Here is a 119,209-nt window from a genome sequence, read left to right on the forward strand (position 1 = left end):
ACTTAGATTCAGTTATAATTTTTAAATGGTGGGAAAATATGAAGAAGCCTGTGCCAGTTAAGCCCCCACCTTAGGCTGATGTGAGGCTTGGGTGTGTGGAAAGTGAGAAAAAGCAGATGGGCTGATTCTTGTCCTTAAACAATTTGTAAGAGAGCCTGACATTTGCAGTAACATGAATGAAGCTAGAGGACGTTATGCTAAGTAAAATAAGCCAGACAGAAGGAAAAAAAAACTGCCTCATTTCACTCATACGTGGAATATAAAATAAATAAACAAACAAATAGAAACAGAGTAGAATGATGAAGACCAGGGTTGGGGACTTGGTAGGAATGTGGAGACATAGAAGCCTAGAAAGGTGCAGTTAGGTGGGATGAATTACCCGAGAAATCTAATACACAACATGAGGACTGCTAAAAGTGTCCATTTTTGATACTCTTACTATTAAAAGACCTACGTAAGATGATGGATATGTTGATTTACATGACTGTGGTGATCACTGTGCTATGTATACATACATCAAAGCAACATGTTACAAACCTTAAATTCGTATAATGAAAGTATTTAAAAAGAGAAAACAGAGATCACAGTTTGGATGTATCTCTAGGCCAACTGCCCACATCCTGATTTCCTTGAAATACTAGCTTTAACCGTAAACAAAACTTAAGATTGTATTTTGTTGGCATGATTCTGAACCAATCAGCTACAAACAAAACAGCTTTTACAGCTCCACTTGCCCTAAAAGTAATGAGTGTTTATAATAGAGAGCTGCAATAAAGACTGGTGTTCTTCATTTGTGCTTCATGAACTGCACTCTAAATGCAAAAGACCTGAGCTACTTAGCACTTTTGGTTTGAAGTCTCCCAATTCTCGACTGTTTTATTATATGCAGAGTAAACTTTAAAAAAAAATTTTAGACCAGGCATGGTGGCTCACGCCTGTAATCCCAGCACTTTGGGAGGCCAAGGCAGGCAGATGAGCTGAGCTCAGAAGTTTGAGGCCAGCCTGGACAATACAATGAGAACCTATTTCAAAAGATTTAGATTGGTGTGATAGTATACACATGTCTGTGGTGCCAGTTACTCCAGAGGCTGAGGTGGGACGATTGCTTGAGTCCAGGGGGCAGAGGTTACAGGTTTGCAGTGAGCTGAGATCTCACCATTGCTCTCTAGCCTGAGCAACAGAGCTAGAACCTGTCTCAAAAAATTAAATATAATAATTCGTAATCTCTGTATGCAGAAATATATTCTTATCAGACAATGGATGAGCTTTTTTTTGTAAATAAAATACATCACAGCCCTGGAAATTTTCTTCAGTGAGCATTTGTGAAGAATCTGGGATGAAGGTTGGATTAAATTTCTGTGATGGGTCTATTGTCATCTTGACACAACACTAAGCTTCTCCTGAATCTCTGAAACCCAGCAGAGACTGATGATAGACCCTCAAATTGCTACAGGTACCCTGGAAAGAGGCTGAAAATCGGGACTCCAAGGAATGGTCAAAGAACTAACAAAACTGCTCCAAGATGTTGATAAAGAACCTTAGTAACTTGACTCTCAGCACTAGTACTGAATTCTCTTCCTCTCTACCAGAAGCTTTACTCCATCATCAGCCTACAGGAGCAACAATCCTCAGGGAAATCAGAAATGACTTGCTTTACAGGAGGAGAGGAGTAAGAACATTGCTGTCTGTGCAGAAAGAAAGGATGACAAGATTCAGATACATGTCTCTCGGCAGAGTCTTAGGCCTGAAAGAAAACTAATAAACACTGAGCTTAAGACAGTTCAGACTGAATCAAGAAGAGGACTATTCAAATGTCCCTGCAGTTTCTGCGTGTCTAATGGATGGGATCCTTCTGAGAATGCTAGAGTAGGGAATTATGACACTAAGCCACTTCAGCCATAAACCTTATGCTTGCACTTTTTTTTCTTGCTGGTAATTTTATATAGCAGATCGAGAAAGCTACTACTCTATGCTAGAATAGACTGTACGCCAATAATTTTGAAATGAGTTCTAGGATGCATTTTTCTTCTTGTATCTTTTTCTTCCGACTATGATACTAGCAATTTATAAGGGAGCTGTGTAGTTTCAATGTATTTGAAAAACTTTAGCTCTACTGTTTGATTTGATCCAAAGAAGCCAAGAGGATGTAAGTATTCCCATGTGTTTTAGAAGCCCAAAGTCAATGAGATGAAACTTAACATCAAGAAATTGAAGCAAAGTTACTTGTGGATAAAGAAACCATTAGGTAGTTTGGCTAGAGCATAATAATTAGATTTTCTGGCTTTCAAAAATTTGGGTGGCAGTAAGAGGGGACTTTATGATATTTTTACAGTTTTCAGTACAAAAAGGTGTATATATAGAAACAATAAAGTTGACATTTGAGTACCTTTTAAAAAAAAGAACACATCACAGAATATGCTGGACACTAAGTACAGGCAACGTGAAGAAAACCGTTCACACAGTGGGACATCAGCAAATAGTCCAGAAGACAAGCATCAAGAGGAAATCATGACTCAAGCCTCAGCAAAGGTGTAGGAGCCAGAAACCCCTCCGAGGCAGCAGCTGAACAGCCAGAAGAGATGGAAAACAGACCACCCCAGTCAGGGGTCCCAGACAGATTCACACCTGGTTTTCCAGAGTGGAGCCAGCTCAGGGTAAGAGGCCAATCTGCTGCTTCTGGAGCTTTCCATGTGTTTCTGGCTTTTCCTCTTCCAAGCATTTTGGCCACAGGCCTTGGGGGTGACATGGAGGTGACAGGGCGAGCCCTGTTCATGGCCCAGCCTTTCCAGCTCTGGGGAGTTGCCAGCGCCTTCGCAGCACATGGAAAGCCATCCACACTGGGCATGAGCATTACCGTCCTTCCTCAGCGAAGCCTTTCAGGTCTCTCTGCACCCACAGCACAGTTGCTCCAGAGCACTTCCGACAGGCCGCTGGTGATCATCCACCTGCTGCATCCTGCGAAACAGAGTGGCACATTTAATATTAATAGAGTTTTTATTTACATCATTGGCTGCTTAATGACCTACTGTAGATAGTCTTCCAGACTTGTAATAGATCAGATCAGCCATGCTTCATTGGTTTCTAGCCTGTTCTTTCTGGGAAGTGTTTTTATAGACCCATTAGTCTATCTGTGAGTCTTTGAGAAGGCTACGCATTTTCAGAACATTGCACTTTTGATAGGCAGGAGAGGTGAAAACCACCCCCAATATCCCTCTAGAATAGTAGTGGTTAGAGGGATGGTATCAGTTACCTAGAGCTGCTATAACAGACTACCACAAACCTGATGGCTGAAAATAGCAGACATGCATTCTCTCATGGTTCTGCAGAAGAGATCCAAAATTAAGATATCAGCAAGACCACGCTCTCTCCAAAGGATCTAAGGGAGAATCGGTTCCTTGTCTCTTCCAGCCGCTGGTGGCCACCTGCATTCCTGTAGCAGGCCAGCTCTCACTACCAGCTGAACAGGCAGGCCTCTATGACAATGGTTGCAGCACTCAGCACTGACTGAGTGGTTAAATTAAACATTAAAAGCTGAAAGAGACTGGGCTCAGTGGCTCATGCCTATAATCCCAGCATTTGAAGAGGACGAGGTGGGCAGATCACCTGTGGTCAGGAGTTCGAGACCAGCCTGACCAATATGATGAAACCCAGTCTCTACTAAAAATACAAAAATTAGCCCAGGATGGTGGCAGGCACCTATAGTCCCAACTTCTGGGGAGGCTTGGACAGCAGAATTGCTTGAACCTGGGAGGCAGAGGTTACAGTGAGCCAAGATTGTGCCTCTGCACTCCAGCCTAGGTGACAGAGCAAGACTCCATCTCAAAAAAAAATAAAATAAAAAGCTGAAAGAGCCAGTGTCCTTATACAAAGGCTGGAATGTAACAAAAGCCCACCAAGAGTTTTGCCCAGGCCTTTCCTGGGCCATGAAGCATGACAAGATACTGAAGAAATTCTCAACAGGACCTGTTTAGGGTTAAACAAGTTTTACTGGGGGTCTGAAGAATCTCCCCAGACCTTCACGAATAAGTTTTATTGGGAGATTAAAGGAACTCCCCAAACCTTCATGATTTAGCCAGAAGCAGGATAAGGGTAATCATCCCTGGCACCTGGACCCATCTACATTAAGTAAATTTACTGAGGTTCTAGAGGAAGGACTTCAGGACTCAGACCTTAATCATAGATTAGAAAAAGTTAATCACTTACGTCTTTAGATTAATGCACACTTATAGGTAGACATGGAGCTTAGAAGGTGTGTAAGCTCTGGAAAACTTTGTAATTTTGAGTTGGCCTGGCGACATTTTCCTGGCCTTCTCCCTGTCTCTGGGTTACAGAAATAAACCTTCTTCTTTCCTAGTTCATCTACCTCTCATTACTGGGCTGTGAGAATAAGCAGCCCAACTCTCGATTTGATCTGGGAACATTCCTTGGTTGGGACTGTCCCTCCTCACTCTCAGCCTCTGTGGTCACAGGGTGGCCTCCGCTTCTGTCTGTGTAACCTTCTTTTGTGGTGTTCTTCTAAGAACACTGGCCACTGGATTTAGGGCCTAGCCAGACAACCCAGGATAATCTCATCTCAAGATTCCTAACTTCATTACATATGCAGACACCCTTTTCCCAATTAAGGTCACATTGACAGGTTCTGGGAATTAGGATGTGGACATATCTTTTTGGGAACAAACTATCTCAGTTTTCCAGGGACTGAGGAGTTTCCCAGCACATGGGACTTTTACTGCCAAAATGGAGACTGATTGAATACCCTTACTCTGAGAAACAGATCCCAGAAGAGGAACACCCTTAGGCAGAGTTAGGCAGTGGTTCTCAAAGTGTGGCCCCTGGACCAGCAATATCAGCATCCACTGGGTATTTGTTAGAAATGCACATTCTTAGGCCCCACCCCAGACCTACTGAATCAATAACACAGAGGGTGAGCCTCCAACATACCTGGCTTAGCAAGTTCTCCAGACGATTCCAATATGCGCTGCAGTCTGAGAACCTCTGGAGTAAGATTTTATGTTTGGCCAAAAAAAGCACAAAAAAGCAGAGAACGATCCCAACTGGAACGTTAATTCTCAGCACTGGAAGCACATTTGAATCCCTTGAAAAGCTCTGTAAAAATCCTGATGCCCAAGCCCTGTGATTGGTCTGAGGAGGAGCCCAAACAACGGTGCTTTTGCAGAGCTCTGCAGGTGATTATTATGTGTGGCAGGACCCAGTACCTGAGCCACGAGACTCCATCCAGAAGCAGCTTAATGAGCACGTGAGCAAGTGTGGGGCTCCAAAGAGGCTGCTTGCTCCTTTGTGCTCTAAATCACAGAATAAACACTAGGCTTTTATTCTGAACTTAAAAGAATGGAAGGCCATATTTCTTTGGTCTACATCTACATATGGACAACAAAATGTAATTTCAGAGTAATTCGACAAGCAGGAGTATGTGAATAGCTTAGGAGTAAAACAAACAAACAAAAAAGTTCCCAAATTAAGATAGAACAAGGTGAAGGTATGATGTGGAAGAAGGGCAGAAATGCCAAATCTTTTTGCTTAGGTGAGAGGCTGTTTTCCACTCCTTGCAATGTGAGCCCACTAGGAAACCACAGCGGGCTGACGGGATGCCGTGCTCTGCCCTTATGGATGTAGCCATTGCAGCAATATTTTGACTTCTGTCTTTTTTTCTCCCACTGCTTCGGCTGTGGCCAGGATTTACTAGCAGTTCCCAAGAGAAGGGAGTTCACCATGCCACGCAGGGCCAGTTGGAAGGCTGGGGAAATCCTGGCCTAAAGCCCTCATGATGGTTTCCATGGTGAAGCAGAGTAAGTTCGAGGAAGTTTAGGATTGGATAGTTTGAATAATTGCAGCGGGCTCTGGGCTAGAGAGGTGGTCTCTAGTTGTCCAGTACCTGACCTTGGGAGTGATTTAGGGCAGAGAAAATATTGGCTTGGTATATGAGAGTTTGATAAAAAGAGGTGGCTGGTGATTTGGGCTTTGGTTTTATTGTTTTTCACATGGAAGGCGTGTTTGCAGGGAAAGTGTTTGCTGTATCAGGAATTCACTAGCCCTCGAAGGAGTCTTCTCTCCAGGTCCCAGAATAGCAAAGCATCATAAAATGCAAAAAAAAAAACACTTATTATTAATATACCCACATAATCTGAAATCACAGGGCCCTTTCCCTCAGGTATGCCTCATCGGGAACCCAAGCATGTCAAACCAGGAAGCTGGCGACAGAGATCTGGAAACCAACTGAGTGGAAGCCGTGGTTCTGCCTATGATTATCCTGCAGAGAAGGAATAAGGGGATTGTGGTGCCCAGAGTGACTCTTCCATTTATTAGTGAGCAGAAGGAAAGGAACACCCAATAACAAAGAGAGAAGAAACCAGCAGAGAGGAAACATAGTGACAAGAGGGTAGGGAACTCTGGGCTTGTCCCCCAGAGGGTCAGCCAGGATTTTCACCAGTGACATTTGGAGGGAAGGAAGGGAGGGTCAGCCCACAAATGCCAGGTGGGCAAGTGCTTTCCAGAAATGCAGACAACTTTTTTAAAGAAAACAGGCTGTGAGGAGCAGAACACGAGTCTTAGGAAATGCCAGAGTCATGGGATGATTTTTTTTTTAAAGCCACTGTAGACCTGACCACATATTTACAGGGAGAACAGGGACCACGAAGTAGAAGAAACTGAATGTTCAAGAAAAGAAGGAGAATTATGGAGCAGCTTTTCTGGACAGCTGGAAGGGGAGTGATCTGGCACACAGGGTAACGGGGCACCTTTATAAGGGAACAGACATTTCTTCATAAACAGGAGCAAGAAGAGAGATGAGGCTAAACTGCACTGTCCATAAGAGGAGTGAAGTTAGGATTTATGTTGGAATGGCTTCAGTCTGCTCAGTAACACTGGAGGTGAGATCATCTGCTAAGACTTCAGGGAGCAGCTGGCACTGGGATGAGTATTTAAAGATAATTTAAAGGGTATGTGGCAGCTGCAGCTGAAACAACCCCAAAAGAAAGAATGACCTGCAGAAAGGATGGAGAGAGGCTAGAACTCAGGGGGACACTGGGGAGCAGGTGTTCCCAAAAAGAGGAGCATTGATAGAAAGTCTGTGTAAGGGCTGTTACCTCTCAAGGTGTCTACCTTTACTGGCATGAGGCTGAAGTTCATCCTCTAGAGAAACTAAAATAGTGGCATCACTGAGGTGAAAAAAATTCAGTAGAAATTTACACACGAAATGGTATGACCCCTGAGCCCCTTCAGTTCAGAGCACATGCACTGCCAGACTTATACTCTTCCCACTACACACTCATGCTAGGACTTTGAGGATTTCTGCGAAGTCCTAGCAATGATCCAAACGTAGCAATGGAAAGACCCAGCCAAACCTTCCTACCTTGAAGCCACCAGTCAGCCAGCCTTGCCCAGAGGGACTTTGGAATGCACTGCACTTTAAGTGTGAACTATCAGTAGACATATTACAAAAGCATCTATAAGCAGAGGGTTTCTCAACCTCAGCACTACTGTGATTTGGGGCTGGAAAATCCTTTGCTGTGGCAAGGTATATTAGAGTTCTCTAGAGGGACAGGATGTAGATAAGAGAGGGAGTTTATTAAGGAGTATTAAGTCACACGATCACAAGGTGAAGTCCCACAAGGGGCCATCTGTAAGCTGAGGAGCAAGGAAGCCACTCCGAGTTCTAGTACCTCAAAAGTAGGGAAGCTGATGGTGCAGCCTTTAGTCTGTGGCTGAAGACCTGACAGCCCCTGGCAAACCACTGGCATAGGCCCAAGAATCCAAAATCTGAAGAACTTGGGATCCAGTGTTCGAGGGCAGGAAGCATCCAGCACAGGAGAAAGATGAAGCCCAGAAGGCTCAGCTAGTCTAGTCCTTCCATATTCTTCTGCCTGCTTTATTCCAGCTACACTGGCAACTAATTAGCTTGTGCCCACCCAGACTGAGGGTCAGTCTGCCTCTCCCAGTCCACTGACTCAAATGTTAATCTCCTTTGGCAGCACCCCTACAGACACACCCTGGAACAATACTTTGCATCCGTCAATCCAATCAGGTTAACACTCAGTATTAACCATCATAAGAGGCTATTCTGTGAATTTTAAAATGCTTAGCAACATCCCTGGCCTCCACCCACTAGATGCTAGCAGCACCCACATCAGTTGTGACAACTCAAACTATTCCCAGCTATTGACAAATATCTACTGAAAGTGAAATATCTGCCTACCCCCAACCCAGTTGAGAGTCACTTATCTTACATGAAAGGAAAGACAAACTCTAAAAAATAAAAAATAGGGCCAGGCGCGGTGGCTCAAGCCTGTAATCCCAGCACTTTGGGAGGCCGAGGCGGGTGGATCACGAGGTCGAGAGATCGAGACCATCCTGGTCAACATGGTGAAACCCCGTCTCTACTAAAAACACAAAAAAGTAGCTGGGCATGGTGGCGCTTGCCTGTAATCCCAGCTACTCAGGAGGCTGAGGCAGGAGAATTGCCTGAGCCCAGGAGGCGGAGGTTGCAGTGAGCCGAGATCGCGCCATTGCACTCCAGCCTGGGTAACAAGAGCGAAACTCCGTCTCAAAAAAAAAAAAATTAAAAAATAAAAAATAAAAATAAAAATAAAAAATAGGAAAAAAAAGAGATGATGCACAGAGAATAATATATCTTTTGGGGGAAAAACTACAATTAATATCCTAATGCTATGAGTAGATACTTTTTAATAAAATAAGAATAAAGTATGATTACAAATAAATTATATTCAAGCAACTAAAAATAGACATAGGAAACTAAAAATATCCGGTCAAAATGAAATATTTTGAAAGGCAAAATTGGGAAAAGAAATCTTCTAGTTAGTAAGACAAAGTGACAAATAGATGAAAAGTGGGAGAGAAAAATAAACAAAATAAAAGGATCATTCCAGGAAGCCAACATCCAAATAACAGATGTAACTTCAGAGAAAAACAGGGGACTAAATTGCCAAATAAACAATTTAAGAATATTTCCAGGAACTGAAGGATGCAAGAAAGACTCCAGTTGGAAAGTTACTTTTAAATATCCAGTACAAATGGATGAAAGACACTCACCTCAATGCAATCCATGTAAATTTTCAGAAAACTGGGTCTAAAGAGAAGAACCTGAAAGCTGTTAGGGCAAAAACTATGGCACAAAGGATTGGAAATTAGAATGGTGTTGGATTTCTCTTCAACAATAATGGAAGCTACACAATAAGTAAGAACACTTCAAAGTCTTAGGAAACAGTGCCAAGTATTGACAAGGATGGGCAACTACTAAAAATCTCATGTGTTGTTGGCACAAATACAAAATGGCACAGCCACTTTGGAAAACCATTTGGCCATTTCCTACAAACTTAAGTATGAACTTACCGTATGACCTAGCAATATCACTCATAGAAAAAGAAATGAAATCAAAACATATGTGCACACAAAGACTTGTATCCTAATATTTGTTGCATAATGATTAATAAAACCCCAAAATGAATGTAAATAAATTATCTATCAGTTGCTGAAGGGGTGTTGCAGTATATCCATACTAGGGCATACTACTTAGCCATAAAAAGAAATGAAGTATTAGCATATGCAACAACATGGATGAATTACAAAACATACTGAATAAGAATATAAACACAGAAGTCTATGTACTCTATGATTCCTTTTACATGAAATTCTGAAAAAGGCAAAACTGTAATGACACAAAACAGAGCACTGGCTACCTGAGGTTCAAATATGGAGGGTCATGAGGAATTGTTTTAGGGTGATAGGACTGTTCCATATCTTGATAGTATTAGTTGTTACATAGCTGTATACAGTTACTGAAATCATAAAACTGTATACCTTTTCATGAGTGATGATTATTGCCTGTAAATTACGTATCAGTAAAGCTAATGAAAAAGACTATTAAAAATAAAAAAATAAGGCCGGGCGCGGTGGCTCAAGCCTGTAATCCCAGCACTTTGGGAGGCTGAGGCGGGTGGATCACGAGGTCGAGAGATCAAGACCATCCTGGTCAACAAGGTGAAACCCCGTCTCTACTAAAAATACAAAAAATTAGCTGGGCCTGGTGATGTGTGCCTGTAATCCCAGCTACTCAGGAGGCTGAGGCAGGAGAATTGCTTGAACCCAGGAGGCAGAGGTTGCGGTGAGCCGAGATCGCGTCATTGCACTCCAGCCTGGGTAACAAGAGTGAAACTCCATCTCCAAAAAAAAAAAAAAAAAAAAAAAAAAAATCAAAAAATAATTGTTCATCGCCTAAAATTTTATACCTAGCCAAACTATCATTCAATTAAATAGTTAAGAAAAATACATCTTCAAAAATGCAGAAATTCAATACCTTCTAGGTCCCCTTTCTTAACAGGATCCTAAAGATATATTTCATCTACATGAGAAGTATAACCAAGGAAGAGAAACATATGATAACCTAGGACAGGAGAAATGTTAAACAACTCCCTGAGGGATAATGAATAGACACTCCAGGATGGAATCTGTGCCACAGCCCTATTGGAGCATGAAGATGGAGGAAGAGTCTCTAGATTAAAAAAAAAAAAAATTAAAAAAAACTACAGGTTACTCTTGAGACATTTGAATATATTAAGGAAAAATATATTTTTGGTGGAAAGCCCAGCATTAAAATAGTGGTAAGTAATTAAAAACTAAGCAAAAAAAAAAGAAAGAAAGAAAGAAAGAGGAAATTATTAACTCCAGGAAAGAAAATGCAATGACAGTATGTTAAATGACTCAGCTGTGGATTACATAAACAAATACATAATAGTGAAAATACCAAAATATCAATTATATTGAGAAAATAAGAGAAAGGAAATATCTGGAGGAGAGGCAAATCCTCATGTTTCATATAGGAAGTCATCACACAATGTCTGAAACTGAAAAATTAGGAAAGAGCTATATAAGCATGTTTTAGAAATATGGAAGTAAGTGTACAAAGAAGCAGCTAAAAAAACTGAAAGCTATTTTGGCGGGGAAGCAGGACATGGAAATGGAAAGTTTGGGCAGAGAATGCTGTGTTTTTCTTATAAGCTTTATAGAATCATGTAACATTTTCAAAAGTAAGAAACAAAAACCAGGCAATGGGCCAAGATGGGAAGGAAATGTGTATACTAATAAAATTAAGCTGAGTTAGAGGCAGAAGCTAAAAAGAAAGTGAAGTTTAAATGGGGGTGGTTGGAAGAAATTAATGGAGAGGGCAGAGACACAGTCATAGTGGAGATGTGGAGCAAGGTCAATAAATGGCTGTGGCTGCAGATATTCAGAGGGAATTAATGGAGGCAGTAGGAGGGTAGGGGTGGAATTCAACAATCAGATTAGAACAATGTGTTTTCAAAACCATCTTCATCAATTTTCTGTTCATCTGCAGGTCAGGTCTTTAAGTACTTCATTTTATTTCTCAAACAAAATGTCCCTTTTGTTCTATCACAAATAATCTTATCAATAAAGTAAGAGTCATAATAATGAACAGTTACCAAGACAGTACTGTCTCTGCCTAAGTTTTCAGTGGACACATGCACTAAACATTTACTTGCTATAACACTTTGCTGGAAATTCTGCCTTTGGCAGATGAATGTGCTTCTCTTCACATACCTGGTCTACCAGATGTACTAAATGTCTGTAGGACTCATAATGAACATGATTAAGAAAACAAAGCCTAAACCATTACATGAATATCATGCTTTTAAAAATAGACTCCAAAGAACTTTAAAAGCATAGACAGGCTAAAGCCCCTAAATGCAGAATACAACCAATGGCGTTAGATACATGTTCAAAATGGAGATAGTAGTTCCCACTCCATAGGGTCAGTGTCAGGGTTAAATGAAAAAAAAAAAAAATGTGAGAGCACTCAGAATGACACCTGGCACAGCATGTGGGCTGGATACCTGTTCATAGTAACAGCCATGGTGGTGGTGGTGTTGTGGCAGCTGGCATGGTAGCATGTGTGCTACCACCATGCAAGCTCACCTTCCCCTGCACATAGAGTCTGCTCCTCTTTGGGGGCAAGTTTATAACCTGCCTTGTAGTGCACTTTAGTTCAATCCTGAATTTTCTTCTTTGTTAGGCTGAAATGTCTCAAAAATTAAGAACTCTATCTCATATATCATTGATTTTTCAACATGCTGGAGGAGAGGGACTTGAAAATAATAGGCGCTCAACACCTACAGTGAAATAAGAAATTTTTTAAATAATGAGCATAACCCACCATTCAAGGATGTTTGTCCACTCTAACGGGTGACAGAGAATTTGTTGTCTGAGGCTCCACAGTAAGGAGCCTATGGACTTTTCCTTTATTTCATCCATGGGACTTGGGTGGCAACAGCTCTATCTCAGATGTGCTCCCTCATAGATGAAAGTTACAGACCCTCTGGCTCGTCACTGCCTGTTAATAAAATATAAGTGCCTCACTTTTCATTTATAACTCTATTAGTTAGAGTGGTGATAGCTGCTATAACAGGTAAATCTCCAAATCTCTAGGATGGACACAATAGTAGTTCATTTGTTGCTCAAGTTAAATCCAAAAGAAGTGTTTGTGAACATCAGGTGGCCTTTTACATGACCCTTCAGGGACCTAAATGCTTTCCATCCTGTGGGGCTCTGCTATTGTCTCTGTCTGTTAAGACTGCTAAAACACAACTGCCAACAAATGGGTGGCTTCTATACAGGAATTTATTTCTCACAGCTCTGGGGGCTGGGAAGTCCAAGGTCTAGGCACAGATTCTTCATACGGTGAGGGTCTGTCTCATAGAGGGCACCCTCTTGCCATGTTCTTAGGTGGTAGAAGAGGCATGGGAGCTCTCTCAGGCCTCATTTATAAGGGCATAAATTCCATTCATAATGGCTTCCTCCTCATGACCCCCACCACCACCATCCAAGACCCCCGCCTCTCACTGTCACACTGAGGATTAGCTTTCAACATAGGATTCCTGGGGGAACACAAGAATTCAAATACTAGCAGCCCTCTTAAACCAGTTTCAAAGCCACCCTAATGGGCATGAAAATATAAGTGCTATGTGTGATCCTCCATCACAGAAACAAGGAGAAAGAGAATGAAGGATGACACATAGCACTGGTATTTTCTATGCTACTGTCTTCAAAGTGGCTCATGGGGCTTCTGCCCTGTGGTTTCACTGGCCAGGACTCAGGCACATGGCCACATTTCACTGCCAGGAAGGCTGGCCAGTGTTGACAGGCTGTTCCCAAGATAAAGAGAAGACAGGCTGGTGAGCTGTTAGCCAGTTCGGCCACAGTGGCCATCTGTCACCAGCCTGGTCCTCACCTACCTCTCCAGACTTAGATTCCACTGCACCCCTCCAAGCTCCCTATGTACTTCTCAGCCTGGAAGAGTTGCTATTCCTCAAAAGAAGTGTTTTCTTGCCTCTGTGTGTGCCCTTCCTAAAGTGTCCTTTTCCCTATCTCCATCTGTTCAACTTCTATGCTTTCTTTGAGACCCATATTTCTCTGTCAAGTATTCCCCTAGGCAAGATTGATCTGCCCCCTTCTCATTCTTCATCTGTTTGTCTCTCAAAGGACTTGTCACTTTTACCTTATTGGTGAACATGTCTGTGACTTCCATGACAAAGCAAACTCCTTGAAGACAGATGGCCGTGTCTTTCTGTTGTGCATCACTGAAGAAAACCTACAAGAACTACCTGTGCCCGACTGCACCCTTCACTCTGTTTCCATGAAACTGGTACAATGCCTTGGACATGGTAGATGCAGAGTGAACCCTAGAGCCCAACTCATGCTCTCTGGTGTCACCCACCCCAATCACAAACTGACCCTGGCTATCCAACTCCTAGAATGAAATCTGTTGCATCTGCAGACACAGAAAGTGGACTTGCCAGAATTCGAGCAGATTTTTCCACTAACTATGTGCTTGTTAATGGCATGGTAGAAAATGTTTTCTCTTAACTCAAAACAGTACAGTTATTTTTTGCCCCCACCTAGTGACTTTGTTTCTCTCTTCCCTTCCAGTCTCTCTTTCTCCCTTTGATTCTTTTCTTCTTTCTTTTTGCCCTTCCTCCAGCTTCATTATTCTCTTGGTCTTTATTTCTTTCAAAACATTATTTACTTTTTTATCTGCTATGTGTACAAGGCAGATCTGGATCAATAATCAGTAATGAGGTACTAAATTACATAAGCTTGTTTTTCCCTCTTTGATCTTCTGCAAGCCAGCAGAAAATTTTCCAAAACAGAAGGGGTAGAGTAGAATGGGAAAGTGACCCTCATCCCTTGTCCCCACCTGCCAAGAACCTACAGCCTTCTTACTTGCAAATATGCTGTGTGGCTCTATTCAGACAAGGTAGCCTGGATCTGCTTCAAACAGGCTGCCAACTGATGCTTTGCAGCTTGATGTAGATTATCCTGGAGCTGCTGAAATGCAGTTCTGAGAGCAGCCAAAGTAGAAATAAATTTTTCGTATCCACTCTCTCAAACTTGATAGTTGTGTTTGAAGAATAAAACGTCAGGCTCCACCTAGCTAGGTGGCTTCTCTTCTTTGGCAGATGAACTTGTCAACATTTGCTTCCATCAGCTTGAGACATCTGCATTGTCACTCCTGTCAATTGGTGTCATCCAGTTTCTGAACTAGAAAGTGAGAACTTGGCTGTGTTTTCAGTCTTCGATGTGTCCTTGAACAAGTCACTTTAGGGACAAGAATGCTGAGACAGTTTCTCGAGTGAAAGAAAGAACTTTTCCAAGGAAAGGCAACCCCTGGTAAGCATTTAGCTCTAAGCACTTAGCTCCAGCCAGCTCAGCCCCCAGGGATAAATAAAGGGGCTAGGCATAGGGGCAGTGTCAACTGTCCCAAAAGGATAAAAGACCAGGAGTCAGTGCAGTTAGAAGCAGCATCCTATGAAGCAAAACGCAAAGGCTCTGAAAAATCTGCTCAGATGGAATCAGTGGTTCCACCATTTATGAATGACCTGGGACATTTGTCAAGGGACTCTGTGCCTCTGTTTACCTAACTGAAAATTGGATAATCAAGAGTGTCCACCTCAGAGGCTTCTTGTGAGGATTAAAAGGAGATAATCCTTGCAAATTCCTCAGCCTGGCATCGGGCACAGAAGAAGCGCTCCTTGAACACTGACCATGTGTCTGAGACTGGTTAGGTACTCACCACCTCCATCTCCTTATCTGGGAAAACAGGAGGATGATCTTCCCAGCCTCCCTTGCAACCAGGGCTGTGCTATGTGATTTGAGCTGACGGAATTCAAGTGGGCGCCACTTCTAGGCATTACAATAAAACAAATGTGTGTGGTGGGTTGAATAGCACTCCTCTACATAATCTATCCGGGAACTTGTGAAGGAGACCTTATCTGAAAAGCATGTTTTTGTAGAGATAAGTAAGTTAAAGATCAAAAGATGAGATCATTCTGGATTTAGGGTAACCCTAAATTCAATGACTGCTATCCTTATAAGAGGCAAAAAGAAAAAAAAAAGAAGAAGAAGAACATTCACACAGACACAAAGGGCCATGTGAGGATGAAGGCAGAGACTGGAGTTCTGTGTCTACACACCAAGGAATGCCAAGGACGGCTGGCAGCCACCAGAAGCTAAGAGAGTCATGGAACAGATTCTCCCTCTGTCTCCAGAAGGAACCACCCCTGCCAACACCTTGCTTTCAGACTTCCGGCCTCCAGAACTGTAAGACAATAAACTTTTGCTGTTTAAACTATCCAGTGTAGAAATTGGTTATGGCAGCCCTAGAAACTAACACATTTTGTGATCATCCAAGCTCTTTTTCTCAGAAGCAAATGACCCAAAGATATAGTCATCCAAGGGACTAAGCCTGGATCTCTGCGTCACCACCTGGATAGAGAGTGGCCTTAGATAGCCGCACAAAGCTCACCAGGCTTCACAGGAGTGAGAAAGATACATCCTGTGTATTCATTCACTGAATGATAAGGTTGTTTGTTACAGCATCTAGCACTGATTATCCCAAGCAATACAACTATTATTATTCTTAAGGGATCTCCAGTAGGGAATCTAGAGAGAGAGGAAAAGAAGCCTGGATGTGAGGAAAGGTGGTGAAGAACTAATTATAATGAGTGTAACTGTAGTTAGGCAGTTCCAGCTCCTCACCTTCAGCAGCATATCAAGTTCTGGACCTTTCTAGTGGATATGGGCTCAGGATAGAGTGATCCACACAGTCCTGATGAGACCCATGGTATCCCCACAACCTACTGAACTGTTATTTCAGACACTAAGTCAGACTTCTTATTACAAACAGAATGGTAGAATCTATGAACCTTATGGAAAGCCACTGGAGAGACCTCAGATCGGGAATGAGTACGATTCCAGACCAAAGGAAGTCAAGAGAAACACCCCAAAACTGATTCAATCCAGATTGGGCATTCAGTTCAAAGCAAGTTAAAGATGATGTACTCCATCTAGATCTAGAAGATAGCTCAGTTTGCTACATTGCCAGTAAAGGAAACTACAAAATCATAGGAGAAGCATGCCTCTCTGCAGCCAGGGTGGCTGAGAGCTTGTGTCCACCAGAAAACATTGGCACAAGGCATCAGGGAGCCTCCTGAGAAGCAGCTATCCCGAGAACAGAGAGCTTCAAGGTGACTAAGATGACCAAACACAGAGTTGTCCTTGGGGAGTGAGAACCATTCCAAGAATGGTCTGAGGGTAAGGGGCATCCCATTGGGATGAAGCTTCCAGGGAAAATAGAGACCGTGTCTCTGTCATCTTCGTACCTTCAGGACTTAGATGGATCCCCACATAGATCAGTTGGGTGATAGCCTCCTACTCCACCTTCCTTCCCTTGCAGGGAAGATTTTCCTTCAAGGAAAGGAAATAACTCTTGATAGACACAAACTAAGTTAGTGTCTGCCCATTTTTATCTTAAGACATCGATTTCTTAACTTAAAAAAAAAAAAAAAAAAAAAGACGTTGTGAAAAATAAGATGTAAACAAACCATGGTATGTATGGTCCAGAATTCTTGGAACGTGGAGTTTTTCAACAGAGAAGAAACAGGTAATCATCAGGAAGACAGGGGCCAGGCCGCGGATACCACAGCCTGGGGAATGGAGGAGAGGGATGGACATGTGCACAGAGCACATCCCTGTTTTAACCTGAGATACAGAAGCAGATTCAAAATGTCAGCATATCCCAGAGTATGGAGCACCAAGTCACACATGCAAAACAGTGAAGAAAGCAGCGTCCTGAAGCCACCAAAATGCGTGTTCCGCTAGCCTAGAAAAGCAGAGGGAGGGTTTGTATACAATTTCCAAGGAAACCAAAGGGAGGGATTCATGGCTGAAATACTTGCGATCAAGTAGGTGAGGCTGACACAGCAGAATGTGATCTTATGATGGACACAGAGTCCCTCACTCTTGGGCTCAGGGTCCTTTCTCCTCCTCCCACCTCTCTGGTCCTCTTCTAGAAGCTTCTGACTTCTGTGCTATCCATGGAGTCCTCTCCCTTTCTCAAGGACACATTTGCTTTTTCGTAAATGTGATCTTCACTGCGACACATGTTCATTTTTCTCGCATGCTCTTAGTTGACCTCTCATGTGTGTGTCTCTTAAATTTCCCATTTGAATGAACCTTCCAGGGAAAGTAGACGCTATGTCTCTCTCATCCTCATACTTCCAGGACTTAGATAGACCCCAACACAGAGCAGATGGGCCCTCCTACTCCACCTTCCTTCCCTTGTAGGGAAACTTTTCCTTCAAGGAAAGGAAACAACTCTTGACGGACAAAAACTAAGCTAATTTCTGCCCATTTATACCTTAAGACGCTGATTTCCTAATTTAAGAAAAAGAGGTTGTGAAAAATAAGATGTAAACAAAACACATGGTGCATATGGTCCAGAATTCTTGGCACCTGGAGCTTTAGCTAAAAATGCCTACACGTCTCCTTTGCCATATGTCTTGGGCTGAGCTCTCCTAGAAACAAACCTTGAGACAAGCATTGAAATACAAGTGGTCTGTTTGGGAGGTTATCTGGGGAGTGTCAGGAGGGAAGTGAGGTTGTGATACAGGGAGCGAAGCCCATACAAAGTGCTCCCTCCAGCAGCTTACTGCATGTGACCTGGGGCTCACCCCTACAACGGAATCCTGGGGGGCAGAACAGTACAGCCTCCAGTGATGTCAGCTAGAGAGCAAGTTAGCTGGGATATTTATCCTCCAAGTCCCACCAAGCGTCGGCCAGGAACTGTGCCGAGCAGCAGGAGTGCCGATCATTTCCAGCAGGCCTATGTGCTGGCCAGAAGATGCATCAGCATTAACTGGAAGGACAAGCGCTGGGAAGATACATGCATGGATGGAGACCATCTGCTGCCACACCAATCACACGTCTCTAGGCTGCACCGCTCAAGGAGAATTGGACAGGTGTCAACCGTCTGGGAAATTCAGGCCACGTGTGTGACCATCTACCTAGGTTTAGCCACCAAAGATGACTCGTGAAGCAGAGACTATACTCTTCTATGTCCATCCTCCAAGTCATCCACCACCTTGTCCCCTTCCTGTGGCTGGACATGAACATAGCAATGATCCATCTCAGACCACAAGAGAAAGGGCAGGACACTAAGGATGGCCAGACAAGGTAGAAGCTCTGGTCCTGACACCAGGAAGCTGCTGTTCATCCAGACTCTTACAGATGAGACGCATGAGCCCTCTCGTTGAAGCCACTGCTATTGGGGGTGTCAGATAAAGTGCAGAGCTTCCATCCTGATGGCAACCTCCCTTCCCTCTACTCTTCTGAAATTTGGACTGAAAAAGCAATGGAGTGGGCCACTGTTCATTTGCATTTGCTCTTTCTTCCATGTCTATTCCCAGGGAATTCAAGCAAGTGATTGGGCAACCTGGTCAGCACATGGTCTCTTGGGGCCTGGATGGGCCAAACACAGCCTCCCATCTCTGACAGAGAGTTGCAGATGGTTGGTGGCAGACATGCTGGGGGTTCAGCTGTATCAGGATATACACTGGCCCTGAAGGATGCCACATCTGGGCCTGGCCTGTGGTTGCAGGCAAACGCTCCATTTCTCAGAGCTTTGCTTTACTTGTTTATAAAATGCTGGGCTGGATGAGGTCCCTAAGGTAGTTAGCAGCACTCACACTCTCTGATTTATAAACACAAAGACACATAAGGGAGCCAGTAGATGAGGGTGAGAGGTGCTGAGTATGGAGAGCTGGATTGAAAGCCAGGCATTCAGAAGGGGGCTGCAGAATGCCTTTGTTCATTGAGACTCAGACAATCAAAATGGGGAGCCTAACAACTCCAACCACAGCCCCACGGAGTTCCATCACCTTCGTATACCCACAAGGAGGTTATCAAAGTCATAAAACACCCACTTCCTGCTTTACCACCCCACCGGTGTTTACACTGGGTGGATGGGCAGAGACACTCATCCTCCTCCCCGGGAGCTTGACAGCAGTGTGGCCAGGGAATTCAGGAGTGGCATGGTGTCTCAGGCAGGAATATAAACGGTGCAGAGTCTGCATGGCTCCCTCTCAGCCCGCAGTTCTGCAGTGGCAGAGCCATTTGCATGGTAGTCGTATTTACTGGCTTGGCTCTGTGCCTGGGGTTGCAGAGGCTGCTGGCTTGGTTGCAAACAAATCACACAAAAGAGCCTGAGTGACACCTGAATAAGGAGAAAATCTGTGGTGACAGCCAGTGCTGGCCACAGGCCAGCCTCCAAAGCTCACCCACGGTTGTCAGGCCACAGCAGCTGATGAGCCACGATGCTGCTGGCTTGCCCAAGCCCTCAGCACCTCCCTGTCCAAGGGGGTCCTACAGAGACTTTATGATCATGTTGCTGCAGATCCCGCCCATCCCCAGAGACCAGAGCTGGGGACAGTGTGATCTGCCAGTCATCTCAGTAGCCTCACCACCGTACCACAGTTTTAAAGCCCAGGAAACATTTCCTTGGCTCTTCTGTATCTGCAATGTCTTCACGGAGGGGGATGTACTGGGTGACCCTCTCGAGGGCCTCTCGAGGGTCACTGTGTAAGCCAGTGTGATAATAATTAGTGCAGGCATAACAGCTGAGCTATAAGACCACACCAAGAGTTAAGGTACAAGAGACACGGCAAAGAAAATACCATTGCATTATAATTTCCAAATTGCCACAAACCTAGTACCTTCAAACGACACAAATTTACCAAGCTATAGTTCGGAAGCTCAGAAGTCCAAAATGAGTCTACTATAATAAGGTAAAAATCATAGTTTTGGCAGGGCTGTGTTCCTTCTGGAGGCTCCAGGGAGAATCTGTTCCTTGCCTTTCTAGAGGCCACCTGCATTCCTTGGCTCATGGCCCCTTTTCTCCATCCTCAAACCACATTCCTCCCACCTTCTTTTTCCAATGCAGATCCTCTCTTTCCTCCTTCTTAGAAATACGCTTGTGATTACATTGAACCCACTCACGTAATCCAGTACAATCTCCCTATCTCAAAATTTTTAACTTAATCACATCCGTGAAGTCTTTTTGGGCATATTCTGGGGTTTTGGACGTGGACATCTTTGGAGGGCTTATTCTGTCTACAGTCATCACTAGTGGAATGCAGAGGCAGGAGGATCCCCAAAGGACTTGAATCATTGAGAGAGGGATCATGGGGGCACTGGAGATTATAGAACCCAAATGGTGCCCCATATGGATAGGAAGCATTGTAAGTTACAAAATATATTGGTGTTCAATGCCTCCTACTAGACGAGGTGGGTGTCAAAGACTTCAAGCTCTCAAGTTAAACCCAGATGCAGAATTCAACCTCATCCTCCAATAGCTGCATGACCCTCAGCCTCTCTGAGCCTTATAGTTTCCTCATCTATAAAATGGGGATAAAGTGCATCCTCTTTAAGACTATTAAGACTCAATGAAATAATATGTGCCACAACCCCAAACATAGGAAGAGCTCCACACGGGTTGTTTTTAATCCCTCCCTGTCATCCTGGGAGTTATGTCCATTTTATAGAGGGGTAGGTTGCAGCCAGAGAAAGTCGCGCTTCTTTCCAGGAAGCACAGCCCCAGTACTAGGCTGGCTGATCACAAGCCCAGGGCAGCCCACCACCCACAGTGAGGGTAGGCTAACAGCAGGCCTTTGTTCTACACAGAAAGAATGACATGGCCAGGCACGGTGGATCACGCTTATAACCCCAGCACTTTGGGAGGCTGAGGTGGGCAGATTGCCTGAGGTCAGGAGTTTGAGACCAGCCTGGCCAACATGGTGAAGACCCATCTATACTAAAAATAAAAAAATTAGCCAGGCGTCATGGTGGGCACCTGTGAGGTGGAGGTTTGCCACCTGCATGAGCCTGTACAAGAAAGAATGATGTGGAATAAAGTAGGATCCTGGGCTTGCAGTTTTCAGATGCCTGTTGACCTCAAGACCACATAGGCTTGGGGATTTGTTCAGCTTTGGGGGGAAACGAACAGAGGCCTAGAAATGTACCTGTGTCTTGGTGCCTGTCTGTTCTGAATTCCACTCTATGTCTAGCCATTGCAAACTAAGATGACAAGAAAATCTACAACACAGTGGCTTTCTAACACCCTTCTTAGAGAGGAAAATGCAAAGCTGAAGCATACCACTTGACTTTGGACTCTGACCAAATCAAGGTCTTCCTTGACTGTTCCCTGAATGAAAACATAAGGGTACCTCTGCCCTCAAAGACACTGAGAAAGATGATTTCTGTAGAGTGCATACCACAAAAGTGAGCCTGGATGTATTCATTCATTCTTGCTGCAAGTACTTACGGGGCACCTGACCTGCTGGTAAAACAGGTGGCCCTGACCTCATGGAGCAGCATGGAGGAGACGAGTATTGATCAAAGAATCACAGTGATGCCTGTGGATTACATTTGTAGTAAGTGCCATCAGGAACAGGACCTTAGGTGACAGGGGTGGGTAGATGTGCAGGAAGGTGTGGGGTTTGAGGGGAGGGGGCTGTGACAGAAACTGCAGTGATCCCCCAAACCTGCTTCCTCCACTTCCTGAACACACAGGTGCACTGCATTTCCCAGCTTCCCCTGCACATAGGCAAGAACAGGCGTTTTCCCCCAGCCGGTGGAATCAATGTCAGTCAGTTACTTCTGGGTCTGACCAATCAGAAACGTTTGACACAGCCTTTCATGTGGAGAATAGAGTTGATTCTGGGGCTCCAGTCTTGGATTCTGCTGTAAGCAAGAAACAAAGTTCTACTGGGTGCAGGCACTGGGATTTGGGGGTTTATCTTTCCAGCAGTTAATTCTCCCTCAACTCCTCCAGAAAGTAACATGTCAGCTCAGAACTAAGATGATGGGAAGTACCAGATGCAGAGAGAGAGGTGTAGGGTGAAACTGAGAAGCAGACTCAAGTATCCTCATGTTGGAATGAGGAGGAGAGCACATCCCGGGAATATCAGAGGCCGCCAGAATGCGAGGAGAGATGGCAGGGCAGGTCCTCGCAGGCCACATGGAGGAAATTGGCTTTATCCTAAGAGAACAGTTAAGCCACTGAAGGATGTTGAGGGTTGAAAGCAGGGAAGCATGGAAAAGATGATAGGACCAGATTTGTGCTTTTTAAAACTTACTCTGGCTGCTATACTAGAAAGAGGAAAGTATGTGGTGAAATTAAAACGGTGATCGCTGAAATTAACCAGGTATGGAACAGTGTTAGCTCTGTCCAGATTAGCACTGTCTGAGCCTTTGCACTTGTCAAGAGTTAGAGAGTCAGCCACAAGCTACTTTGTCTAGGGCCAGACATGCCACATGTGTGGCTCTTAAACCACAGTTCTTGGTTAGAAAGTCTGGGTAAGGTGGCCGGCTGCAGCAGAAGGAGGAAAGCAGCCAGCGTAATATTTCTGGCCCCAGTAAGGTTCACATAAGAATACAGCAGGAAGGCGTGGAATCCTCCCAGTTTCATCAAATATCACGTGATTTTGCCCGGGTCTAGTTATTTCTGTGCAGGATCCATCTCACTAAATCAAAGACAGCCTGGCTTTGAACAAGACAATCATCTAACAATGTAGTTCATGCTGTCCGTAGCCTAGAAAACTATTCCTTAGCTTGGGTCTGTAAGAAAGACCCCCTCTAGAAGCCCCAGAAGCACTAACAGAGAAGTACCTCTCTCTCCTTTGTGAGCTGTCGTGGTCCATGTGCTGGTAGCTTTTTAAACCCTCAGGTGCCAGAGAAAGCCTGAGCACAGGCATATAGAAATAATGAGTGGTTACCTTTTTTGGGGGGGAGGGTCAAAAATTTCATCTTCAAATCAGCTTTACAGGGCATAGAGCAAAAACAGTGGCTCTAACAATCCCCTGGTGGTTTTATTCATAAAACCTGATCAAGCCTGCCCTCCAGCATGTGCCTCAGTCCAAACCCATCATCATCCCTTCTCTGCAGACTCCTATCTCCCATGGAGGGCACATAAAGCATAGCAGCATTCTGCTTTCCCTTAATTCTTATTCAATTAAGCAACTGTTAACAAAAGAGCAAAAGACTTTCTAAAGTGCAATAGGGCTCTGAACCGAGTGTATTGTCACAACTGTAGGGAAAATGGAGCCAGCCTTAAAGCAGCAACTGGCAGGGAAAAGTGACAGGAGGTGAGTATAAATCCACATCGTGCAGTAAATCGATAGGCAGTAAATAAAGTCCAATCTACTGTTCAGTCTGATCAAATTACAGAAAATGAAGCCCAAGGGTGAGCTAGATGTTATGGACTGAATGTTTATGTCCCTTTAAATTCACATGATGAATTCCTAATCCCCAAGATGATAATATTGAAGTGGGACCTTTGGGAGTTAATTAGGCTTAGATGAAATCAAGAGGGTTGGGCCTCATGAAAGGATTAGTCCCTGATGAGAAAAGAAAGAGCCAAGAGCGGTGGCTCACATGTGTAATCCCAGCACTTTGAGAGGCTGAGGCAGGTGGATCACCTGTGGTCAGAAGTTTGAGACCAGCATGGCCAACATAGTGAAACCCCATCTCCACTAAAAGTACAAAAATTAGCCAGGCATGGTGGTGCACACCTATAATCACAGCTACTCGGGAGGTTGAGGCAGGAGAATCGTTTGAACCCAGGAGGCAGAGGTTGCAGTAAGCCGAGATTGCACCACTGCACTCCCACCTGTGTGACACAGCAAGACTCCATCTCAAAAAGAGGGAGAGAAAGAGAGAGAGAGAGAAAGAGAGAAAGAAACATCAGAGCAAGCTCACTCTCTACCATGTTACCATATGAGGACACAGCAAGAAGGTGGCCATCTAAAAGCCAGAAAGAGAGACCTCACCAGGAACCAAGTCTGACAGCAGCTTTATCCTAGCCTCCAGAACTGTGAAAAATAAAAGTCTATTATTCATGCCACCCTTGTATTTTGTTATAGCATCCCTAGCTAAAAGAGTGGCCATCCCTAGCTAAAATCCACCTTGATTGTCCACGATTTGAGCTGGAATCAAGTGAAATCTCCTAAACGTGACATTTATGTGAATCCTCACCTTATATGCAAATCCTAAATAAGCTCTAACCCTAAACTCTTTCTGTCCAATCTCCCCTCACAATTATACTAATTAGCTTAGGTTAATCTCCACAGTCTATAAAATGTGTGCATTCAAAGGTACAAGAAGAGACTCATGAAACTTGAGAAAGGAGGATCCTATGAAGCTAAAACCCATCAACCTAAAATAGGTGACCTCTGCAAATGACCACCCCATGAGATGGTCTGTCACTATAACTGTTGAAACTGAAATCATGCCCAAGCCTCCCTCAACACATAAGAATTAATTATAAGGAAGATGAGACAGGACGAAAGAAAGGAATTAAAAGTAGTGGGAAACAAGAGCCAAAATTATTGTTATTTGCAGGTGATAGGACCTGTAAATCCAAAAAATATTCACTGTAAAATGATCAGGAATGTAGTTCGGTAAGAGGAATAGTTATGGAGCTAAATATACAGAAATTGGTAGTTCTCTAAGATAACAACAGCAAAACCTACTAGAGAATGCTTTGGGGAAAGATCCTGCTTACAAGGACAACAAAAACTATGAAATACTTAGAAATAGAACAAAAAGAAATGTGCAAAATCTATATGAAGAAAACTATAAAACCAGCAAACATCATAAAATGCTATGAAAATAATAATATAAAGACGTCAATTCTTCCCCACTGTGCCCCAGTTTATTTATAAATCTAATATAATTCTGCCTGCCCATGGTGTTCTGTTCTTTCCTTGGGTGTCTTCGATGTTCTATTCTTGGATGTCTGTGAGACCTGAATAATTCTCTCTTTTTTTAGCTGGTATGAGTGGGTTTCTATTCATTGCTCCCAAATGACTAACTCAACCCAGGCTACCTCTTCATCTCTCATGGACTTATACACCTTGAGTCTCAAATCCTCTCCTTCTTCCTACATCTGTCTTCACATGGGCTTTTGCAGCTTCTTGAAAAAAAAAAAGTTTTTAAAGCCTTTTTTGCAGCTTTTACCTGTCGAAACACCAGCCTTGCCACAACTTAACCGCTCCCTCACCTCAGCTGGCTCAGATCTCATGATGATTAACTCAGGTTCACTAAAGAAATATTCAGACAGGCTGAGCCCACCCCTTGAGTCAGGTGCCCACCACTGGTCCAACCGGTGGTAGCCAAGGGAAACTGAGTCCCATGGCTGGAGTTGAGTGAGGTGTTGGGCATTGGGTGTTGATAAGGGAAGCCATAGTTTACTCTGTACCACACTGGTTTATCAACAATAATAGCTTCCATTTATTAGACACCTACACTGAGCCAGACACTCATGCATGTTGCCTCATTCTAAATTCCTAACATTTTGCCAACCACCTTGCCACAAAGATTTTATCAATGCTTTGCTGTTAAAGAAACTGGCTGCTTGAGGTACATAACTTCTCTGTAGTAACTTGACTGACATGTAAGTCAAAGATTTATCCAGTCCCAAGTCTGAAATACTTGGGGTCTTGCCTCCTGGCCTCCCCAAATTCAGAGAGCAGAGTCGCATCCCCCAGGCTGAAGTGCACTGATAAATTCAGCCTCTGGGATGCCAAAGCTGGGCACCTCTTTCTCAAGGACTTTGCCCAGACACTTCACCAACCACCGCCGTTATTTACCCAGGAACTCCCACCATCCTTCCGTGCACTGCCAAGCGTGGCTTTGCCTGGAGAAGACTTGAGTGATTGATTCTCCATGCTCTGCCATGCTGTGCCCCTCCTTCCATTCCAGCATCTGCTTATCTTCATCCCTTCCCCACCAGCCTGACAGCACCTTGATAAGGACTGTCCTGTTTTGCAGCCACTGTATCAAGTCCACATCCACAGCAGGAGTTGAGTACACATGGCTGATGGGACATTGAATCAGTGCTGCTCCAAACTGCTGGCACCCTATAGTGCCTCAGGAGTTTCCTTCAACTACTCTAAATAAACACTGCAGCCTATGGTAAGGAAAAGGTGCTCCCAAGCCTGCAGCCGCAATCCCTTGTCCTTCTTCTGGTTTTGTGAGGCCATAGACTCAACATACCCAGTTCCTATGCTAAGGGGGTGCGCATTTGGAATCTTCTCCATGCTGTTAGCTGGAGCTCTAGACCCTCATGAATCTATCTGGGAAGTGAACAGCTAAATTCATCCCTATGGCTCAAAGGAAAGCAGTTACACCCCTGTCCTGTGACTGGAACAAGAGACATACATCACAATCTTGGAGGGACCTCTCCAAATTTCACATCTCTCACCCTACTCCCATCCTTCTTACCCCAGTGGGAAAGAATATTCCCAGTCCCTTGGGGATATAGGGAAGAACCACTCCATTGGGATTTTCTGCTCTGCATGAAGAGTCCCCTCTAAAGAGAGCATCCTCTTATAAACCAGATTATCTTCCAGAGGGGTTCATGTGGGGAAAGCCCCGGCCAGAGTGCAGCCAATACAGGGATCACCTCTACTTCCTTTATGCGAAATATTCAGAGGATGGGAGTCCTTGAATTATGAGATGTGGCAGAATTGATCTGAAATACGTAAATGTTTGTTTTCTTCCTGGTTTACTTTACATTGGTAGCTCAAGGGAACGCCAAAGAAAACTACATCAAGACCTATCTGATTTCTTCGGCATCCATACTCCCTCTGTCTCAGGAAGCTTTTCCTGGAGTGTCCCCTCAACCTGCGGTCCTCTTTTCAGTAGGAACCACAGCATTGGGAGCCCCTCAGAGCCCTCTCTGGTTGTCAGGGCCAACGTGATCTTATTTAGCTCTCCGATGACTGGAAATTGATCAGAGTCTGTGAGTTTTCCCTGTCCCTAACAACTGCAGGGAATTGTCTGGCAGGAGAGATTTCCTTACACAAGAAAATATGCACATTTTCAGAGGGATTTTTGAGACAGTAAATCACCCAAGCATGCCAGTCTTCCTCGATCTGTGCCCTGGTGACGATAAAAGGAGCCCTGCGGAAGGAACAGTGACACCTCCACCTGCAGTCACTGCCCTGCCTGCGCCTCACTCCCACCGTCCCTACATCCACACACCCATGCACACACATGTGCACATGCACACACACGGCATCATTCCTCACCCCTTTTCCCATTATTCTTTGTGCTCCACCTTGACCCTTTGTTAAGGAGCTGGCAAAGGAAAGACATGGGATGCCCCACAGTGTACGTGAGCAGTCGTGGAGCATCCCAGGAGGCTGAAGATCAGACGTGACTTACACATCACAGTATCATGTGGAAAAGTTCAAACAAAAGCCACAGACATCACAGGTGCCTCCCAAAGTGGGTACCCACACAACCAACTGGCTCATGAATCGGTGGTGAGGTCCATTCCATGCAATGGACCTCTCCCCACTGCTTGTGAAACCACTTTGGGATTTGCAGAACAGTTTACCTGCAAGGTTTGCAGGGAAAAAGATGGAGTCGAATAGAAGCCTGATAGCTCCTCTTGCAAGTTGTAATAAAAAAACCCTAACAGGTGACATATGACCGCATAGAGGAAGCTGGGGAGTCTGGAGCCACACAAGTGCAGAGCACTGCAGGTAAGCCACAGAATGGCCTGGAACAGCCAGCGCGTCCCCTTTGGAGATCTGAAATGGGTCTGCTGAGTAAATCTGGGGACTCTCCAAGCACAGATGCATCACCTTCTCCCTTTTCGTTCTCGAATTCACACAGTGACAGGATATGGAGCCAGGGGGATCAAAGGCTTGAGCACTCTGTGCTGTGTACCTGGATCAGTCATAATTCCCCAAGGAAAATTCTGAGTCTTCGGCACCTCAGGATGCAGGGCTCTATTCCCATGAGAAGAAGAAAATATATTGCCATCGCCAGCCAGCAGTTAAATCTCTCCAAATTAGAGTCTCCAGGCATGGCTCAAAATGGATCTCTCACTCTCAGCAAAAAAAATGCTCCTAAAAGAAGACAGCGTGTTACATCTCTGACTCCTAAGAGAAGAAGGAAACAGACACCTGGCTCCCAGTCACCTCTAACGTCGGGTAAAATATAGAAAGAAAGGCAGACACTTGAATTCACTCATCTTAACTTCATTTTATTACAACATCAAGGAAAGTAGTTGCAGGAGGAATGAACATGGAGAGAAACATAGAGATTAGGCTACTCACAATTCCATTGTCTATACCTTCCTACAAGGGTATAAATATCACAGGTTTCTGTACATGCATCGGAGGTTTGCTGTGCATGTGTGGATTATGCGTGGATGACTTCTCTCTAGGGTGTTGTTCTTTTAATTTCTTGACAGATGATGGTTGAGTTTGGTGTTGTCAGGTGGACTAGGAAGAGGCTCTCCCACTAGGACTGAGACCCAGCCTTTTTCTTCTGGAATTTTCTGAACTGAGACTGAATGGCCACCGCTGCACGTTCTGTCTCTGGTGCATCCATGTCAATGTCAAATTCCTCTTGAACTTTCTTCTGTCCATCTGTGGCAAGAAAAACACAAACAGAAGGCAATCACTGAGCTGAAAATAGGAAAGCAGTGATTTAGTGAAAATAGTTAAGTGAAGCCAGGCAGTCCACCTTGGGGTACACACAGGGGCTTGACTTATGCGCCAGGACAAGAGCTCATTTGCAAAGTAAAATCCAGTGGAGTGTTTCAACAGAGCTCAGAGTCTACACCTGAGCAGGATGATGAAACTCAAGGGCACAGTCTCACCACTTCATGTATTTTCTGCACATGATTTTCGTTCTCAATGACCATCTTGACATACGGTTTTAATATTGGCTGTGCTGTGACTTTCTCCTGCTATCCCACACAGGTACCACTTGAATATTGCTAAGATATTGGTCCAGTGATAGCTAATATTCACAACAACTGAGTTAGCAAAGTCGTACATTGAGTTTCTGTGAGTAATTCTGTGCATCATTCTCAGGTAAGATTTGCTTATTGCAATCAGGGCTTCCTTTTTATCATCGTTAAGACAGGATGACACCATTTGACCTTCGCAGTTTGGCTGAACTTTCACAAAGCTCATGTCCTTGTTCCTATGAGGCAGGCCTGGCAATTGGCTTGTTAAGGTGTAAGGATCTCACCAATTCACACGCTGACGGGATATAAATCGCGGGAAGCAAAGGCATGGGCCCTCTACAGCCCACGGGCCAGTGCAGCCGAGAAGGGAAAACAGATAAATCAATAAAATTATTCAGTCGTGGAAGGCAAATGTCTTTCAAAAGCCTCTAGTCTGATGAGACCCGGCACGTTGAAGGTGTATGGCCGTAGAGTGTAGGGCTTATACTGCTTGGGTGACGGGTGCGTCAGTATCTTACAAATCACCGCTGAAGAATGTATTCATGTAACCAAACACCACCTGTCCTGCAAAAACCTATGGAAATATAAAACTAAAATAAAATAATGAAAGCCTCTGGTCTGATGAGACCCGGTGCATACAGGATGGTGTGGCCGTAGAGTCTATAGCAGGCGTCCCCAAACTTTTTACACAGGGGGCCAGTTCACTGTCCCTCAGACCATTGGAGGGCTGCCACATACTGTGCTCCTCTCACTGACCACCAGTGAAAGAGGTGCCCCTTCCTGAAACGTGGCTGGGGACCGGATAAATGGCCTCAGGGGGCTGCATGCGGCCCACGGGCCGTAGTTTGGGGATGCCTGGATAGGGTATACTGCTCAGGTAATGGGTGCATCAAAATCTTACAAATCACCACTGAAGAACTTATTCATGTAACCAAACACCACCTGCTCCACAGAAACTTATGAAAATAAAAAACTAACATAAAATAACAAAAGCCTCTAGTCTAATGAAGGCTAAACATCAGGTTCATCAAAGGCATCTTTTTTCTTTTTCTTTCTTTTTTTTAAATACAGACATGGGGGCCCCACTTCAGACTCAGGGCTTCGTCCTTGCACAGCCACAGTGGCAAGGGTGCTCCGGAGAGCAGGACTGGTGTTGAGAAATCTATGTCCCTGGGGGGAGGCCAGACATATACACTTTTAAAAAGGCTCTCAGGTGCAGCCAGAATTGAGAGCCAAGGACAAAGGAGGCCTTGGAGTTAGCTCAAGCCAGACCTGGGGACAGAACTCACCTCTCCTGGGACCTGGGCCAAGAGCCTCGCTGCCACCCTGGGCTTGAACCTAGAGCAGGGGAGGCTGACCCTGTGAGAGGCACAGCCAGCCTGGAGGTGGGAGAACTGGGGGCATTCGGAGGCAGAGGAAAAGCCCTAGGCAGGGAGCAGAGTGCAGGCAGCCTGAGTCCATCCACTACCTGCTCAGGGACTTTGCATAATAATCCTCAGGCACCAGCTCTATCAGAGAGGGTGGAGGAAGCTGGGGCTCCTTGAGGACTTAAGGTAAGGCCTGCCTGTTCTCTCCTGCTTGCAATAGATACATAGATAGATAGATAGATAGATAGATAGATAGATAGATAGATGATAGATAGACAGATAATAGATAGATGATAGCTAGACAGATAGATAATAGAAGATAGATGATAGATAGAAGATAGATAATAGATAGATAGATAGATGACAGCTAGACAGATAGATAATAGAAGATAGATAGATAGATAGATAGACAATAGATAGAGCTAGAAGATAGATGATTGATAAATAAAGATAGAGATGGATAGATCGACAGATGTACATAGATTAAATAGACAGATACATACATAATACATATCTACATACATATGTAGATGATAGATAGGTACAGACAGACAGGTAATAGATGAGAATCAGCACTTATTTTGGATATGTCTGGTTGGGTGACATTTCCTCTGTAGATCCATAAGCAGCCTCCTCTCAATTTCCCTAGAGCCTAAGCAGCTTCCCCCTGGAGCCCTTCAATCTCACCCTCACCTAGGAGGAGGGAATGTCAGCTCTGGCTTTGCAAACCTTGTAGGACTGAAGAAGCCATGACCCAAATCAGAGAACTGTTTTCTTCTGTTTCAAACTTGCTGCCCATGCTCATGAAAAAAGAGATTTTGAGTGTGCCAATGTTCAGGAATATTTCAGAGGCAGTGGAGGGGGCTGCTTCCTTTTTAATCCACGACAGCCCAAATGATACGGAGGACAAGTGGAATTGTTTCTCACACTCCAGGGAGCTATTCACATTTTCTTCGACATTGCCAGGGCCCTTTCTTTGGAGAATAATAAAGGGTAGGATCACTGGGAGAAGTAAAAGTTTCCTGTGGCTCAAGTGGATGATGTAAAAGTGGTTAATTAATGTTATCAGCCTGGAACTGGATGTTATGAGCCTGGAACTGGAGGGCAAGTGTCTAGCAAACCCAAAATGCAAATGGCTCCAGTGTCTGTGCTGATGGCAATAAACCCTTTAGTACCAGCAGCGTCCTTGGTTAGGTAGCATCTACAGCACTAGGAATTGTCATTTTTCATAAGGCGTTTATAGCCCAAATCCATTTACTCCCAGAGGAATCCTTGCATCGACTGTACAGTGAGTGCAAAGGGGGAAAATTCATTCCAAGTAGGAGGAGAAATTTCTCTTTTAAATTTAAGATGTTGCTGCAACCTGAAGTGTTCAAAGGGTCTGATTCACCTTTCTCCTTTTATAATAATGGAAGAAAGCGGCAACATTATTGTTTTAACAAATGACACATGAAGACGCAGAAAATTATGTATATTTAGGAAATGTGCAAGGAAAGGGTGAGGACAGGTTATAAAAATCAATTTCACGTCTATATCCTAAACTAACATCTCAGCCACAAGTGATCGACTGATTCCTCATTTGAACAATATTACATTGTTTAAAAAAGAAACCACTAACATTTAAGGAATCACTACTTTCTGGGTGCTGCAGAGGGTCCAGCATGCCCAGGGGAGTGTCAGATGCTATTAGAGGAGTGACAGGAGTTCCTTCCACTGAGCCAGCCAGGAGTGTGCAAGGTAGAGAATGGGGACCTGGCTGCAGTGGAGAAGGGACAATTAGACTCGGTGGCACAGGCTCAGTACAAATGATCTGTGGTCCTAGCAGTCAGGAAAGCGCAGTTCCAAATACCCCAGATTCCGCAGGCACGAGGGTGGGGGAGGAGAGCCGTGGAAGGGCCCACAGCCAGGCCTCCACTCCCAGAACCGCTCTTCAGGGCCTTGGAGCCTGCCACGGTTCCCAAGAATGACCCCAGTGATAGCGACAAGGGCACAGGGGCCAGGTGGTCGTATGAGGAGCCTCCCAGCCCCATCACTCCCGGGCAGAAGCAGGGACGCACTGGCAGCACAGGGGGCCCTTTCTACGGCTGACACCCTCAGGGAGGGCCTCGGCCATGCCTGCTGGGGAAGCTGAACAGCCCTAGGAGATGACATTCCCCGAATATGGCCCCTAGGGCCACGCCGCACCCCCAAGCCTGCCTTGCGGTTCACGGCGCAATCACCACCCGTTGCTTTACTTCTTTCTTTCCCTCCTGCTTTGTCCTCTGCCTCCCACACTGGAGTGTGAGCTCTGTGAGGGTAGGGACTTTGTCTGCCTTGTCCCTGCCGCTTAGGACCCAGCACACAGTAGGTGTTCAATTAAAACAGTTGATTGCAAGTGAGTCCATTTATTAATATGCTAGGCAGATATCAAACGCGCACTTCTATCTGGAGGACGAAACAAGCAAGGTACCCTCGTTGGTAACCATTTAATTTCAGTTTGTGAGGCGGGTCCTTGTCCCCACTCCCTGCAGCATTGTCATGGAGGAGGGTCGCAATGGGCCTCTAAGAAGGGCGTGTGTCTGGGAGCTGTCCTGGCAAAGCCACTGTCCCGCCAGCCAGAGGAGCACAGCCCACAGGTGGCACTGCAAGGAAGATGAAAAACCTGGCACCTGAGAACGAGGCTCCTCAAACGACCACCTGGCACCTGTGCCCTCGTCGCTATCATCAGGAAGCACTGCTGCTTCATGGGGAAAAGCCTCGGGAAATGCTCAAGGCCAGATGGAGAGAAGAGGGGCACAGGCACCCAGGGGCAGATGTCCAGACCTCAACAGGCACACAGGGAAGAGGAAGGCACACGTGTGCCCTCATGCCACTGGGACAGGACCTGTGGCCCCAGAAGAGCCTGTGGGGACCCAGAAGAGCCAGAGAAGCTCCAGGCAGGTTTTTGAGCCTCTCCTTGCCTAGAACAGAGCCTGCCACCAACACCTGGCCAGGGAATAAACAAAACATGTGGCCACGCATGGTGGCTCATGCTGGCAATGCCAGCACATGAGCTGAGAGTTCGAGACCAGCCGGGGCAGCATATGGAGACATCGTTTCTACAAAAAGTTAAAAATTAGCCAAGAGCGGTGGCAGCTGATTTTTACACAGGGCTGAGCATAGTCCCAGCTCCTCGGGAGGCTGACGTTGGGGGAAATCGCTGGAGCCTGGGAGGTCAAGGCTGCATTGAGCTATGATTACACCACTGCACTCCAGCCTGAGCAACAGAGTGAGACCCATCTCAGACAAAAACAAAAAACACAGGTCTCATGTCCCAGCAGCCAAAGCCCTCAGTCTCCCTGGGGATGGGAGGCTGTCTCTCTCATCACACTTAGATAATCCCTGCACTGAGTAAGGCACCATGCAGAAGGAGCTGCGGAGTCCTGGGAAAATCTGAATTCGGGGATTGCCTCTGACTTCTCTGCAACTCTGGAAAAGGTTCTTAGCCTCTCTGGTGCTCAGCTTTCTCATCTAGAAAACAAGAGCCTGTTCTACCTGGCTCCCAGCATTATGTTTATGTTCAGATCAACACTCTGTTGTACCTTAAAGCACAGGTCACCCTGTACTGGGCATGATGTGGCCAGAGCTGCAAAGGCCAGTGAAGGGGGACTCGGGCAGTAAGGTGACTTCAGCCTCAGGGTGTCTGTGTCTGCTCAGTGGTGAGGTTCATGGATCACTCGGGCCCTAATTCAGGGAGACAGGGGGTGTCTTCCATCATGGCCGCCTGCATGGCCAGCATGGTCAGCTGTGTTTGCTGGGCTTGCTGCAGGATGGCCCCAGCTGAGAAATACAAGGCATAAAGAATATACCTACAATGTGTTCAAAAGAGAGACCTCCCGCTACTGACCGATACAGTCCACGACTCACAAGTCATGCCACTGCAAAGCTTAGACAATGCAGGACATTCTCCTTAGCCAGGAGGGTACACACCAGGCCTTCCGAGTGGCCTAGAGGCCTTTGTAGAGCTTCTGTGTCCAGGAGGGAGCGGGGCGTCTAAACAAGTGTTACAGACGAAACGAACACCACTGTCACGTCCAGACTGCAGCACGATCCTTCCCCTTATTTCCACTTACCTCTTCAGAAAGATGTCTGAGGCTTAGGTCTGGACTGGGGGCGGCCTCCACCTGGCATTTGCATGTAGGATTCTGCTGCCTGTATCGGAAAATCACTTTGGCCACTCGGTCTCAACGGTGGCTTTTCGATCTGCGCGAGCAGCAGGTTACGCTGAACTACATTTGGCCTGAGGATGCCCCGTACTCCTGTCCTCACATTAAAACTACAATCTTATTTAGTGCAAAAACTAACTAGAAGCCTAACTCAGGAGTGCTGTCCAGGCGTGCTCCGGTTAGCAAACCGCAGGATCTCGGCAATAACAGCAGCCCATCTTCAGTCAATTACAGGGGGGCAACTTACTCAAACAGGGCAAAACGCTGCACAGTGGCCAGCTAAGCCGCCTCACTGCCTCACGCCTGCTATCTTCCTGTAAAGGCTGCCTACCCACACGGCAGGCCGCAGTTCCGAGAACCTGTGACGGTTCAGAGAGATGTCTAATTCTGGAATCACTCTGTTCAACTCCACTAAATTTGACTTATCTACATGTTTTCCTTTTTTTTTTTTTTTTTTTTTTGAGGCGGAGTCTCACACTGTCACCCCAGGCAGGAATACAGTGGCATGATCTCGGCTCACTGCAACCTCCACTTCCCAGGTTCATGTGATTCTCCTGCCTCGGCCTCCTCAGTAGCTGGAACTATAGGCACACACCAACACACCCAGCTAATTTTTTGTATTTTTGGTAGAGATGGGGTTTCACTATGTTGGCCAGATTGGTCTCGATCTCCTGAACTTGTGATCCACCTCTGCCTCCCAAAGTGCTGGGATTATAGGTGTGAGCCATCACACCTGGCCAGCTTTTCCTTTTAACAAGTATTTCACCAAATCACCTTGTAAACCATCCAGGACTTCACAGTTGTTATTCCTTGCATTTGCCCCGGGTCCTGGAATTCCACCTTTTCCTGCTCTGCATAGACATGCCGACATTCTCAAGCTGACCACAGAATACTCAAGAGGATATTCATGCCAATTAGCAGATTTGATGTAAGAGGATTTCAATTCCAACTCCATTGGAGGGCAAAGGGAAACCCGATTTATTGATCATTACAGCTCAAAAAAACGGCCCCATGACTTCAACATCCTGTGTGCCTGGGGTGGCCATTATCCCTCACCAGCCCTTCAGACTTCACCCAACTCTGCCAAGTCCATCATCTGTAAGATCTCACCTCAAAGGAAGTGACAATCAAAATCTATCAGGCTGGGCAGTTACATGAACTGCTACATTATCTAGCTACCTGTCCGTTACCTGTCTACCTGTCACATTGCCCTTTCTCAACAAAGAGTGTAGCTGCAAAATGGCTCCAAGCAATGAGGCTTTTCCCTCTGAACAGAAACCACATTAAACCACCAGGACCCGACACAGAGCTCTGCCAATGGCCCTAGAATAATGAAGAAACGATGCTCCCTGAGGCTTGGAATGTCCTCTGATTCAATTCTGCCACGAACTCCACTGGGAAGCAAAACAGTCCTATTCAAGTTTAAACTTTGCACTAGCAGAGACATTTCTTATGCTGCTTTCCTGAAATACTGCCTTTTCCCCACAGAAACTGAGAGAGAAAGTGGCCTCTGCAATTATGTGTTTTATTATGTCATCAGAGAAAGTTCAGGTAGCCCTTCTTAAAGATGGAATGGTAATAAAAACCACTCTTTATTGAGCATTAAATAGATCCTCCCTCATATACTCAAGTGGATTTTCTTTTACAGAACATTTGATGGGCAAATGTAAAATAGAGAATCGTAAATATAAAAGTAAGGAACTATTACACTACCACTTGAAGACAATCCCAAATGAGTATTACAAGTCTCTGGGCCAGGCACGGCAGCTCACCCCTGTAATGCCAGCACTTTGGGAGGCCAAGGCAGGTGGGTCATTTGAGCCTAGGAGTTTGAGACCAGCCTGGGCAACATAGTGAGTTCCCCTCTTTATTTTTTTTAAGTCTCTGGTATTGTCATAAAAATCCAAAGAACAGAAGAATGCTTTGGTAAACTAAAATTCCACTTGCATTTATTTATCTACGCTGATAACACAGAGTTTGGTGCTAGAGCAGAGCTTCTCACATCAGTCCCGTAGTCCATCAGCAGATTCTTGTTGAGTAGGGTGTTAATTTGCTCAGGCTGCCGTAACAAAATACCACAGACTAGGTGGCTTCACCAACAGGAATTTATTTTCTCATAGTTCTGGAGGCCAGAAGTTGGAGATCAAGGTGCTGGCAGGTGTGGTTTCTCCTGAGGCCTCTCTCCATGGCTTCCAGATGGCCACCTTCTTGCTGTGTCCTCACCACGTGATGACATTAATTTAACATGAATCAATTAACCACCTCTTTAACCGTCTCCAGATGCAGTGACACTCCGGGGTACTGGAGATTAGAGCTTCCACATATGAATTTGGGTGGGGAGGGAGCACAATTCAGCCTGTAACAGCACCTGAACTAATCTGGGGACTTCATAGGTTTTAAAGTAGCTTTGCATTATAGAGAATCTCTATTTCTGATTCTCTATTTTATCTAGAGAATGGGCTTCTGTCATCTGTAATTGGAACTTATGTAGTCGTTTATGAAAGCTGCAGGAAACATTCGTCATCCCCATTCTAGAAGGGCCTTGCCTAAGATCACCTCGTGAAGACTGGCCAAGCCTGACTTGGGATCCATATCTTGCTCCAAATCTTGTTCTCATTCTGTGTTGGTGTGTTACTTCATCTCCTTAGATGTAGACCAAATTGACAGATTTCTCTACGGACCAGTTCATACAGCTCCGGGGGAAAAGCATCTCTTGGATGACCCAAGTCTACGTATTGATTAACATAATACAGTCAACCAGCTTGCAAAATCTGCTGGTTTTCCAGGGAATCTGGAGGAACTACACCAAATTCATGCATTCGGCGAGTGGTCTGGGAGAGTCATCCCTGTCCTGGGGACTGGGAGAAAGCAGAGAACAAACCTAGTCCCATCCCTCCCCTGGAAAACAAATGGAAAGGTAAATACACAAATAAGCAACAGAATTTCAGAGATTTGATAGGAATGAATGACACCACACAAACGGGTAAATGCTTTAATATACATATTTATCACTTTCCATATTTTAAGACTGATTTGATAGAAATGAATGACCTCCTAATGCCTTATCCTGTAGATCAGAAATTTGTGCCCAAGCAGTAAATTGGGATATAATAGTCCCGAGTAGGAGTTTGCCTTCATTAGGAGTCACGGCACATAGCGTACTATAAAAGGACCTAAATTTTAGCACACTATAAAGAAATAACAGTCATTTAACTCAAGTATGCCTTGCAATTGGGGTATTTTAATGCCAAGGTTCTTAGAGGGCCCTACCTTCTTTCAAAGTACGATATTAACTTTGGAAGAATTAGTATCTGTCAGTTGTGTTGACCTTGATATAATTAAGTTAATTGATGTGGGTCCCTGTGCTGCTGGGGCCCTCTTAGCTGGGACCTCCTCCCTCACACTACTTGGCCAAGAAGAGGGAGTGGGGGTTCCTTTTTAATGACCCAAACTCTTGCCCTTGAGGCAGGGAAAGCCAAAGAGACAGGTAACAAAGCAAGTAAGGATTGGAATTTTATCTTTTACACCTCACATCAGATCAAGATATACTCAGAGAATAAAGCATCTAGTGTTGGCGAAAAGGTCAATTACACCAGAGGAAAAAAATTATAAAACTAAATTTATACCCATAGTACCTAATAATGCTGGCATACAGCAGTCACACTTTATGAAATGCCAATTTATAAAAAGACAATAAGCTCTTTAAAAAGCTGGGAACAAAGCATGCAGAGAGCCACTGTGTCCTTCTGCCTGAGTTCCTGAGTTGCTTGGGGAGTGTGGGATTCCAATAAGCCAGCCCCGCAGCCCAGAGCCACTTCTCGCTCCTGCCTGCTGGCTCCATATTTATCGAACAGGGGCTGCTGGTGCGGAGAATTGCAATTTTCCAGGTCTGTGCTAAGAGGTGGAGATTAATGAGCAAGTTCAGGCATTAGCAGTCCCAAGCAAGGGGACTTTCTACATCTATTGTAGTCCCCAGATCAAATAAAAACACAATTCCCATTTCTTCCAGCTTTCCATTTACCAAGTTAGTGCCTTCTTTGGTACTTAAAGCTTTTTCCAAGAGCAAGTAATTCTCTTCTGTCCTAAAATAGAAGTATTCTGAAACCCACCGTCTTCGATTGTTCAAATCAAGTTCTGATTAATGCAACACCTAATTTGGTAGCCAAAAGTAAGAGTTTATTCTGAGCTCCTCTCCGTCATCTATTTCCAATTATTTTGTTTCTCAGGCTTCCATCCAGAGTCACCCTGGCTTATATAAAATGCCCGACTGTGGCACTGGATAATCAAGTGAGCACAAATCCATGGGTATCAATTGCGAAGAATGAGCATTAATGAGATCAGATCTTCCTCCAAATTCATTAAGTGAGGAAGGGCACAAAAAAAGAAGGCATAGGCATCACTGAAGAAATACTCATTTTTCTGTTGGAAAGGCAAAATTCATTCCTATTTGTATCAATTGCTTAGGCTGTCATGACAAAGTATCACACAGGGGGTCACTTAAGCAACAGAAATTCATGTTCTCACATCCAGGAGGCTGGAGTCCAAGATTAAGGTGTTGGCACAGCAAGTTCCTCCTAAGACCTCTCTCCTGGCTCGCAGACAGCTTCTCTGTGTGTCCTCACGTGAATATCCCTTTGTGTGTGTCTGTGCCCTCATCTCTTCTGCTTATAAGGACAACAGCCAGACTGGATGAGGGCCCATCCTAATGACCTCATTTCAATTTAATTACCTCGATAAAGACCCTATCTCCAAATAAAGTCACATTCTGATGTCATGGAGATTAGGGCTTCAACACTTGAATTGGATAGTGAATACACAATTCAACCCAGAACCACCAGCGAAATGCCTACATTTTCAAGAAAAAAATTAAGACCATCAGTGAGGTATGATGAGGAACAGCTTGACTAGGGACAGCTTGAATTCAAGCCATGACTCTTGACTGTGGTCAGATTTGCCTTCCTGAGGTTCAAATCCTTGCCCAGGCTTGATTTTGTCTGGAGAGTACATGTAGGGACACCGTTTGTAAGGAGTAGAGGGCCATCCCAAGGCAGGGATGCCTTGCCCAAGATGGCAGCTGGCAGCCTGGCTTGCCCAATGGGCCTTCCTTCCAGCTTCTCTGTCTACCTACCACGAGGCTGAGAAGCTGAAGAAAATCATGTTCAGACGTCTCAGGGGTGGAAGTCTGCCACCGTGCAGGTTAGGGCTGGCCAGGCAGGTGCACTAGAAGGATCTGAGAAGCAGAAGTGAGCACCAGGGGGCAGCCAGCCACAGGAAGATTCCACCTTCTGGCAAGCCCTGAGGCGGAAGCACTGGGTTTCTCTGCGCAGTTGTGGGGACATCCCACTGTCCATTGCCAGGCAATCTTAGGAGCAGTCAGGCATCTGCCAGAAAGATCTACCGTGTCACTAAATATCTTCCATATGAATTGTTCCTGCCTGGATGTCACCTAGGCCGAGCTCTCTGCCTTTCAGAAATTTTTTTTTCTTCCACTTTTATTTTAAGTTCTGGGGTCCATGGGCAGGATGCGCAGGTTTGTTACATATGTAAACGTGTGCCAAGGTGATTTGCTTCACAGATCAACCCATCACCTAGGTATTAAGCCCAGCAACTGTTAGCTATTCTTCCTGATGCTCTCCCTCCCAACTAGCCCCAGTGTGTGTTGTTCTACCCATGCGTTCATGTGTTCTCATGATTCAGCTTCCACTTACAAGTGAGAACAGGCAGTGTTTCATTTTCTGTGCCTGAGTTAGTTTGCTGAGGATAACAGCTTCCAGTTCCATCCATATCCCTGCAAAGGATACCTCGTTCCTTGTTAGAGCTGCATAGTATTTCATGGCGTATATGTACCACATTTTCTTTATCCAGTCTATCACTGATGGGCATTTGGGTTGATTCCATGTCTTTTCTATTGTGAATAGTGTTCCCATGAACATACACACATATGTGTCTCTATAATAGAATGATTCATATCCCTTTGGGTATATACCCAATAATGGGATTGCTGGGTCAAATGGTACTTCTGCTTCTAGATCTTTGAGGAATCACCACACTGTCTTCCACAATGGTTGAACTAAGGCAAACATAGTTTCAAAGTAAAAGGATGGAGGAAAATTTACCAAGCCAGAAATTTCTAAAGGTGCTGACTTCCTGTAATAAAAGCCCATTCTTCCAAATCCAGCAAGAGTAGATTCTGCTGTCTGCACCACCACCTCCTATAGCCATAACCAGTTACACCGAGGCCAGAAGAGGAAAGAAATATTAGATAAAGAAAAGGGTTAATCTTGTGCTTTTAGAGATCAGATTGCAAGATTTTAGTTTATTTGCATAGAAAGTACTTTAATATTTATTGGAGAATAACTTGAAGGAAAGTGGTCAAATGAGAATGCTTTTGGGGGTGAGAATAGCATACTAAATGCTTCCTTCCTCTCTGAGCACATGGGGAGAATTGAAATTCCTTCCCAGGAATCAGCAGCTAGCTGCCCTAACAGTAAACCACAGAAAAGCCACAGTTTGCCCTTCTTCACACTCTGACAAGGAAAAATAGAAAAAAAAAAAAACTCTTCAGGTGAATTGAAGAGATAGAGGACAAATTAGTCATCCGACAATTTAGATGACCCCTCTGTGCTAGCTAACCAGCTTGCAAGTACCCAAGAAACTCCAGGAGCAGAAAAGTGTTGTGGCTGAGTCTGTTCGTTGCCTTGTTTATCCCCTTTTTCTTAGTTATAAAACCCCTGATCTGGGGCTGAGCCCATGGTTATCCAGAAAACAGTTTCTGGCCTTCTTACTGTTGAATGTGTCCCTGCAACCAGGATTTGGTCAATGTGATGTAAGCGGGAAAAAAGAAATCTTAAAATAAAGTTAACGGAGACCGCTTACCCATTTTTCCCCTCTGTTCATACCTGTTCTCTGTTGGCTGAAATAGCTGCATAGAGGTGCAACGGCTGGTGCTCACACAGCTATATTCAACCATCCATTGGAAGTCTTATGCCAAGCATGGCCAAATAGTAACATAGATGCTTGATGCTCCTTGAAACTACATGAACTGCCCTTGACCATCTACCTCCAGATTCCTTCTGTATGAGAGAGAAATAACCTTCTCTATGGTTTAAGCAGCTGTTATCTTGGGGTTTCAGCTTCTTTTAAATGAACCTCATCTTCTACACATACGTTATAATCAGTGTCTAATTCATCTAGAAACATTTCAAGTTGATAACGGAAATTCACCTGTATTTTGCTGTGCATTGGCTGGGTAAATTTCTTTCCCTGAACTGCACGCTTTGTCTTTTGTTTGCATGCATCCATTCCATTTCTGAAATGGATGGTCATTTCTTCATAGCATTTAATGCTTTAAAAACCTCAGAGATTTTTTTTTTACAGAAATACTTCCTTTATATTCAGTTACCTTTGGCAACATTCCCTCTGAGGGTTCCCTGCTTCATGTTATTTTTTTCTCCTAGTGGGACACTGGCTTCTCCCTCTAAACCCTTCCCTTTGCAATTGCTGAAAATGCAGGTTTTCAAGTGCCTGGAAACACAGGAAACTGATGGGAGCAGGTCCTGCTCCAGGGAAGGTGACCTCCCTAGTCAGGTTTCAGGCCACTCCCTTCATTCTGCACTAGGTCCGTTTGTTTCCTCCTTTCACAGCTTTGGAATAAATGGAGTTTTCTCCTTTCTTTTATATTCCCTGGTTTTACTAGGTATCAGCTGACTCTCCTGAGGGTGCTCACTGCCTTCTGTGTGCCCCAGCTTCTAAAATTTCAAATACCAGTTTTAAAGCATTCAACGCTAAAAATTTCACCACCATAGAGAATTTCATACAGTTCCTCAGTTTTTAAACAGAAAAGTCAAATGCAATCACAATTACAGGACATCACAATTACAGGACATTTTTAAGTAGTCCCAAAGGAACGTCAATTAGCCTAATTAATTTAAGAACCTCATTTGAACCCAAGTGAGGAAGGAGTTTCTTCTAATACTCCTTGCCCCATAATTCTACAAAGAATTTGACTTTTTTGTTGTTGTTGTTGAGACAGAGTCTCCTTCCATCGCCGAGGCTGGAGTGCAGTGGTGTGATCTAAGCTCACTGCAAACTCCGCCTCCCGGTTCAAGCGATTCTCCTGCCTCAGCCTCCCGAGTACCTGGGATTACAGGCACATGCCACTATGCCCCACTAGTGTGTGTGTGTGTGTGTGTGTGTGTGTGTGTGTGTGTGTATGTTTTAGTAGAGATGGGGGTTTCACCACATTGGCCAGGCTAATCTCGAACTCCTGACCTCAGGTCATCCACCTGCCTCGGCCTCCTAAAGTGCTAAAATTACAGGTGTGAGCCACCACACCCGGCCAAAGAATTTGACTTTAGGAAGGAAAGGCAGACACCAAGGCAAATGGAGTGTGTTCCAGGATTTGGTGCAGAAGGTAGAGAAAGGCTGGTAAGAGCCCTTGAGAACTTCATGAATGATGGGGAAAGCAAAAAGCGACATGGATTGAAAAATCATCCCATGTACATCAGAAAGGGACCAAAGCTGCTTTCAAAGGGGGTATTCCGGGCCTTTTCTCCAACGCTTTATTCTCTTTGGTGCTGTCTGATTTAAACACCTTTCTCCCACAGTGTGTGTGGGCATCTGGCGTTCTTTCTGATACACGTTTCTGCATCTTTCTTGGCCCTGGCTGTCAATTCAGCTGGGTCATGCTATCTCATGGGGCACTTCCCATCCTGGCTCTTCACCCTGAGCTTCTAATCCCTGCAGACAGGTATTTTCCTTTGCATATTTCCAGGGATTACAAGCTTTCTTAAATGCACAAGACTATTTGGCAGATGAGTCTGCTGTATATGGAATTTCACATGGGGTACAACTCTCTGATTGGTGCCTCAAAAGGAGGTCTGTGAAGCAAAGCCAGGGCCATGTCCGTCCGGGTCCAACCAGGCAGCTGAGCTGATGCGCGCCCATCACTGCTCAAATCTCAATGCTAAGGCTGCCACCAACCTGGAATCTCCATTCAGTCGTATGTCCTGTGTTTGGTTTCATGCTCTACATTTTTCATGCACAGCAAGAAAGCAGCAGAGCAGAAACAGACACCACTGTCTATGACTCTGACATCAGGTGTTTTAAAATACCATCAAACATGCTGAACATGCCTGTATTTGTAAATGCGTATTTATGTCTAAACAAAGATGTGTGCTGATTTTCACGAACTGCTGGCCCTGTGGCTGTTAAACTTCACAATCTCTGGTTTCATAATCCACAGCCACAGTCCTCCATGTCCCTTTTCTTGGTATGTTTGGAGCAAAGACACAGCACTTTTATTTGCTTTTTTTTAAACGGCACTGTCTTAAGAGCTCATGGCCAGGCACTTGCTGATTTCCTGGAAAAAACTTTTTAAAGATGGGTGATTTTAAGCTTTGGACCTTTTTCTACTTATCAGAAAGATGGGTTCTCATATTTATAAAAAGATAATAAAAGTAAATACCCCAGAAGGAGTAAAGTTATGTGGCATTCTAGACTAGGTAGCTGAACTACATATAGTAAACTGTGCTCAAAAAGATTAACTAAGAGTAGAGTTTGGGTGATAGTTTTAAGCAACAAGTAATAATGTCCTACTTTGGGAGGCCTAGGTGGGAGGATGACTTGAGGCCAGAAGTTTGAGACCAGCCTAAGCAATATAGTGAGACCTCATCTGTTGGCCTGTACCTGTAGTCCCAGCTATTCTGAAGGCTGAAATGGGAGGATTGCTTGAGCTGGGAGTTCAGGGTTAGAGTGAGCTAAGATTGCACTACTGCACTCCAGCCTGGGAGACAGAGCAAGACCTTGTCTCTAAAAAACATGAAAATATTAAATTAAAACAATAATGTTCTGACACCGAATCAGCCTGAAAAACGGCACGGGAAGTACTTCCCAGGGTTGTGAAAAGTTCTGAAGCTCCAGATTTTTTTTATACGGGTTCAGGTAGATGAACACCTAGGCAGAATTCAGATGTGGCCTGGATAAATGTGACCATTTTACCAAGGCCTGTTTTATGTGGCATCTTGGCAGGAAAGCAAGGCCCCTGCCCTTCATGGATGCCATGGGAGCACCCCCATTCAAAAAGCTTTTACAGACCAAAAATAAAGTGGATCACTTTTATTCCCTTCAAGAAATTTCAAAGACAGAAAGAAATTTTCCAGAATCAAGGCAATAGGATCAAAAATTAACAAGATTGGAAACAGTTTAAACAGAAAAACCTTTCAAAGGACCAACCATGAAATAGCGTTCCTTGACGCATTCTAATTATCAGCAGAGGTAGCAGAAGCATTTCTATCTAAACCAAAAATTTAAGCAATGATAAAATACCAATTTTTGCCTGCCGCAGCTCAAGGGAGCATTAACAGAGGCTGATGTCAAGAAAGTGATAGGGGTAACAAATTTAGATAGAATGTTATGGGAAAAAAATGTCTAGCATCAGCCTATTAGAGATTGAAAACATCTCCCAGGAGCAGTAGCATCTGACCTTTTGCTAAAGTCATTTTAAACTGAGCTGAGGAAATATACAACAGGGAGTTATATTTCACCAGCTGTGAATGGCCGGAGTGACCTAATCTGCTGTTTCTAGCCCAGATAGGTAATTGGTAAGATTTTATAGTTTTGTTCAACTTTGAGATGTGTGAATAGAATAAGAGTGAACATTTTATCTGCAGGTAGCTCATCTTGTCTTCTAAAACCTGATCTCCTTCTTCTGCAAAGAAGTCCAGATTGTAATTTCAAAATTACGGTTCAACTCTTCTACACAGCCATCAGTTAAGGTGACAATAGGCTGGATTTATAGAAAAGACGAGTGAGGACTTTTCAAGAAACAGCTATAACTCAGTGTTCCATTGCCATGGGGCTCAGGAGCATCTATCTTGGCAGCCTCTGGCATGAGGTTCCCCGTAGTGCTTGGTTGGCACCAGGAGACATTGACAAGGCCCACAGGTGAAAAGGTTACAAAAGTTCTAAAGAATATTGGCTACCTTCTGCCTGAAAGATCACAGTCACACTTTAATTTCATGTGTGCCAATTGCTGCCAGAGGGAGGCACCCACTTCTTTCATGTTTCTGTGTCACGTGGAACACTGTTGTCTACACCTGTGCTCACCTGGGGGCCAGTCACTGGGGTGCCAGCCTCCTTGCAAAACTGGACACACCCTACAGAAAGTTCCAGGAAAATAAACCCTGATTTCCCCTTTTACAGTCAGATAGTTGGAAATGCAGTTTTTCTAGGGAAAAGGTTAAATTTTCCCATTTTCACCCTTTTTACTGAAATAGTTATTTCAACAAAAATAACTGCTCCCTATCCTGTGTTCACCGCCGGTGAGAATCCTATTCAGATTCCATCCATTGCCCTTACTGTCCCCTCCACTGCCTCCACCAAGAAAAATCATTGTAGTTCTCCTGTGGACTCATAGGCAATATCCCCTTGATGCTTATAGAAAATAAAATCAGGCCGGGCGCGGTGGCTCAAGCCTGTAATCCCAGCACTTTGGGAGGCCGAGGCAGGTGGATCACAAGGTCAAGAGATCGAGACCATCCTGGTCAACATGGTGAAACCCCGTCTCTACTAAAAATACAAAAAAAATAGCTGGGCATGGTGGTGCGTGCCTGTAATCCCAGCTACTCAGGAGGCTGAGGCAGGAGAATTGCCTGAACCCAGGAGGCGGAGGTTGCGGTGAGCCGAGATCGCGCCATTGCACTCCAGCCTGGGTAACGAGAGCGAAACTCCGTCTCAAAAAAAAAAAAAAAAGAAAAGAAAAGAAAATCAAAAGAAGTCAAATGTCCTACGCTGTCCCAGGAAAAAGACAACCACAGAATCATAAAGAGTTGGAATTTGACAAGAGCCCAAAGACAATATCATCGTACAGTGCTGCAACCCAAAGAGATAAAATGACTCACTGCAGGTGAACCAGGAACAAATGGGTAAAGCACAGAATGGCAGGGACAGAACGAACTGGCAACTCACCCAAGCCCCACCCTTCATGAGCAAATCAAGAGTCAGGTGTGGCTTACTGGCCAGACCTTCGGGGCAAGCAGCTCAGGGCACTGCATCCAGGGAAATGGCTAAAGGGTAAGGAAGACCCTAAAAGCAGCCAGCAAAAATGCCCAGCTCCTGGCGAGGAGGCAGCCTGGTGCTAGCTAATCCATGGAGAACCCCAGAAAAAACTGGATGCTGAACATTATCTTCTGAGAGTTCTACGAAACAATTACTGAGCTCAGAGCTACCTGGGAAGAGCGTTCAAAGCACTTTTCCCAACCAGCAAATGCATTATAATCTATAACCAAGCATCTGCATGGACCATTTTTCATTGCCTGGCCCATTTTCAAAGCTCACTATAAAAACATTTTTTTTAATGGACTGATGGGAAATTGGATTGTGGTAAGTGCACATCCATCCAAACCGCCGAAAGGTTTATGTTTGCCTTGAAACATCGAAACTCGACATGTGAGAAAGGTTGGGGGTGAGGAAGACCGTGGCCCCACGGTGACTAGCACCGACTGTGATGCTGCTGTGGAAGCGAGGTCTGCCCTCCTACACAGAGACAGGTCTGTTGCACTTGGATTTGGTGAACTGGTTACAGCCAGAGTCTGAAGTGAGAATTGCTTCACTCACATCAGTGCCCGGCCACTGAAGCACCTCTCTGACACTTGAGGACACTTTCTAAATGAACGCCAGAGCACAATTCAATTTCCAATTGTTTTCAGGGTCTGGAATGGCAGAATAGTAGAGAGAATAACACCCCTTAGATACTGAAGAAGTCGCTTGCCAAGCACAGAAATAGCAGCAAGCATCCCTTGGTGTAACCAAACATTCCTGAAGGGAGAGTTTTCATAAACATTGTGATGGAGTCCACGTTGCTGACCTCCCAGATTCTCCTCCCCACACTCCTAGACATATCTGGGTCTATCCAGTCGATACATATTTCCCGTGATCACTGTTCTACACCAGTCCACATCCCAAGAGGAAAAAAGGAAGTAGCAGCTGGAACAGAAAGACCATGACCGGAACACATGGAGATCCCAGCAGGTGAATAAGAAACATCTTCTTCATGAATAGGAGCAGGGGGTAACTCTCAAAGGAAATGTAACCTTAAAATTAAACCTAGCGATATGCAAATAATTTGGCTTCTCGCTCATGATGAGAATGAGGGAAATAACATGACAGAAAAACAGAACAGCCACAACAGTCTGTAAGAAAACGGTATGCTCAGCCTGAGCAGATACAGGATCTGCCCTAGGAAAATACAACAGGGAAAGAACAGGTCAGTGCACCACAGTATCTGCAAGAAATCATCATTATAATAACTATAATAAGTACTTTTTCAAATTAACGCCGGAAGTAGTGAAGTCTCCAAACCGTTGCATTTTACATTCAATGATCCCACAGGACTTACTATTCTTCTTCCTTCTTGAACATTCGGAATGTGCTTGACATTCCAGGGGCCCTGACCCTCATTTCTTCACTGTGGTGCAGAAAAGAGCAATTCCCCTGGTTGTGTCGGGAAGGAGGGGGAGGAACTTAAAAGGAAATATGTTTAATTTAAATAAGGAGATGGTTATTTCTCATATTTTTAAGCAGCTGATCCAGCAGTCACGAATCTGAAGTTTAACTCAAGGTTGTGAAGCCAAGAAATCCAAGAGGCACCTAAATGAAAGCCGATTGGCTCCTTGATGCCTCTCCACGGGGGTGGAGGCAAAGTTTAGCTGCTCCTCTGAGACCTCAGTGCTGCTTCCCATCCCAGACTCACACCTACAGCCCCAGGCACGGCAGCAGCTACTCCAGCCTCCCACAGAGCACCTGGAGGAGTGGGCCCGCCCACTCTTCTCCCCACCTTTCCTGTGGGCCAAAGCAGCTGGGGAGTCATCCAGAGACTCCACTCAGTGAGAGCAGAGCCTGGGACACCCACTGAGCTTTTGAGAAAGCAGTTTTCTGGAAGCCCACAGTCTGTGGGTGTGTGGCTGGAAGCTACCCTCCTCCTCCCTCCTGCTCTGACAAACCTCAGCTTACTGGGGAGAACCGTGCCTGCTCAGTCCCCTCCCCATTTCCCAGTTGGCCTGGCATCTGGCGGGACCTCCCGTTAGGACTGGGTGGAGGAGTGCATGGCTCTGTATCCGCCCTCACCCCTCCCCTTCCTCTTGTGTCTCCTCTGTGGCCACCTCCTTGTCCCTTAATGACACCTGAGGAGGTCTGAGGGGCTGACACTCAATGTGGAGAACACACATTAACCTTCACAGGGAAAGCCTCATGACTCCAGGAATGTCAAACATGTCCCCCTTAAAAAAGAGACCTGACCGTTCTTCCTTCAGCAATACGAAGGCAGCCAATGACACTACACAGTTAGAATGAAAGCGTGGTTTCCACAAACCACTCGTCCTGCTTTTCTTTTCTTTCTGAAGTCGATCCAGAATTTGTACACAAAAATCATCCCCACTTTGTCTTTGGGAAGCTGCCATCACTCATCATATAATAAAGCTACATTTTTTTGATTAGTGGAGACCGAGAGGGAAACAGGGTGACCTGGCCCGAAGGCCAGGGAGGGAATTGCATTGGCAAGAACCGGAAAAAGGCACTTGATAGAATGGAACGCTGTTTCCTGCTCCTGGGATTCACTCTCCACTCGTTTCCTGCTCTACCTAACCGTGGCTCTGCAGCTTTGGTCGGGAAAGTTCAACGAGTAGTTTTTTTTTTTAAGACAGTCTCATTCTGTTCCCCAGGCTGGAGTGCAGCGGTGCGATCTCCGCTCACTTCAGCCTCCGCCTCCCAGGTTCAAGCGATTCTCCTGCCTCAGCTTCCCAAGTAGCTAGGATTACAGGCGCCCGCCACCACACCCAGATAACTTTTGAATTTTTTAGTAGAGATGGGGTTTCTCCATGTTGGCCAGGCTGGCCTCACACTCCTGAATTCAGGTGATCCGCCTACCTCAGCCTCCCAAAGTGCTGGGATTACAAGCATGAGGCATTGCCCCGGGCACTTAGTTTTTAATTCTAGCAATCCTACTAGCCTCTGGGAAGTTGCCACAGCTTAGCTGTGCCTTTCAACAGAAGGCTGAAGCCCCTGCATGGCTGCTCCTCCAGATAGCTCTCCCTGGAATTCTGGTTTCTCCTCTTCGGGGGTTGCGTCTCCTCCTAGCTATGTTCTAGTTTGGCTGCTAGAGAGCTTTCTTCTGTGACCCAGGGGACTTCTGCCCTGGGTTCGGAAGTATGTTCTGTGGTTGCTCTGAGGATATCCCGGAGACACATCCAGGGGTGTAAGGGCTGCTCTTCCGTGCCTAATGTGGAGGGAAGAACAGACGTATCCCGAAAGGGAGATAGACTCTCTGAGGACAATTCGGCCCACTCCGCCTACTGAGAGCATTCTTGTCCAAGGAGGAATATTAGCATTTCTCCATGCTTTTGTAATCCCAGATGTACCTAACTAATAGGAAACCTACAAATTTAAACTATCTTATCATTTTGGCCCAGCCTGAAATTTAGGTTGGGTTTTGCTTCTGAAAAACTGCCTGCTGTGCAAATTATTTCTATAAATAAGATTATGAGTGTTTCACCTACTTAAAAGAGCAACAGTGTTTTCAAGCATGTGAGAAATATTATTTCCATACAAGTAACTGACAAGCAGAACCTGAAACCTGGAATGTCTCCTGTTTGGGGCAGGATTCCAAAGGCTAGAAGGATCGACGTTTATTCCGGTTCGAGCTATGTCATGGGCAAGATCTTGAAGAAGATCTTTAAGGGCAATTCATTTAGAATAATTTCTACCTTCACTTTTTCACCAAGGTTTAAAGGCTTTCTCTGTATGATGTGGAATAAAATTCTACTTCAGCTGGTCTAAAGCTATCCAATGCACCATCTCAGAAATAAAAAAGAAGAACAGGATGAAAGGTAGGAAGAAAGGACAGAGGGAGGGAAGGAAGGGGGGGAAATGCGGAAAGAATGGGAGGAAGGAGGAGGGGAAGGAAAAGAGAGAAAGAGAAAGGGTGAGAAAGGGGAGGGGAAGTATGAACAGGCTATAAATGAGCACATTGCTTCGATGTTTTAATTTTGAAAATTATCATGGCTATCCCTGTTATTGAGATCACCCCGATTTGCCAGATGCTAGTTAAATAAATTAACGAGATCATGGTACTAGAGAGACAATAGTTTCTGGCTTGGCTGAGATGTAAGCCCATTAAACTTATTCTGTTCCAGGGGCTTAGAACACAGCCCACCCAAGTGGCCCATTTACAAACAAGACCCTGGTGCAGAGGGAAGCCAGGAGAAAGTGTGAATGCAGACAACCTGGTGCGTTAGGACTGTATGTCAGATGACAAATTTTCCTCCTCTTATTTATGTGACCTTGGGAAAAATCCCCAGTTCACCAGGAACTTTCCCTGAGATCTTCTCCCACCCCACCTGCAAGGTCGTGGTGAAAGCAAAGAGAAGACAGTATGGGGGAGCATTTTTTAACTATGCAAATCTATACAGACGTAAGGAATTGCAACTAGGGGTGGGAGGAATCTCCACTTCTGTCCACAATGCTTCGAGCACTTTCCCATCCAAGACTGATCAGAAGCACTGTATTCACCCAAAGTGTTCCTTGCTCAATGAGGTTATTATAATGCTCACTCTGAAGGGCAAAACAAACAAAAGTCACTCTTCTAACTGAGAAAGATGTTAATAAATTCCCTCTCAGCCCTAATCCCTAAAGTAGCCTTCAGGCAGAATCAGCTCACTGTTGAGCAATATCATCAATTGACTGGTTTGTCCGGAGACTCTGATGGCTTGAATGCCTGGCTTATTAAGCAGTTCCAATGCCTGTCTTTCCCCATCTGGATCAATATCAGAAGCAGCTTTGCGTGTCCATTTCTTCCTTATGGAATAGAGACTCTTTAGAGCATTTAGAGCCAAAAGTACAAAGGACCCCCTCTCTTGAGCATCAGCCACTTTTGTTTTGATTTTTCCCCCATATTTGAAGAAATATGGAAAAAGAAGGAGACAAAGGGCCGAGAAACCCCAGATGGAAACCAGAGCTGTTTGATTTTTCACCTTGAAGGTGCCACCACCCGTGTGCCTCTGGTATTCATAGCAGCACTCACTATCTCAGTGTGGTGGATTCAGAGCTCTAGGCAGCTCAGGGTATCCTTGGCCTAGCAGGAAGCAGATTGGGAACTTTCTGGCCTGGGACAAGTTGCACACCTTAGAGACCGATGACTTTAGGGAGGGGTTTTTTTCACAGCCAGTGCTGCCTGTGAAAGTTGTAAACAGCACATTTCTGACACACATTGCAGCTGGATGCTCAAAGTCGTCTCTCTTCCTTTTCAAAGAGACTCCTTTTGGCTTGCTAAGTTTCTGTGTAGACTATTGAGATTTGTGCAGAATTGGCCTATTACACCCTCAGTGTGGATTCAAGCTTTACCTCCCCCTGGATTCCAGACACTGTCATCCACTGGTCCACAGCAACAGCAAAACTCCAAATTGCAAGCTGCTCTGTCTTCCATATACTCAGATTCATCCTCAAACTCTGATCTGACCACAACTCGCATCTGAAGCAGAGCAGAGCTGCGTCATTGCCATAGGCAGAGGCAGGGTGTGTTCCCCCTTAGCCTTTCTAGAATGGATTTCTTCCTCTTGCCTTCCATCCCAGGAGCAGGTTCAGCCAGGCAGCATCCTCTGCCAAAACGACCTTCTCTCTTGGGCATGATAAGGATCGCTCAATCATCTTTGGTTCCTGTACTCAACATCAGTTTCTTCTTACTCCAAGCTGATACTCACCCTTGCACATGAAGCCTCACTCCACACGCTTCCACATACAAAGGAGAGGTGATAAATTAAATGTATTCTAAGCAAAATCTGCCCAAGTCAGCACATAGGTCTTGAAAGATAATCTTGCACCAAGAACACAGACACACATGGGAGGGGGATGAATGTCTACTGGGAGATATGGGGCCACAAAGGGCCAGGGGTAGGTGATGGTGAAATTACTTTGGAAATAAATATTTGAATTGTATTGTTTTATTTGAAAAATCACACTCCATTTAATGGTAGCATGTATATCTGTCTGCCTATAAATGCAAGTCCTTCTTGGGACCTCTCTCTCTACCTACTTAAGAGCAGAAAAATAAGAAAGTGACCCTGTGTGTACATGTGTGTGTATTTCCTCAAAATCCAAAGGTGAGATAAACTTGAACTTTTAGGGTTTGGGATTTATTTAAAACAGGGAGAGGAAAGTACTCAGTATATTAACATTTCATTTTATTTATTCTTGGCAATCATGTCATATCAAATCAAAGTAAGTCTTAAGTACTCCTAGAATATCCCCACACCTACTAGAAACTTCTCAGGCCACAATCTCTCTCCCAAAGAAGGGGCTCATGTATTCAGACATGGAGCCTGATCCTGTGCAAGGATACTCACACTCAAAGAAACACAACTGCAGTGAGTCCCACAGGTAGTTCAAAATAATACTTTCCTTTGTAGCATTTACCTACAGCCTGGATGTGAGGAGATTCTTTTCTTAAAATCAGGTGTGTTCATACACCTTTTGCCGCAGAAACAGAGCCTTTTAGAAACAAATGCATCACAGCTCACTAAGTCAAGAGAAATCCATTCCAGTTTTAGAAATTCAATTTAGCTTGGGTAAGCCTCCAAGCTCTAAAAGTAAGCCCCATCACGAGGTTGATTATTCATAAATCTCTTTTTCAGGTTGGAAAGCTCCCAGCAGCCACTCTCCTTCCAGTATTTTTCTGCTTTTGTGTGTCAATAAAAAAAAATTAACTCTTGGAGTCTCTCTGGACAACCAATATCAAGGTGTAGATCAAGAAATCCAGCAATGTTATAGCTGTCCCCAAAAACCTTTTGGTCATGTTCAAATTACTAATTTGTGGTGAATGATCTAGATTCAGATCATTGTGTGTGTATTTATAAACATGCTTGAATTTAATTTAGCCATTTAAATGAGACAAAAAGATTTATAACTGAAGCTATGAGCTGTGGTTTCTTTCAAGTAGAAAGTTATTTTGAGAAACAGATGAAATCTGTGGCTTACTAATCAAATGGTGAAGGCACTTTGCTCACACAGGAATGAAAAATCTCTGAACCTCCAAGCCTTGAAATATTTATTTTCTGCATTAAAAGAAATTATAATCCTAATATTTCTGAAAAACCTGTCTTCCTACTGTAGATAATATCACAAAATCTAGTTCTAGAAGAAACATTCAGTTTGCTGGAGTATGTGTAAGAGGTTAACATCCTGGGAAAATGAGAAGGATTTTGGAACATTCTGGAGAGTATGTAGTAGGTCATTTTTCACATCAATAAATACCATGATGACAACAACAAAAATAAATCTTGAAATTATGATAAATCTGATTCCCAGCAAACAGTGCTCTCAAGATAATATTCCATGTAATGAAATTGCAGGAAAGCCCAGGACTCTAAATATCTTCTGAAGTTTTAATGTACCTGACTTGGATCTTTTGTGATCCAAATAATTTCAAGGCACCCATAGTTCACTCCCACAGTCTTTATTGCTTTATATGTTAAATGGAGACCTCAACTACATTTACAATATTTGGATTAAGAACACCCTGACTCGTATGGACAACTAATATCATTTGAGAATGTTCCTTTTATTATTAAGTGTTACTATCCAAATATCATAACATTTTGATGGGTTTTTTTATACTTCATATTTTAATTCTCAAGGGTCCTTGCTCCTTCAAGACATGTAGACAGCTTCATTTGATATTAATAGAAAATATACATTAACATAATAGAGCTCCCTAGATACCTGTAATGGCAGAGGAAAATCATTTGAATTTCAGTGGAATGTAATATTAGGTTAAAACAGAAATTCCAAGATGATCTTCTCATATCAAGAATTTAAAATAAAAAAAACTAAGTAACTTCAATTCTTTAGAGAAATATTTTTTAGATTACTTCTAGAAGTTTTCACCCTCATCTTTCTTGGGCTGTTCCAGCTTTTGTCTTTCCTCCTTTTTAGAGGCAAAAGCAAAGACTTTATAGTATAATAAAGTATCATGTACAAATATCATATATAAGCCATTTTAGCTGAAATTAAAGTATAGCATGTTAATAATAATTTAGACTTATACATTGCCATTATTCCATAACTGTAAAATAATCTCAAATTCCCTTTTCTACCCAAAAGTGACTATCATTTAATATCTAGAATTGTCTAATGAAAAGCCTTATTCATTGCATCTGGAATTTTTCCATTCAATTAATTTTTATACCTCCATAAAAAACTCACTCAGTTTCCACTGGTATGGACCAGTTTTCAGCCAAAAGAAATTCCATGTCTTTGAAGGGCAGAAAGTGGCATCACTTGTAATAGCTGGTAACTCCCTTTGGTGCAAAGCACTAAGCATGTCAGCAGGCTTTGAAGGACCAATACGATACCAACATAAAGCCAAGGGGCACAGACATCGAGCACATAAGACCTCGTCCTGGCTTCGTCACCACAGACCTGGCTTCACCAAGCACGTAAGACCACGTCCTGGCTTCGTGCCTGGTCTTCAGGTTTCTCAAGGTATGACATGAGACTCACACTGAGCAGTAGTTCCTGAAGAGTGAACCAAGTACCCTAGTGGGTGCCGCATCCTTTAAGGGAGCCCAAAAGATCAAAAAGGTTTTTGGTCTTATAAAAGAGTTTGATCTTAAAAGATATTATTTGCTTTTTTAACTCTCATACTCTCACAAGTGAACAGTAGAATTTTCCACACGCTACACATCACGTGACATAACAGATTGAATGCAGAAAGCCAACATGGAAATCCAGCTGGCCTCTGTCAAGCCAGACTTTAAAGAGATTAGCAGAAATGTAAAACTGCCACTTCTTACTAAATGTCCTTTTCCATTTTGGAAAATATAATTGCTTTTCATTTTTTAAAATGTTACTTACATTAACATGTAGATTTATTACTTTATCTTTAATAAATTAATAAGAAATTTATTTAATTTAAAATTTTCTCCATTTTAATTTCTAATGTAGAAGACAGTGTACGGCAGGTACAGCTGACAACAATAGCCTAACTTAAGCATCCCCTGAGAATGACCCTATGGTCTAAGAAAAATGCGTGCTTAGAGTTCAAGTTCTGAGCTAGGGAATCTGGGAGTGGCCAACCCAGAGATGCATTCTTTATCCATGAGGGACATCTGAATTCCCAGCCCATCCCATGGAATGCAGGCCACACAGGGGATAGGAGACCTTTGTTTTGGAATGAATGTAGGTTGCCAAGTGAAAGTTGCTGGAGGGGGGTTGCTAAGTGAGAATGCTGTGTAAACTGCGTGCTTGTTACAGGCAGTTGTGGTTCTTTCATCCAGCCCACCAGCCTGCCCTGTAGGTAACTCCCCTCCCTAAATCGATCCTATGTCTCATTCACTAGCTCCAGGTCTTTTCTTCAGTGCCATCCCTAGGGAAGTCAGCAGGGTTCCAGCATGACAAACATCAGTAGATATCACCAACATAAACACAAGTTCTTTCGGATCCTCAAGAGTTCTTTAAAATGAAAAAGAGTTGTGAGAACAAAAATGCTGAGAATCACTACAATAGAGAATCTCTGAGAAGACTTTTGACTGTGAAACTGTACTTTTAAGGTTGTGAGGTTCACTGGAAAGGAACGTGCATGAATAGACAGCTATGAACGTATGAACCAGGAAAATTAGTGGAGGCTCAAGCACCCTATGCTCCTCTATGGCAGACAGTGGGTCCTTCCTCATATAGGCAGTTACAATGTTGCTCCTCCATTTTAAGCCCCATCCTGTGCTCCCTCCTCTGCTTTCTGCCTTCCTTGCCAGTACCCACCACATCACCCCAACTCACACACAGGAGACAGGAAAAGCCCTGGGCAGCAAAGGAAGAGCCATCAGCCTCATGGAAAACCTTGATTCCTTCTTCTCCCAGCCACGTAGCTCCAGCTAGGACATTGTGGAGCACCCACCTCTCTACTTACTGATATGACGACCCCATAAGCCAGGGGACGCTGCACTCACCCTGCCCTCTAGGACAGCCCTAAATGGGTGGGCACATTGGCAGCCTGCAGACACCGAGCAGCATTCTTACATTAGAGTCTTGCTCAGCTCAGACTCACCACAGAAGCTCCGAAGGGGTTGTCAGGCCCCAGAGAATTACCACAGGTGGTATTTGGGATTGGCATTATCCACAATTTGATTGTGGAAGTTAAGAGTCATCTTCCATAAAAGGAGAATTTGTTTTGAGTTACCAGAAAGAAGGAACACCCAGATTCTCACTTCGCCGGAACTATACTGTGGCCCTACATGCATACCACTGGGTATTTTTCATTATTATGCTCGTTCTTATGTTAACTAGTAAAGTTAGAGACCGAGGGGTCCAACTGGCTCAATTTCCTACAGGATCCACGGACTTCCCATTTCTAGCTACATCTCACTCACCCCAATGCCAAACCTCAGTTTCCTGATCTGTACAAATATGATGATCATTCCTACAATTTAGGGTCATGGTTGAGACGGGCCCATGGAGGGGCGGGATGCAATGTGTCTGTCACTGCTATCATTCTTATTTGCCAGTGAAGCCCCGCAGTGACACTGACTCAGCACCTTCCGTTGGACTGGCAGTGTGTTCTGTGTGCTCTGGAGGGCTGGCGCAAGTTTTAAAACAACATTTTAGAAGTTGAGCACTTCACAGTTTTCAAATCACTTATCTCATTTGGTCTCATTTTATCCTCACAACAACTCAGATGATTCTCACCCACCCTAATGAAGAAAGCAGAGAACTATATTTGCATTGTAATTATCATGTTGCCCAAAATGGGAGTCCTCCGATGGGAGGGAAACTTCTTACGATGGCATTTAGCTAGCTCAGTTTTCCTTGTAAGACCAGACCTCAGTGCTCACTGTGAATTGCTAAAATCCGCTGTACGCTGACGCACAGACACATATAGTAAGCTGATTGGGATGGAAGGCATGGTCCACACCTGCTGCGTACCCAGGGCTGCAGATGGCAAAAGAGAAAGAAGTTGGACTATCCGCGTCCTCTTACCGTTTTCACCAGATGTCTTTTCTTTTCCATTGGTTGCCCCAGCACCTTGTCGCTAAAGGCATAAAAAGAAAAGAAAAAAGAAATTGTTATCAGATATACTCAGGATTACTTTTGTCTCTTTTATCGTTGCAAACATTATATCAAATTCTACGTTACTTTAGCCCAGTTGGCTAAAGCATGGTGCTAGTGAGACCAGGAATGGACCCACCAAGCAAGGATGTACTGAAGATGTGCAGACCGACCCCCTCATCCACATCCACTGCTCTAGGAGTGCAGTTCACCAGTAACAAGAGAAACCAGGAGGGAGACCAAGGATAACTTTACTGAAATATGAAGGTAACAGCCAAGGGTCTGTATCCGCTACAAGATCAGCATTGTCACTTCTGTTAATGACGGTCATGAGGCTGCTGTTTTTTCATTCCAGTCACCATGTCCAATGTCTTCTTTTGAAATAAATTTTAATCAGCTAAGGAACTCTTACATTTCCTCCTACTTATAAACTATTTTTTTCTGTCATTGTTTATGCCTGTCCTGTACATTTTCATTTTACCAGGTTAACTAGAAGTATGAATCCTTTTAAGGTTAGTCTTCACTCTTTGGGCAAATTCTCTGGGTGTGAGGTCTGGGGACCTGTGTGAAATGCACCACATGTATAAACAGAAGGGGTGATCCTCAAAGCTTAACGTGATTCTAGCTGATGAAGAGAGGAACATTTTGTCAATCTCATTTTTTGGTTATTATCAAAAAATATGGTTTGAGTTGAAAGGGACTGAAAAGCTGATAAAGTCTCTAACTTTCAGGTGAAGAAAATGAGGGAGGTAGGGAGCATGACTTGGTCCAGATCATGCAGCGAATGAGTGGTAGAGTCAGGACTGGAGCCTGGACTTCCTTGCCCTCAGGAATTGCTACTGTGACACAGCTGTCTGAACAGCAGAGCACGGAACAAGGGGGAAAACTACCATAGGTGACTAAAGGGTAACGGTACCCTCAAAATCCACATTTGGGTCAGGTCTTCAGCCTAAAAACAATATCATTAAAATAACAATTAGTTACCCTTGGCATTCAACATTGTCATGAGAAACTCTCAGGTCATTCATTAACCCTTAATTAATAGTAAATGGATCATCTGGGAAACCTTTGCTTTCAGAGTCTGAGAAGTGTAAATTAATAGGGTAAATAATCAAGATTGATATCAACAAAGTGAGCCATCCTCACGTATGCTCGTTGCCTTATGCAGACGATAATCCACGAAAAAAGCAAAGCAAAGCTTCCCATTTATTACGAATATCATTCGCCCTCTATCTGAGTCAATGTGAAATGATTTAAGCCAGGTAAACTATTTCTTAAATATAGTAGATCTGCAAGTAAAAATGCCTGGTTCTTTTTGTCTGTCCTTATGTTGATGCCTCCTCTTTCTAAATACACGGCCGGTACGTTTGCTGCACTGGGTGGAAATCTGATTACTACTGAGTTGGACCAAATCCGAGATGCAACAGCCGCCTCAGGTGATTAAACTCTGGCAGTATTCAAATCCAGTATCTTTCCCTGCATAATTCATAGATGGCTCACATGAAAGAAATATGCACAGTAAAAAAGAACAGCATTTTAGAGTAGAATAAAGTCAAATTAAATGGAAGGCAAGTACACAAAATAGGGGCACACTCAATCCCACTGTCTTAAATGCCTTAAACATGGATGTCTTTCAAATGTCATGAATAACATGTTCCATAAAAGCCCACTTTTTAGAAACCAGAGGAGAACCAAAATGAAATGTGCACAGAGAAGAAAAGGAGTCATTTTTTCAGGATTTCTAAGACAGGATTTTGTGTGTGTGTCAGGTTGTATTTAATGGAGGCACAATGGAGCTGATTTATGTCACAGGAGAAGGTGTCTCGCATCAGAAAATGATCCCAACAAAAAAGAACTTGTCATTGAAAGTATCTCATTTCAAAATTCTTTGAGATCTTTTGATATTTTCAATGGAGGCCTGAAGGCAGAGGGAGAATTCTCCCAAGAGCTACTCTATTCCCAGGATCTGGTCTTTACAATGCCAGGCAGGTGCAGTTTCACTGACCTTACAGGGGAGAGAGTATGCCAGGCTGGGTGTCGGGTAATCGTGGCTCATGCTGCTGGGGCCAGGCTTCAAGGGCCCTCAAGTATCATCGACTCATTGAGTTCTGACAGCGTCCCTGATGGATTCGATGCCCTCAGTGTCCTCGTCAGCCTTACTTTACCAATCATATCCTGAGGCACAGAGAGGAACTGAATCTGAAGGCAGAACCTCTAGGGAGAAAGCTAACAAGCTATCCACAAGCCGCCGTCTCTCACCGATCCATGGTGCCCTACAGAGCACCATTTTCCAATGCATCTGGACCATGCAAGGCCTTGCAACTGGCGTCTGCCTGGGTTGATGAAGAAGCCCCAAGGCAAGAGGTGGAGGTGGAGGTGGAGGTGGAGGTAACTGATGTGGGCAGGAGACAACGTGCTGCTGCTGTGCACCTGCCTGAAGTCTGCAGAGCCCACGCTGAGCCAGCCACCCACGCGGGTCCTCCGAGAAAGCCTAAAGTGACACATGGCAGGTGTCTGACTCGGCACATAGACATGGCTGGGTGACTTTTTTTCCCACTAAGTTGCAAAACCACAAACAATCCCTTCATATTCAATACCCTGCTAGTTGGATGGACCACACCGAGTTCCAGGTAAAGAGCTGGACTTGGATCCATTTCTCTCTGTACTTTGAGCTTAGAATGGACAGAAAGATATGTCTGACCATGTCTATGCTACAGTTAGGAGCTGTGCAACATCATTAATACCTAGGTCTTCAGTTCAGGGCTTAAATAGAAAATGTGCTGGCATCCTGAACGTCGCTAACAGACCCACAAACCAGTTCCTTTGAAAACAAAAAACTCAATTACTTCTCTGTCTGCTATTCTTCCTCATGAAATCTATTACAAAATCACAGTGTTCTTGAAACAGCCACAACTAGATAAGGCAAGCAAGGGGTTTCTTGGGCACAAAATTTAAGAGGACTCCAAGAAACTCAGTAATCAAAATAAATCATATGTAATAATTCATAATGCAATATTTTCAAAAATAAAAAAGTACTGCAAAAAGTCATGATGAACAAAATATTACAATTTTGGCTGGGCACGGTGGCTCACACCTGTGGGTAGGTGGGTGAATCACCCAAGGTCAGGAGTTTGAGACGAGCAGGTAGGGGAGTGGATCACCTGAGGTCAGGAGTTTGAGACCAGCCTGGCCAAAATGATGAAACACCGTCTCTACTAAAAATACAAAAAATTAGCCAGGCACAGTGGCTGGGACCTGTAATCCCAGCTACTCTGGAGGCTGAGGCAGGAGAATCACTTGAACCTTGGAGGCAGAGGTTGCAGTGAGCCAAGGTTGTGCCATTGTACTCCAGCCTGGGCAACAAGGGAGAGGCTGTCTCAAAATAAAAAACAAATATTAAAATTTTAAATAGACAGGACTGGAATTACTGATATTTCCTTCTGCCTGGGGCTTCAGTGTGGCTCAACCCAGCACTAGTCACCGTGTTTCCCTGAAGTAAGGAAAAGAGTGGAGAAACTAGGTCATTCCCAGCTTTCGGAAAATTATTCTAATATAGTCATTGAAACCTTTTCACTCCATCATGTGCCATGCCTGGGTCTGAAGGACTCCTGTCCTTGTTTTGAGAGGATTTATGATATGACTTCCATATTTTGTTGTCCCTACCCGTAAAATCCAGGTGCCATTTATATGTCAGTAAGAAGCCAACTCACCAAAACCTGTGTGATCATTCATCATAACCCAGAACATGGGACAGATCCTGTCTATGTGGGAAATCATTCGTCCCCTTTCAGTGTGTTCCATCTTTAGGATAAAATACAAGTTCACATTAAAAGACACTTAATTTTCATTCCAGAAGGTGAAGAATATGAAATGTGAAATGAATTACAGCCGGTTAAATTTGGGGTCCAAATTGCAGTCTAATATTTTTTTCTGAATGTATGCCTCTACCATTTAAGTGGGTAAATTTATATTCACTCTAAGAACTTGTTTTGATATTTAATTTGGTGAGATATGGTTTGACTGGGGGTCATCACTTTTGAAGACCCCTAAGGGTTAGGGAACAAGGAGGCTTCTGAAGCCATCAGGGCCTGGGACATCCCCAAATTTCTCAGGGTGTCATACACCCCACCCTTTCTTTCCCATCTCCCCAGTTGACTTGCCTATGTAGCCACCAAATATTGGAAAGAGCTTTCTACATGAATCTGGCTTTGGCAATACTAGAAAGAAGAAGAGGGTCCTCATGCAGCGAGGTCCACAAGGGACAAGGGAAAACTGGGCCCACAGAGGCGTCCTTCTCAGCCCCGTTATCAAGCCACGCAGGGATGAAAGTGAAATGGGCTCCTCCTAGTCCTCCTGTCAGCCGCTTCTGGCTGCTGCGCAGGTAAACTTCTCTAGTTAAAGGGCTGTCGTGTATCCCCAGGCTAAGAAGTAAAGATTATTCTTTAAAGTGAATCATGCAAAAGTCGGTACATTTATCAATGTGCAAAGCCGTCAGCAGTAAAAGTCACAGGTACAGGGTCAGACAGGTTCCCAGACTCAGCCAGGGGAGGGGACCAATTCCCAGACGACTTCTTTTGCCTTTACTGATCCAGGCCCTAGACTAGGTCTGAGGGTCCCGGGCAGAAGGGACCCACTGTTCCCACTTTGGTGGCTCACAGCCTGGAGGGCCAAGCAGAGAATAAAGCAACCATCTCACTGTGCAGGGGAGGAGCTGAGACCCAAGAATGTTTGACATCAGGGACAGTGGGGGACTCCCCTAACTCTCAACGCTGTCTGGTCTTGAGGGAGGTGTGCCAGCCACGGACTGTCCCCGCCAGCTGCATATCACTGGAGAAATTCCTCACTGAAGTCTCAGGCCCTTCCCTGCCTAACAAAAATGATCATCCACGCCTCCTACTGGCATATCTAAAGGATCTGGACCCAGCAGCCATGCCCTCCCCTCCTGTCCATCAAGGACAGAGTTTTCCACAAGAGCCATTGCTGAATGATATGAAACGGGTAGTTTCTCTCCATGAAGAGAGAAGAAGTATTTGTTCCAAAGTCCTATTTAGAATTTTGCCCCCTGTTTCCAACATCTGACCTCTGTTGTCCCCTGTTGAAAAGGAGCTGCTGAGATTCTGCAAAGGAAGCAAAGTAAATCTATCTCGTTCCCATGGTGGCTTGAATGCTCTTGTTAGCAGGTGCTACTTAACACTGTCTATCCCCCGGTGATGTGTCTACTCTTAAGTTATTTTTCTCCACAGTGCTGGCTTCTCTTTATGCTGTAGCATCCTGATATCAACACTTCTCATGGTTTCAGGGTTTTTAATCTCCCCTGGAATGGCAGCATCTCAATAAGCAGGCCTTCAGATGGGTCATAAATAAGGGGGAAAACACAAATCTGCGTATCTGTGGCATATATTGTAGCTGGGGACCATGGAGTTTCAGATATTGCATATTCCTCACACAATCAACACCCCACACAGGAGAGACGCAAAAGGCAGGACTGCCCCCAGGGACCCCAGTAAGCCTTTCTAAGGGTTTCCTGTCTGCTTTCTCTGAATCGTCATGTTTATAAAGAAACAAAAAGGTCTGTTACTATGGTATTATATTTAATTTTATCTTGACAAAGTCTAATCAGGCTCTTAGATGATCAGTCTTTAAATGAACAGAGGTGCAAAGCCACAGAGATCGCACAGTGAAATGGCATCAACAGCCCAACCGGTCAGCAGTTAGCTGACGACTGCTTGGGGCCACCTCGATCTTTAAGCAAATGGATTCTCCGGAACATCAAAGGTGTATCATTAAAGGCACCTTCGAAATCAAAGTTGCTGTATTAGTCTGAAGAGCAGAAGAGAATTTTATGCCTGCCTTTTGTGATAGAGACAGAAAAGATTTCATTTCTTGCCAGTGATATTTTTAAGTCATCTATAATTCTCCTAATAACATTCCAAAAATTGAGCATTAATTTAATCCCTAAAGGTGTAGAAATTAATGTCAAAAGAAAACTTCAGCTAGAAGGTTTAAAAAAAAAAAAAAGAAAGCCTGGTTTAAAAAAGTGATGACAAATGCATTAACCATTCTAATTCTTCCAGGGTTCTTTCACTCTCACCTCTGGAAGACCCAAAGGCTGAAATTCTGCCTCAAATACTATGTGCTACTCCTAGCACTTTTTATCCTGACCTTTATGGTAAGAGAATTAATTAGCATCACTGCAGTTTAGGCAAACCATTTATAAAGGTATCATCATTTTCAGGGATCCATGATTTATTTTATTGGAATGAATATAACCATTTTTTTTCACAGTCACATTTTTTAAATTAGCATTTTCTACTCTAAAAAATCTTTTTTGTGCCAATTTTCATGTAGAAGAACACTGTTTTCTATTTGCAAAAATAGGATCTGGCCATTATGAAATTTTTGGAACCTAGATACACAAGGAAAAATGCCACCTACAATTCAATTCATCAGAGTTAATCCATGTTACTACTTCAGAATATTCTCTTTCAATCTTCTTAAAAATGGGCATATATAAATATAGTCTCTGTTTTATAAAATCAACCACGTGCCATATATATCATTTCATAAAGGTATATGTTACAACTTAAAGAACGTTTGCTATGTAATGACTTCTCTGTGGACTCTTCTAATTTCCCAGATCTCACGGTGAAATGTTCAGCCCACGCTATTGAGTTCACTTGGAATTCCCCCTGACTTTTCAAATCTTGCATGTTTCATACCTGCCAATAAAGCCACTTGTTTATTCAGTATGACTCAACAAAGATTCATGGTGACAACCTGTGTGTTGCTGTCAGCTTCCTGAAAATTAATATCCTAGAAGGTTCTGAATGGTCCTTGAAGATGGGCAGAGCTACTACCACTTTTGCAGTGTGGTGGGCTGAATCGAGACCTCCAACCACCATTCACATGAGAAAGTCCTAAACCCCAGTACCTCACAGCGCCAGCCTATTGGAAGGTAACATCTTTGCGATCAAGTTAAGAAGGGCTCATTGGAATGGGCTCTAATCAAATATGACTGTGTCCTTATTAAAAGGGACAATCTAAACACAGACACGCAGAGGGAAGACAGTGTAGACATACAGGGAGAAGATGGCATCTACAAGGGCAGGAGAGGGGGCCTCGAGCAGACCCTCCTTCACCGGCCTCAGAAGGAACCAACTCAGCACACAACCTGATTGTCAGCTTCTGGCCTCCAGAACTGTGAGAATACATTTCTGTTGTTTATTGTCCAGACTAACTAGTACACGCAGACAGCAACATACGAAAGGGCAGACTCATGCACAGGGGCTGATAGAACGACGCTCAGAAAAGAAAGCTGGGCACAGGCCCAGCTCTGCAGACCCTGACGCCTGCCCTGGCATCCTGTCCCGGGGAGGGAGAGGGCGCCCAGCTTTGGGGGAAGCCGAGGGCCTGGGGAGGACGTCTCCTTCAGTGCAGCTTGGGTGTGTGCCCTCTGCAGGGAGTGGGTGGGCTGCATTCTCTCCTGAACCCAAAACCACATGGAGGTTGGGCACTGCCCCTAGGTTAGAAAGACATAGGTCTTCCCTAAACCACAGTCCCAGATCTGTTTCTCCAGCCCCAAGACAGAAGTTTCCCCAGCTGCCAGTGTGATGTCCTTCTCAGCTGCCTTGTGAGGGCAGCACCTAGCAGGCGGACGAGCTGTGGTCGGAGCAGAGGGAGGGAGCTGGAAGCTCCACTGGGTCTCAGGCTCGAGGCTTCTTAGCAAAGAATGCCTCCCACGGTCCTGGCTCCCCTGGGATTACGTGGTTGAATAGCCCCCTGGAGCAGGAGCAGGTGGTGCTTGCTGAGTGTCGCTTTGAGAAGGAGCAGGACGGAAACCCATTTAAAGGCTCTGACTGAGGCTGCCATTCAGAATCAAAAGTGCTCCCACTCAATGAATGCCCTCCCTGAGGTCACAGACCCTGCCATGATTTACAAGGACCAGGAACATGGGTCACTCTGGGGTCATTTTGTTACTTTTCTATACTTCAGGTATTCATTATAAAGTAACATTTAGAAACTGCTGCACTATGTGATTTAATTTACTTAAAAGCCGATATGACCATGCTATTCTCAAAATGGTGCAAATACCTTGCATGGTAATCAGGCTTATTTTTATTTAAGGTGTGCTGGTGAAGAATGTGGGCTCTGGGGCCAAGGGTAGAAAGAAGGGACTGACTATAGGCACACAAAGGAAACTTCCAGGTGATAGAATATTGTCTCTCTCTCTCTCTCTCTCTCTCTCTCTCTCTCTCTCTCTCTCTCTTTTTCTTTTTTTCCTTTAGACGGAGCCTCGCTCTGTCACCCAGCCTAGAGTGCAGTGGCACGATCTCGGCTCACTGCAGTCTCTGCCTTCTGAGTTCAAGCGGTTGTCCTGCCTCAGCCTCCTGAGTAGCTGGGATTACAGGCATATACCACCATGCCTGTTCACTGTATTGGCCAGGCTGATATCGAACTCCTGATCTCAGGTGATCCGCCTGCCTCAGCCTTCCAAAGTGATGGGATTACAGGTATAAGCCACCACACCCAGTCAGAATAGTCTATATCTCAATTATAAGACTGCGTATGTGTCAAAACCCATCAAGCATGCAGCTAAAAGGAGTACATTTTACTACATGCAAATTACACATGAATAAACTTAATCTCCAAAATAAGTGTGCTGGAATCCGAGTTATCCCAGCCCTGAGCCCCAGCAGCTGTGTGGCCCAGTTCAGGTCACTTAACTTCTCTGAGCCTCGGTGTCTGTTTTTAATAAATAAGAATAACAATATACCCACCTCATTAACATGTGAGAAGTAAATGAGATAAAAATGCTCATATTGCATGGATCTGGTCGCTAAGAAAAATCAGACAACAAAATAATGGTAAAAAGCAGGCTTAAAAAAGAGGTTTCTCCTTTTTTCTGTTGTATTCAACTTGCAATATAATACCTTTAGGTAATTAATTGCAATACCTTTAGGTAATGAAAAACGTGTACTGAGCTCACAGTTGGAAGACCAGGAGTAAATATGGCTGAATTACCACAAATAAATGATTCTATTACTCAAAGCTTTGGCTTCTTTATCTGACCAGTTTCTTTCCATGGTGAATTAACGTAACATATGTACCTCACATGAATGTTAAGAGACTTCAAACAAAGAATATTTCGTCATCATTTTTTCTCACGAAGGATGCAGGCTTTACCTATGTAATTAAGTTGTTAATTTTAGCTGAAGTTTCCTGGACCTCCGATTCTGACAGATACATTTTGTGTGTTTCATACAAATCATACCTCCCATTTTTTCTAGAAAGGGAAGATACAGGAACAGGGTACAGACAAAGAAATGCGGATGGAAGACCATATTTCTTAATGTGGTCTTCACGTAACGAGAACGCAGTGGCCTTGTTACAAGGTTTGTACATCTGGCCCCCAATCAGCAGCCTCTTCTGAAGCCAGAATTTGGATCAAAGGGCACAGGAATCAACAAACAAGCACCTCCATTTATCCCAGCTACAGCCACATTCACCTGCCCGCCCCCCGCCCCCTCAAGCCACCCTTGGAAGCCCCATGAATCTGTAACGTGCTAGGATAATGCATAAACGTGGGTGTTTACCACCTTCTGCCCCTGAACTGTGCCCAAAGAAATGCTTCTCCATCCACCACACTTCTCTATTGCCTTCCTGAATTTGTGGTGAATCCTTAGATTAGTCTCAGAATAAAGACTGCTGGTGGATAAGCCGGATGCTAGCCAGGGCAACTGCTATGATTAGAAAAAAAATAACAGTGAGCTCTCAGACAAAGGCAAAGAGACCCAAGTGTTTATTACAAGGTTATATTCTTACAGTGTATGCAGAAGATGCCAGATTGAAGCAGGACAGAGAAGAATAGATGAGATTCAATTTCTTTCCCCATCCCTAGAAGTTACGGCTGACCAGCCAGATGCAAGAGCAACAGAGGGTGGAAAACTGTCAACAAAAGATTAGTGTAATGACAGAAACTGAGCTGTGCCTGTAACTCACCCATTTAAGGGCAAGTCTTTCTTATACAGATGATTAGAGAAAAAATCAACGGGCAGGGCCAGTCTTCTAGAACTAAATGAAACTGACGATGTAATCATTTCAAGAACAACAAGGATGCCTGCCTGTCCCTCTGAGAATGATGTGGTTCTTCTAGCAATGTTATACTTCAAAGGCTAGGGACGCTGATGTGAGTTCCAAAAACCCACATGTAGTCTTCCTGGATTACAGAAAATGGCCACAGAGAAAGAAGCATCTTTTCTTTGCTTTCAGCCGTAACGCCAGCTTACCATTCCCCAAGTCCTCTGCAATACAGCTGGTAAAACACCATGCCAGGTGTGCGCAGATAAAACCCAAAGAACGACCAAAGACCACAGCATGAAATGTCACAATAGCTGGGAGACTCTTGCGCTACCAGTCCCTCAGCAGCCATCCATCCTGAATGATCTCTCACCACGGCCACACCGGCTCTGCCACGGTTGAACCACGCATAATCTACTGCTGCATTCGGTGTCCTCATTAAGTGAACAAAAAGGTGTGAGAAAGAAAGGACACAGGCCAAACCCACCGCTACAAAGAGAAGCCCATATTTAGAGCTGAGTGAATCGATGACACCTCCAAGTTCGGCAAAGATGTTTCTCTTCCTTTGCACAAAGGCACAAGGCTCTGACTGGAAATGCAAGTAGCTATGCTTTTTCAGTCACAGTAACAACAGCTGAACACTTTCATGGAAACAAGCCTACTACGAGATGGATACTACCTTTACCCTGACTTGATGAAGATAAAACTTGAGACACAGAAAGGTTTAGAAATATGCCCAAGCATGTTACAGCGACATGAAGGGGACAAATCGAATTTGAGTCTGGTCAGGTCGACTTGGCAGTCTGAACACTTGCCATTTAATCTTCCCTGTCTGGTGGGGGAAACGTTGGCTTGGAAGATGGAAAACCTGACTTGGATGACCCCTTTCTGACATCAACAATGCACACACGTCATGCCTCAGTCCTTCTGGTTGCAGAGGTGGGATCATGTTTCCTGCCCTTTCTTACTTTAAAGCAACATTGTGGAAATGATGACATCACACAAGACTCTGCATTTGAATATATGTGGGCCATTTTAGGAAAAAGGACAAATGCATTTCACAAGATTGTCAGAGAACTCAATAACGCATCACTCACGGACCTGAGTGAATAGAGGACATCTCCACCTGCAGACGTGTTTCATGCATCTTTGAGGACCAGACCCTGGGACCATGAAAACAGCTCTTGTTTCGTAATTCACTCTGTCCAGGTCTCAGTGTGTTTAACTGGCTCCCTAGACCCCCATGCAAAATCTCTTCCTAAGGAGGCTAATGCAACTGTTCTGCAATGACTTCTTGTGATGAAATCCAGATGTGTAGTTTATTTGGCAATGTGTGCTGCTAAATATGCCTCTCCAGCAGGGAGTGTCCCAAGCTTCAGAAGCTGGAGCCTTTCTTTTTTGGTATAATAACAAACAAACAGCCAGGTTTTTTTCCCTCAACATTCAACTAAAACAAAAATAGCTTCAGAAAACAGTAGAAGCCTGAGGTTGTATACTTTTGGAAGAATGGGAATGTTTTGCCCTAAATCAGCTGTCACAGTCCAAGAAGTGAATTGAAACTCAGATTAGAAGGCGGGTAGAAGTTATATGGGCCATTTGATCAGTTGCTCCCTGCAGAAGTAAAAATTCTACCCTCCCCATATAAAAATGCACACACAATCACCACTACCAACAACCAACTCATTCCAACAGCTGTGCCTCGTTCATAATAGATATTTGTCCGAAAATTCATTTCAAATTCCTCTGAAATCCAGAAAGATTTAATTGACTGGAAAATAACCCCAATTCCAATTTAGTTACACATTGTCTTCCAGGGAGAAGGCATTTACAAATGGCCAGAGCTCCTGCCACCAAATGACTTCCTATCTGCACATATCGATCCTGGCATTACTAAGGAAGACCTCTTATTTCCAAAGCCCAGTGTGTAAAAATGTTTCTTTAATTGAAAAAGCCTAGTACATCTGCATTCTGTGTCCCTCTGTACATAGTCAAGAAGAGGAAGTGAGGATCGAAGACTTGATGGAAAAGACTTGGGACAAAACTGGCCAGCAGTTGCTTTCATAAACATTCCAACGCTCAGTAAAGATAGTTGGAATCAGAATTCGAGGACAATTTGCACATGGAGTTTGGCATTTGTATGGCCTTTAAAAATACACACACACACACACACACACACACACACATGCATGTGCACATTCTAAGTGATTTTGAATCCATTTTATTACTTCATCATCAAAAGAGTCCTCAGCATCAGCCAAGCTGATCCTTGAACACAATAGTTTCTTATTCAAGCACACTGCTAGGTAGGCTTCCTCCAAGCCAACTTGAAAGCTCCCTTGGATTTGAGGGAAAGACTCTCCACCCACTGACCTCCATGGTCAGGCTTGGGCCATTTTGAGAGCTTCCACTTGGACAGGGAAATTATATATACGTATAAGGCTCCAGACATTGCCAGGATAATGGAATGATGTTTCATTGGCTCTGCCTTTTTTTTTTTTTTTTTTTTTTTTTTTTTTTTTTTTTTTCATTAAAAGGCAATTGGAGTGCTTCCCATTTTGACCCAGGGCTGGCTTCAAGGGAGAGTAACCCATGTAGTCCTTGAGGGTCCACTCTCAGAAGGGCCCTGGCTTGTTCTGATATGTTGCTGTCCCCATCTTAAAATTCTAATCAATGCGTAACAAGGGGCATCATATTGATTTTTCACTGGGCCCACAAATTATGTCACTGGTCCTGCTCTACTCCCTGTCACAGTCTGTTACGGATGTCCCAACTCTGAGCTATGTTACCTCAAAAGAGGTTGAAGGCAGAGGGGTCCGGGAGGGAGGATTGCAGAACTCCAGTGTGCTTTTAAATGGTCTCACTTCTGCCTGGATCTGCTGGACTCTTCAGCCTGTGTCTCTTTTTCTTGTTGTGATACCAATGGGACATTAGAGAGCCAGAGTACGGGCCTCCAAAGATGCTTCTCGTACCTCCGGCGTTACATTTGGCAGCATTTATATTTTGTCATGTGAAAATTCGAACTACTAATCCAATATGCAACTGTGGGGGAACTCTCATAGGAATTTCAGCCAAATCTGGCTCCCAGCAAGAACTCAGCAAAAAAGTGATGACACAGAAATTCATAGAATAGTGGCTGAAAAATGAAACAAATCATCTTTAAAGACATCAAAGATAGAAGCTGGATGAAAAATAGCTATGAACTTGAAGAAGGTATTTGGTGGAGGTGCTTGACAAATTGCTACATCTATTTTAAGAAATTTTCTTGGCCGGGCAAGGTGGCTCATGCCTGTAATCCCAGATCTTTGGGAAGCCAAGGCAGGCAGATCACTTGAGGTCAGGAGTTTGAGACAAGCCTGGACATCATGGCCCATCTCTACTAGCTCACATGGTGGCAGGTGCCTATAATCTCAGTTACTCGGGAGGCTGAGGCAGGAGAATCCCTTGAACCCAGGAGGTGGAGGTTGCAGTGAGCCGAGATTGCACCATTGCACTCTGGCCTGGGCAAAAAGACCAAAACTCCATCTCACAAAAATAAAAAAGAAAGAAAATAAATTTTCTTCAAGAAGTGGTAAAATATCCCACATTTCTGAGGTATAGAACATTTCCAGAAATAAGGATTATAAATCATTCTGTTATAAAGACACATGCATGTGTATGTTCATTGCAGCACTGTTCACAATAGCAAAGACCTGGAACCAATCCAAATGCCCATCAATGATAGACCAGATTTTTTTAAATGTGGCACATATACACCATGGAATACTATGCAGCCATAAAAAAGGAAGAGTTCATGTCCATGAATGAATCTGAAAAACATCATTCTCAGCAAACTGACACAAAAACAGAAAAACCAAACACTGCATATTCTCACTCATAGGTGGGTATTGAACAGTGAGAACACACGGATGGACACAGGGAAGGGAACATCACACACTGGGGTCTGTTGGGGGGTGGGGGGGTTGGGGAGGGATAGTGGGGGTGGGGAGATCAAGGAAGGATAACATTGGGAGAAATACCTAATATAGGTGATGGGGGACGGAGGCAGCAAACCACCATGGCATGTGTATATCTATGTAACAATCTTGCAAGATCTGCACATGTACCCACATGTACCACAAAAGAACCCACTAGAAGCCCTGAGGTACAGAGTGCAATGATACTCTACCACAAGCAAACATGGATAGATACCCTCACAAAGGGAAATTACAGACATACCTAAATTTGTGTACACAGTTCTCACAATTGGAACATGTAAATTTTAAAACCAAATAATATGTGCACTTTTAAAAATGTAATTCACTGTCCTCCTGTAATCTCTTTCCAATACACAGAAGACTTTGCGCTTTTAAAGAAAGATATAACAAGTCCATGGAGCCCCAATATTCACCGATGTGGATGAGAAAATGTCCAATGTGTTTAAAGCAACTTTTATTACCAGGCAAGGGTTCAGAATTAACTATGGTACCATAATGGTTATGTTTCTACACAATGAACTTGAAGATTGCCCAATTCTGAAATGGCTCTAAAATGTATGACTTTTAAAATTAATAGAGCACTATCATAGTGCTATTCCTCAATCAGTATGTGCTGAGCCCCGACTTTTATAAGCTCCAGCTACTTTGGGAAGATTCCCCATGGCATCTCCTTTCCTCTCCTTCCCAGCCCTGGGCAATGGCAAATTATCCCATGCATGCTGGCACCTGCTTTATACAGAGAATAGACCTGAAGTTCTACATGGACACCATAGTAGAGTTAATTTTATGTGATTCTGTCTCCCCCTATATGTTTAAGGGATAAGGACCACGTCTTATTGATTCTCCATCAATGTGAGTTCAATAGTATAGTTCTGGGAAGATGAAAATGTATAGAAGAAGATGTAGTCTGTCTCTCTCTCTCTCTCTCTCTCTCTCTCTCTCTCTCTCTCTCGATCTGATCTAGAAGAAAAAAAGAAATGTGACTAACAAAATGTATGATGACTGATTATATATGCAATGGTCTTGGCCATAAAAAGGGCCACCATTTTCTGGAAAAATGTTTTATAAAAATTGTATGTGTTGAGGTTCAGAATGCTCTTTCTTATGCAAACAGAGTCCTAGAGAGTAAGCAAGGCATAAAGGTGATCGGTGTAACTTCAAAGTCAAGAACATTACCAGGCAAAACAAAAGAAAACTTTGCCAACAAGAATCTTGTTTTGTGTTTATTTTTGTTTTTGTTTTGAGGCAGGATCTGGCTCTGTTATTTAGGCTGGAGTGCAGTGGCATGATCATGGCTCACAGCAACCTCCACCTCCCAGGCACAAACCAGCCTCCCATTTCATTCTCCTGAGTAGCTGGTACTAGAGGTATGCACCACCATGTCCAGCTAATTGTTGTGTGTGTGTGTGTGTGTGTGTGTGTGTGTGTGTGTGTGTTTTAATTTTTTGTTAAGATGGGATGTTGCCATGTTGTCCAGGATGGTCTCTAACACCTGGGCTTAATCAGTCCTCCTGCCTGGGCCTCCCAAAATGCTGGGATTACAGGAGTGAGCCACTGTGCCCAACAGGGTCTTAATGAAACATTCCACAGGGTAGCAATACTAACATTTCTCAGCTTCTCCATGTGTGACTGAATGGGAGCCTGGGAGTGTCAGAGTGGAGCTGGAATTCCTAGAAACAGAGTTGAAGACCTGATGAAGAAAAAACTGGCTTCATCAAGATTTCTGCAGCTATTCTTTTTTTACTCGAAACTAAAAAAATAGGACAATTTTAATTTAATAAATTACTTGCACAAACTCTAAGTGGAATTTGGACAGGTTTAAAATAAATTGGATTGTATCCAGAAAATGAGGAATTTAATAGGATAGAAAATGTGGAAGTGAAACTTAGGCTGGCTTTTTCTCAAGAAGCTCTGCGATTTTGCCCAAGATTAATCATTGGACACTCAGTCCCCTAATTTAAAATGACCACTTTGAATGAAATGACAAAAGATGTCCTTCTCTGATTCCCTGAATTCTAAGTGGATCTATAAAAATGACAGTCTTTCTCAAGGTCAATAGTCCTTAAGCAGGCTGACGTCACTCCAAGGAAGGGCAGAGTCACCATGCTCAGTGGCATAGAACGTTCACAGCACAACTTCAGGGGGTACTGTTGGCACAGACCACAGCATCAATGGCACCTCTGGGGTTGTAAGGTGCATCACTGTCACAAACACTCATGGTAAAGAAGACTCTGGAATTTGTATATATATTTGTGTAAAATCTAAGATCTATTTAAAAATTAGGTTTTATCAACAGATGGTAGAGAGGATGTGGAGAAATAGGAACACTTTTACACTGTTGGTAAGAGTGTAAATTAATTCAACCATGTGGAAGACAGTGTGGCAATTCTTCAAGGATCTGGACCCAGAAATAATATTTGACCCAGCAATCTCATTACTGGGTATATACCCAAAAGATTATAACTCATTCTACTATAAAGATACATGCACATGTATGTTTATTGCAGCACTATTCACAATAGCAAAGACTTGGAACCAACCCAAATGCCCATCAATGATAGACTGAATAATGAAAATGTGGCACATATATACTATGGAATACCATGCAGCCATAAAAAAGGATGAACTCATGTCCTTTGTAAGGACATGGATGAAGCTGGAAACCATCATTCTCAGCCAACTAACACAAGAAAAGAAAACCAAATGCCACATGTTCTCACTCATGAGTGGAAGTTGCGATGAGAATACATGGACACAGAGAGGGGAACATCACACACCAGGACCTATCAGCGGGTGGGGGGCTGGGGGAGACATATTATTAGGAGAAATACCTAACGTAGATGACAGGTCGATAGTTGCAGCAAACCACCATGGCATGTGTATGCCTATGTAACGAACCTGCACGTTCTGCACATGTGCCTCAGAACTTAAAGTATAATAATAATAAAAACGTTAAGTTTCATCAATAGCTAATATCAGGATTGATGCTGACATCATCACCTGGTGGATAGGAAGGGTAGGAGTTCCATGATTGGAAATTGTCCCAGACACATTGCCCGCTGACTTGCTCTCAGAATAGCATCATGTGATGCATTGCAGTTCTTTGTGTTCCATTAAGAGGATTTATAGATTATATGATTTACCTTTAACTAAACTAATCTTCCCACAGTAGGTAAGTGGCTTTTAAAATTTCCTATACAGTCACAGGACACAACATAGATGAACCTTGAAGACATTAGGCTCATTATGCTAAGTAAAATAAGCCAGTCACAAAAAGACAATTACTGTATAGTTCCATGCATATGAGGTACCTAAATTAGCCAAATCGATAGAGTAAGAAATAGAATGTGTTTGCCAGGAGATAGGGGAGGGGAAATGGAGAGTGGTTGTTGAATGGATCCAGAGTCTCAGCTTTGAAAGATGAAAAAGTTCCATAGACCTGTTTCACAACAGTGTAAATATAGTTAATACTGCTGAACTGTACACTTAAAAATGGTTAAAATAGTAAATTTTATGTCTTTTATATAGTTTAAAATTCCTGCATAAAATCATAGACTGAAAATAATGCTACCACCACTAGCACAAATGCCAAGGAAACAATGAAAGCACTAACTAAACCTTCTATTCTTAGGATGTCTTCATGGGCAGCAATACAAGCTGAAAAACCTCAGCCATTAGCTGGACGTGGTGACTCACACCTGTAATCCCAGCACTTTGGGAGGCCGAGGAAGGTACATCACAAGTTAAGGAGTTCAAGAGCAGTGTGGCCAACATGGTAAAACCCTTCTCTACTAAAAATACAAAAATTAGCTAGGCATGGTGGCATACGCCTGTAATCTCAGCTACTCAGGAGGCTGAGGCAGAAGAACCACTTGAACCCAGGAGATGGAGGTTTCAGTGAGCCGAGATCGCACCACTGCACTCCAGCCTGAGCATCAGAGCATGGCTCTGGAAAAAAAAAAAAAAAAAACTCAGTCATCAAATTAGACTCAAAAAGAAGTACAGTTACCAAAAAAACTTATTGGAATGATAGATTTCCACACACTTCTTTTAACGATTAACTCTTACTATATTAACATATTAGTATGCATACATAATTGTAAAATAAATAAAAATGTGTTGTGTATACAGGGCCAAATTTTTTTCCTATCAGGGTACACTATCAAAACTCCCACATAGCCAAGGCAATCCTAAGCAAAAAGAACAAAGCTGGAGGTATCACGCTACCTGACTTCAAACTATACTACAAGGCTACAGTAATCAAAACAGTATAGTACTGGTACCAAAACAGAGATATAGACCAATGGAGCAGAACAGAGGCCTCAGAAATAATGCCGCACATCAACAACCATCTGATCTTTGACAAACCTAACAAAAACAAGCAACGGGGAAATGATTCTCTGTTTAATAAATGGTGTTGGAAAAACTGGCTAGCCATGGGCAGAAGACTGAAACTGGACCCTTTCCTTACACCTTATACTAAAATTAACTCCAGATGGATTAAAGATTTAAACATAAGATCTAACACCATAAAAACCCTAGAAGAAAACTTAGACAATACCATTCAGGACATAGGCATACACAAGGACCTTATGACTAAAACATGAAAAGCAATGGCAACAAAAGCCAAAATGGACAAATGGGATCTAATTAAACTTCAGTGTTTCTGCACAGCAAAAGAAACAATCATTAGAGTGAACTGGTAACCAACAGAATGGGAAAAAAATTTTGCAATCTACCCATTTGACAAAGGGCTAATATCCAGAATCTACAGAGAACCAAAGCAGATTTACAAGAAAAAAAAAATTCAAAAGTGGGAGAGGGATATGAACAGACACTTTTCAAAAGAAGACATTTATGAGGCCAACAAACATGAAAAAATGCTCATCATCACTGACCGTTAGAGAAATGCAAATCAAAACCACATTGAGATACCATCTCATGCCAGTTAGAAAGGCAATCATTAAAAAATCAGGAGACAACAGATGCTGGAGAGGATGTGGAGGAATAGGAATGCTTTTACACTGTTGGTGGGAGGGTAATTAGTTTGACTATTGTGGAAGACAGTGTGGTGATTCCTCAAGGATCTAGAAATAGAAATACCATTTGACCCAGCAATCCCATTACTGGATATATATATCCAAAGGATTATAAATCGTTCTATTATAAAGACACATGCACATGTATGTTCATTGTGGCACTGCTTGCAATAGCAAAGACCTGAAACCAACCCAAATGTCCATCAGTGATAGATGGACAAAGAAAATGTGGCACATACACACCATGGAATACTATGCAGCCATAAAAAAACGATGAGTTCATGTCCTTTGTAAGGACATGGATGAACCTGGAAACCATCATTCTCAGCAAACTGACACAAGAACAGAAAATCAAACACCGCATGTCCTCACTCATAGGTGGGTATCGAACAATGAGAACACATGGGCACAGGGAGGGGAACATCACAACCGGGGTCTGTTGGGGGGTAGGGGGCTAGGGGAGGGACAGTGGTGGGTAGCAAGGTTGGGGAGGGATAACACTGGGAGAAATGCCTGATGTAGGTGACAAGGAGATGGAGACAGCAAACCACCATGGCATGTGTGTACCTATGCAACAATGCTGCAAGATCTGCACATGTACACCAGAACTTAAAGTACAACTTAAAAAAAAAAAACTTTGGAGTATTGATATCCATAATCATTGTGGACAACTATTCCATTGTTCTGTTATGGATCTGTGGGGAGATTGAGAACAGTCCCCAAAATGTTGATATGCTGAAACAGTTGTTAGAGCGATGACAACTGTGGAAAGTCATAGAAGGCAAGAGGACAAAATCACATCAAGTCGCCCTTAATTGTTTTAAGGCCTCACGGTTTGAAGTTTTGTTTGTTGCTATTTCCATCTAAAACTCTCTGGAACATGCAGAGATAAGATCCGTAAAGGAAGGCTCCACACCATGGCCCATCTTGGACATGGGCAAGCTTGTGGTAGCGCTAGTGTCTGTGCACACGCTCTCACCCCTCAGAGATGAGGAGACCCGCACTCAGGATGCTGTCACACAGGCACGCTCGGCTCGAAATCTGACCCATTGATGGCATCAGAGATTTCTCTGCATATCAAAAAAAAACTGTGAGAAAATGTACAATTAGAAAAAGAAAACCCTAAATACAATTAGCCATTTTGCTGGGCTCAAGAAAAGAAAAATGTGGTATTTTTCTAACAACTCCTAAGGAAACAGTGGCTACTACTTAAGGAAAATGCAGAGCAGTTCCCCCTTAACTGTCCTTGGTTTCACTTTCAGAGGTTTCAGTTACCTGCTGTTAACCACAGTCCAAAAATACTTGATGGAAAATCCCAGAAATAAACAATTCATAAGTTGTAGATTGCACACGGTACTGAGTAGCATTATGAAACTGCTAGCTGTCCCAGGACATGAATCATTCCTTTGTCCAGTGTATACACACTGTCTACACTACCTGCCCGTTAGCCACTTAGTAGCACTTTCAGTTATTATGGGATGGAAAGAGCATAGCATGTATAGGATTCAGTACCATCCACACTTTCAGCCATCCACTGGGCATCGGAAGATAAGGGGGAACTACCGTACTTAAGAATCATAAATTTTCAAGCAGGTGCAATCTCTTAGCTAGCTTTAAAAAAAAATACTAAAACTTAGCCACCTGGTAGACAGATGCTTCTATTGGTTCAAAAACTAAAAGATCTTGGAAAAAAAGGAAGAAGTTACAGCATTCCTCCCTCTTGTGTTTCCTTGCTGTATTTTTACTCTCATTTGATCAAGACACATGTTAATGGGTCTTGTCAACTTCTAGAGTCCTTTTTCCAGAGGTTGTCTATCATTAAAATCACTATTATTTCATTGGATTATTGACCAAACCACAGATGTGATGCTATGGGGACAGATGATGGTGTCTTTTGCTGTGCCACAGACTTGGATTGTCATACCAGGAATAGCGTGATCTCAAGCCAGTCTAGACCCCGACTTGCTATTAAATCGTCGTAAATAATATTTAATATTCAAAAGTTGTCTTTTGAACTGTTAGGCAGAGGTCTGACTTGTGTGTGGCTGCAGATGTTTTAGTCTCGTCCAAGTCCAAGACTGTTCTGAAATGGAGAGCAGAAACCTTGAAGAGAGGGACTCCCCTGCTCTCTATTCTAACTCCTTTGTAAGGAAGATTGGCTTATTTGAATGATTGGAACAGTTCACAGCTTTTGCTTCCTTCCCCTTAAATGTTCAATTTGTGGATGATTACCTTCTTGCTTTATGAGTCTAATTCATCTTCCTTTTATTTATGAAATGGTGGGTTAAAAGTAAACTATTTTAAAATGGCATTTAGTGGAAGATTGATTTTTCTACTGGCATGTCGTAAATATGGGCCAAGTGTCTCCCTTTCAGAAGTGGAGCAAGCAGTAAATTCAGCGAGATTCTGAACATAAATTTAGAGCTGTTTGTGAGGCATAACCAATATACAAGCAGACCAATGCCTGGAATGTGTGGCTTAGGCTGAATTGTTTGCGTAGGATGGCCCCAAGATGAAGCTGGTGTTTGTAGATTTGAGCCATTGATTACTGGCAAGCTTGCTTTGTTTGTGGCACAAAACAGTGCCTTATTGAACATTCTCATATCTATACCCTAAAGGTACCTGTGCCCAGGTGATTGGAAAATGTTTCCATACTCAGTGCTCATATCACACCTCATCTGAAACATGGAAAGAAGAGTGGTGAATAACTTACACCTGGGGGGTGATAGGGAAGTGGAGATCCTATCAGAGTACACAGGGGTGTGGACGTGCAATTCAGTTTCAAACTCCCCAAGAGAACAAATTGGAATCCATCCCTTTGTGCATGTAAATTTTCACATATTCCTATTTCAAATATAAATTTACCAAAATATTTAAACATTCAAATGTAAATTATTTATTTTAATATTGTAAGTATGTTATTAAGAATTAATTTTCGATGTTAATTAAACTATTTACTTGCAATAATATGCAATTTGCTTTCTGCGAGCTAGATATATTTCACCTTCAACAATATGCCAGAATTTACAACTGAGCTGAGGGCGATTGGGCACTAGGAGCTCGGTTACTAAAGATCTGCTTAGACTCTCTCTTATTCTCTTCTAATCACAATCAAATTGGTTTCCTATTTCGATACAGCAAACCGTTTTGCAAGACGTTCACATGCTCTGCCTCTCTGGCTACAATCTCTTTTGTTTGAATTTCATTGAACTTATCTGAAGTGAGCTAGTCTCAACGGAGACAACACGGAAACATAGGATATTAGAATTCTACGTTCCTCGCTCAGTTCCCATATTTTCCCTGACATTTTCCCAAATGTCAAGAGTTCCTTCTGTTGAGATTCTTCTTACTTTTTCTCATTTTCTTTTACTGTCATGAGAGCACTTATGTTGCGTGTATAACAATGCACCCAGGTCCCGCTTATAGGATTTCAGTGGCAAACATGGGCTTCAAACCAGGGGTAAATAACAAAAGATGGAATATGTCTTTTCCAAATGTATCCCAACCACAAGCCTCCACATTTAGAAAAGAGGGTAGCTGGCCTATTGATTACAGCAACTAATAAATCCACATCCCAAAACTTATTTATTCATTCAGTAACTGGACACTTACCAAGGGCCAAACCAGCAGTCAGGCTTGTGAATGATATAAAATTGTCCCTATCGGGAAGTTCACAGTCTAGGATGCTTCTAATCAATACTAGGCAGCCCTTAATACTTTAACAACATGATTTTTAATGTTGTGCTTTATAAAAATATTAGTCAATATAACATAAACCTGGATGCATTGCATCCCCTAAAATTCTTCTTTTCTCCCAGCATGAAGACCTTTCTAGAAAGTCATTCTAAATTAATGAAAAGCCCCAGGCTTAGGACCTGATATTATTTATGCGTCCAAATAGTTCAATGTGCCCAGTGGTCTAAGAACAGAAGGACCACAGAGAAATTGTGAGTGCCTTTCCCCGATCACATCCCTAATAAGCACTGAGAGTAGACATTAGAATTTTTTTTAATGACACAAAGAATGTGTTCACCATCAGTTTAAAAAATGTTCCATTACAAAAACACGTTTTCTTTTCATCTTGATTACACTACTTCACTAAACCTTTCATGAAATCAATAGTGAATCGCTAATTTTCTTTTTGGAAAAAAAAAAATATATATATATATATATATATACACACACACACATCTTTCGTTGTGTCATTCTTAGAATTCAGAAGAGAAAACCTGAGACTTTTCAACCCCACAGCATTTGTTCGTAAAATGCATGATTGGGGAAAGAAATTTTATGGCAACTCTTTCCAATCGTCAGCCCAGGAATCACATTTTCCTGCTTAATTTTGACCTCATCTCTGTCTGGAAAAGTTGAACTTCAGACTGAAGTTGTAGCTGGTGTCTGTCTGGACTTAACATCCCCAATTAGAGGAAAGAGTGTCTTCCATGGTGTTGTCCAGCAAAGCTAAAAGGATCTTGCTTGATCTTTCAGAGTCTCTGCTGCAGGTTCACCCCCAAATGGGGTTACAATTACACAAGAAGTTAAATAGTCATTTGCCCTTCTGTTGCTGAGTTTTTCAGACCTTTTGCAAACCCTACATTTTACACAGTCACCCTCAGAATCTGTGCTTAACAACTGGTCTAAAATATACAGCTCCTTACAAATCTAATCACCCATCCATTAGCATCTGTTTGAGTTTACTCATACATCATAAGAAGCTCAAAGCTGTAATCTTTCTCTTCTTAGACCTGTTTCTTTCTTTCTTTTTTTTTTTTTTTTTTTTTCTGAGATGAAGTCTTTACTCTGTCACCCAGGCTAGAGTGCAGTGGTGCGATCTCAGTTCACTGCAACCTCCACCTCCTGGGTTCAAATGATTCTCCTGCCTCAAACTCCCAAGTAGATAAAATTATAGGTGCCTGCCACCATGCCCAGCTGTTTTTTGTATTTTTAGTAGAAACGGGGTTTCACCATCTTGACCAGGCTGGTCTCAAACTCCTGACCTAGTGATCCACCCACCTCAGCCCCACAAAGTGCTGGGAATACAGGCATGAGCCACCGCACCTGGCCATGATCTGTTTCATTTTGACATTCATCCCTCCACTGGGTAACTGTGACAGTCAACTATGTAAGCCCCAAACCACTGTTGCATGATATTTTTTAATCAGTGGCAAAACACTTTTTTTAATTCATGTTTTTTCTATTCCCTCACCTCATGAGTTAAGTGCATGTAGCCTGTCCTTGGCAATCTCTGTCAAGAAAAATGCAATTTACTGCTTTCTTCTTCCTTTAGAGATCATAGCACATTTTAATGTACACATTAAATTTGACATTGATTCTGTTTGTGTGCTAAGAACAGACATGTGTATCTAAAGATGTGCCCTTAAATGTCCTTGGTGTTTTTCAAACCATGCCTTTGATGGGCATCATCTTTCCCTGTGGCCAATGTCTACACGAAAGAGCCACGGTGCTGGCACTGAACTGTGCTTTCCCATCCACGTCAAAGCAAGGAAAGAGCCCAGCTGTGACCGGGAAACTCGGGGTTACCAAGACGCTTTTCCCAAAGGGGTCTCAAATCCAATTAACAGCTGTCATTTGATTGTGTGACCCAGAACGTCTCCAGCCCGCACCCTAAACAGGGCAAGGGTGTCACGTTTTTAAATCAACACTCCAGATGTCTGTCCTTACCCCTGCCAACCTTGCCCCTGGCTCTCCTAAATAAGTTCTTTTGAAAAGCAACTTAAAAACAGACCCCTAAAGGAGAACATGGGGCTGATGGTTACTGTTCCGGGAATGCTTTTTTTCAAAACGTCTGTTAGGTGGCTAAACACAGGTAGTCATTTTTCTTGTGCCTGGGTGAGTCCGACGAGGGAGAAAGAACGCACTTTGTAAACTGCGGCTGTGAGGGGTAGGATTTCTGATCCAGCTGATGGGCTTAAGCCTGCATTCTGATCCTTGCTACATTATCTTCTAATTCATCTCATAGATTGCTCCCGGCACATCTGACATATTTTAATACCGAAATGTAAATCAGACACCCCCACAAACCACCTCCACTCTCTCACATTTCCCTAAATTTGGACTTTACTTTCCTGAGCTGTTCTTTTCTCTCACATGTCATTTCCCAGGAAAAGTGTTTTTACAGGAAATAAAGAAAACGTCCTTTTGTAAAGCTGCCCAGTTTCAAACTAGTTCAAGGCTCCCTTTGCTGCTCCATCTCTCCCTTAAAGGCGGGGATGCCCAGAAGTGCAGGGCAGATCCCGGGAAGCATAGGATGCTTTGACGTCCTCTCCAGCCAGCAAGCAGGTTCTCCAGCCCGAGTAAGCAGCTAATGAGCTCCAGCATTTCTGCAGCAGGCTCTCAGCTCTAGCGCTGCAGCTGGCTCTATTTGCCCACCAGACCCCAATAAATCCTAAGGTCAAGGAAAGTCTGGCAAAACTTGTAGCTCTGGCTTTCTTCGGTAATTAATCACACATGCAAGTAAATGATCATCTGAAATCCATTTCTGCCTGAGAGTTATTAAAACTAGAAACCACATTTAATTCATCCAACCAAAGAAACCCCTTGGGAGGTGCTGTGAAAGGGGAATCCAGTTCTCTACTCAGAAAGGAGCTTCTGTTCCACTTTATTAAATATTTTAAGCAGATTTAAGGTTTAGTCAAAGGACAAATTTCTGCTCTCCAAGGAGCACACGCCCAGGAACTTGGAGATCAGCCAGGAGCGGTGGCCACGCGGGTGGTCAGAGGGAGGAGGCCCCATGTGATGTGAGGGGGAGAAGGGGCAGGAGGGAGGAAGGGGGCAGGGAGCTGGCAGAGATTTGTGAGCAGAAAAGTAGACTGCGCCTCTTGTATGCTTTTATCCACATTAGAGGACTGGGGTAAGAGTTCTTGCAAGAGCCTGCGAACGTGTCTCATAAGAGCCAGGACGGGGCCGTGACTGCTTTGCTGCCCCGATTACACGTTCAGCAGGAACCAGGCTGTGACCCTAATCACAGGTGAGCTCTGGAACACGTGCTTTCTCCCTGGAGGCCCGCACAGTTGTGTGAGCCCAGCAGAGCTGAGCCTCCTGGAGAGCTCGTGAGCACCTTGCTGGCCAGGAGCCTCCGCAAGAGATGGCATGACTGAGCCAGAATCCCAGGGTAGCTGAATCGACCTGAGAAGCCGCCCCTCAGTGCTGTGCTACTTTCTAACTTCTTCTATAGGAAACTCTTCTTGAATAAGTTGCGTTTAAAGAAAAACCACTCCATGCAGCCATCCCTTCTTGTTGCAAGCAAGGTGAGCTAGAGTGGGCACAGGAGCTTCTGAAAGCTCCGTAGAGTCCAGCAGAAAGCCCCTCGCCCTAGCACACGGGAAATGGAGGTCTCATTCTCGTCACCCCATCTCTATTTCAGAGCCCCAACTTCTTTCTCCTCACCTCCCCTCTCCTTCCCCAACCTCTGGCATCCAGCTGTTCAGCAAATTCCCTACACATTTGGACATCAAGATTCACCGGGCGGTCAGCCACCCAGCATTGCAGCCCAAGTCCTGGCTCTACTGTTCATTAGCTGGTGACCTTGAAGCACTTACTTCCCACCTCTGTTCCCCAGTGTCTTTATCCATCAGTTGGGAATAATAATGGTGCCTACTGCATAGAGTTGTTGAGAGGTTCAAAGCAGGTGACAGGTGTAAAGAGAGCAAGCCTTAGCTGCTGTCGTAGGTACTGTTGGTGATGGCGGTGGGAGAATTCCCATCTTCCACACCACAGTCGGTCTCCCCCTGCCTTAAACCCTTGGCTCTGTCCCAAACCCCGTTTCTAAGTTGTATAGTGCTTTGCTCTTGTCATGTTTATTTCAAAAGTCACCCATCAGAGAGACAAAAGCAGGGAGGAGGCATTTTATTTCTGAAGTTGTTAATTTTACCCTAGATTTCCAAGAAAAGAATCATCCATCTGTCAGAAAAAGACAGAGAAGATAAAAGATCTTTAAAAGTAATTATTTAAGTGCCAACCAAGAGGAAATGAAAATGCATTTGGCTCGGTTATAGAGTTGAATTAGAGGATGGTATTGTACCACCACTAATCTGCTTCATAGATGAGAAAAAAGGAGAAGACAATCTTTAAAAAACAAACGTGCTGTCAGTTGGCCCCAACAAAACACATTCTGTATAAACATATTTAGAGAAGTGACTTTGGATTTGCAAAATTGTAGCTCCTCTTCTGCCAGGGCCGCCTCCGGTCCTAGAGCCACAGATCCATACAGACTGATGTTTCCCAGGTCCTACTACTGTTTGCATTTCTTTCCCTGGTGTCTCTGATTAACTGCAGAGGTAGTTTGCACAGCTGGGCCATGAAATGCCACCCCACAGCCAGACCTTTCCCCGCTTTGCCCCCTTCCCTTCCAAGGCTTTCGTTCACCAGATGACCACCTGCCAGCTCACATTCTGAAAGGGGTCACCGCAGGAATTGCGCAAAGACACACATCTTCATGAGAGAATAAAACAATTGGCTTTCTTTTCTGAGCTCTAAAGCCCAAAGCACTTCTCAAAGTCACCGTTTAATCAGAAGCAAACAAGGCATCCCTTTCTCTCCCTAAGGCTAATAGTAAAAGTTGCAAACTTCACCCATTTCTGCATTCAAATCAAGAGATCGGTACTGTCAGTCCTCCAAGCAAATAATTACAGGATTAATCTGTGCTCCGGCACTGCTCCTAAACCCCTCACATTTCCTGAGCCTAACCCATCAGCCGAGGGCTCTCCTCCTCACTCCTAAGTGTCCGTCTACAGGTCGAAGCGTCACTCACCTCACTCATGTTGGCTCTAACTCAGCAGCTCAGTCCCGCCACTCAGCACAGAGAACACTGCTCAGGGGTCGCTGCTCCACTGGTTCTGGCTTTTCTCTTAAAAAGAGCTGCCCGGTGGCATCATGCCTCCCTGGAGCCAATGAAATGCATTCACCTGTCTGCAAGCCTGGCTGACATCTGAAGCAGCAAGGGCCATCTAGTGGTGTAAACGGGAATGGCACGTCAGGTCTCTGCTCCAAATTCCTCCCGGCATAGAAGGAGATGCCAGCTTTCTTTAAAAGTAATACGCTCCAGCCTGGGCAGCACAGTGAGATCCCAGGTCTTAAAAAAATAAATAAATAAAAAATAAAAGCTAGAGGTTCAAAGATCATCACAGGAATGCCATTGTGCATTTTCTACTGAGTGCAAAATTTACATGCATGAAAAATACCTTTCAAATGTCAGTAGGAAGGATTGTTTTTCTAAGGGAAGAGGAGTTCTGAAAACACCTGCGTGCCTGCTCACATCCCTCCAGGTTTTACCAGGAGCTGTGTTTCCCTTGCCCTTTATGACACAAAACTCAGCCCAAGGAGTTTAACATCTCTGCTCTCCGCCCCCCCCCATCCCAAATCTGTCGCCCTGCTTGTACCCTGAGCTGGAAGGGCAGGAGCAGATGGCCTAGGATATGGAACGGGGTCCCCATGACTTCAACAAGGGAGGAGAGCGGCTCCAGCCGCCTTACTGATGTGCGCTCTGCACAACCACAGTGGGGCCGGGAAGGAGCCTGGGTGTTGGTCCCGGCCTGGTGAAAGGTCTCCTCGCCTTAGCCCTGTTCAGCCTTTCTGGGAAGATGGTCCATCCTTTGTTCAGTCCCAACACCGTGAGGCTCTGAAGTCTTCAAGGCATCAGAGTGGACCCTCAACTGGCCCAAAGAAGCGTCGTGTAGACTGAAGGCAATTACACGTCTGCTACTCTGCCAGTCCCAGTGCAGGACTCAGAGGGTCTGGTGAGAAGATTCAAGCTTCTTGTGACCCATCCCCAGCGCCCCTCATCTTCCTGTGCAGAGCAAGCCACAAGACACCAGGCTGTCAGTCCTCTCTCCTCAGCTCAGTACCCACCCCCCCGCCCTCCACCCTGGACTGTCCTCCTTGCACACCCAGGCCGCCGATGCCACCACCTCCTCAGATTCTCCTTGGACAGCAAGCAGTAGGCCAAAATGGGCACCAGCAAGCACAGGCTGCCCTCAGAGGCCTTGGCCAGGAGCACCGGCCCATCAGCACCCTCGCCAACCCCGCGTGAACACAGGGGAGCAAGACAGAGTCTCTCTCGTGGGACCCAATCTCCTTAACTTACAGCCACTTCACATGGGGCTCCATCTATAGACAAGTTCCCTCCAGTGGGAAGTTTGGCACATGAATTATTGTAAAATAAGTTCACGTCCCTTGCAGGGACATGGATGAAGCTGGAAACCATCATTCTCAGCAAACTGACACAAGAACAGAAAACCAAACACCGCATGTTCTCACTCATAAGTGGGTGTTAACCAATGAGAACACACGGACCCAGGGAGGAGAACATCACACACTGGGGTCTGTTGGGCGGTTGGGGGGTTAGGAGAGGCAAAGCAGGGGGTGGGGGTATTGGGGAGGGATAGCGTTAGGAGAAACACCTGATGTAGGCGATGTGGGGATGGAGGCAGCAAACCACCGTGGCACGTGTATACCTATGTAACAAACCTGCACGTTCTGCACACATACCCCAGAACTTAAAGTGTCATAATAAAAAACTCATATTTCACAAGCAACGGAAATGAACCTTATATATAATATATGTAAATGTGTTATATTCCTTTACATTTTATACGTGTGTTAACTGTTTATTTACATATCCTGACCACACGAATCATTTGCAAACCAGTAAAGGCAGCATCCTCCTTCTCTCGCTTCTTGCCCCCAGCGCCATGCTTGGGAAGGCCCACGCGGGGGGGCCTTTAGGGTGCCCAGGTGGTTAGCAGTGGGGAAGGAGGAGAAGGAGGGCAGAGGTGAGGAACCGGAGCCACCGTGTCATCTGGGATGTATGACACATCCACAGACTGGAAGAAGGGGGCTTGCTTATCTACTCTAGGAGACGCCTGTGATTTCTCAGGAGCAAAACCACAGCCTCCCCAGGGGACTCCTGCCCTGTTGGAGGCAGGAGCTCCCAGAGCCTCGAGTTGTAGAAGGGGCCTCCCCGTGTCAGCCTCCACGGGGTCCCTGCTGCCGCTCTGCAGACCGTGCAGAGGGGACATGGAGAGTCCGCCTGCGCTCCACTGGCTGGCTCCGGAACAGACCTGCATTTTCTAACAGCACAAAGACACATCAAGGGCTGCAGCAGCGTGGGCTTGGTGGCACAGCAGTTAGTGCTGAGGTTCCAAGTGAAGGGGCAGGATTGGAGGTGCAGGGCTGGGCTGAGGCTTTGCTAGGTAGACTCAGCAATTCTTTGGGACCAACCAAGGGACTATAAAGGCTACTGCGGAGAGGATGGGTTACGGTCGGAGCTGACTGTCTTCCTCCAGAATTCATACATTTAAGTCCTAACCTTCAATATCTCAAAACGTGAGATAAGGTCTTAAAGAGGTGATTTATTTGGAGATAAGGTCTTAAAGAGGTGATTACATTAAAACAAGGTCACCAGGATGGGCCCTAATCCAACAGGACTGGTGTTCTTATAAGAGGAACAGATTAAAGCGCAGACACACACAGAGGGACATCCCTGTGAGGATACAGCAAGAAGACGGTATCCACAAGCCAAGGACAGAAGTCTCAGAGAAACCAGCCTGCTGCCCCTTGACCTCACACCTTCAGCCTCCAGAACTGCCAGGGGATACATTCGGTTGTTTAAGCCATGCAGTCTTGGCACTTGGTGCTTGTAGCACTCGTGGAATTTTCAGGGAAACAGAAGTAGCTTAAAGGGGATTTCCTCGAGGTTTGCCTTGTGGCATGCAATTTTATCCTCTGTATATCCCCAGGATATCTTTAGTAAAATAACGCTCTCCTGTTAATGAGTTGTAGAGTTGTCCCAATACAGAGAACACAAAATGAATGTTCAGCATTGCCACAAAGGGAGAGCCAAGCTGCCCTGGAAATTGGTGCTCGCCAGTGACACAAGACGGGTCTGAGTGTGCAACCCACCAGGTCCCGAGCACAAGAGCGCTGGCTGTCAAGCAGCACCCGGCCTGAACATACATTGCATCCTCTCCCACAGATGGGCCCTGGGACCACATCTCCTGGCCCTGTTGATCCTCCTGGGACGAGTACTGCAACAAGACCAGTTATCAGACCAAGAACTGCAAAGACTCCCTGGACGTCTTCACAGCGTATCCAGGGACAAGGACAGCAAATGAACGATCTTTCCACCTCTTCCTGTGGCTCTGATGAGCAGTCAGGTTTGAGAAACGCCACCTGATGCAGTGTTTCCCTCCCTTTCCACCTCCTTTCCAGGCTGCTGGGTGGGCTGTGCTTTACTTTTACACATGTATGTCAGTCTCATGTAAATAGCTGCCAGGTGCCCCAGCATTCGACTTTTCTCAGGTTAGCCCAACACTCTGTTACGTGACAAATGGGGTTCTGAACCAGAAGCTTAGACCTTGGATCCTGGACGTGAGAAATCGTTTTCTGTATGACCTTGGCGAAGCTGCTCCATTGCTCAGTGTCTGATTTTCTCCACTGGTCATACAGAATATTAAAGCCTTGCATCTGCCAACCTAAGCAAAACTATATACACGAAATATATTGAGCCAGGAAATAAATTTTGAAGGAACTTCAGAAGAATTAGATCTACAGCTTCATATATTATATCTTGGGGAAAACTTCAGCCTGGCTGAATTAAAATACAGACGTGTGGTTCTATAATTTATGGATATATATATATATATATATATGGACAATTATTTTCATCTTTTTGAGAGCATGATCCTGCCTGAAGGGGCAGAGTTGGCCCAAGCTGTCTTTGAGATTATTTATAGGGACACTATATATTAATGACCCAGGGCTTTTCTTCAGACTTTCATACCAAATGCATCATTCGTGTATAATTTCTGGGAATGTGGGGACTTTTAAAAAGAACTTACCTCCTGATTCATTTCCTCGCCTCTGCAGGAATAGTGCTGTTTTAATCCAGCACAGACAAAGAATGTGGTCACCCTCCTTGGAACGGACACTGCAGAGCCTGGCCTTGGTGGCGAGGCCCCATCTTCCGTCTTCACTGCTTCCCAGCCCAAAGCCAACTGTACAGCCTCGGTGTCTACACAGCCGTCCCAGCCTCAGCATCTCTAGCTTGTCGGGTGAGCCCAGGGAGTCCTATCTCTGACTCCTCACCTCCTTCGCTGCTACCCTGAGCTTGAATATTCCTGCAGACTCTAGCCTGCTGCCAACCACAGGCCGTGATGAGGCCCGGTGCCAGGAGGCTATGCAGGTTCTATCTATGATATGGACGTGCAACCTAATTCTCCAAATCCCTCCTGGGAGGAAGTGCTTGCTGTAATGTTGCATGAATGTGTGTGTCTCCCACCTTCTGGATTTCAAGCCTCTGGAGAGAGGCAGAGTCCAGGCCACACCACCCTGCTTATTTTTCCTTGCCCACGCCTGGCACAGTGCCCAGCACTGAGTCGGCACCTGAAACCACTTCTGAATAAATAAATACCCTAGCGGTCACTAAGTGTGAATGTTGCTGTAAGAAAGAAAGCTCTTTCGTTCTGTGAAATTAGGTTCTCTTTCCCATGCCAACAGGTAAGGATTTTCTCTTTTGAAAAATGAGGGGGAAAGGGCATTTTTAACAACTGCTGTCAAATTCTAATCCGGTTTTCTAAAATGTTAAAAATTTTTCCCATGAATCACACCTGCTTTAAACCTAGATATTTGGGTTTTACTGCCTTTTTGAATTAAAAAATAGTAATTAACGGAAATGTTTGGCTGTGATCTTCCAGGATTTTAGCAAAGAATATTGCACAAACACCACGCTGCCTCCACTTCTTACCCCACCTCTGCTCCATGCTCCTGGTCACTCTTAATTAGCCAGTCTATATAGTAGATGTGTATGTTTCATTATTTCTTAAAGTTATGGAAACTTTGGTGTTCTTGACTTGTGTTCTCTCTCTCTCTCTCTCTCTCTCTCTCTCTCTATCCCTCTGTCTCTCTTTCTCTCTCTCTCTCTCTCTCCCTCTCTCTCTCTCTATCCCTCTGTCTCTCTTTCTCTCTCTCTCTCTCTATCCCTCTCTCTCTTTCTCTCTTTCTCCCTCTCTCTCTCTCTCTCTCTCTCTCTCCCCCCCCCTCCCTCTATGTCTCCCTCTAATCTGAAATAATTTGTGTTTCATGCATGCAGCCTTCCATGCCATCTCGACACTAGGTGAGGTGACTCTTCCAAAAGGCATCAGCCAACAGGAGAGAAGGGAAGAATACAGGCGACGGACGGGGACAGGTAAAATCCACCCGTGATGGTCCTGTGGATCTCTGTCTTGCCACATCTTCTAATTCCAAGTGCTACAAACATACCTGAAGCTGCTGCTATTCTTAAGGTTTAAATTATTCCCTATGTGTGGATGAAAAGGTCATTTTATAACTCGAAGTTCCCTTCAGCCCAATTAAATGCCTAAGCCTGCCCTGCAGATGAGGACGGGCTGGCTGGCCTGCAGAGCCTGCGTGTCACCCTCTGCAGCCCCTCTCTTTGATGAAAAGGTCAGTGGATGTTGGTATTCAAAGAGCCTCTGCAGCTCAGAAGGCTGCACTATGGGCCAGCTGATAGGACTTCTCGATTCTCAGCAGCCTGACAGCTTTCAGAAATGGGTTTTGTTGAGTCCTTAATTATTTTCCCTGGTCCCACTCTCTACACAGGTAAACTCTTCCAATTCACTTTCAAGTCATTGTTCCCAAAATTTCAGATCCATGATTCTTTCTGCAGAGCCAGCCTGCTCATCTAGGGCTATGGACCAGATCATGTCTTTGCCAAATCTGTATGCTGAAGGCCTGACCCCCAACACCACTGTATGTGGAGACAGGGTCTCTAATGAGGCTTAACTTTCAATGAGGTCTGTAAGTGTTGGGCCCTAATCTATTATGGCTGGTGTCCTTATAAGAAGAAGAGATTAAGACACAGACACACACAAGGGGATGGCCCTGTGGAGACACAGGGAGCAAAAGCCAAGGGGAGAGACCTCAGAAGGAGCCAGCCCTGGCACCTCGACCTCAGATTTCCAGCCTCCAGAACTGTTAGAATGTAATTTTCTGTTGCTGACCCTCCCGGGCTGTGGTATTCTTTTAAGGCATCCTGAGGTAACTAAGACATCTGGCCAAGAGCTAAGGTTGGTTTCTGTGGGAGGCTCCGCAGTGAACCACCCCCATCCCCCACCCTCTGGGGACTGAAGTGCTCATTCTCCCACCTGCTGAGAGTGTTCGCAATAGACTCAACTCTCAATTCTGAGCCCCCAAAAAGACTGCTCTCAGCCTAAAGGAGCTATGCAGGGGGGCAGCACATACCCAAAAAATGCCTGGTCCTCTGGTCCCAACTTGGGACAACTCTGCAGAATCTTCCATCCCGTCTCCAAAGCTTGCTGTAGGATCCATGGAGCATTGTCCTGCCTCAATCATGGCCCGAGTTTTCCCTCTGCCCCCTCCTGCCCCATTCACTCCCACACAGTATCATTACAAGGCATGGCTCAGTATCACCCTGCATTCTCATCTCTACCTTAGAAGCAGCTTCTGGGAAACTGACCTGAGAGTCGCGTCAGGAGCAGTGGGAGCAAAGCAGGCCTTGGCACAGGGTTCAGAGCTGGATCACCTGCCAGCCAGCTGAACACGTGGATCACAGGTGCAGCACACAGGTGCAGCATGGAGCCCCGCTGAGGTGCAGCAGTGTGCGGGTGTTAGAGCGCTCACCCTGGGGAAGCGGGGTGCTACACCTGTGAAAAGAATGCTCAGTGTGGGAACCACGAAGTGACTGAGTCAGATAGCCAAGAAATGTGGGGGAAAGAGTAGTTATAAACACAATGGGATCAGATAGCTGCTGCTGTGGAAATCTAGGCTACAGACAGAAATAAAGCAAGGCTGGGGGTGATTAAGTAGAACTCAAGGTTAAGCACGAAACCCAGGCCCATATGGGTAGCTCTGGTTTATTTTATAAAAATAAAGAAGTCTTAGGAGCCAAGTGTGGTGGCTTACGCCTGTAATCACAGCACTTTGGAAGGCCAAGGTGGGTGAATCATGAGGTCGGGAGTTCAAGATCAGCCTGCCAACATGGTGAAACCCCGTCTCTACTAAAAACACAAAAACTTAGCTGGGCATAGCGGTGGGTGCCTGTAATCCCAGGTACTCGGGAGGCTGAGGAAGGAGAATTGCTTGAACTTGGGAGGCAGAGGTTGCAGTGAGCCAAGATCGCGCCACTACACTCTGGCCCGAGAGACAGAGTGAGACTCCGTCTCAAAAAACAAAAATAAAAAATAAAGAAGACTCTGATTTCGTACGGACTGCAAACAGAAGAAGCTGAAGAAATGCCCAGGGTTTATTATTAGCCTAGCAGAACCCCACACAAATCTAAATTCTCACTGTCAGCAGGTGTGCTGTGCCAAGGTCAGGGTCTGATTGAAGGAGAAATGGATCCTGAGTCATGGGTGGAATGTGCTTAAAGATCTTAAAATCCCAGATTCCCCTGATGCCTATGGGCTTGCAAGACTGGCCTTCTCCTCCCCGTTGAAGACTAGTACCCCTGGAGCTTGAAGATGATGCAGAGGCTCTGTTTGGTAAGATAACACACACCTATTCCAAGAGAAGTTCCACCTGTCCTCATGGCCACCAAACTCATGACTAGGCTAGAATCACCCATAAGCTGGTGGGGAAAGTGCTGAGCCTGATAGTGGAGTAAAGGGCTCTCCACAAAGGACCCGCAGGACTTGGCCAACATGTACAGAGAATGTGTAGGAGACTGGATTTGAGTGTTAGATCGAAGCAAGAAAGCACTAGCAGGAGCAGAAAATGAAGTTGGGCAAGAGAAAGTTTATTGATACAGGAAAATGATCTTACGATACAGGACTTAACACTCTAGGAAAGACCTCAGGAGACGATACCACCAAGCTGCTAGGATGGCTTTTGGAACCTTGAAGAAGATGGTGCCCATATTGACTGAGGCCAAAATGCCAGACCCACCATAGCAAAAAGTGGATGTGGGGCCCAGGGGCCTAGAGTTGAGGGCATGCCACAGTGGATACACCATGAGAGTCCAAAAAAGTGCAATGAGGGCATTGCCTTTAACAAGGCAATAAGGAAGTGCTGATGAGAGGGGCCCAGCAGTGGTAAGTAGCATGGCTCTGTCCATCCTCTGCAGGACAGGGCTGGGCATAAAGGAAGCCACTGCAGAAGCAGGCTCCCTGATAGCAACAGGCATGGCAGGATCTAGAAATAATAGAGGCTGGGTGGCAACATTCACCCATCAAAAGCAAAGTGGGTGCAATCACCATAAGTGGAGAGCACTGAGGGCAGGAAGCAGGCTGGCCTTACACCAAGCTATGGTAATAGATGTTAACAGAACACAGCACCAATACGAACAAGACAGAGGGCAGCCAACACATAAAGCCCTTAATCTACCCTCATGGTTCCCAAAGGAGGAGCAGAGCATTTCCTCTTCCCTCCCTGGGGAGACACTGGCAATGTCTGGAGACATTCTCACAGCTGGGGGTAAATATTTTCAGTTGTTACAACCTGAACAAGGAGGATGTATACAATAACTAGTGTGTTGAGACCAGGGATGCTGCTAAATATCTGATATGGTTTGGCTGTGTCCTCGCCCAAATCTTATCTTAAATTGTAGTTCTCATAATTGCCACATGTCATGGGAGGGCCCCAACGGGAGGTAGTTGAATCTTGGGAGTGGTTACCCCCATGCTGTTCTCTTGTTAGTGAGTGAGTTCTCATGAGATCTTACAGTTTTATAAGGGACTTTCCCCACTTTGCTTGGCACTCGTTTTCTCTCCTGCTGCCCTGTGAAGAGGTGCCTTCACCATGATTGTAAGTTTCCTGAGGCCTGCGCAGCCATGCAGAACTGCAAATCAATTAAACCTCTTTATAAAACACCTAGTTCCATACATTTCTTCATAGCAGTGTGAAATCGAACTAATACAGCACCAGGAGTGGGTCCTGCTGTAAGGATACCTGAAAATGTGGAAGCGACTTTGGAACTGGGTAACAGCAGAGGTTGAAACAATTTGGAGAGCTCAAAAGAAGATAGGAAAATGTGGGAAAGTTTGGAACTTCCTAGAGACTTGTTAAATGGCTTTGACCAAAATGCTGATAGTGATATAGACAATGAAGTCCAGGATGAGAGTCTCAGATGGAGACGAGGAACTTGTTGGGAACTGGAGTTAAGGTGACTCTTGCCATGTTTTAGCAAAGATACTGGAGGCATTTTACCCCTACCCTAGAGATCTGTGCAACTTTCAACTTGAGAAAGATGGTTTAGGGTGTTTGGCAGAAAAAAAAAAATCTAAGTAGCAAAGCATTCAAGAGGAAGCAAAGCACAGAAGTTTAAAAAATTTTCAGTCTAATAATGTAATAGAAAAGAAAAACCCATTTTCTGGAAAGAAATTCAAGCTGGTTACAGAAATTCACATAAATAATGAGAAGCCAAATATTAATTGCCAAGACAATGGAGAAAATGTCTCCAGGGCATGTCAGAGACCTTTGCAGCAGCTCCTCCCATCACAGGCCCAGAGGCCTAGCAGGGTAAAATGGTTTGGTTATGTGGGCTGGGTCAAGGACCTGCTGCTGTGTGCAGCCTTAGGACTTGGTGTCCTGTGTCCCAGCCACTACAGCCATGGCCAAAAGGGACCAAGGTACAGCTTGGGTCGTTGCTTCAGAAGGCACAAGCCCTCAGCCTTGGTAGCTTCCAGCTGCTGTTGGTGGTGCAAGTGCACAGAAGACAAGAACTGAGGTTTGGGAACCTCTGCCTAGATTTCAGAGGATGTGTGGAATGATGTCCGGACAGAAGTTTGCTGCAGGGGCAGAGCCTTCACAGAGGACCCGTGCTATGCAGTATGGAAGGGAAATGTTGGGTCAGAGCCCCCACACAGAGTCCCCACTGGGGCACTGCCTGGTGAGGCTGTGAGAAGACAGCCACCATCCTCCAGACCCCAGAATAGAAGATCCGCCGACAGCTTGCACTGTGTCCTTGGAAAAGCTACAGACACTCAGCACTACTCTGTGAGAGCTGCTTGGAAGGGTTTCTATACCCCACAAAGCCACAGGGACAGAGCTGCCCAGACTGAGAGTCCACCTCTTGCATCAACATGACCTGAATGTGAGACATGGAGTCCAAGAAGATTACTTTGGAACTTTAAGGTTTAATGACTGCCCTATTTGACTTTAGACTTGCATGGGACCTGCAGCCCCTTTGTTTTGGCCAACTTTTCCCATTTGGAACAGGTGTATTTACCCAATGCCTGTACCCTCTACTGTATCTAGGAAGTAACTAACTTGCTTTTGATTTTATAGGCTCATAGGTAGAAGGGACTCGCCTTGACTCAGATGAGACTTTGGACTTAGTCTTTTGGGTTAATGCTGGAATGAGTTAAGACTCTGGGGGACTGTTGAAAAGGCATGATTGTGTTTTGAAACATATGAACATGAGATCTGGGAAGGACCAAGGGTAGCATGATATGGGTTGATTGTGTCTCCACCTAAATCTCATTTTTAATTGTAGTTCCCATAATTCCCGTGTGTCATGGGAAGGACCTGGAGGTTGTTGAATCTTGGGGGCAGTTACCCCCATGCTGTTCTTATGAGAGTAAGTGAGTTCTCATGAGATCTGAGGGTTTTATGAGATCTTGGCACTCATTCTCTCTCCTGCCACCTAGTGAAGAGGTGCCTTCCACCATGATTAGAAGTTTCCTGAGGTCTCCCAAGCCATGCAGAACTGTGAGTCAATTAAGCCTCTTTTCTTTATAAAAATACTCAAGACTGGGGTATTTTATAGCAGCATGAGAATGAACTAATATATCTACAGTATTCAGGGCTGCCCCCAACAGCAAAGAATGATCTGGCTCAAAATTGTGCAGCATTTAAATGGGTCACAGAGGAAGAACTATTAATAGATACTCCTATGTAGGCTTAATGCACATGTCAATAAAATACTGTGAAACTATGCCAGCATCTTCCAAATGAAAGCAAAAATGATATCCAGAATCGATGTCCTGCAAAACATTAGCATAAAAAGTGATGTTCATTCCAGTTAATATGACTCCTTACTTTAAATAATTTCAAATACTAAATCACACTGAAGAGCTTATTACCAATAAAATAACATTAGAAAACTCTTCAGTCTATTAAATCCAGTGAACCAGAAGTCTTCAGAAAAAAATTAATTCCCTAATTAAGCTGCAGCGAGGTGGGGACCCGCAAGTATGGCTGTGTGGCAAGGTTCCCACCCGGGCAGCAGCAGGATTACCAGCCACATACATGAGCTGTTTCAACCGAAGCACAGCATGGAGACGAAGCTTACAAATGCATAAATGACAGCATATATTCGGATCCCAAAAGGCAAAAGCATTTTCCTCATGAGGAGAAATTGGCCAAAAAAAAAACACCTTTATTTCTTTTCTGAAAAATAGCTTTTGCAACCAGGTACCTGTGAATTTCACCCAAAGATATTTGGGGTTATAACATTTAATTCAGTGGCCATACTTTGGCCTGAATATTCCGAGAGCCAGAATATCATCTATAGTGTCCATCCCTACCCAAGACATTCAAGTATAGATAAGCTCACTGTCCACTCTGCATAAACAGTAATAGTAACAGTAATTAATAGTAACAGTAATGCCTTTAATATGGGCCATAGGGACATATCATTCTTTGAGGTCCTGGCAACCCTGATCTCTTTTCAGGGATTCAGAAAAAAATACCTGAAACTTCATGAAAAACTAGAACTACCATAGGAATGGGGCAAAAACATTGAAGAATACCAGTCTAAAGGACCAGGAATGGATGAATAGCTGCAGGAAGGGGCTTTAACCTTGGGAGAAGCGAAGGGTCCTGTAGTGGAGATGGAGGGAGAGGCTGTGGAAGGCAAGTGGTACTTTTTGTATGAAAAATTTGCATTGAGAGAACCAGGGACAAGAAGAGACTGATGGGAGACTGGGGTCAAGACACAGAAATCGGACTGGGAATGGTGACTCGTGCCTGTAATTCCAGAACTTTGGGAGGCCAAGGCAAGAGGATCACTTGAGCTCGGGAGTTCAAGATCAGCCTGGGCAACATAGTGAGACCTTATCTCTCCTAAAAATTTTAAAAATTAGCAGGGTGTGGTGGTGCATACCTGTAGTCTCAGCTGCTCAAGAGGCTGAAGCAGAAGGATCTCTTGAGCCCAGGAGGTCAAAGCTGCAGTGAGCTGTGATCATGCCACTGCACTCCATCCTGGGCTACACAGAAAGACCCTGTCTCAACAAAAAGAGAGCGAGAAAGAGAGAGAGAGAGAGAGAGAGAGAGAGAGAGAGAGAGAGAAGAAAAAAAGACAGAGGGGAAGAGTCAGGGGAGATTACCCAAAAGGTCTCCCCAAGAATCACTGAGCGCAAAAGAGGGAAAGAGTAAGTAAGCCTCCACTACACAATGGAATGGCATTGGCACAAAAAACAGAAATCAAGTGATCAAAGCCCAGTGGTTTGGCTCCAGGGCTACACCTGATGGCCCCTTGGCATTGAAGAAAGATCACACGGTAAAGGTTTCCACGGCCAAATGTGTTGTTTCGGTTTCTAAACACGTTCGCAAGCCTAACATCTCATCCCGTCATGATCTGGGCATCGTTAGCCTCATTTTTAAATATGGAATTAGCTGAGGTTTAGTGGACTGTCTGTACTGATTTCACATGGCAGCTGTAACAATGCACCGCAAACTTCGTGGCTTAAAACAACACGAATCCCATACCCCTTTCTTTGTGGAGGCTGCGGAAGAGAACCCGTGTCCCTGGTCTTCCCTGGGTTAGTGCCCGGTGTCACTCCCATATCTGCTTCTACTGTCTCATCCCCTTCTCTCACCCTCCTGTCCCCTCTTCTATCTTAAGGACCCTGGTAACTATACTGGACCCACCGAGATAATTCCGAAAATCTTCTCATCCCCAAATCCCTAACTTAATCACACCTGCAAAGTCCCTTTTCAACATGTAAGTTCCCACCTTCTCAGGTTCCAGCAGTCAGCACATGGGCACCTGTGGGAAGCACCGTATCAAGCCCCACAACTCAGAAGTGAAAGAGTGAGGCTGCCAAGGCAGCCACTAAAATGCACCTGGTGCTTGAGAGACAATCTCTGCATAGACGTGATGCATTGGGGTGTCTGGGCAGACAGAGCTACCAGCACAGACTACCCTCTGACCATCCATTCCCCTGCCTTTCAACTATCTCTGTCTCTCTCTCTCTCTCTCTCTCTCTCTCTCTCTCTCTCTCTCTCTCTCACACACACACACACACACACACACACACACTGTCAGCATGAGGTTTTGGACCACAAGAAATCTGACTCCGCTGAATTAGTCCTTCCCTTGGCCCCCAGAGGTATGAGCAAATGACTGAATGAATGAAGTGGATTCAGATATGAAGAACTGAGACTGAGCCCTGAAGTACAGCAGGGCTCTGCAGAGTCCGGGCTATGGTTGCCAGGTACTCCAAGTTATCTAGACCAGGCATCCCCAAACTACACGCATGCGGCCCTGTGAGGCCATTTATCTGGCCCCTCGCCGCACTTCAGGAAGGGGCACCTCTTTCACTGGTGGTCAGTGAGAGGAGCACTGTACGTGGTGGCCCTCCAACAGGCTGAGGGACAGTGAACTGGCCCCCTGTGTAAAAAGTTTGGGGACACCTGATCTAGACTGTGGATGATTCAGCTCAAAATTCAACTCAGCAAAAACGTTTCAGGGAATTCTCAAATCTCAGAGAATTTTCCTGCTTGTTTGAGAAGTTGATCATCTGGTTATTGTGCAACAAATTCAATCTGGTTTTTTTCTAATAAATTAAGTGTATTCTTTTTTCAAGATGATGGGATCTAATACTTATAATTATAAAAATAAGAGTAGAGCAAATGTCTAACGCTGTCATGATTCCTTTCAGCATCAGAAGATAAAACTTTTTATGTGTAATTTTATTAGTCAGTGCTGAAACCATTATTTCCAAGCAGTTCAGTTACTCTTCTGAAGATAAAGCCTTGAAGATAATTAAGCTGGAACACTTAAGCTATGATAATCTACATACAAGGAAAATATCTGTTCTTCTTGCCTGAGAAAAACACACAAAATTGACAAGCATTCATAGGTAATAGTTACCTGATCCATAGCTATTAAGTAAGAAAGCACCCAGGTTCTTCAAAATGTAGTTCAGTTACGACAATGCATTTCCATTTTATTAAAATTAGCTGCACAACAAATAGGTAAATATTGGCTGCATTTCAAGAGAAATGACAAGACCAATGTCAAAAAAGGATTACAAGAAAAAAAAAATCTTAAAATTGGGAAAACCAGGACATTTTCTAATTGAACTTGTTTTCAGTAATGATAGCTTCCAGACTCACAGATAATTTGCCTTCGTAATTATGGAAAATTCACCTTGAACAATGAAAGCTAAAATTTTCTACTCTAAAAATATTAACCTCCTGTGGAGTCTAAGATGGGGATCTTCACATCTGTATTAAGTTTAACTTTTTATTTTTTCAAGCGGGTCTGAAGTGTGGTTCATTTTCCACATTCCTCTTCTCTTGCTTAGGCTTATTCATTTCAAAAAACAGCAAACATTCCCAGTTGACTTCAGCCAAAGAGGAGGGATTGCAGGGAGACAGAGCTGGTTCATGGAAGCCAAGGACAGGAAAGCAGGTGACCCACAAGGAAGGTCCCTGGGAAACTAGGAGGCATCTATGGTGAGCTCCTACCCTCTATCTTTGCAAACTGACCTTCTCAGCCCCTCAAGGCACGTGGTAAGTAGAAGATGACCATCCACAGCCCCTGAGTTCACGTGTGGCAGTGCCTGTGGGTGCATGTGGTCAGATTTCCCACAGCCAGCTTGGCCAGGTGCCCACCCACAGCTGGATCATCCCTGCCTGGGGGATGTAAGCCCACAACAGAATCATCTCCCGGGAGCCAGTCCTGAGCCAGGCAGGGCCAGCGTGTCCTCAAAAGGGGCATGTCCTCCCACCGGGCAGACATCCATGTAAAGAACCCTCCTCGTCAGCTGGGACTCAGTGAAGGCTGAGTGATCGGATTCTACTGTCTGAAGAAACTTGGGGTTCATGTGGGCCCATGTTCCTAAACAGGAACCAATGGGCATTTGGAGCAAAATGCTTGGTCATCAGTCAGCCTGGCCCACACTACAGGGGGCTGCACGTGCCTAGCCCACCTACTATAAGCCAGAAGGTCCCCTCCCAGTCTTCATGACACTAAACCACCCACCTTCGTGTCGCACACCTCCTCAGAGCCCAGTACTGCATCCCGTTGAAAAGCACTGGGTTTTAGTCCAAGCCTTTTGAAATTCACAGTGAGGTTCCTGAGACCCAGAGCAAGATACAAAAGGGTACAAGTGATGTAGTGTAAAACAGTGGCCTCTGCTGGCCTCCTAACCACGTGACCTTAGAAATACCTTCACATCCCTGGACTGCCGCTCCTCACCATCTACAAAATAAATGGCACCTGCCCATAGACTTACTACAAGAATTAAGTGAAATCAGATGTTAGATTGAGCCATATGAAATGACTGGTTTTATAGGTCAAACAGTTGGTTATCTTATTTCATATGGTTTATATAACACTCAAGGGCTCCGGCACATAGTAAGTGTTCAATAAATATGAATCCTGCAGGGATGCAAATTAAATGTGGACTATGCAAAACACAATGAAAGAATAACTTCTACCTAAGAGCACTGTGTCCCCATCCCACCTCCACTTTTGACAGAATATGGCACATGGCATTAACTAAGGTAGAAACAATAGTGCTAAGAAAGTATCCTTCGGGGAAATTTTAATTAAGCACCATCTGTGACGGCTCAAAGAAAGGTGGTTAAGTGACAATACGAAGGACAAAAGGAGGCGCCATCCCAATGGAGTCGTAGAGTCCGTGGCCAAGAAGTCTGCTGCCTACTGAAGACACTGGAAAAAGAGATTCTGTGCTATGACAGCCGTCATGTCATCCCCCAATGACAACACAAAGCCTTGGTCTCCAGCAAGCAGGAGGCGGGGGACAGGGATTGGTAGTTGACGGGGTGGTTGACTTTGGGGTGGTATTTGTTTGTAACTGTTTCAGCCTTCCCTTTGATTTTGCATAAAAGAAATGGCTTTTGCTTTGAACCCCGCCGGTCCCTAACCTGTCCCATGCATACACACACCGCCCTGAGACCCTCCACTGGCTGCAGTTCTGAGCCCGAGCAGACCGGCAAAACACAGAGCGCATGAACCACCTGGCCACAGCACGAGGAGTCTGCTTGGCACTTTCCACTGGAGTTAACTTTTAATTAAAAGGTAAAGATACATTCACTATCGGTTAACAAATTTCAATCTCTCTCCAGACAAGGGAATTCATGTGTTTTTAAAAGACCTCAATAATTATTTCTTGAAGTTGAGAAAAGGGGTAAAGATAAAAATATACCTGTCCCCCCACTCTTCTCTTCTGATTTTGGAAAACTTGGGTGCAGGGACAGCCACACCCAACACCTGCCTGCCAGTGCTCTGGACGTAGGGAGTTCAAGTGACTTGGCACAAGCAGGTGGTCTGTCCGCACACTGGATTATCAGCATCTTTGAAAGGAAGGAAGGGGAAGCTGCCCACAGGCTGTTGGTTGGTCCTGGTTGTTTTGGGAAGCCTGAACTCTACACACAGGAACGTCTTCCTCAGCTTGCCCCTGCCCTGTCCCCGTAGAGCTTGGCTTTCTGAGTGCAGGTGGAAATGGCTTCTGCTGCTCACCTCTAAGTCCAGGTGGATTTTCGCCATGTGCAAAAAGTTCCTAGAGCTCAAAGAAAAATATTCCCGGGAAGGGGAAAGAAAGGGTTCTCTTGCCATCGTGACCTTACAGTGCTGACGCTGACAGAGCTTCTTGGTGGAGGACGATGATTTTCTACTGCCCTTGTTGAGTTATTTCTACCTTGCGATTTTTTTTCTCCCCAAAACCTCCTTCTGAGATATTCTCCTACTTTTTTCCAGAAAGGTCATTTTCTTCCCTTCCTTTCTTTCCCTGGAAGGAAAATTGAACTGGTAACTCTTACTTGAATTACTCAGCCTCTGAGAATGGAAACTACAAGGGAGATCAAACGGCTTTCAGCTCCTCGGGTTAAAATTGCTGCAAGATAGCTCCGCCAGATGGGCAACGTGCTGTGAGGTCACCTGCCATGAATAAACTAAAACTTGAGTCAAATACAGAAAGGAAAAAAAAATTTCATTTGAAAGACCCCAGTGCAGGTTGGGCTTTCAACTCCTCCGGGGACCCACAAACACAGTTTGTAGTTACAGAACCAAAATCTCCCCAGGGCTCCAACCTTCCAGGCCAGGGGGTTGAGGAGCAAGTTTCACATAAGGTGGAGCAAAAGACACCGTGGCACCATTGTCAAAGATGCTCATTCCTCAGAAGGAGGGGAAGCGCATTTCAGACACAGCGGGGCCTCAGTGTACGTGAGTGGTGCCCTCAGCACAGAACCGGTCCCCGGTCTGGTCCTGCTGTCATCCAGTGTTCTCTCCTCCTTCTCCTCCTCTGTCACCACGACTATATCCTCAGAGAAGCGAGGGCTGCAGCCTTTTTCCCAGGCGCTCACATCTCCGCAGAGCCAGCACCAGACTGAGGGTGTCTCCTGGGTGAGAGACCATCCCACGCCGTATCCCAGACGACTGTTGACCCCAAAGCCATCCTCAGGAACAGGGAGACAGCTGAGTCAGTCGGACTCACAGGCCTTCCCAGGCTTTGGGGGCTGCGTGACTTTGAGAGAGCTGTGTGACCTCTCAGATCCCCACTCTCTCTTTTTTTTTTTCTTTTCTTTTTCTCTTTTTTTTTGAAATGGAGTTTCACTCTTTTTGCCCAGGTGAGAGTGCAGTGACCCAATCTCAGTTCACTGCAACCTCCACCTCCCAGGTTCAAGCAGTTCTCCTGCCTCAGTCTCCCAAGTAGCTGGGATTACAGGTGTGTGCCCCAACTCCTACTAATTTTTGTATTTTTGGTAGAGACAGGGTTTCACCATGTTAGTTAGGCTAATCTCAAACTCCTGACTTCAGGTGACCCACCGCCTCGGACTGGGCCGCTCAAAGTGCTGGAATTACAGGCATGAGCCACTGCACCAGACCTGATCCCCACTCTCCCTTCCTGCAGTCAACCAGGACTGAAAACATCAAGCTCATGGGAGAACCAAAGAAACCTTCACAGAGCGGAGTCAACACAACCCAGTTCCCCATCCGCACCGCCAGCCCTGAGGCTGTGTTCACTCCATCTCTGTGTCCCTAGCACCAGGTACTGACTAGACCATGGTAGATATTCAGTAAAGACCCAATCAATGGACCCGCCCAAACTCACAGAAGATACCTCAGACACCAAAGTCTCAAGACAGCAAACACAGTTCCAGGTAGAATATTGGATGAAATGATGCAATTCTCTTTGCTTGATTCTGGGCTCACTGAGCACATGCTTTTAACCTTCTTTTTTTTTTTTTTTTTTTTTTTTTTTGAGATAGGGTCTCACTCTGTTGCCCAGGCTGGAGTGCAGTGGCATGATCACAGCTCGCTGCAGCCTCAACTTCCTGGGCTCAAGCCTTCTTCCCACCCCAGCCTCTAGTTGCTGGGACTACAGTGCTCATCACCACACGTAGAGACGGGGTTTCACCATGTTGCCCAGGCTGATCTCAAACTCCTAGCCTCAAGTGATCCACCTGCCTCGGCCTTCCAAGCGCTGGGATTGCAGATGTGAGCCACTGTGCCTGGCCCCAAGCACTTATCTGATTAACACCTTTACTTCCCTTCCTAAATGGAGCCCAAGTCTCCTAGCCAGTGAAAAGAAATGTTCTCTCAGGTAAGTTAGTAAAAAGTGTTCTCGGACTTTACCCTAGCCCTTAATAGGAAACCTCATATTCTAGATTCTCCTGTGTTGTGGCACCACTCAGATCAAGTTGCTAAATGCAAAAAGTATGAATGACACCCCAGATGAGTGGCGACCACATCAGCCACAGGCCCCTCTCCTCCTCCCTCCCCTCCTACTGTCATTGTCTCCTGCACTTTCTCCTTCCTTACCACTCTCCAAACCCAAATCACCTGCTTCTGCATCCCCCAAGAAGGCAGGTTTGCGGATACCCCAGCCCCATCACAGACTCCCTCTCCCACTCCATGGGGTCACACTAGCAGAGCAGGGGACAAGCCACCTACAGCTCCAGATGACAAAATACATATATGAACATGCACGCAGCTTCCTTAATTCAGAAAAGACTGGGGCCAGGCTGAGACCCAAACCCGCAAGCCCCACAGGGTGTCACAGTGCAGTGCCCTCCACACAGACGGAGGATGCAGGAGTCAGGTTTGCTTCTCAGCCTTTCACTCCAATTTGCAATTTTTCTCAACTTAATTAGATCATTTGTTTATATCTCTGCTCTCTAGTCTTCTGGAAATAAAGGGGTAAGGCGACTGTTGGGCGAGACATGGAAATGCACTATTTTAAAAATAAGCAACAATGACAACAGCAATGTCTAGAACAGGCGTCCCCAAACTACGGCCCGCGGGCCACGTGCGGCCCCCTGAGGCCATTTATCCGGCCTCCCGCCACACTTCAGGAAGGGGCACCTCTTTCATTGGTTGTTAGTGAGAGGAGCACAGTATGTGGTGGCCCTCCAATGCTCTGAGGGACAGCGAACTGGCCCCCTGTGTAAAAAGTCTGGGAACGCCTGTTCTAGAACATCCACTGTGTGCTAGGCTCCTTGCTAGAAAATGAGAGTAAGCCTCGCTTGTTTTCCTTAAGGACACATGACTTTTTAGGACAATTCATGTGTGGATGAATGAGCGCGGTCTGCTGTGGCTTCATAACACAGGCGGCTAAGGAGCAGCCAGATGGCCTGCGAGGGTCAGGGCCACGTGAGCGGGGACTTAGCCTCACCTAGAGTTACACGATAGTTTAATGTGTGTGTGACATATTATGTTATGGGTGAAGGCTGAGGATGAGCGAAGCCTATGGGGAAGGAAGTACTACCGACCTCAGTGGCCTGAGACACAGAAGGACCGACAATCCCGGTGTTCCTCTATCTGCCAGCAGCTGTGGACAGAGGGCCTAGTGCACAGATGAGGCCGGAGCCGCGGAGGCTGGAGAGAGAATATGGAATGAGAAAGTGAAAAACACCACCTGTCCCTCCCTAGGAAGGCGCCTGGGGTAGCACGAAGCTACGGATTGCTGTGAAGTGTTCTAAGAAGAAACTCTCTTGGCAGCTCACAAGAGAGCTCCGAGTGGGGGACAGGAGAGATGTCAGCAGAGGATGATGAGCCCTTGGCAGTATTGATGACGATTGTAAATGCATTTCCCCACTTGTATGAAATGGCATTGTGTGTATGCCTGCACAGAAGTGAAACACATCTGTACAAGGGTGTTTATTGTGCCATTGTCTGTGTTGGTTAAAAAAAAAAAGTGAGAACGTGTTCGTCAACAGAGGCCCTTACTGAGCAAACAATGGAAACCCTGCAGAATGAAACACTGTGTGAACGACGAAAAGAAGGGTGGGAAGGAAGGAGGGAGGGTGGGAAGGAAGGAAGGAGTGAGGCGCTTTATGCAGTGTTAGGAACACACGTCCGGGATATGTTGTCTGGTGAAATTGGGCTATCTTTCATGTAAGAAAGGTGGGGGGAATAAGAATACGCATGCAAGCCAAAGCAACATGGCAAAACCCCGTCTCTACAAAAAATACAAAAATTAACCAGGCATGGTGTCATGCACCTGTGGTTCTGCCTACTCAGGAGGCTGAGGTGGAAGGATCACTTGAACCCAAGAGGTCAAGGCTGCAGTGAGCCACAAGGGTGCCACTGCACTCAGCCTCGGCAGCAGAGTGAGGCCCTGCCACCAAATAAAAAAGAATATATATGTAAATATTTCAGGTTCACATAAAGAACAACTAGTAACAGCAGTTACCTATAAAGTATCAGGAGTGATAAGTGTGTCCCTCAGGGCCTGACTACAAACTGTCAGGCCACTCAGATGGTTTAAGTGGAGAGTTGAAGGTAGAGATTGTTACCCAATCACTGCCAGTCAGTGTAGAGGTGACATACCTCGTCTGCAGGCAGGAATAAGAGAACCACAGAGGAAGTTGAACAGCCAGGGACTAACAGCTTCAGAAAGCCGTTTCCACCACCCCTTCCTCCTCCCATCGCCCCTTTGCCTGAGAGGCAGAAGCAGTGACCTGACTCCCTTGAGAAGGGAATTCACCCAGAAGGGCACCCCAGAGAACCTGCAGCCACGTGAGAATGTAGCTAACCCCAACCGTGGGAACAGGGAGGTTATAAGACCCGCTATCCCTCCTCCGGCTCCACCCATGCCCTGTCCACATCTCCCACTGGCTAAACAAAGCCCAAGAAGCAGGGCCGGTGCCCTGTACGGGGGGCAGCTTCCTGGGCTGAGCAGGGCATGAGGGCAGAGATTGGGCGTTGAGGGCAAGTGGAGAATCGCAGTCTAGGGCTGAGGGGAGACCGATGGGCATGGAACATCTGTCGTGTACCTTTTATATTGTTTGAATTTTGAATCGTGCAAATGTGTTCCCTCTTCAAAAAAATTAATATAAAGCTAAAATATTCAAATAATTCGATCACTGGGACCCAATGGGACCCGGAATGACAGAGACAACAGTGGGCTCATTGCCCCTTCCCCACTGACCCATGCAAGTGGGGAGGAGAGGAGAATCTCTCCATGCCCAGAGTACAGTCCAAACTTCAACGTGGAACCGAAATAGAAACCCAAAGACAAAGAGCAGTGCACAGGACGGAGTGCGGGCCGAGGGTCTGACTCTGTGACGCTCCCTGGTATGTCCAAGTGCCTGAAGTGGAAAACACCGCCACTGCTCTAATTCCCGGGGAAGGTTTGGAGGTAAAACGATCCTAGAGAAGCGTCCTCTGCCCTGGGTGGCAAAAAGAGGCTCGTTCGCAGCCAGTGAGGAGTCATTTGTAAGGGAAGCCCATTCTGGGAAGATGCCAGAAGCTCCAGGAAATGATGATTCCAGGGCTGTGGTTTGCAAGGGTTGATGCCAAGGCCGTGGAACAGGAGTGATAGCTCTTTCATTGTGTGAGGCTGACTGTGTTGCTTCCAAGAAGAAACAGTGCTCACCATGGCAAGGCATGCCCACTTTGCAAGTGACCGGAGGCAGGCAGCTACCCATCAAGCTGTTTGTGGGATGAAACTGGAAGGGAGGCATCTTTTTCACACTCACCCTGGAACTGCCTGGACCCTCCCTTCTGGGGCCTCAGCAGCAGCAAGAGTCTCCATCGGTGTCCAGCCCACCCTGAAGGCACTCAGAAATCAAAATTCACAAAAGGAATCCATAAAGGGGCCAACCCAGTCCTTGTAGAGAGCTCAGGGGCCTCGGAGGGAGTGTGGGTGCAGTGGGTTCAAGACCTTGAGAGAGGGCATGTTGTAAGGAGGGAGGGTGGGAAGGAGCACAGGTCGGAGTGAGGAAACGCCACGTAGGACAGCCTCCTCTCTGAGACCTGTGTCCTCACAGGATCTCCCATGGAGGGTAAAAGGAATCCCCGGCTGCATAAAATCCCAGCCTCCCTTCCGTCAGCTCTGCAGTCCTCTTCCCTGATCAGCCTGACCCTTCCGTGGAAAAACCCCGTATGCCTCCTTCATGATCAAGGATGGGTTCAGAAAAATAACACACCACGAGAAAGATAGTAAAAGCCCCAAAACTGTATTGTCCTGACAGGAAGGGTTAGTCAGGGTCCGTCCTCCACAGCACCAGGCCTTTTTGTGAGATAAATCCATGCTTCCCAAAAGTATGCAACGTTCCTGAACCTTAAATAAATATATAATTTTGAAAATTATGATTGCTCTAACTTAAACGTGCATTTCATTCCTATCACTCCTGCCCTGTATTCCAAAAACACAACTTGGTAAGCACTGTACCACCTAAAGCATTGTGCATCATTCCTTCCCTATTATAAAAGCTTTATCCTTACATTATTTCCAACTGATTTGTGCAGTTCCCTCACGCAAGACAAGAAAAAGCAAACATACCACCATCTTGTATAGATGAAGGTCAGGCCTTCAACGCAGCCTCCCAAATGTGGGATTGCAAACTTGGAAGACTCACAAGGTCTTCGTGACCCTGTGAGAGTTAAAATTCCTTACCCTTTTCGGCAGGGAGTGACTCACTTCATTGCCCCAGGAAGGGTGAAATCCCAGCCTTTCATCCAGTGCACAGGTGTGCGATGTTAGTTCTCAGCACTCATGTGAGTGGGATTTATTTATTATTTGAAAAACCTCTACAGGTGTTTGCATAACGTAGGAGCTAGTATCCTATCCTAGTTAAGAAAACATCCCACAAACTAGGGACAGTAGAACCCATAAGTAAGTGTAGTACAAGAGTTGTAGATAGGTATGTTGCTATGTTAATATTTTTCTGCAAATATTGGAAAAACTTCAAACCTATGGAAGAAGTCAATGATTACAATGAACACCTATGCACCCTCGACCTCAATCCACCAGCTGTTAACCATTTTCCCGTGTTTGCTTTTTCCTCTCCCTCCCTCCCTCCCTCTTGCTCTCTCTCCCTTTCTTCCTCTCTCAGTCTCCAACTCATTCAAAAGTAAGTTGCAGTCATTGAGATACTTTTATGTTTCATTTTACACAAATGTTTCTTCTAGGAAAAAAGGATATTTTCCTATATAATTTAAATAGCATTAACACATCCAGGAAATCTAACATTGATCGATAATATTACCACATACACAGTCCATATTCCAATGTCCCAGTTTTCCAAAACCCTCTTAAGGATCACACAATGTATTCAGTCTTCATCACTCTTTTGTCTCTTTCACCTAGAACAGATCCTTTACCTGTGTTTTTGTCTTGCTATTTATTGCAACTTTTTTTTTTTGCTGAGACAGAGTTTTGCTCTTGTTGCCCCGGCTGCAGTGCAACAGAGCCATCTCGGCTCACTGCAACCTCCACCTCCCGGTTCAAGTTATTCTCCCTGCCTCAGCCTCCGTAGCAGGGATTACAGGCGCGTGCCACTATGCCAGACTAATTTTGTATTTTCAGTAGAGACAGAGTTTCTCCATGTTGGCCAGGCTGGTCTCAAACTTCCAACCTCATGTGATCCACTCACCTCAGCCTCCCAAAGTGCTGGGATTACAGGTGTGAGCCACCACACCTGGCCATTGTAACATATTTTTTGAGTCCAGGCTAGTTGTTTTGTTGAATGTGCTAAGACTGTACTTTCCTGTCTGTGTCCTCACCAACCTTAGATTCCAGTTAAGGGCTTTGGGCCAGAATCCTAAATATTTGATGCTGTGCCCTCCTGCCTGCATCACAGTGGGCAGCCCATGATGTCAGCTTCTTCCCATGACGGTGATATGTCGACAGATGGCTGTGCTAAGTGTTGGACTGCTCCATAGAGAGGAAACGTTTTCCCATGTCATTAATAAATAGCCTAGGGAGGCAGTGACGCTCTGAAACCATGTAACGATCCCATTCCCAACAACTGCTCCTCCCAGGGTCCCCACCTGACTCAGTTACAGCAGCAGTTGCAAAATGATGATTTTCTCATCCCGTCATTTTCCATGCAATTCTTTCTCTTCTTTATTCTTTGTTGTTGTGCTTTTGCTACTTGGAAGTGAAGGAGGGAAGAGTCCATTGCTTCTTGGGTGATGAAGAAAAGTTCAGGAGGAAAAGGACATTTGGAGATGTGGAAGGAGACCTAAAAAGCTGCATTGCGGCCTTATATTAGGAAACAGATACTCCCCCCCACCAAAAAAAAAAAAAAACAGGGCATTTTGTCTGAGCCAGGATTAACTGGCCTCCTTCTCTCAGGGATTCACTCCCACCCACTGGTTTGTGAGGGCACCAGTGAAGAACCACATGGGGAAAGGTGAGACTAGAACTGTGTCCACAACTGGGGCAACAGGTTGCTAGGCTCCTGAGCAACGAGAGAGGATCAGGCTGTGGTCCTTGTCCTCATGCATGGAGCACTCAGTAAATCTTGTGCTAAGCCCCATCCCTTGATATATGCTGTGCTGCTCTGCTGAGCTAAGTATCCCCAGAATACTAAGGAATCTCAGACACACAGCTGCAGAGTACATGTGCTTGACACAGCATCCCAAAGCATCAATGCTACTTAAAGGTTTGAGGGAAAGAGATATTTTGTATTAAAACACATAGGAATATGATTAGAACACAAATTGCAGGCAAAATGTTCAGTTAAAGCGTGAGATTTCACAAAAATCTTGTGCTTTCGGTGAGCCACTGCGGACTTTGGTGAGCCCCTGCAATCCCAGGGGCACACAGCTTCTGCATTCTGCTGCAAAGACAAGATTGAGAAAACATTTGTGAAACATGTTCAATGTCAATGAAGCAATGAGTGAGCCACAAACATCAGATGTCAGGGAGCAAAAGTAGGTAATGAGCAGATTCAATGGTGCAAAAGTTGACTGCTGTGGGATCCATATTATACTCACATGAGGGGCTATTACTAGCACATATATTAACATTTCATTTCTTATAATATATTTGTTTGTAACAAGGATTCTAAAATCAGCCTTTGTTTTGATTCTCATCAATGATAAGTCTTCTTTGTCTTATCCTAGAGGTAACTGGATACTTCATGGAATGTGTTAGTAAACAGAAGAAAGGTTCTAAGTTTCTTTAGGGTTTAAATTCTGTATTATGCAGAGAGACAGAGAGAAAGAGAAAAAAAGATTAATAAAGAGAAGACACTCAACAAAGGAAATCCACTGGAATAGCATAGGAATTTCAGAGTCTTACTAAGATTTGGAATCCAGCCCATCATTTTATAAAATAAAATAAAATAAGAAAGCTTTAAAATAAACAGAATGAGGCCACTATCTATAGAATTGCTGAAAATCCAAGCTCTGAGGGCTCAGGTTGAGTTAAACCATTTGTAAACCTAGCCAGAAGAAAATGACAATTACTAAGGCTGTTTGAATGTGTATTTTTAAGAATTAGAAACTATACTCAATTTTATAACTATGAAGCAGGAGGCTTCTTAGGCTCTGACCATCAATTTCACTTCTGACCTCTCCTATTTAGTCCACTGCAGCTCTGGAACTGAAGTCTCAGTAGCTAAGACTTTAATGATATTAGAAAGGACTCGCTGTGACTCTGCCCAGTGGAGTGTGATAGGTAACAGACCATGTGCTCGTGGAGAGGAGCACTGCACTGCACAAACTCAGAGCACCTGATGCCACTCCAGCAGCAATGACCAGGTGCAGGGTCCTTCCCCCGCTGGACATGTGTCAGGGAGGAGCACCTTGACAGACTGCGGGGAATGAGAAAGTGCAAAGCTCCACTCCAGCTCTTCACTTGAGAATCTTTAAACCCAACCTAAACTATGTCCTTCCTGCACTCCTTTTATCCAACTATAATATCTATCACAATTTATAGTTTTGTATTCATATATCTGAGATATGTCTTCTCCACTTCACCAAAGTTCTGTGCAGGAGGGGCTCATGCTCTTTGTCTGCTCCTAGGGACCCAGCACCTACAGTCTACCTTAGAGTACATGCAAGTAGTACTCTTTAAGGTAGGCTTGCTCCCAAGTAGTATTCTAAGTTTCTTGCTCCCAAGTAGGAATTATATCTGAGTGTTTTCCTCCTTGCCTGGGCATTGGTAGTTAGTAGTTAGATCTGCAGTCTACCTGGATTTTTATTTAACCAAATGAGTAGATCCAAGACTGTCCTATAGCTTCAATCATCCAAACAGGTCATGTTCTCTGAGCCCTTATTATGTCCCAAAGGCTATGACAGGAGCCAAGGATGTGAAGATGAACAAGCCACATACAAATGAGTTAACACGTTAGCCAAATCAAAGCCTGCTTCCAACAAGTCTTTCTTTTCAGGGTCAACGAAACACATTGAATATTTTGCCTAACATACAATATGGAAAAAGAGATAAATTATAAATTTAGGAAGATAGACAAAAGAGATGGTGACCTTGACTCACCAGTATCCAGGCCCAAAGAGGAGCAGCTTCTCTGATTTCACTCCCTGCCTCCTCAAACTGTCTTCTCCAAGCAGCAGACATTAAGAAAGACTGCTGAATTTCTTATACATAGAGACACTTTTTTTTAGATATACATACAAAAGCTTTATTGATATATAATTCACATATAGTTAACCCACTTAAAATGTACAATTTGGTGGTTTTTAGTATATTCAAAGTTGTGCATCTATTACTATGGATGTTCTCTTTGTGAGGTGCATGACAAACTTTCTGTACCATTTTGCAGCTCAAGTGTCTATGGGAAGGCTATGATTTTGGGATGAACAGATTGCACATGACCTTTGTTCTGATTCTCATCAATGATTATCCAATTGGGTAATACTTCTCTAATTCTTCTGATTCATGCAATAGAGTTCAAGGCATTCTTGATTTAAATTATGCCAGAGATAGAGATTTTCTGTGTTTGCCCATGACAGGCCTTATCATACTGTGTTATGATCATTCATTTATTCATCTGCAAGTTCTTCAGAGACAGTAACAACTGCTAATTCATTTTTGTTTCATCAACCCCAAGAGCAGTGCTTGCTACATTTAATTAACATTTAACTAAGTAAATAAGCTGAAAATTTTATGCCAAAAAGATGGAACTGTTGGCTTAACAATAGCAACAGATGGATATTTGAACCACAGGTGACATCTTAGTTTTCCCCATATTACAGAGTAGTAGAATAATTGAGATATATCTGAATTGGAAAGAAAAGGACAATTTATATTTAATGTAAAGCAGAAAAATAGTCAATACCTGTCATAAATTTTTCAATCAAAAATAGGACAAAAATACTATAATATTAAATATATAGAAAGCAATCATGGGGAACTCAACAACAACAGCAACAAAAAACTCCATCAAAAAATGGGCAAAAGAATTTAGCCATTTCTCCAAAGAAGATATTCAAATAGCCAATAATCAAATGAAAAGATGCCCAAAGACACTAATCCTTAGGGAAATGCAAATCAAAATCACAAGATTTGTTCTGGACTGAATGTGTGTCCCTGGAAAATGCATATGTTGAAATACTAATTTCAGTGTATACTAAGGGATGGTAACTTTGGAAGGTAATTAGGTCATAAGGGTGGAGCCCTCAAAAATAGGATTAGTGTCCTGATGAGGATAGACTCATGAGTTCACTTTCTCTCTCTCTCCCCCTCCCTCCTCTCTCTCTCTCTCTCTCTCTCTCTCTCTCTCTCTCTCTCTCTCTCTCTCTCTCCTTCTCTCCTCTCTGCTTTGTGAGAATACACAGAGAAGTGAGCTATCTGTAAACAGGAAGAGTATCTTTACCAGACACCACATACGCTAGTACCTTGACCTTGGACTTCCCAGCTTCCAAAACCAAAGCAATAAATGTTTATTGTTTAAGTTACTCTGTCTATATTTGTCATAACAGCTCAAGATGACTAACATAATATACCACGTCACACCCATTAAGATGGTTATTATAAAAAAAATAATAACAAGTATTGGCAAGGATGTAGGTTGTAGAGAAATTGGAGCTCCCACCATAGCTGGTGAGAATGTAAAATGGTGCAGCCGCTGTGGAAACCGTATGGTGATTGTTGTAAAAATTAAGCATAGAATTACTATACGATTCAGCAATTCCACTTCTGGGAATATATCCAAAAGAAGTGAAAGCATGGACTAGAGCAAATGTTTCTTCACGAATGTTCACAGCAGCATTATTCACGATAATCAAAAGGTGGAAGTGATTCAAATGTCTATTAATGGATGAATGGTTAAACAAAATGTGGGTATACAACAATGGACTATAATTCAGCCTTTAAAAAGAAGGAAATTCTGATACATGTTACATGAATGAACCTTGAAGACATATACGAAGTGAAATAAGCCAGGCACAAAAGTAATACATTGCATGATTTCACTTGTGTAAGATACCTAGATTGGTCAAATTCATGGAGATGGATAGTAGCATTATGGCTGCTAGGCACTGAGGAATGGGAAATTAGTGTTTAACGGGTTCAGAGATTCAATTAGGGAAGATGATAACTTTCTGGAGATGGAGGTTGGTGATAGTTGCACAACAATATCAATGTACTTGATACCACTAAGCAGTACATTTAAAAATCATTAAAATGGCAAATTTTGTTACGTATATTTTACCATAATAAAATAAATGGATTTTTAAAAACAATAAATGCATATGCCCTTAGAATTCTATTTCACTTCTGTGGAATTTTTCATACATATATAATCACAAATACGTAAAATGACACACAGGCCATGCCTGACTTGCCACGGTTTGACAGGATTTTTTGACTTATGATGGGTTCGTGGGGACATAGTTCCAACTGAATCAAGAAACATCTGCACATATAAGGTGATGTCTTAGAGCTTTGTATGTAATAGTGAAATATTGAAAGCCATCTAAATTGCCTTGATGAGAGGACCAACTGGATATATTATCATTCCAAGCATACAATGGAAAGTTTTGCATCTGTAAAAAATGTATCAACATGCTCAGCATACACTGATGTGGAAAGTTTACCAGGATACATACTTGAGTGGAAACAGAGCAAGGTGAAAAGCAGAGTATGATATGCTATAATTGGTGTTCTAAAAACGGGAGAATATGTTCTTGAATTGTTCGTAGATGTACGTGATTCTCCTGGAAGAATACATAAGAAACAGATTTTTTAAATGTCTGTGAAGAGGGGAAACAGGAGCCAGGGAAGGAGGGGGGAGTTTCATGGCATTCCCTGCTTAGTTTTTAATCTGGGAACCATGTGAATGTACTGTCAGTTCATGTAGATTCCTAAAAACTAGTTTTTAAAATAAAAATAAGCTATTTCAACAGAAGAAAACACAATTATGGGGAAATTTTACTTATATTAAGCATCTGTGATAGCCAATTATTTAGATTTGCTGTATCGGGTTGTAAGGCTGCCCTAACAAATGACCACAAACTGCCTGCTTTATCAAAACAGGCACTTATCCTCTCGCTGCTCCGGAGGCCAGAAGTCTGAAATGAATGTCAGCAGGAACGAGTTCTCTCGGAAGCCTCCAGGGGAGGATCCTTCCCTGTCTCTTCAGCTTCTGGTGGTTGCTGCAATCTTTGGTGCTCCTTGGCCTGTATATCCATTACTCCAATCTTCACTTCTGTCTGTCTTCACCCAGAGTTCTCCCTGTGTATGTGTCTCTCTATCCAAATTTCTCCTTTTATAAGGACACCATTCATATTGGATTTAGGGTGTACCCTAACGACTTCATCTTAACTTGATTACAGTTGCAAGGACTCTATTTCTAAATAATGGCAGATGCACAGATTCTGAATGAACATGAATTTGGGAAGACAGTATTAAACTCAGTATGTGCACTAAAGATCATGCTGATGTCTCAATATGTTTATGTAATTATTGTCCTCTTTCCTGGCCCCAAAATAGGGGTCTCCTGTCTTTCTCTCTCTCCAGAAGATTGGAGTATAGATGTACCCAAAAGGAACACCTAAATGACCAAAGAGGACAGTTGGTATCCACTCTTATTATTTCCATCATTCTTTCCTGCTCAATCCCAATCCACCAGTTTCAGATATTTCTATTTCAACCAATATCCATTGCAATCATTTTAATAGTAATAGTAAACTAAAGAACTTACTTGAGAATAGCACACTGTAATAAATGACCGAGGATATACACTGGGCTGTTAAATCAGGAATAAGATGCTAATCATGGACACAAATACGAGTTGTGTTTTTATTCCTATTTTACTTCCCTGGGAAATAAATAATATTTCTCTAGCTGGGACAGAAGTTAGTTCTGCAGCCCTCATCTTCTCATCTCTCTGCATCACAATCTGATATCTTAACCTTGGCTGTATTGAGGAGTTAATGGTTCACTCTTCATTTTATTCACATTTTATTCAGCATCCAACTGTTCTGTTACTGGGCTCTGCTACTGCTGCCAAAAGAGGCTCATGGGCTCCCTTGTTCCTTCTTCTGCTCCTTTTCTTCCCTCCATTCTTTGTATCTTCTGCAGGTGTGGCCCCCAACAAGCCTTACACCATGCTGTGTTCTCTTGCCCCTTTTGTGGGTGAGTAAAGACAGATAAAATAGTGATCAAGACAAAAGATGTAGCATCAGACCCTCCAGGCTCGGATTACACATGTGTTACTCACATGGTAGCCTCATGCAAGTTACTGGACCTCTCTGAGCCTCCGTTTTCTTATCAGGCATAAAAGAGAGGGCTCTCTCTGAGGAGGTGACATAAATCTGAGACTCAAATGGTGTGAAGATGTGTGAAAACCACACTCAAGGCAGAGGATCAGCAAATACAAAGGTCATGAGATGGAAAGAAGGTCAACGAATATGGGGAAGGCAGGTAGGTAGACCAGAGAAGCTGCAGCATGGTCTTCTAGTTCGTGTGTGTGCTGACGGGGTGGGCAGGGGTGGAGTTGATAACTGAAGTCAGAATAATTAGGCACAGCCGGGTTAAGAAAACTTGGAGGATTTTTTTTTCTTTATGTGTAATGAGAAGCCACTGGATAGTTTTAATAAGGAAGTAGTATTATCTGATTTACCTTTTTAAAGACTCTTCTTGCTGCTAAGAGAATGGCACATACTGGAGGTAGAGTGAAAGCAAAGAGACCACAGAAGTCTACAGTAGTTCTCTAGACAAGAGGTGATGGTGGCTTGGACCTGCATGGGAGCTGTGGGGATGAGCCAAGTGGATGAGCTGAGGAAATGTATTATGAAGATAGAGTTGGCAGGACTTGCTGATGGCTTCGTAGTCCAGATGATGGAAATAAAAGAATTAAGATTTACTTCCAGGATTTTCTCCACATTTTATGGAGGATCAAGAGTTCTGTTTTGGACATTTTGGTTTAAGCAGCCTAGTAGACATCGAAGTAGAGACGTCAAGGGGACATTTTATATACAAGGCTAAGATCAGTTTGGACGCTGTTAGCATGTAGATGGTATACAAAGTCATGGGACCATAAAAAATTACCCAACAAGAAAGTGTAAACAAATGGGAAAGCAAGGACAAGGGAAACAGGGAAATCGTCCTCCAACATGCAATCTTGTAAAAACAAGCACTAAAGAAAGCAATTTGAAGTAGCAGGAAATCAAGAAAATGAGGCAACATAGGAACCAAAAACAAAAGTGGCTCAGAAGAAGCAAGTTTTCAAACTGAAAGAAATCAAAAACATGATACAAGATATGAAAGGAAAACTCTTCAGTGAAATAGATAGCATAAATAAAAAACAATTACAACTTCAGGAAACCAAGGGCACACTTAGAGAAATGCAAAATGCACTGGGAAGTCTCAGGGATACAATCGAACAAGAAGAAAGAACTTCAGAGCTCAAAGACAAGGCTTTTGAATTAGTCCAATCCATCAAAGATAAAGAAAAAATTTTTCAATGGACAAAATGTATAAGAAGTTGGGGACTATGTTAAACATCCAAACCCAAGAGTAATTGGTATTCCCAAGGAAGAAGAGAAATCTGAAAGTTTGGAAAACATATTTGAGGAAAACATAATCAAGGAAAACTTCCCTGGTCTTGCTAGAGATCTAGATATCGCAATACAAGAAGTTTAAAGAAAACCCAGGAAATTCATTGCAAAAAGATCATCACCTAGGCACACAGCCAGCAGGTTATCTAAAGTCAATTCAAAAGAAAGAATTTTAAGAGCTGTGAGGCAAAAGCACCAGGTAACTTATAAAGGAAAATATATCAGATTAACAGCAGATTTCTCAGCAGAAACCCTGCAAGCTAGAAGGGATTGGAATCCTATTTTTAGCCTCCTTAAACAGAAGAATTATCAGCCAAAAAGTTTGCATCCAATGAAACTAAGCTTCATAAATGAAGGAAAGATACAGTCTTCTCCAGACAAATCCTGAAAGAATTTGCCACTACCAAGACAGCACTATAAGAACTGCCAAAGACAGCTCTAAATCTCAAAACAAATTCTTGAAATAAACCAAAAGAGAACTTCTCTTAAAGCATAAATCTCACAGGGCCTTTATAACAATAGCACAAGGAGAAAAAAACAAACACAAGTTATTCAGGGAACAAATAGCATGATGAATAGAACAGTACCTCACATTGCAATACTAACATTGAATGTAAATGGCCTAAATGCTCCACTTAAAAGATACAGAAAGGCAGGATGATTAAGAATTCACTAACCAAGTTTCTTCTGTCTTCAAGAGACTCACCTAACACATGAGGATTCACATAAATTTAATATAAAGAAGCGGAAAAAAGATATTCCATGCATATGGACACCAAAAGCAAGCAGGGGTAGGTATTGTTATATAAGACAAAACAAACTTTAAAGCAACAGTAGTTAAATATCACAATTCTAAATATATATGCACCTAACACTGGAGCCTCAAAATTTATAAAA

At 44.2% G+C, this 119,209-nt stretch overlaps 1 protein-coding gene across 1 annotated transcript; it reads right to left on the reverse strand.

The window, feature by feature from the left end:
* Positions 1 to 28,420: 28,420 nt before the first annotated feature.
* Positions 28,421 to 85,792, reverse strand: PCP4 (Purkinje cell protein 4). Its single transcript, XM_003927597.2, has 3 exons — positions 85,655 to 85,792; positions 57,726 to 57,777; positions 28,421 to 28,829 (listed from the first exon to the last, which is right to left on the reverse strand). The coding sequence occupies exons 1-3, from the start codon at positions 85,661 to 85,663 to the stop codon at positions 28,702 to 28,704; spliced, it is 189 nt and encodes a 62-aa protein (XP_003927646.1). The 5' UTR covers positions 85,664 to 85,792; the 3' UTR covers positions 28,421 to 28,701.
* Between the last annotated feature and the right edge of the window lie 33,417 nt (positions 85,793 to 119,209).

The sequence above is a fragment of the Saimiri boliviensis genome, chromosome 18 (assembly GCF_048565385.1).
Source record: "Saimiri boliviensis isolate mSaiBol1 chromosome 18, mSaiBol1.pri, whole genome shotgun sequence".
Taxonomy (NCBI): domain Eukaryota; kingdom Metazoa; phylum Chordata; class Mammalia; order Primates; family Cebidae; genus Saimiri; species Saimiri boliviensis.

Bases quoted from the DNA above. Each gene is read 5' to 3' on its own strand.
- PCP4 (XM_003927597.2), bottom strand. The intron at 28,830-57,725 runs GTAAGAGGACGC...TTCTTGCCACAG, and splicing joins AAAGACATCTGGTGAAAACG to ATGGACAGAAGAAAGTTCAA.